The sequence below is a fragment of the Sorex araneus genome, chromosome 11, assembly GCF_027595985.1.
Source record: "Sorex araneus isolate mSorAra2 chromosome 11, mSorAra2.pri, whole genome shotgun sequence".
Taxonomy (NCBI): Eukaryota; Metazoa; Chordata; class Mammalia; order Eulipotyphla; family Soricidae; genus Sorex; species Sorex araneus.
Genome location: NC_073312.1, coordinates 30,340,011 through 30,466,867, shown reverse-complemented (window position 1 = coordinate 30,466,867; position 126,857 = coordinate 30,340,011). Strand labels below are relative to the sequence as shown.

Sequence of the window (126,857 nt, the reverse complement as noted above, 5' to 3'; positions counted from 1 at the left end):
ACATTGTCTTTGTCTACAAACTGCTAACAAAATTAAAACTATTCCCCAAGGTCTGATTCATGGATGTTACTATGAGGTTAGTAATCCTGCATGGTCTTGTCTTGTTCAGGTACCTTACTTTGAAATATTTCTCTTCCTGGGAGACACCATAGCACTGATGGTTAACAAAAAGTGAACATCTTTTCTTTATCTTTTCCACTTTTTTTAGGTTTATATTCATTTTTGGTCCTTATTTTTTTTACCAGAATCCTAGTATCGGGAAATTCAGGGAAACTCTTGCCCTTTCCTTCAACTTATCATGAGAATTGGAATGAATGTGCCATAAATCTTTAGCACCCTAACAAAAAATAATAAATACTATGCTATTAGAAAAATCTTTTATTCGATAGAACATAATTTGGTGTGGTGTTCTTTAAACTGGATTTTGTCTCATTCTCAATTTTCTTTATATTGCTCTATGAGTTCAAAACACACATATCCCACTATCAACCTGTAAACTTCCAAGCAAAAGTATATTGGTGTGAAATATCTTTAAACTAAAAATTAGTAAACAGAAATTTACAGTATCTTTACATTTTAATTTTTATTAAAGATATATGTCATAGGCATATCACTTTTACCATAATTTACCTGATAAAGTAATCTTATAAATTATGACTATGACATGCTGGGTCACTGTGCTGACTTCATAGTAGAAGAAATTAAAACTATTTATTTTATATAATTTCTCTCTGAATAAAGGGGTGTCAATGCCTTTTCTTAGGAGAGATTTTTGGTCCATGGAATAGAATGTCAAAAAGTGAAATTACTGGTTTATATGGAAGTTCAATTTTTTTTTTTCGTTTTTTGGCTCACACCCAGCGAAGCTCAGGTAAACTCCTGGCTCTGTACTCAGGAATTACTCCTGGCATTGTTCGGGGGACCATATGGGATGCCAAGGATCAAATCAGGGTCAACCATGTGCAAGGCAAACGCCCTACCCACTGTACTATCACTCAGCCCCCAGAAGCTCAGTTCTTTATTTTGTGAGAAGTGTCTATATTGTTTTTAAAAAGGCTGGAGCAGTCAACATTCCCACTATCAGTGAATAAGGATCCCTTTTCCCTCACATCTATGCCAACATACTGGTTCTTGTTCACTGTGATGTGAGCAGGACTTACTGGTGTGAGATGGTATCTTATTGCTGTTTTGACTTGTATTTCCTTAATGGTAAGTAATGCAGTGCATTTTTTTTCCATATACCTTTTGACCATCTGTATGCCTTTTTAAGCAAGTTTCTGTTCATCTCTTCCATACATTTTTTGATGGACTTATTTTTGTTTGTTTGTTTTATTTTTATTTTGTATAGTGCTACCACTATATATATATATATATATATCTTGGATATTTATATATCTTGGATATTAACCCTTTGTTAGATGAGTGGTGGGCAAATATTTTCTCCCAGTCTGTGGAGTTTCATTTTATTCTACCCACTTTTTCTTTCGCAATGCAGAAGGTTCTTAGCTAAGTTCGTCTATCTTTACTTTTGCTTGCTTGACCAATGGCACTGAGTTATTGCAGATATATCTAGATTCAATATCAGAAAGTGATACTGAAGAATTGTCATGAAGATTTGTGATATTAATGAAGAAAATCTGTGTTTTCCTTAGTATAGTTTATGGATTCAAGTCTTATATAGGTGCTTTAATCCAGCTTTATTTGACTTTCGTGCATGTCATTAGAAAGGGATTGAGTTGGTTTTTTGGTGTTTTTTTTGGCACGTGACCAACCAGTTTTTTCAGCACCATTTGCTGAAGGGGGTTTTTTCACTTCACTCCTTTTTTCTCCTTTGTCAAAACTAGCTGTCCATGTACCTGAGAATCTGTCTTTGGACTCTATTCTATTCCACTGGTCTGAGAGCCTATCCTAATACCAGCACCATGCTACTTTGATTACTACAACTTTATAATATAGTTTGAAGTTGGGGAGAAAAGGCTTTCAATCTTTTTTCCTAGGGTTGCTTTGGGTATTTGGTGGGGGTGGTTGGGTGGAGATTACTTCATATACATTTCATTGTTTGATCTATGTCTTTAAAAATATGTTATGGGTATTTTGCTAGGGACTGCATTGAATCTGTATAATGCTTTGGGAAAGATTAACATTTTAATAATATTGATCCTTCCAATTCATGAACTAGGGATGCATGGTCATTTCTTCATGTCTTATTTTGTTTCTTTTGGTAGTATTTTATAGTTTTCTTTGTATTTCACCTACTTAGTTGAATTGATTCCCAAGTATTTGATTTATTGAACCAAAATTGTGACAGGGCTTTTTTTCAGTTTCTCTGTCTGTACAAATCTACTTTTTCTTGAAACATTTTTGTAGAATTTTTACGATTTTCTTGGTATAGTATCATGTCATTTGTGAATAACGAGAGTTCTTTTTCAATCTGGATGCCCTTACTATCTCTTTTTTTTTTTTTTTTGCCTGATTGCTATGGCAAGAAGTTCTGATACTATATTGAATAGTATTGGTGACAATGAGCAACTTCTCTTGTACCTGATCTTAGAAAAAAGGCTTTCAGTTTTTCATCGTTGAGAATATTTGCTATGGGCTTGTGATAAATGGCTTTAACTATGTTGATAAAAGTTCACCCAACCTCATTCTTTTGAGAATTTTTATCATAAAAGCCACTTTTTTCTGTCTATTGATATGATCATATGATTTTCCATGTGTTGATGTGGTATATGTTACATTGATTGACTTGCATATATTAAACTACCCTTGAATCCCTGGGATGAACCCTTCTTGTTCATGGTGTATGATCTTCTTGAAGTATTAATGGATTCAATTTGCTAATATTTTCTTGAGGATCTTTGCTTCTGTGCTTACCAGGAATGTAATATCTGTGGTCTTCTTTTTCTGTGTGGTGTCTCTGCTTTTGGTGTCAGGGTAATGTCTGCCTCGCAGAAGCTGTTTGGGAGGATTTCTGTTTCTTTTGCTTTCTGGAAGACCCTAAAAAGGATTGTGAAAATCACTATGATTCCATAAGCCCAAGCCCACCTGATCTGGGTTTATGGAATCATAAAACACCCAAAATAGCCAAAGTCATTCTGAGAAGAAAAGAAGTTGAGAGGTGTCTCATTTTCAATGTTAAGCTATTCTAAAATGCTACAGTAATAAAATCTGCATTTGTTGGAATAAAGGTAGACTAAGCAATGGGTTAGAATTGAGATCCCATTGACAGACCTAGAATCTCTATGATTTGTGGACAAATCTATGACAGAGGAGCTAGCTGCATAAAGTGGAGCGAGAAAAACCTCCAACAAGTTGTGCTGGGAAAACTGCATAACCACATTCTAAAAATGTGAATCTTGCATAAATCAATTCAAAGTGGATCAACACTTGAAAATAGATGAGGGAAATATAGGCAAAATGCTCCAGAATCTGTACCTCAAAGGTGTTTTCAATGATGTATTATTGGCAAAAGTATCAAAACCAAAACTAAAACAAATGGAACTGTATCAATTAAAGGAAAGAAAGAAAGAAAGAAAGAAAGAAAGAAAGAAAGAAAGAAAGAAAGAAAGAAAGAAAGAAAGAAAGAAAGAAAGAAAGAAAGAAGAAGGAAAGAGAGAGAGAGAAAGAAGAAGGAAAGAGAGAGAGAAAGAGAAAAAGAGAGAGAAAGAAAGAAAGAAAGAGAGAGAAAGAAAGAAAGAAAGAAAGAAAGAAAGAAAGAAAGAAAGAAAGAAAGAAAGAAAGAAAGAAAGAAAGAAAGAAAGAAAGAAAGAAAGAAAGAAAGAAAGAAAGAAAGATCTCTCAGGCTAAAAAAAGACATTACTGAATGGGAGATGATTTTTGCGCACAATACATCAGACCCCAGGATGTAAAGCTCTCACAAATCTTAACAACAACAACAACAACAAAACAATAAAAATTGGGAAGAGATGAACAGAACATAAGGATGGCCAATAAGTATATGAAAAACATCTTCATCATCACGTTTCTTTAGGGAAATCCAAGTGAAAATGTCGATGAGGTGCCATCTCACACCAGTGACACTGGCATATATCAAAAAGACCAGAAACAGCCAGTGCTGGTGGGGATGTGGTTTAAAAGAAACCTGCTGGAGGGAATGTTTTCTAATCAGTCCTTAGGGAAAACAAGATAGAGATTAAAAAAAAAAAAGTGAAGATAAGAGTTCCCTTATTACCTAGCTATTCCAATTCTTGAAATTTATTCCTAAAACACCAATTCAAACAGATTTACGCACCTTTGTTCATTGCATTAGTACAACAGTCGGGATGTGGGGAAACCCCCAAAGAACTTGTGGTATATACATCCATTTGTGATAGGTATCCACAACTTGTGGTATATAAGGGGATTGGGGAGGGGGGAATCATCACTGCAAAGTTCACTGCAACATTGATGGAACTGGTGGGTTTAATGATAGAGAGGGGACAAATACTGTATAGATACAGATAGCACGTTCCCTGCCAACCACCGCACCCACCCTGGCTGCAAGGCTGGTGACTGGCGCCAGAAACTCTAGGCGGAGATAGGGCGAGTTAGGGCGGGAGCCACACACCCAGAGCCCCCGAGGCCGAGCGCGCAGCGGTTGAACGCACAGCTACAAAGTCGTCGGAAGACGCGGGCTCACGGCGGCAGGTGGGCTGCTTTGCACGTGCGCCTGCGCGGTCTCGGTGGAGGCCGGACAAACGGACGGTGCGCACCCGCTCCTGGTCGGGAGCGTTGCTGGGCGGTTGGTGACCTCACCGGACGGCCTGTGGAGTGCTGTGCCTTTGCTGCCCATCAAGGTGAATATCGCACTCTCCGAAATGCCCCCTGCCCTGTAAGAAGCTCCTGTTGTGTTGTCTGCTTGGAGTCCTGCCCTACGAAAGCTAAACCCGCAGCGGCCCTGCCCCTCGGCAGCCGGGGCCTGGCCCGTCGTGCTGCGGGACGAGGAGTCATCCCTTTCGGAAACCTACAGGGGGGGGAGCCTCTCCGTTTACGCCGTTGGAACCCGTGATCTGCGCGTTAAGCGGGACGAGGAGTCATCCCTTTCGGAAACCTACAGGGGGGGAGCCTCTCCGTCTTACGCCGTTGGAACCCGTGATCTGCGCGTTAAACGCAGGTTCATCGTCGCTGCTGAGTTCCTACAACGGCTGAGCATCTCGCTAGGTTGAGGGGAAGGCAACCGAGTTCATACCCTTTTGCAAGGAAAGTTAGAGGGAGTGTTACTGGGGATTATTAAGAGCTGGATTTTCAGGAAGATGCGAGGCTTGAGTCAAGACTTTGAAGCGTTGGATGCGCTCGGCCGAGGAAGCTGCGACAACTGAATGCTGGAGGTGGCAGGGCAGAATGTCACATTGGAGAGTAGTGAGCAGGGGGTTTAAGTGAGCTGGGGTTTAGACCTGACTGTCACAAAGGTCTTTTGATCTGACTTTCAGAGTTTCGAGTTTCTTTCCAGTGGTGAAATTTGCTCTGGTATTCATCATAAGTTATATAATGACTTGTGAGTAACAAATTACACCAAAGAGTCTGTGTGTGTGTGTGTGTGTGTGTGTGTGTGAGAGAGAGAGAGAGAGAGAGAGAGAGAGAGAGAGAGAAGAGAGAGAGAGAGAAAGAGAAAGAGAGAGAGAGAGAGAGAGAGAGAGAGAGAGAGAGAGAGAGAGAGAGAGAGAGAGAGAGTGAGAGAGACCTTTTCAAAATATACTGCATTTTTGGTAACCTCTGATGACTTTTACTTACAGAAATCGGAAGGGAAGTGGATCCAAATCTTTCTTGACCTGCAGGGGCGAGTTATACTTTGGAAATTGGTCCTGAGAGCAGTGGGTGATTTAGTTTTGATGCCTTTCATGGAGTTATATATAAATCCATAGGTCAGAAAGTGACCTATCCCATCCCTTGTTTTTAATTTCAGAAAATCAAAATTAACTACAAGATACTAATATTCCAATTTGTCAGGTAAGAGAATACCTGAAAAGATGCTTTTTCTAAACCACCGAAGTAATGCTATTATCTCACATTGATATTAGTTGAAGCCTTTTAGCTTAAAATTTCACCTTTGCCATATCTTGATATCATTAAAGAGTAGCTAATACAATATATATAATTTTTATATTCGTCAGGAGGGCCTCTAGCTTTTCTCGGGGGTCCCAGAGGCCTCTCTTAGGGCTCACTGTTCAGGATTCAGTGCTCAGTTTGGCAAAGCTGTTGCTCAGGTCTGGCAGTGCTCGGACCATAAGGGTTATGACAGTTGGTGCCCCGGGGGACCAGGATGGAACTCAGCGCTTCTCTGGCAGGCCATGACCTCCAGCCATTTGTGCGACTTTCCTGTTCACAATTCATTTTGATTTTGACAAATTGTTATCTAGACATAATTTTATCATAACTGAGTGAAATTTTTCATTTTGGAGCCACAGAATACCAATTCAAATCAAGGAAGTCTCTGGAATAACAAGATTTAGAAACTACTCTGCTACTATGAGACTCCAGAAAGACTTCATCATACATATACATTTTGTGAACATTTCATACACCAGATTTGTCAGTGTTTTTATTGTAACATTCCCCAAAACCAAATAATATGTGACAATCAAGATGATTGAATGTTATTCAAAGTAATTGTAAGTAATCAAGATGATTGAATGTTAAATTTACACACAGCAGAAAATGGGATTTAGAAAATTTTATTTGGCGAATGACCATAATGAAAAAAGGCATTGAATGAATGGGTTTCTATCAGCTAAGCAAGAGGCAAATGTTTACACTCATAGCATTGCTTATTCTTTACTATGAATCAGAAAAGGCTGAACGTTTCTTTGTGTACTATCTCTCTGGTCCCTTGACTTTACTTCTCCGGCTTTCACTATGTATTCCTAGGCCATCATATACAAAAATAGCTCAATTTCTTTACTCTTTAAAAAAGTGTCAATATCGGGAAGTGTGAATTAGCAATATCCTGGAAGAGAAGACTGGAATTAACCACTGGAACCAATTTTCTTTTATTTTGGAGCAACACCTGCCATTGCTCAGGGCTTACTCCCAGATCTTCCCTCAGGGATCACACATGGCAGGGCTCAGGGAAATATTTGATCTAGACCCAACCAGAATCTGCTGCATTATTCAAGGCAAGTACCCTACCTGCTGTACTATTGCTCCTGCGCTATGAAACAATTTTCTTTTTTTTTTTTTTTTTTTGGTTTTTGCGTCACACCCAGCGATGCTCAGGGTTTACTCCTGGCTCTGCACTCAGGAATCACTCCTGGCAGTGCTCGGGGGACCATATGGGATGCCGGGAATTGAGCCCAAGTTGGCCGTGTGCAAGGCAAACACCCTACCCGCTGTGTTATCACTCCAGCCCCTGTGGAACAATTTTCTAATGCAGATAATTGAATTGCTTTAAGAAGGTAAAAGTCTGAGACATAATTTTCTCCTTTCTTCACTAAATTTTCAATGTCCCCAATATAATTTTTAATACAAAGATTCAATTTTATCCAATTAATATTTACCTTGTATCATTTATGGAATGATGAATTAAGCAGGACAAAAATACCTAGAGGTCTTCAAAATCTGAACAAGGATTCTTCTACAATCAAGTTTTTATTTGATAACTTATTATAACTTATAGCATATGACAATGCTAGTGTTTTCCCTAGTTTAGCTGGCAAAATTCGCAGGTGTGGAAATTCAAAATCAGTGTCTTGATTAGAAGTTATTTTTAGAAGTTTGTGCAGAATGGAAAGTAAAATTAAAAAAATCTTTTCTCAGTATTCTACTCCTGTTGTGACTAACTGGTATTTCAGTTAGAAAAAAATTCTTAAAGGTATTGATTCTTTCAGAGTCAACAAGTCAGTCTCTAAAATTCCTAAAGGAATTTTATCAAGGGATTTTAAACAAAGAATTTAACTTATTTGTTTTGGGGCCACACCCAGTGGTATTGGGAGCTACTCCTAGCTTGGTGCTGGGGGTTATTCCTGGTACTTGGACCAGGCGGTACCTGAGAACCATTTGGTACCTGGAACCACATCTGGAGCTCCTGCATGAAAAGTATGTGCACCAGCTTTGAAGCCATTATTGGAGCAGTTGGAGAATGAAACATATGGATGAATGAAATTATTTTTTAATGTGGAAACAAAAAATACAAGATAACCCACCCATGCCTTCCTTTTTTGCAGATGTTGAAATTGAAGACAGATAACATTGCAGTAGGAGAAAATGTAAACAGGCACCTCCAAAAAGGTTCTCAATTAGTATAAAACTCTGCAGTGACACTTTATTTTCAAGAGATGCAAATGACTTATTTTATCCTAGGATTTCAGTTGGGAACAATGGTGGTTTTGTTTGGTTGGTTGGTAGCTTTGCTTGTGTGAGATCCTGGGCAGCGTATGTCTTCCTGGTCGGTCACCTTGCGGGGTACCCCTCTGGGTAGCCTTCTGCTACAATTTTTTATTTTTAAGGTTTTCTTTGTTTTGTTTTTTGAGTTTGCTGGTCCTGTGACCTCTCTGAAGCACATATAAGAATGTATGTGGTTTGGTGGGATCTGAAGGGAATCTGGAAGCCGAGGTTCCAATTTATTAGACTCACAGTTTCAGTGTGAGAAATCAAAACATTCAGGGCAGTGGGGAGATGGTACCAGGAGTAAAGTGCTATTCACGAGGCTCACTTGGGTTCAGACCCCAGCACCAGATGTGGTCCCCCAACACCACTAGGGGTAGATCTCTGAGCACAGAGACAGGAGTGATCCCTGACCACCTTTGGGTAGAGGCCTCTGCATGCAGGACTTAACCCCTATTCACCAGTCCATTTGTATTATTTTAAATATTTTTCTTAGTTATTTCATTTTCTGTATTTTCCATATTTTTTCTAATTTTGCTTTTAAAATTATGTTCCTATTTTTTTTAAACTTTATTATCTAATAATGATGTATATTGGGTATACCAGAGACTTGGAGGCCAGGAGACAGGGTGTCATGGCTCTGAAGGAGAGGTGACGGGTCCTGGGAGTGAGGCTTACAGCCAGGGGCACTGAGGGTAGCAGGGGCTAGGGGCTTAGCAGAGGGTGAGAGCACAGCTAACTAGGAACACAGGACAGCAAGGAGCTTGTTGAGCCCCCAAGTGCAAGAGAGGAACCTAAGGATTGTCATGATCTTTGTAAAGGATACAGTTTAGCTAATAAGTATTTTACTCTGTTGCTGTTTAATTATATTACTTTTTTAAAATGTTATGAACTCTATTCTGTTGGCTTCTTCTTAGATTTAAGTGCAAGAGAAAGCATAAAAGAAACACTAAGAAGCAAAGTAAGGGAAAAGCTGAAAAATGCTAAGGTAATGCTTTTTTTTTCTCTTCTCTCAAATTTGCTTTTTAAAGGCACAATATATGGTAATATGTTTTTCTTTGTCAAAACGAAAAGGGACCAAATTTAGCCTTAGTAAGAAACTTGAGGTTCCAACCTTCATTATCTTATAACATCCCTACAGTATTACTGTTAAGGCCAAAAAAGTTGGTCATGGTAACTGTATATGGCTTCTTGGGGGGGGGGGAGACATGTTTTTTTGAAGCAAAAACATTAAGTGTTTTTTTCATCTATTTTGTATAAAATACTTATGCGCACAACTATGTCTATCTGTAAAGATTATTTTCCATATCATTTGTTTATGTTGCATTTCAGAGTAATCTCGGTGAAAAGTCTTCAACTGAACTGCCTACTGATAAGAAAAAATATCAGTGGCCTAAGGTAACTATTATTTTTATATTTTTAGACAGCTTTTTAAATTACAAAAGTTTACCCACTTTTAGTAATATACTTAGTGATTTTCAGTAAGCTTATTCCCTTTAGACCATTTTTATCAACCCAGAGGAGCCTGTGTGCCAATTTGTAGTCATTCTCTATTCATTCTTGACATTTGTCATTTTAAAATGTGACCCTAGTTTACAGATTTTGTTCTGAAATTCAATGTATAATCACAGGTTTGAAACTTGAAATAACAAAACATATTTTGAGGGAACTGTATTATTAAAGACTAAGCATGCTTTAACAGAAAATTTAAAAGTAGTAGTGTCATAAGACAGAAGATTTCTTAGATTTCTTTCTTTCTATCGTGACATAGTTCAGGCTCCTTGGCAAGTTTTGTCCTCTCGCTCCTGTTTCCATCTCAGAGTCCAAAGGCAAAGCTCCATTTTCTTTGTTTGATGACCAAAGGGAAGAGAAAAATGAAAGAACTAGAGGGTTATATCCAAGGATTAAAAAAATAAAGCAGTAAATGATAATCTCTTATGCCACAAGCAATAAGAATACTTAACTCTCAGAATTTTATATATATTATTTTATTTTCATTTTGGTCTCCACTGTGCTCCTCTCAGGTGATTAATAAAGACTCCTTTTGTTTAATTTAAAAGTAAATTGTATTCAAAGAAATTGGCAAGTATCTTTAGTGGAAGCAACTTGCAAATCAAGTCTATTTAATGTGCTAAATATTGGGGGGAAAATTCCATCATTGTTTTATCAAATACTTTATAAGTGAACCTGTATTTTGAATTGTTTTTGCTCTCTTGGGTGTAAGTAGTTTTACTTGTAGACATTAATAAAATAGACTTAGATGGTTAAAGGGGTAATGGGGAGCAGATTGGGCCAAGCAGGGAGCTCGGTGGTAGAGCATGTTCAGTCTCTGGGACCAAAACAAAAGCCTAAAAATCAAAAAGTCTGTGTACCTGTTGCTCATTCAACACATGATTAATACTGCCAAAACTGGATTTAACAATGAGTGGTGAAAAGTTGGAAGTATGCCAAGATTAGTTTATTGTTTGTCAAGGAAAGACACGAAGAGGAAAAGAAATTGACTTCTAAGAGTCTCCATACAAACCACTAGGTAGAAATCTTAACTGCTCAGAAAGTTAAGATTTTCAGCTGAACATTGTTGCAAAGTGAGTAAATTTGAAAGTTAATGTGGCAGTTAGATTGTAGAGACATAAACAGGAGAGAAGGTAAACTTTTTGTCTTTATATTTTCCAAGTCTTTGACTACTAGGAGCAGAATTTATTTCCTTTCCTAAACCTACCTGAATACAAGTCATTATAATGCACATTTTGGAAAGAAGCTCTAATTTGCATTAAATGATTTATACTTTTCTGTATTTCTTAAAATGAAAGATTATTTTTCAGTAGGCTTATAACTACAACAAGCTTATATACTGGGTTTTTTTTTTTTTCACTTTTTGGATCACACCCAGCAATGCACAGGGGATACTCCTGGCTCTGCACTCAAAAATTACTCCTGGAGGTGCTCGGGGGACCATATGGGATGCTGGGAATTAAACCCGGGTCGGCCGCATGCAAGGCAAACGCCCTACCCAGGGTGCTATTGCTCCAGCCCTGTAATATTTTTAATTACCTCTCTCTCCACTAAAGCTTGTAGGTGGTTGGTTGGAGGAGTTGTCTGTGAGTTCACGCTTTCTGGGAAGTACCCAGAAACAGGGAAAAAATTAAAATTATTTTCCTTGGGCCCACATTTTGATCAAATTATCTGACTTGAATGACATTACAGTTTGGAACTCTGTTGTTTTTTTATTACAGCTGTCAGAAACCTTAAAGTGAAAGGACTGGGGAGATAGCTCAAAGGGCTCGAGCACATATCTGGTATGCAGAGGCCCTACGTCCAATTCCTGGTACCACTTGGTTTCCTGAGTACCACGAGGTGCCTTTGGTGGCCCTCAGCACTGCTGTACATTCATGGCACTGGGCCTAGAGTCACCAGGAGTTCTCTTGGGGCTCCTGGCCACAGCTTAGAAAGCCCCAAAATAAGATTCCATAAACAAAAACCTCACAGAAAAACTAAAATCATGAACTGGACTCAATATTAAATGTAATTTGACAATCCTATCTCCTCTTATTCTTATTCATGAATAAGAGAGCAGTTGCTAAAACCACATTAAAAAAGTCTTTTTTTCAACTCATAAGCAGATGAAAGTGTTCGTTTTAACTCTCACACTGGCTTACCATTCAGTTACAGACTGAAGTCTCACAGGACGCAGGCCTTTCCTTTTTCATTCTGACTGGTGAAGAAGGCTCAGCTTTGGACCAGTCTTCAGAACAGGTTGGGTTTGTTCCCCTTCCTTCCACATATTGATTTCCAGAGAAAAATTCTTTATTAAAGGCGTAGGAGGTGAAATTTTTGTTATGACCTATTTAATTTTAGGAATTGTCATTTACAGTATTGATAATGGCCGGGTTATGTGCATAAAATATTCCAGCACCACACATTGCACCAGTGTCTGCTTCCCTCTGCCATTGTCCAGTGTCACCGCCCCCTTCCATCCCAACCCCCCTACAGTAATATGCTTCCTGCTAAAGACCAGTTCTCCATTTCTGTTGCATTTGTTTCCTTACTATGTTTGTTTCGCATGCCAGAGCCTGGCAAGCTACCAGTGGTGTATTCAATATGCCAAAAACAGTAACAAGTCTCACAATGGAGACGTTACTGGTGCCCACTCGAGCAAATCGATGAACAACGGGACAACAGTGCTACAGTGCTACTATGTTTGTTTGTATCTCCAATATAAGGGACATCATTCTTTTTCTGCCCCTTCAAATCATTTCCTTGAACTCTATTCACCAGTTCCCAAAGTTCTGCCTTCTGACACTTTGCAGTTACTTAAATACTGATTCAGGTACTTAATTCTCCCTTGAACCTCCATTTGCCTTCTTGCTTGTTTTCTAGTCCTTTCCGTTCCCCACCTCTTGCATCGTGTTTCTGTCCTTTCATTTCTTTCTTGTTAATTTTTTTTTTCCATAGCAGAGCATTAGCAACTTGCTCTTCAAGCTTGTATTCTCCCTGGAACATATATATCGCTTACTTGCCTCTATATTTCTTTGCTTGACTATTTTCACTCTGAAGACGCCTGTCTTTTAAACACATGCTTCTCTTTTTCTCTCCCCTCACATCTTTCCAAATGTTTCAATAAAAAATGATCTTGCTTCACCAAAAACAAATGGTTACAAAAGAGCTTTAGCTTTATTTTTTTCTGGATGATGGGGACATTATAAAATGTAATGCCAAAATTTTTTTTTCCACAAAGAAGGAAAAAAATGTGAAGTCCCACTTCTCAAAGATAAAGCACTATTATCATTTTCCATTCCTTTCTCTATGCTTATGCCCTTACATGCACACACAGAGACTTTTATATAAACAATTGTGACTAATAAATGACACTTTAATTTTTCCAGTTGTTCAGCCAAAATTGTTGTCTTCTTTGGATCCAGTTTTACTCACATACGTCATGACCAATTCATCACAAATGCTGTTATTGCCGTCTTTGAAGTATTCCGGAATCTAGCCCACTTTCACTAATTTTGCTTGTGCAACCCTGTTCTGAGCCACCATATCTTCTTATCTGGATCAATGCCTTACCACTACTGCTCCACACTCTTTTCCATACTACACAGAGTAATCTTGTTTGGCCTCCTTCCTTATTCCCCAGTGCATGATTTTGCCTCAGAATCTTTGCACCTTTTGGTCTGGAAAGCTCTTCTCTCATCCTCATTTCTCACTCCCTCTCTACTTTTGGGTCTCTCTAATCAAATGACACATAATTTAAAGTTCTGTGCCTGACAACCTTATCTAAAATAGTATTCTCCAATCTACTCATCCTATCCAATCTACTCAATCCCCTTACCATACTTTTTAAACATAACACTCATTACCACTTATATACTCTCACACTCATACATTTCTCTGTCTTTCTTACTGAAACAAATTACTCATTGAACATTTGAATGAATGTTGAATAACTGAGCACCAATCATGACTCACTTTAGCAACTAACTTACTCGTTTCCCAGAGTCCTTTAAGTGTGGGTTGAAGAATGAGCTTTTCTGAGAAAATGGGGGGAAAAAAATCTGCTGAGCAGAGTACACCAGAACAAGGTGTTTTGATTGCTTTTCCTTCTCATAATATTCTTCAGGCCTGAAAGGTATGTCATTGGGGTGAACAGGCGACTTTGAGCATGAGAAAGTCTTAGGTCTAGACACAGGCACATTAGAAGAGTTATTTGGGCAAACCATCTGCCCTATACCTAGTGACTTTGGTGCCCATAGGAAATTTCTGTCCTCATCCCAGGGAGGAGAAAGCTGCAATTTTGGGGGAGCCTAAGTATGAATGCGGCTTCTTCCTGCTGGGAGAAATGGGCATCCTCATACCAATGTTTGGGCAACCTAGAGTGAGGGTCAATGTTTCTTTCAAAGAGTTCTGCATTTGCACCATAATTAACAAGGCTAATATCTCCCTGTGAGATAAGAATCACACCTATAAGCATCTAAGCTTAAATGCATGCAGAGTTAGGTGAAATCTTTTGGACCTTATATTCCCTGCCACACAGTTACTGTTTTGCTCTGAACTACTTAAGGAAAACCAGAGGATGATTGGATAGCAATTATTTGTGAGGAATCACATGGGCTTATATAGACTGAGAATCATACCTTGAGTGAACTTGAGTGAAGCTCATCCCATCTTAGGTGAGGCTATCCAAGCATGTGGAGAGTGGCCTTGGACATGGCGGCATTTGGGTTCTGGAGGTTTTTGGCTGCCAGGGTTCTGCTTGGGGTGGGGAGAGAAACTTGACCCGTTCCCCTCTGAGATGCCCCAGTGAAGACAGCCTGGCGCAGGGTCAGGATATTCTACAGTGCTGTATTTTGGGAGCTCTAGTTTATTGTCTCTGGGTCTTGGCCATTGATGAGATTACGTGGCACCAGGGGCAGTTTGTGGGTGCGACTGCCAAGTTCTCCCTGTACATTTCATTTATCTATATTACTCAATCACTGGGAACACACATGTATACTTATTCATCCATATGGTATTCAAGTGAGATCAATAAGTAAGAGTTACTTCAAACATTATTTACTTAGTAAAAATTTAACAAAACTTTTGTCAGGTCCGAGATGAAAATCTTATGGAAGAAGTCAATTTTCCAGAGTTATGTGAGGTAAAAGCTGCTGAATATAAACACATAACAAAGCAAGAGGCAGTTATTTTTGAGCCAAGTAGTTCTCCAGGTAAAGTTCTTTTTGTTTCCCCCTGACTTCAGCAGAGAAGATTTTGAGAGAAAGGAAAAGGGCAGGAAGGTTCCTGCAGAGAGAGGCTGAGGTGGGGGTAGGGGTGTGGGGTTGTATCCTAAACAGGATTCCCTGGGAAAATTATTTTATAATTTATTCAAGTCCCTTTAGTAAATCATACTATAATGCTTTCTTTGTATGCTGAATAGATTTTTTAAAGTTCTAAAAATATATAGATTTCTATATTTTTCTCCATTCTTTTTATTATTTTAAGGAAATTGGTTAAAAGAACAAATTTATTTTCCATATATAAGTAATATATTGTTATAGCATATAAATAAATATATATTACATAGACTTTCTGCTAGACTTTAATGTTAGAAAAGTGATAGATTCTTTTTGCTGCTTAATAGATCAGTGCCAGTTATTTAAATTAATATTTGTTTTTTTAAGTGGTTAGTCAGCTTAAACTGCCAAAAAATATGGCACCCCGTATTTTAGAAGATGAAGGATTCTATATTCGGAGGAAGCCAAAAGTACATAAGAAGACAAGCAACAAAATGGAAAATCGCCTGCTTCAGTCACAAGAGGCACGTGCACCAACTAGTATGCTAAACCCTAATTGATAGTATATGGCATTTGTTTTTAGTGAAATATGTAATTTCTGTATTTCTTAAATATTTTTGATAGGGAAAGTATTGGTTTGAAGAAAGTGGAGAAATAATGTCACTGCCTTCACCTATTAGGCAGTCATGGAAATTCAAACTAAACAAAAACAAGGACAAGGAATCTTTAAATCCAGCCCTAAAAACCAAATATAGAAAGGTAATCAGTAACAATTGGTAATTATAAATAGAAGGCTTATAGTATCAAGTAGCACTTATAATAATCTCTATTTTTAATCTATTAAATTTATCCAATGAATCTTTTCCCTTTATTTCTTTTTTTAATGACTTCCTTTTCTTTTTTTTAATTAATTTATTTTTAATGAATCATCGTGGGGTACAGTTTACAGACTTACAAATTTTCATGCTCACGTTTCATGACCTCCTCCTCACCAAAGGAAAAAAGCTTTTAGTAATATGTGTACTTGACTTCTAGTTTAGACTTAATTTCAAAAATACTTTTTTTGTTGTTCTTTGCTACTTTCTGTCACTTCATTTCTGAGTTCTACTGATTATGATTCATGTTCTTTCATGTCATGAAATTTTGTACCTGAGCCCCCCATTTCAACCCCTCCCAAGATCTATAGTGGCTGTATTTTGAACATTCCTGACTGTATCCTTCTTCATAGTTTGTGGGGTTGTTGTTTTTTTTTTTTTTTTTTTGGTATATCTTCTTTCTCCTAGTCTTCATGGTTTCTGTCCTTCTCAAAGTTTATTTCAGTTCTAGTAGTTTGTCTTTAGTGTAAAGTTTTCTCCTAACACTTGTGTGGTAGAGTAAGTACCTAAAATATACACATTAATACTATCGTGAAACATTTTGCCTCAGTATATACATAAAATCACTGTATCACTGTCATCCTGTTGTTCATCGATTTGCTTGAGCGGGCGCCAGTTATGTCTCTATTCATCCCTGTCACCATCGGCTATACTAGCACACAGCAGGGACTAGCAACTATATATATATAGCATTATCCAAATGAATATTGGCTTATTAGTGATTATTGCCAGTTTGGGTGAATGCACTGTGTTCATACCTAGTTTTAGTGTGGTGATCTGTCTGTAGAAAGGCAATTTCTTAAAAGTGATGTATATTTCCCATTATTTGGCTCACTGTTAGATATTTGAACAGGCAAAATTCTAATTTTTGTTTTTTGAGGGGGAGGAGAGCCACACATAGCAATGCTCAGGATTGACTCCTGGTTCTAAGCTCAGGGATCATTTCTGATGGGGCTCAGTGTACCATATGGAGTGTCAAGTTGATGTCGGTGGGCCCCACGGGTGACTTACGTGAAGCGGGGAGGAGAAAGACGGTCACTTTCTCTCCAACCGCCTCAAACACCCGGGACCCAGGGTTACTGGGTTCTTGTCTCGATCGCGGAAAAGAATTTCAGGAGTATGGGGCTGGAATGATAGCATAGCGGGTAGGGCGTTTGCCTTGCACTCGGCCGACCCGGGTTCAAATCCCAGCATCCTATATGGTCCCCTGAGCACCGCCAGGAGTGGTTCCTGAGTGCAGAGCCAGGAATAACCCCTGTGCATCGCCAGGTGTGACCCAAAAACCAAAAAAAAAAGAATTTCAGGAGTAGACAAGCAGTGAAGTAACAGATTTTATTTAGAGGTTTCTGAGGGAAGGAGGAAGGATAAGTGGGAGAGAGAATAGTAAGAATAACGCGCTCAAGAGAGAACGCGGGCTTCTCAAGGGTGGAGAAAGCTCTACACACATCCTAGCACTGGACATGAAAGCATGAAAGTACACATCTCAAGGGGGGGAGATGCGGGTGACACATGTGCTCGGCCACATGGCACAAGCAGCACATGGGCTCAGGCAGCATATGCGCGCCCTTCCTTTGTTCAAGGTGGCCTTTATAGGGTTTCTCCGACCTGCCCCCACGTGGGGGCTTCTTCCCAGGTAAAAGTCCGTTGCTAAGGAGGTTACCAGGGAGGCTGGGTCTTCTTTAGGCTGGACCTCCTCAGGGTCTGCTGAAGGTCTTATCAGGTTCGTTTCCTGTATCCACAGGGTGGGTCAGTCTCAGGATTCTCCTCCCCGGAGACTTTGATAATCTAAATTTCATTGCCAGGGGCCTTTCCCTATCTACCTGCCTACATCAAAGTGAAGTGTCATTATATATGTATTTATATGTGTGTGTATGGACTGGAGCGATAGCACAGTGGGTAGGGCATTTGCCTTGCACGCAACTGACCCGAATTCGTTTCCCTTGTCCCTCTTGGAGAGCCCGGCAAGCTACCGAGAGTATCCCACCTGCACAGCAGAGCCTGGCAAGCTACCCGTGGCGTATTCGATAGGCCAAAAACAGTAATAACAAGTCTCACAATGGAGACGTTACTGATGCCCACTCGAGCAAATCGATGAGCAACGGGATGACAGTGATGGACAGTGAAATACATAAAATTATTAGGGCAAGTTAAGCAGAAATAATAGCTGAGCATCAAATTTTCCTCTCATTGCTGTCACCCCTGCTTAGGTACTTTAAAGCCTGATGCACCTCACTACTATTCTAATTGCCTGATTTTGCTGTCTGTCTTAACTGACCATTTGATTATGTCCATTACTCCCTCTACTGGCACTTCCCGTATGTTTACTTTGAATATTTACAATCAACTTGGATAGTTTTGTGCTTTTACATAGTCTTTGTAAATCCTTATCAATTGCTCTTTATAACCAGTGTGTTAAAAGGGACCTTACTTCCAAGAGAATTCTTTTGAAGTCTTAGGTTAAATCTGCTCCATACATCTCTATTACTCTGTTGATTTTATTTCCCGTTAAATTCCCGTTAAATGCCGTGAATCGACGATTTCTCGGGCGGGCTCAGTAACATCTCATTTCGTCCTTTCCCTGATATCTTAGAAGTCTATCTCGACAAGGCCCTCCTAATGATGTTGCACTGGGGGCTCTTCAGGGTCAGGGGAATGAGATCCAGCTTGTTACTGGATTTTGCATATGAATACACCATGGGAAGCTTGCAAGCCTGTCCCATGTGGGCAGGAAACTCAGAAGATTGCCAGTTTCTCCCAGAGGGAAAAGTAGGCTAAATCAATCTTTGGTTTCATTTAACTACTCAAATGTGTGAAAACACTTAATGTAAAAGCTGTAGTTTTTAATTTCCATACTAAATGCACTGTAGCACTGTCGTACTGTTGTTCATCGATTTGCTCAAGTAGGCACCAGTAATGTCTCCATCGTGAGACTTGTTGTTACTGTTTTTCACATATCGAATATGCTATGGTAGCTTGTCAGGCCCTGCCGTGTGAGCAGGATACTCTCGATAGCTTTGCTGGGCTCTCTGAGAGGCACTTTATCAAATTTTCTTCAATGGTTCAGTGTAGAAAACTAAAGCTCACCGAGGGGCGAGTGCACTCGCGGGCTCTCCGGGCGGCTCTGTCTCACCGCCCGAGTTCGATGCCCTGGAACCGCAGTGTGTGGACTGGATCGGGACGGCCAGTGGTCAAGGACAGGCGAAGGAAGAACGAGGACCAAGCTGGTTGCTGATTAGTTACCGTTTATTCAATCTTCCATCTTTCTCATCTCCCGCACTCCCAGCTCCGGCCTCCCTCTGGATCAACTGCCGCCTCTTTTTGCTTCTCTCCTCTCTCCTCCTACTTGTCTCTCCCACCTTGCCCTCTAGGCTACACCCAGCCAGCTAGCAAAATCAACATAAGAAAGCCCTTCCCGAGGGCAGGGCATTCCAAAGCCCTTCCTCACTCTTAAGGTTTTTTTCTTTTCCTTAGTCCAGGAACTTATTAACATCTTAATACTAGTTATTTTTGTATGGACATAGCAAGGGATACATTGAGGCTTGCAAGGCAGCTCTCCTGGCAACATCTTGCCACAGGCTCAGACCACAGCACTCAGGCCAGATTAATCATTCCTCACCCTAGCAGGGTCCGAATCTAGTTATCACTGTTTGGATCATGACAACATTTGTCCATGATCAAGCTCTTAACTTATAGTTAAGCATTAGGCACTTTGGCCAGGCCCATCTCGATGCCTGTGATCATGTGATCGTAACAAACAGTCCTTGAGGAGCAGGGTAGCACACAACTCACCGCTTGCCCTGGGTCCTTCTCCTCCCACGTCGTCATCGGGACCCTGCTTTGGGGATGCTAGGAAGTAAGGGCAGCTGAGGCTTAGGTCAAGAGAACAGATGCCCTGGAGGAAAATATCATGTAGAGTCAAATGACTCCCAGGTTACAAAAGCATAACATTTGTTAAGTCTTCCTGTGTCCATACAAAAAGGACTTGCTATGAATAAACTATGCAAAGGACTCAAGGAGAAGAGAAAAACATTATTTACAAGTCAACAGAACACTAAGAAAGAAGCTACAAATAAACACAGAGAAATGGGAGCACTGTGACGGGAGTAACCCAATAAACCTAAACTACCTGAAGCTATGTTATCCTACAGTTCAGTAATTCAATTACTCTCTTATAGTTTCTGAGCACTACAGTATTGAAACATACAATACCAAGTGCAGAGACTATTACTCTAATAGAAAATTTTTTTAAAGTGAGCAATATTTATTAATCCAGTACTGAGTTAGCTTAACAAGAGTGGTCTTTTCAAAACTTTCTATAACTTAGTTGTTTAAAAAGGAAGCTGTTTATTACCTTGGAGTTTTTGCTTACTTATTGACTAGTTTGCTACCAATTAAATAAATTTTATAGGTTGAATCAAGAGCAGGTTTCTCCTTCTAACTAATCTTTTAATAAAAAATAGAGATTGTGAGATATGGATAAAATAAGCTTCCCTCTATTTGCTGTCGCCTTTGTCTGCTATTAAGCTTTTAGGCTGTTCTCTTGCTTCTGAACTTTAGCCCTTTGGGGCTAAAGTGGTAAGATTCCTAGCTAATGAAAGAAGAGGGAAAGAGAGATCATGTGATCGTAACAAACAGTCCTTGAGGAGCAGTGAATCTACTGCATCAGGTCAGAGGTGGGAAGACAAATTTTTCAGTGAAACAGTAATAACAATGACACATGCTCTCACAGCAGACTGATACAGAGAACATGCTCTCCTTTTTAGGTGGATATAATCATGACTTATTGAGAGTTGATAAACATTCATAAATTAAGCTGGACATGCTAAGTAACCCACTAGTCCTCTCAAATTACATAAATGAAAACAAATCATGCATATTGAAACATATATACTTAATGCAAAATGTACTAGAATGTTTTGCATATACTCTAAAGCTTATGGACTTTACAATCAATACAATATCCAAATAGATACAGTTTCATGTGTAAAGATTTTCTTCTTTATAAATGGGATGGCATTTGCTTATAGTACTCAAATTTCTCAAGGAATTTTCCAGATAATTACTAGCATAATCATATAGTACCAATGTGTATCAAGTCTTTATAAATTAACTCCAGTCTTCAGATTAGATTGTTATATAACTGAATATTAAATCAAGAGTTCTAAACACATTTGTCAGGTGTTCATATAGAATATTATTTGTTATCTTTTTATTTGAAAATCTTATACCCTCATATATCAATAAGGTTTATGACAATAATTTTACAGTAGAATAATTAAAGTGCTAAAGTATAACTTTTTATTAATGACTATCATTTCAGGGGAATATTAAATTATCGATATTTTACTTTTCTATGTCTTTTAATTTCCATAGAGTTAACCAATTGTTATAAGGAAAATTTACTTATAATTACAAAATAAATAGAATTAAATTAATATTATTTTCATATATGTCTTTAAAAGGCAGTGAAGTCAGATCTAGAAAGCTCTGTTAGGAACAAAATGGAAGGTCAAAGGGAAAGGTACCAATTAAATCTCAACATTGTGGGTTTGCAATTCAGTCATCATTCTCTCTTCAATCAAGAACAAGTATTATGTGCTAGACTGCTTCAACTTTATGAATGTTTTCAGGACAGGCAAAAACAGAATTTACCTCAGCTGCTTTATGAGAAGGTGAGAATGTTTTAAATAGAGCTGAACACTTCACAGATTTTTTTAATTTAAAAAAAAATAGAGTTGAACATTTGATACTGAAAGCAAAAATTATTAGATGAGAGAAATTATGGAACATTTCCTTTAGCACTTTAAACATCTAACCCTTAGAACAATGTTTGATTTCAGTATTTCTTACAAGAAGCCATGAAAGTTGACTAACCAAAGACATAGTATTTAACATATCCCGTAGCATATTTAGCACTTACAGGCAGCTTACTAATGTATTGTTGGTTACATGACTCAAAAAGAGTACTTGGGGCTGGAGCGATAGTACAGCAGGTAGGGCATTTGCCTTGCACTCGGCTGAACTGGGTTTGATCCCCAGCATCACATATGGTCCTCCCAGCACCGCCAGGAGTAACTCCTTTGTATTGCTGAGTGTGACCCAAAAACAAAAAAAGAGTATTTGAAGTGATAACTATTTAGCAAGGTACATGGATGTTTTACATCTTGTCATGAATAAATTTTAATTTTAATTAAATTTAGAGGTCTTGAGTATCATACCAACTGTAAACAGTTTAGGTTTGAGAATGATTTAGTTATTTAATAACACATTTGGGTAATGGGTACTGATCCAGAGAAACAGTACCAGCAAGTGGTCGACCCCAATTTGATCCCCAGCACCACAAAGGTCCACTGAATAGCACCAATGATCTCTCCTGAACAAAAGGGCCAGGAATAGTCCCAGAGCACTATTGGGTGCCTCCCCAATCCCCTCGAAATACACACCATATAGGTACTGGTTATCTAAAGTTTGAAGATAAATAATATAGCACCCACTGATTATTTTTACACATCTATGCCTCTCACTTAAGCTCTCTTCTGAGCATCTGTTCTAATAGATGAACATTTTATTAAATAGCATTCTCTCCCAAGAGATAGTTTGAAAGATCTCATCCAGCTAATGAAAAATATTTGAAAAATAAATATTTGGTCGAGTAAAACCCCTCTTGCTGGGTCCTAGGAAGTTGGGCTCCAGCTCCATTTATTTCTCCTGAAAGGTAATCATGATACCCAAACACCATCTTTTCTTTTAGTCATCAAAATATTATCTTTATCCTAAACTAACAACATATTTTTCACAGATTTGTTTAATGGCTATTTCACTGACACATTAGTCTGGTTCCAGCCTGTTTAAATTACCACATTTGTTTATTACATTATGATGTAATAGAACAAGTTATCACTACCTTCCAGAATGTTTGTTTTTGAGTTCACTTACACATTTGATTTTTCACATCAACATTAGACTCCAAAATTTCTTTTTAACACATCCTGTTACTTTTTTGTTTTGTTTTGGGAGCACACTGGGAAGTGCTCAAGGTTTATTCCTGACCCTGCACTCAGGCATCACTCCTGGTGGTGCTCAGGGGACCACATGAGGTGTTGGAAATCAAACCGGGATCGACTAAGAGTAAGGCAAGCACCAAACCTGTTCAGCTGTTGCTCCAGCCCTCCATCCTGTTATGTTTTGATTGTGATTGAATTATAATATTCTAAAAGAAGATTTATCATTATAAAAATTGGATTTTCTTCATTCTGGATGATTGTAAGTCTTCGCACATGTTAAGTTCTCTTTTCATGTCTCCCAGTAAAAGTTTGTCAGTTGACTCTAGTCTTGCAGTTCCTGTAATTGCCTCCAACTGTAAGAGTCCTCCTCATATAACAGGGTATAGTATTCATTTTATATCTCTGTGGTTATTTCTCTTTTGTATCTTCTCAATATACCTTATTTTATTTATTTTTTACCTTGTTATTTTAAATGTATTTCTTGTTCAGCCTATACTTTTCAGAGAATTATAGATGTAAATATAATTATAAATATCTACATATAGACATTGATTACAGTTGGTATATGTAGAAGATTTTCTCATTTGTTTGTTTTTGAATGGTGGAGAACTACTGAAGTTCTCATAAATGAAAATCTGTGTGTTCACTTAGTTATAACCCAGCCCACATACCTTTTCTTTAACATGATATTATTTTAGATGAAATCTGAGGTAATTTCTGTGTTCAATCATTCATTTGGCATTTCTTTATATTAACTGATAGACATTACCTAGAAAGTTCAGGGTATAGTATTTATTGCTTATACAGATTTTTAGGTTTTTCTCAGTTATGACCCAAGGTGCTTGATACAGTATATTTTAGAATACTATACAGTAATATAAAAAAGCTATATATTTGTGCATCTGTTAAAACACACAAACTTATAGGTAAATTGATGTGAGGATATTAGTGAATGAAATGTATCAGAAGCACTCTTTTATTTGCTGTAGCTTAAAGCACTGGAGGATACTACAAAATTAGCAAATGCAAATTTGGAAATAAATCATCTGAAATTATTACAAGATTACAATTGGCAGATAAGGTAGGTTGGGGTCATTCATGTATTCATCAAGATTTGTTGGTTTTGTTTGTTTTGGGGCTCAATGCTTACTCCTGAATCTTCAGGGGTCATTCCTGTTGGGGAGCAGAGTGTCGAACTGATATGGGATACCAGGAATTGGACTTGGACCACATGCAAAGTAAATGCCCTACATGCTGTACTATTTCTCCAGCCCCATTAAAATTTTTGTTTTGCTTCATTTTTTAGGCCACATCTGGCAATGCTCAGGGGTCATTCCTGGCTCTGCAATTAGAAATCATTCTCTTTTTTTTTAATTATTTATTTTTAATTAGTGAATCAACGTGAGGGTACAGTTACAGTTTTATACATTTTTGTGCTCGTGTTTTCCCCATACAAAGTTCAAGAACCCATCCCTTCACCAGTGCCCATTCCCTACCACCAGTAAACCCAGCATCTCTCCCGCCCTCCCCAGTCCCGTCTCCCCGCACCCCACACTGCCACTATGGCAGGGTATTCCCTTTTGATCTCTCTCTCTGATTAGGTGTTGTAGTTTGCAATAAAGGTGTTCAGTGGCCATTGTGTTCAGTCTCTAGTCTATATTCGGCACGCATCACCCTTCCCCCGCATGACCTCCGACCACATTTTACTTGGTGTTCCCTTCTCTGAGTTGCCCAGAATGAGAGACCAGCCTCCAAGGCATGGGGAGAACCTCCTGGTACTTATTTCTACTAATCTTGGGTGTTAGTCTTATAGTCTATTATTCTATGCTCCACAGATGAGTGCAATCTTTCTGTGTCTGTCTCTCTCTTTCTGACTCATTTCACTTAGCATGATACTTTCCATGCCGATCCACTTATACGCAAAATTCATCACCTCCTTTTTTTCTAACAGCTGCATAGTATTCCATTGTATAGATGTACCAAAGTTTCTTCAACCAGTCATCTGTTCTAGGGCACTCGGGTTTTTTCCAAATTCTGGCTATTGTAAACAGTGCTGCGATGAACATATAAGTGCAGATGTCATTTCGACTATACTTTTTGGCTTTTCTGGGATATATTCCCAGCAGTGGTATTGCTGGGTCAAATGGGAGCTCAATTTCTAATTTTTTGAGAATCATCCATATTGTTTTCCAAAAGGGCTGAACTAGTCGGCATTCCCACCAGCAGTGTAGAAGGGTCCCTTTCTCCCCACATCCTCTCCAACAGCGGTTGCTTTTTTTTTTTTTTTTTTTTTTTGCTTTTTGGGTCACACCTGGCGATGCACAGGGGTTACTCCTGGCTCTGCACTCAGGAATTACCCCTGGCAGTGCTCAGGGGACCATATGGGATGCTGGGATTCGAACCCGGGTTGGCCGCGTGCAAGGCAAACGCCCTACCCGCTGTGCTATCACTCCAGCCCCAACAGCGGTTGCTTTTGTTCTTTTGGATGTGTGCTAGCCTCTGTGGTGTGAGGTGGTATCTCATGGTTGTTTTGATCTGCATCTCTCTGATGATTAGTGATGTAGAGCACTTTTTCATGTGCCTTTTGGCCATTCGTATCTCTTCCTTGGTAAAGTTTCTGTTCAATTCTTCACCCCATTTTTTTATGGGGTTGGATGTTTTCTTCTTGTAGAGTTCAACCAGTGATTTATATACCATTGATATCAACCCCCTATCTGATGGGTATTGTGTAAATATCCTTTCCCATTCTGTGGATAGTCTTTGTATTCTGGTCACTGTATCTTTTGTGGTGCAGAAGCTTTTCAGTTTGATGTAGTCCCATTTGTTGATCTCTGTTTTTGCTAGATTGCTTAGTTCCGTGTCATCTTTGAAGATACCTTTATCTTCAATATCGTGGAGGGTTTTGCCAACCTTGTCTTCAATGAACCTTATGGTTTGTGGCCTGATGTTGAGATCTTTAATCCATTTTGATCTGACTTTTGTGCATGGTGTCAGGTCAAGGTCTAAGCCCATTTTTTTGCATGTGGTTGTCCAGTTGTGCCAGCACCATTTGTTAAAGAGGCTTTCCTTGCTCCACTTCACATCTCTTGCTCCCTTATCAAAGATTAGATGTTTATACATTTGAGGTTGTGTGTGGGGATATTCCACCCTGTTCCATTGGTCTGCGGCTCTGCCTTTGTTCCAGTACCATGCTGTTTGAATTGTTACCGCTTTGTAGTAGAGTTTAAGGTTGGGGAGGGTGATGCCTCCCATCATCTTTTTCCCAAGAATTGTTTTAGCTATCCGTGGGCGTTTATTGTTCCATACAAATTTCAGGATTGATCCGTTAGAAATCATTCTTAATGGTGCTTGGGGGGAGGACCTTATGATATGCCACAAATCATCCCCAATGTACTATTGCTGTGGCCCATTAATCTCTTTTGAAAATACAGAATTTGCTTTTCTCCACAAAAATATTTTTATACTTCATTGTTATAGTAACACAAAGCAGCTCTATGACTTAGAAAAGGAAAAGGATCTCTCCTTATTACATAATATATTACGGACTTGGAAACAAATAAAATCCCTTAGACAACAACAAGGGTTTACAAGTACCCCAGTAAAGGTACAGTTCCAGAGGTGAGTAGATCCTCTATTCTCTTTGAACTCCAGAAGAGGTGTCTGCAGACTGTTGGTGTTTAACAGTAACTAGGAGAAAATCAAGAAACTTAACAATTGTTTTATGTAGTCAGTGAAGGATTTATATCTTGGATGTATCAGTAATTCTTATAATTTGATGAGGCAGTTCAATTTAAAAATGGGCCAACAATTTTAACAGAAACTTCCCTAATAGTATATGAACATAGGGGTCTGGAGCAATAGCACAGCGGGTAGGGCGTTTGCCTTGCATGCGGCCAACCCCGGTTCGATTCCCAGCATCCCATATGGTCCCCTGAGCACTGCCAGGAGTAATTCCTGGTAAAGAGCCAGGAGTAACCCCTGAGCATTGCTGGGTGTGACCCAAAAAGCAAAAAAAAAAAAAAGTATATGAACATGTGAAAAGATGCTCAACATTTCATGTTAATAGTAAAATGCAGTTTTAAGTCAGTGATATAAACCACATGCCATTAGATTGTCTAAAATATAAAACAAAACAAAATTGAAAAAAGAGAACAGCAAATGCTTGCAAGGATGTTGAGCAACAGGAACTCTAATTGGTGTCTGGTAGTAATGCAAAAAGGAACAGCCACTTTGGAAATAATCTGGAAGTTTGGTTTTTTTTTTTTTTGAGTTTCACATTGTGCCAAAAGTTGTGCTCCTAGATTAAGCATGTAACTCATAAAAACACATTTAGTGCAGGAAAATAGTCATAATTAAAACATATACTGTTTAGTAATCAGGCTGTTTGTGAAATAGTTGCTATGTTCTTTCAGTTACTGTAAAATAATTGTCTCCCTACAACCTATTGTTCAAGATCTTTAGTCAAAACTGTAAAAGGTTGGCATAATTTTTTATAATTAAGAAAAAGATTTGTGAGGCCTGGAGCGACAACACAGCGGGTAGGGCATTTTTCTTGCATGCAGCTGACCCAGGTTTGATTCCCAGCATCCCACCTGGTCCCCTGAGCACCGCTAGAAGTAATTCCTGAGTGCATGAGTGCATGAGCCAGGAGTAACCCCTGTGCATAGCTGGGTGTGACCCAAAAAGCAAAAAAAAAAAAAAAAAAGAAAAATAATTGTTTTGATTATTATTTTCCTACAGTATTTTCCTTGGCTTGGAGGTGGGGAATTTTGCTAGCAGTTACCATGCAGTGCCAAAGATGGAACCCAGGGCTCCCACATGCAAGCCTGTGCTCAAGCCCTTTGAGCATCTCCCCATTTCTCACTTTTATAATTTTTAAAGGTACTTCTGACAGTTTCTAAACATGGAACTTTGTTTATCTTAGACCTCTAAATTCATTAAAACTTACTATCTTGACCCTTGCCTTTAATCCAGTCTTCTTCAAACTTTACTACTCACAACCCCTTTCATCTTAGAAATGCACAACACAGGTGAGTGCTACCAGAAAGAACCCTCCAAACCTCAAACTCTTTATGCATTTGAGTTTGAATTCATTTTTGGTTACGTGTTCAGAAACCTTTACTCTCGCCAAATTTTTCTTGACTCCACACTGAGTTACATGAACGCATATAGGGTTTTCAAACCACAGTTTAAGAAGCCAGGGTTTAAAGCACTCTACTAGAGCCGTGCATAATGAACTGCTGAGCACAAAAGGAGGGCCACAGATGCCATAAATTGTTCAGAACAATAGCTCCAAATCAGTGTTGCATGCTCACACCTATATCCTCCCGGCCACTATTCTAAACACCCAGCCTGCCTTTACATTTGTTCTTGACATTTAACTTTTGACTTTCTTTTTCTTTTTAATTTATTGAATCACCATGTGGAAAGTTACAAAGTTCTCAGGCTTATGTCTCAGTTATACAATACTCAAACACCCATCCCTTCACCCGTGCCCATATTCCACCATCAAAGACCCCAGTCTACCTCCCAACCCCCGCCCCCCAACCCCCATCCCCGCCTGCGTAATTGATAAATTTCACTTCATTTTCTCTTTACCTTGATTACATTCCATAATTCAACACAAAACTCACTATTGTTGGAGTTTTCCCCCAAGAAAGACAGCCCTACTGCCAATGAAGCATTTGATAATTAGTTTTCCATTGCTAAGACTGGAGAGAGATGAAGTCCCACTGTTTCAGGTACATAGAATTTTTTCCCCCTCCTTCTCGCGCCATCAAGTTCATGCCTGCTTAATAAATAGTCCTCATATTATGGCTGACATCACGCCGCCTGACGAGAAAAAAGGATATTTCCCATCCTCGGCTGGCGTGGGGCTATGGCTTAGTTCACAGTCTAGAGACATGGCTGCAAGCATTTTCTAGAACCAAAAGTAGTTCCTCCGGATTCTGGTTGATCTGCAGCAACGTGGCCGCACAAGAATGTGGTCATCCAGGTCGAATCTCGGTGGAGCATGCGCTGGTATTGGCCCAAGACTGCCCAAGTGTCCCGCTGTTCCAAGTACATAATTTTTTTCCCTCCCATTCCCGAGCCTCTAAGTTCGTGCCTGCTTAATAGACCTCATGATATGGTGGACGCCACACCGCATTTCTCCCAGAAAAGGGAAAAGAACCGAGAAAGGATATTTCCTTTCCTTGGCCGGCGTGGGGCTATGGCTTAGTTCACAGTCTAGAGAAGTGGCTGCTACTTTGATTACCTTCAATATTTAAACAAAAAACTCAGTATTATTGTTTGGCGGTTCCCCCCAGAGTCAGACCTGCTAAAAAGGAACCATTTCATATTGCTGACAATTAATAGATATTAGGTCGCACAGCCGCGCGGTTTTAATTTTTTTGTATGAAGTCCAGGGAAAATTCTGCCAGTAATTGCATCCCTGCTAGCTTTTACTTCCCTTTTGTGGTGCTCATATGATGGAGAAGCCTGGAGAGAAAAACCCTGCCCCACTGGCGGAGTATGAGCCAGGGGCTCGCATCATTCTGTGTTCTAAAAAACGACTGTCGCCTTGCTGCGCCCAATAAGGAAGAGTTGAGAGAGAAAAACCCTGCCCCGCTGGCGGAGCATGGGCCAGGGGCTCCCATCACAGCCTGGAGACCTCTCTCAGAGCTGCTCGTGTCCAAGTTAGTTCAATTGCCTCCGGGGTCGAGCTTGTGCAGCCGCAGAAAGGCAACCTTTGACTTTCTAAGCAGACTTTTCTTTGGAGTTTACTTCTCTAGATTCTTTTTCGATAGAATCGTGACAAACACCTAAGCTATCAGGAAATACCAGCCTCCTCCTAACAATTTTCAGGAGGGGTTCCAGATAACTAGAAATTTATGAAATTGCTAATAAAAGAATGCCTGCTTTCTAAGGTTTTTGTGAGATCAAATGTGTTAATATATGTAAACTAACTATGACATTTGTTTGACACCAACTTAGTTATCTAGTGGTGGTGGTGATAGTAATACTAGGAACTGTTTATTCGTAAACTAGAAGGAAAACTGTGATTTGCCTTTTAATATCAATATACTTTCCCTAAAACATAATCATATTCTTGTAGTTTTAAAAATATAAGAGGAAGGGAAATGAGAAGAAATCTAGTGTATTTGTTTGGTTGGTTGGTTAGCTTTTTTGGGTCACACTCGGCAATGCTCAGGCATTACTCCTGGGTCTGCCTCAGGAATTCCTCCTGGTGGTGCTCAAGGGACTATATGGGATGCTTGGAATTGAACACGGGTCAGCCGAGTGTAAGGCAAACGCCCTACCCACTGTGCTATTGCTCCAACCCAATCTATTGTATTTTGTTTGTTTAATTATTTGTTTTGGGGTCACACTCAGCAGTGTTCATTGGTGACTCCTGGCTCTACACTCAGGATCACTCCTGGTGGGCCCAGAGAACTATAAGTGGTGTCAGGGACCAAAGCCAGGTCAGCCACATGCAAGGTAAGCACCCTACCCACTGGACTATCACTTTGGCCCCATAGTGTATGTTCTTAAATTTATTTCTCTCATACCTTTAGGTTACCAGTAATAGATTATTACTGAAGTACAGATTGTCATCAGAGAAGAAGCTTCTTGGTGCCCTTTAAATAGAATCTAAACACTTAAATATAAATAGGGAGAAATAAAAGAAAATTGAAAAAAAGCTTGTTCCATTAAATATATGCACACTATCATTTTCTCAGATTGATAATTTCCTTGCTATCTAAAATTAATAGTAAGAGATTGGTTGGTTGTATCTTTTGGTAAACTAGCAGTTCTATATTATATAACTAACTTCTATTTATGCTTTGAATAATTACATTTATTATTAATTAGGATGGAAATGAATACATATGATGAACAAAAACAAGGAGAAATGTCACAGATGTCTAAGAATGAAAACAAAACTGAAAAAAAAACACTTACAAATATCAAAAACCAGGAGGTACTGATACTGAAAAATGGCTTTCAACTCATAATAACTAGTTATAATATTTATTTTTGATAGAATTGGAAATATTTGTATTGTAATAGTAAAGTAAAGTGATAAACACAAGCTTAAGAACACTTATACTAAGCAATGAACTAGCATAAATTATGTGGTTATGTGATTGCTTTTAACCTTTTGGTTTCTAGAACCCCTCATCTGTAACTTCAGACCTTGAAGAAACAAATGTTGAAAGAATAAAATCAATGACCTTGATTCCACAACTTTCTTTTACTGCTGAGTTAACAAACTTATCCAAGTGTTCAATGTAAGCATTTTTTAAAGAATTATTTCTTCTGTATATATTATCCATTGACTGTCTTATACTTGATAATGGTATTATGTTCCTGAGTAAGTACCGCAATATGTGTCACTTTTTAAAGACTATTTCGGTATATCATCACCAATGTCTACCTAGACCTATGTAACTGGTACCTTCCTCTCAGAATGGGAGAATTTATACTTGCAAAAAACTAATTACTCAAGGTCATAATTCTGATTCATGAGTAAGATGGAACATAATCAGTCTGACTTGATTTTTGTTTTGCTTCGTAATCTAAAATTTTCATGCTAAATTAAATGCATTCTTTTGTGTGTATGTGGCGGGGGGGGTGGGGGTGCGAGGTGTTGGTCACACCCGACGATGCTCAGGGGTTACTCCTGGCTCTGCACTCAGGAATTACTTCTGGCAGTTCTCAGTGGACCATATGGGATGCCATGGATTAGCACTCCCTCCCCTATTACATTTTGAAAAGAACAATATTTTACATCCATTAACTTTCAAGAAGTCCTAAAGGTATATTTGATTTTTAGGTATGAACAAAAGAGAAGAGCCAGTATTCAGAAGCTTAAATATTTTATTAAAATACTATATAATGATAAGCAAGTTTCTTGTACTTCAGTATCGCCCCTACAGTTTGATTTTAAAGTCATGTTTCAGCAAATTTTCAATATTCAGTTACTATATTGGCCTGAAACAATTTGCTTGGAGGTATGCCATTGTCATTTGTTTTTGTACCTTATTTTATGCCAAACAATTATGAAGTTCCTGGTAGCTACTATCACATGCGATATGTAATTTCATTGGTATTAAGGGGTGACTGTTCTATATGGGTGGCAGAATATGTACGGTTTGTATATTTATAATTCACATTTTTAATTGTGATTTGTCTGTAATGCTCCTACTTTCTCCTGCTAAAATTCCTTCTAACCCTGGATATTCGGCGTTGCTATTTATTTGTTAGTGAAGTGAAGAGGATTGTTTAAACCAGCAATTTTCAACCAGGTCCAATCCACAAGTGTAAAAAGGTTGGAAAGCACTGGTTTAGCAATTCTGTGTAGTGTATCTACTGTAAATGTTGGCCTATTTCTCCAAATTGCCTAAGCCCTGACTCGTGATTTCAGACTTCTGTTGTATTTGGTTTTTAGTGGTGATTCTTATCCTATCCCTCTCCTCCCTATATCCCCCTCTCTCCATCCCTCCCCCCTTCCATTCCCTTCCAAGAACATATAAATGAAAGACTTTATCTTTAATCTTATTCTTTGAATAAGATTTAATCTTATTTAACCTTTATGGTCTTTGGAACCTTACATTAAAGAGAAAATAGAATGATAGAAAAAAATGGAGACAGACTTCTTCTAGACAGGTTTCTGGACCAAAAAATATGTTGGCTCTGTAGAATTTAAACTTGAATCAAGACCTGAAAGAGAAGCTAGGAAGGAATAAAGATTACATTATGACTATGTGGGTGTGTGGGGTTTGAGGGTGGGGATAAGGATTATAATTGCAAATCTAAAATCTATTTTGCAAACCTGTTTATTGTATGACACCTAAAATTATTTCACTCTATTCCTGATCAAAATCCATGAACTATAAATTTCTCCTTTTCCTCGACAATTGAACCATTTTTTAGGTTTATGAAGTAAGCAAAAGGAAAAGCTTATTGGCAAAACTATATATACCCTTACCTAGCAGCACAGAGCTTAAAAGCAAAACTATTTTGGAACATATTGAGTTTAGTTCTGATAAACTGGTCACACCTGCATATGGAGGAGTAGGAAGCAGTAAGTGTCTTAAATGATTTCTCTCCCAAATTTATGATTTCTATATCCTAAATGACCCTGTCATTTACATTAAAAATAATCCCATATTTACATTGATTAGTCAAAAATAAATCAAAAATTTTTAGACATTAAACTGAATTTTCCAAAACTCTGTCTTTAAGCAGATCTTTGGGAAATCTAAATTTGGGAGGGGGGAGTGTTGTTTTGGGTTTTTTGTTTGTTTGGGGAGCTGCATTCTGCAGTGTTACAGTGCTTACACCTATCTATACCCAGGGATTACTCTTCTTGCGATTCAGGGGATCTTTTATAGTGCAGGGGTAGAACCCAGATGGGCTGTGTGCAAGGCAAGCGCCCTGCTCCAGCCCCAGGAAATGAAAGTTTGGATTAGCACTTGTGGTTTTGCTGAGTCATGTGATACAAGAGCTCTATAATATTTCCTGGAGCTCTTCTTGAATAAATAGACTGATTGCCTCTAACTCTTATTTAATGAAGTCCAAGATGTTCTGAAACATATTGAACTGGGAAGAGGGAGGAAGAACAGAAGGAAACGGAAAAGAAGAGATAAAAGAGTAATTTTCTTTTGAATCATTTTCCAATTTATTTTATTAGTCATGCGATTAAGTTGGCATGTTTCTGAGAACGCTGCCATTCCTCTCCTCCTCTTCCAGAAGCTTATATTCATCTTTGTATGGGATTTGTAATTGCTTACACATATCTAATGAAAAGAAAAAGAATTATGGTGCAGTATGTGAAGAGAAATAAGAAAATAAGTATGTCAGAACCTAGAAAAGGAGGGATGAGATATAAGTGAAGATGAAGTAGAAAAATAGGATTCTGGGGGCTGGAGCGATAGCACAGCGGGTAGGGCGTTTGCCTTACACGCAGCCAACGCGGGTTCAATTCCCAGCATCCATATGGTCCCCTGAGCACTGCCAAGGGTAATTCCTGAGTGCAGAGCCAGGAGTAACCCCTGTGCATTGCTGAGTGTGACCCAAAAAACAAAACAAAAAAAATTTTTTAAATAGGATTCTAGAGACCCAGGTGGAAAGTCAGGACTTGAAAAAATTTGGGAGCTCTAGGAACTTGATCCAAGTTCAAGAAAACTGTTAAGTTTTCTGGAATTGAGAGAGAAAATGGACAGGGAGAAGATTCAGGAATGTTGGGAAAAGGAACACTGAATAGCTTGTCTATATTTCTCCTTGTCAGCAGTTGTTTTTGACTATGAGCCACTCCCAGATAGAATGGCTTAAAAACGTCAAGTTATAAGAAGAGAATATAGAGTTATTCATCTCTATATATGTATTCAAATCAGAATTTTCCTCTCAATTTTTCAAAGTAGTCTTAGATAAAGATGAGGGAAAGATGAATAATAGAAACTAAGTCAGGGCTCTCTTTATGTCCTAGGTTCTACAAGTAGGTGTGTGGGGGGGTGGGGGGGATCTATATCTATTAATCAGAATGCACATTTTTTTAAAAAGTCATTTGTTTTTAATACTTTATATAAACAGATGTGCCCTTTATTATTGAGGGAAATAAAATGGAAGAACTTTGTCTTTTAACATCGGGAAAACTAAGCTATTCTCTTTCATGGAACTTAGATGAAAATGGAATCCCACTGACACCTGTATCACAGTCATTGAGATCTGCATACTGCAGGTAATAAATATTTATGCTTGAAAAGTAACTTCATATCTTAGCAAAGCATTAGGAGCAATGTAATTTTAATTGGATGTATAATTTTGTACTTATATTTCATAAGCATATGAAACCTATATTGTAGTTATAATCACTCTAATAATGGAAATTGGTATATTTATATTTAAAAGAATATATCTCCCCAATGCTGAGGATTACTGCCATGTGGATGATAAGGGAGACAGTTACATTACTCTTAACTTGTAGGCAAGGATGAAATCTCCAAAGGATTTGATTTCCAGCTCTGTTTTATGTGTGGTATAGTGAAGGATTCTTGGGGAGGTCAGGACTGGTAAACTCTTCATGAGCTGTATTCTGCCTGCTGCTTATGCTGGCTTTCTGCCATCCTGACTACAAAAGAGACACAAATTACTATAAAGACAAAAATGTAACTCAGGAATCACTCCTTTTGTGGATCAGGCTGCACCCTGAGTTACACTTGATCTACTTGGCTTGTTAATTAACCCTTTCGCTGGTGTTCAGTGTTTTAGAGCTCTGTTGTTCAGAAATGCTATGACACGAGTGAAGAACCATGAAAGACAACACCTCTGTTTTATCCTTAAACTCAGGGGACAGGTAAAATTTGTCTTTAAATACCTGTAATAGGAAGGTTTTACCATGTATAAGATGTAGAACCCATATGAAAATTTACTAAATTCTCTGTGCTTAGTGTCTTGAAGAATGTAGATGCCAGAGGTGTTCCTGGAATTCCATGGCTCATCAATACACAGAAACTTTTTGAATGGGCAAATGAAGTCAGAATTGACCCCAATAATCCAGAATATTCGGATCTAATGGAAATTATTTTGGTAAGTTGTAACCTAAGCATCAATATTGTCATTTTTTTCTTTTATTTTTTTTTTTTTGAGCCACACCCAGCTGTGTTCAGGAGCTGCCTCTGGCTCTGTGCCGGGAGAGCTTCCAGCAGTGCTCGGGGGCAGTGTGGTGCCAGGAATTAAACCCAGGCCTCCCACATGCAAAGCACACACTCAACCTGTTGGACTATCTTGCCAACCACTTTATTTTCTGTGATTCAAACTGTGCTACCCTTATGCTCCTCATAGTTTGGTGTATTTTTAGGCACTCAGAGACATATAAAGACAAATCTGATGACAGACACAGTTTTCAACCAACACACTCATTTGCAGTTCAATGCACAGTTTAGCAGCTGGAATAATTACTAAGGGAGGCCTGAGTATGTGACTATGTGAGGTCTGATAATTGTTCCTGTAGGCTGATCTTCAGGTTAGTTGCCTTATTATTAGACACTGGGGACATAAAAATGACTTATAGATACGTATCTTCCCTCATAGACTCTTCCTACTTGTACTTATCAACAATTTTACAACCACTAATATGCTATTCTCATAGCTTTATTCATATCATTCCCTTTGCCCAGAAGAGCACCCAAAGTGGCTATTTTACCCATCCTAGAAATCATATAAATGCTTCCCCGATAACTTTAGTTAGATAAGGGATCTTCCTTCCTTATCTTTCTGTTGTTTTTATAGTCTTTTTTTTAAATGTAAGAGAACTGTTATTTATTCAGCCATTGATTAAGCTGATTGAATTGGGCATGAATTTCACATTACTTTTTTTTTATCTTTTAAAATGGATATTTGTGAGATAGATCATCAGAAAGCTGTTTATAATTGGGTTTCAGTCATACAATGATCCAGCATCCATCATCCACCAGTGTACATTTCCCATAACCAATGTCTCTTATTTCCCCACCACAATCCTCCACCCCCCTGCCCCCCATCCCCAGCCTCCCTCTATGGGAGGCACTTTACTTCTTCCTCTCTCCTCTTCCTTTTGTGCAATATGATTTGCAATACAGGTGCTAAGAGATCATGGTATTTGTTCAGGGCATTCAGTATTTTTATCAGGATGGTAAGGCTTTTCAATCAGATGGCCACTTTGGAGTGTGGATGTCACTGCCAAGGCTTCCAGAAGAACAGGGAGGTGGGAGGAAGTAGTCCATCCCTGCCCTGAGAAAGCCTGGAGATTTCAGTCACAAAACCTGCATACCAAAATTTTCAAATTATCTTGGTGAGGTCTGTACTGAGACAGTGGAGTCAGGCCAGGGATATGGTGGTGATTTTGGATTGTGGAAGCAAGCGGTTTCTGGGGGCTCTGCTTGGGCGGCCACAGTCAAACCTCCCCCCGTCCCCTAATTTATCCTGGTCTGTTCAGCCATGTATGAGTCCAAGATTAACTGCGGCTTTTGATCTCTTTCAAGATTTATCTCTAAGTCTCTGATATAAGGTCAATAAATGAGCTTGTATACCTGAGCTGGAGGTGATTTGTGGGTATGGCTCCCTCATACTTAACTTTTGGCCATTTAATTTTTTTAGTAAACTTGGTCCTAAGTTATTGGATTCCAGCCAAAGGCACAGCGACAATTTGGGGGAAGCCTGAAGGCACCATCAGGCTGCTGATGTACTCGCCCCACAGGTACAGGTTGACCTGCTGGGGGCACCAAAACCTCCATAAAGTCTATTCTGACTTTTAGTACGATTTTTCATTCTTGTGTTTTACCTTAACTTATGAAACTATATCTAAGAAATCTTTGTTTCTCTTAAGGCATCTAGTTCTCCTGCATATATCATATTTTGACAATAGCATTTATTGAATAAAGCAATATCTAAATAGAGTATTGCAATTAAACTTCCCTATAATCATAGCATCCCAATGATATGCTGAATTGGTAACCAGTGTACAAAAATGCTGACTCTTTCACAACTCTTAGTGTAACCAGACATGAATACTTTCATCTTTTTGTCTGGTGTGCAATACAAATTTTTTTTTTCACTTGGGGTATGGCCTGGAAAAGGTTGGAAGCCATGTAAATTGGATACAGTTTAGTGTGCTTTGTTTTTTGGGTTTTATTCTTTTTTCAGCTCCTATCTTTGTATAGACCTAATTACTCTTTGTATACTCCTAATTACTAATTTCCTCCTTAATAAAAACTCTATCTCATAGTTGACAGAGAAAGCAATGCTTTTTTTAATTCTTGGATTTAAAGAGTTCAATATTTAAGTATACTTTTAACATTCCATATGTTTTACAGTACATGAAACATAAGGGGCAGGATACTCCAAAGTATTTTCGGCTTGAACAGTTGCAAGATGAATTTGACTTTGTTTCTGGAGAGCAAATGAAAAAAAGTAAACGTTTCCAGTTATTGCAACTTAGAAGTTCTGGTCAGTTAGACATTTTTCTTCAACAGATTCCCCTCTATGATAGCGAGATTCCAGATTTAGTTTTCCAGGTACTTGGTTTCTATTTGAATATGGTTTTATTATATAATAATATTTAAATATATTAAATATTTTAAATATTAAATATGAGAACTAATGCTTTAAATAAGTCTTAATTTCTTTTTAAGTTTTTTTTTTGAACTGGTAGTCTGTGAGCAGATTTTCCCCTCTCTAAGCATTAAAAATGTACAGAGTTTGGTCTGGAGCAGTAGCACAGTGGGTAGGGCGTTTGTCTTGCACGCAGCCAACCCAGGTTCGGTTCCCAGCATCCCATATGGTCCCCTGAGTACTGCCAGGGGTAATTCCTGAGTTCAGAGCAAGGAGTGACCCCTGTGCATCACCAGATGTAACCAAAAAACAAAAAACAAAAAAGTACAGAGTTCCCAAGATTTTTAGAAACAAATCCCTTAGTTTACCTTCACAAGTTACTTGTCGAAACCTACTTTATAATGAATTAAAGATTTTTTTAAGTATCTTAGTTTTCTATAAATTGCATTGTTACTGTCAAAAAGTGCACTACTAGTTTAAGATGTTTTTGTGTAAAAGAAAGAAATACTACCACATCAAACCTGTACGTAGATTATAAAGCACATCTCTATCACCAAACCTTCACAATGTAAAAGTAAATGAGTCTCGTGCTTATGTGGGGGTGGTGTTCTAGAGCATGCTAGCATACACATTCAGACCAAATCAATTGGTATTTGGCTTTCAAAAGCATTTCTCAACTATTAACTTTGTTTAATCTCCTGTTTTGAAACCTTAGGAACTTCAGTTAGTATGCTATGTAAAGAATGGTCTTGGTTTAAAATTAAAAAAAATTAAAAGCTGGAGAGTATTAATCCTGCTGCTTCTCTGAAATATTGAGTTTATGTGCATAGTTTTCCTATCACTTTATTTTAAAGTAGGATTTATTGATATCATCGACATGTTTTAGAGATACAGTTTCAGCACACCATGCCTACAACCAAACAGCCAGTATCCCTGAACCACAGATCTAATATTTTTTTAAATTTTTTTTTATTGAATCACTGTGAGATACACAGTTACAATACTGTTCATGGTCGAGTTTCAATCATACAGTGTTCTAACACCCATCCCTCCACCAGTGCATGTTTCCCACCTGCAATATCCCCAGTTTCCCTTCCATCACCCCCAACTCCCCACTCTCCAGCCTGCCTCTATGGCAAGCACTTTTCCATCCGCCTTCCCCCATTTCCCTTCCCTTCCCTCCCCTCCTCCCTCATTTGCCTCACCCTTCCTTTTGGGTATTGTGGTTTGCAGTACAGATACTGAAAGATTATCATGTATATCCATTTACCTACTTTCAACACTCAGTTCTTATCCAGCATGATCGTTTCCAACTATTATTGTCATACTGGTCCCTTCTCTGTCTTACCTACCCTCCACCCCCTACATACTTGTGGTAGATTCCAATCATTGACCAGTCGTCCTGGCCCCTGTTTTCCTTAGCCTTGGATATTAGCGTCATGCAATTTTTTTATATAACACAAATGAACACAGTCATTCCATATCTGTCCCTCTCCTGACTCATTTCACTCAGCATGAAACTCTGTATCCATCCATTTGTAGGCAAATTTCATAACTTCATTTTTCCCAATAGCTGCTTAATATTCCATTGTGTAGATGCACCATATTTTCTTTATCCAGTTGTTTGTTCTCAGGCACTCAGATTGTTTCCAGATTCTGGCTATTATGTATAGTGCTGCAATGAACATAGAAGTACAGCTGGTATTTCTCCTGTGTGTTTTTGGTCCTTCAGGGTATATTCCCAGAAGTGGCATTGTTGGGTCAAATGGGAAGTATTTTTTCGAAGAATGTTCATATTGTTTTCCCAAAAAGCTAGACAAGTTGGCATTTCCATAAGCAATGAATGGGAGTCCCTTTCTCCCTACATCCGTGCCAGCAGTGGTTGTTGTTCTTTTGGATGTGTGCCAGTCTCTATATTGTGGAATGATATCTCATTGTTGTTTTGATTTGCATCTCCCTGATGATTAGTAATAAAGAACATTTTTTCATGTGCCTCTTGGCCAATTGAATTTCTTATATAAGAAAGTTTCTGTTCATTTCTCATTTTTTAATGGGGTTGGATTTTTTTTCTTGTAAAGTTCTATCAGTGCCTTGAATATCTTTAATATTAACCCCTTATTAGGTGGATAGTAGTTGAATAATTTTTTCCAATCCATGGGCTGTTTTTGTATCTTTGACCACTATTTTTTTTTTTTGATGTGCAGAAGCCTCTTAGTTTAATGTAGTCCCATTTATTTATCTTTGTTGCCACTTGCTTGGTCAGTGGTATTTCATCTTGAAGATGCCTTTTAGCTTCAGTGATGGAGGGTTTTGCTTATATTTTCTTCTGTATACTTATGGATTCAGGTCTGATGTTGGTATCTTTAATCCATTTTTGTTTTGGTTTTTGGTTTTGGTTTTTTGGTCACACCCAGCTATGCTCAGAGGGTTACTCCTGGCTCTGCACTCAGGAATTACTCCTGGCGGTGCTCAGGGGACCATATGCGGTGCTGAGAATCGAACCCGGGTTGGCTGCATGCAAGGCAAACTCCCACTGTACTATTGCTCCAGCCCCCTTGTTACTGTTTTTGGCATATCAAATACGCCACGGGTAGCTTGCCAGGTTCTGCCCTGTGAGTGAGATACTTTGGTAGCTTGCTGGGCTCTCTGAGAGGGCGGAGGAATCGAACCCGGGTTGGCTGTGTTCAAGGCAAACACGCTACCCGCTGGGCTATTGCTCTAGCCCAACTAATATTAAGAAGTAGAATTAAGTTGTTAATTAAGATGTTAATTAAGTTATTGGATTAAGGAGAGGAGAAACACCCCTAGGTGGCATTTTTTTCCCTTGAGCCTGATGGACAATCAGGAAGGGCTTTTGATATGTTGATTGTGCTGCCTGACTGACAGGTGTGGTGTCTAACCCCAGTGCAGGGAGTTGGTGATAGATGGAAAGAGACCAGGTAGCAAGATGGAGCATGGAGAGACTAGGAAGGGGGACAGAGAGAGAAGAATGTAGGGGAAGAATGCAGGAGCAGGCGCGTGGAGAGATGAGAAGAGCCGAGGCTGCGAGATGGACATGGAGAGATGAGTAGGAGAGACAGGAGGAGATGGGAATGAGGGTCAATGTGAGACTAGAATGAGGGGCTCAGTGAGACTGGAACTGGCACTTGGGGAGAATGGAATAAACGGCAACTGATCACCAACCAGCTTGGCCCTTGCTTCCTTCTTTCATCCACCCATGGCATCGGCCATCCCGGGTGGGCAAGTGGTCCGGGTTCACCAAACATGGAGCAGCAAGAGAGAGCCGCCGGGATCTCTCTAGCCACCTTGTGATTACACACGATTGCATTGGTCTGTGGGTCTGTCTTCATTCCGATACCATGCTGTTTTAATTCCTACTGCTTTGTAGTACAGTTTGAAGTTGGGAAGGTGATGTCTCCCGTCTTTTCTCCCCAGGGTTGTTTTAGCTAATTTTGGGGTTATATTGTTCCGTATGAATTTCAAGAGTGTTTGACACAGATCTAATTTTGTTTTTTGCCTGACTGCTCTTTCACCAAGATTGTGCCTCCAGAGCCTGCTCTCTACCATTCTATGGTATTCTCTCCCATTTGTTTTATTTTTTTAATGACCACGATGTAGATGCTACATGAAGAACATGTCCCAGGCATATTCATGTCATCATTTTCTTAATAAATGTTTGGGAATCTTTCAAGCAGTGCTCATGAGGCCCAGCAAGAACGTCTAGTGACATTGAGGCTAGATGGTTCTATGCTGGGGCCTAACTGTGGTACTGCTCAGTGGGTCACCAGGGCTTCAATGGTGTGATCTGGGGGCAACAGATGGTGTCAGTGATTGTATATGGAGCCTTGCACATGCAAGGCATTCACTCTTAACCTCCTGAGTCATTTCACCAACCCTCGCCATTTTTTTACTTAACTTAAAAAGATGAACCTTTTGGGTAGTACAGAAGAAATATATACAGTATATCAAACTATGGTCACAAACTTTTCTTCACTAATTCTCAAAAAAAGAAAGAGTGGTAAGAAATGGCTTCCCTAATTGTTAACATGCTTGCCAATGTCTACTAGATATAAACTGAAATGAACTGTCCAATTGCAGGTTGTCTTATCAGAACACCATTATGTTCCAGAGGTTAAAAACAACTTTCTTCTTTGCTTAGGAATGTGAGAGTTGGACAGAGAAGGAAATATCCATCTCAGATGTAAATATTATTACCGCACAAAGAATTGATTCTGCCAATTTTCTAAAAGAGGTAACAAAATAGCCGTATCAATATTTTTGCATATATTTTTCTGAAAAGTTATTGACTAGATACCAATATTACACTCTTCCCCAAGTGACATGGACAAATTCACTCATCAACTGTTTCTGATCACTGAGTTTTTGCTCTCTTAAGGCCTTCTTTTCAGATTTAGTTATTTATCCCTATAAATGTTAAATTCTCTGATGGACACAGGTTAAGTTGGCAGTAAACACATTGTTAAAGCACATTGTGTTTGGTGAAAACTTCCCATTTCCAGTTAGCCCTAAAAGTTCACTTTCAGAGATGCCCCAGATTTTGCCAGAATCCCTGCACATTGCCCTAGACCACTGATATTTAGGGAATTTGGGGGTGGGGGTAGGGAATTTTAACAGTATAAAAAAGCTACAAGAAGGAGACACAGAATATTAGACTTATGACTCAATACAGAGTCAGGTTTACAGAACATAGAAGGTCAGGTAAATCACTCATTGAATTTCACTCCTATTTCCTTTCTACTGACTGCTCATCACTCCACCCAAGACCTAGAGAGCTGGGACGAGAGCTGGTGGTCCACAGTATTAGCATAGTGTCCACCTGTCTTCCTAGGACAGTGTCCTTCACTCAGAAAACATTGATAAATGTTTAAAAGATCAATTAAGTTCAGGATAAAAAAAAAACACAAGAGCGCAGGTTGTTTCTAATATTTCTGCAAAGGTAGAAAATATCACCCCAATACACAGCCTTTGCTGTGGAGTGTTAGGGTCCATGATCTCAGGGATGAGTGCAACTCAAATGCGAAAGCTCAGCAGAACTTTATTTTGCACCAAGCACAGTCCAGATACTGATCAATCAATTGATCAGAGTTGTCTCCCAGAGAGTAAGTTAGCCCCTACATCTCCAAGCCCCTTTTATACCCCGAGCCCCAACTGTCAACCGACCTATTCCCTGATTGGTGGGCCAGCTCGGGATTGGCTGCCTTTTCCTGGGTCTGCTATTTCAGTTATTTCCTTCTCTTCCCCTACTGGTCTCCCAACGGCTGAAGTTGGCAGTTATTCCAGCTAAGTGACATTGAACACTTGAGTAGCCTTCTAGGGTAATGTGCAAAGAAGCAAGGAGCCAGAAAAAGACCTAAGAGAGACTTTTCAGATTTCTCCTGGAGACCCATGAGAAGCATCCTGGTATAACAGGGACTCTTCTAGCCCCACGCGGGTACAAATGAAAACCTATCCTGACTACCCTATCACCTTTGGAGCATGTAACCCACTCACCAAGCCCCCACTTTATTTCTGTGTGAAACTGAGAGTAATTATGCCTGTTTACCTTTATTTCCAATGTCAGGAGCAAAGAAGAAAAGACCTCGAGCACCCCACTAATTGGACTATTTTTTGTGAAAGGGGTGGGGAATAAAAGGAGTTAACTGTAGTTGCCCTGAACCTAGAGGTAGGCCTCGTAACAAGCCAGTGTTCTCCCCACATTTGTCATCGTGGCCTGTAAGGCCATATTGTGTTTAAATTCTGCTGTGGGGCTGGAGGTGGTGGGGGGTTAAGCACAGAAAACATCCTGCTTTCGACGGAGTCCAGTGGTGGTTGATGCTGGGATGGCAACAGGAAAGAATAATGTCCCAGCTGTCTCAAGAATTATTAGATACAGAAATGTTTGCATCACCTCAGTTTGTCCCTTTCATTAATTTGCTAAATAGCTGTCTGTTGAGATAACTTGATTAGGATCAGTCATTAAATTAAATTTTGGGATTAGAGTAGTAAGAAACATACGAGAAAATCCCCGCCCCCTGGGAGGAAGTCTTACCAGTAGAAAGTCAGATGCTGAGCAAAGCACTGTTGTGTTAGAGACACACATGTACGATGAAGACTAAAGTCTAATTAAAAGACAGGAGTTCTGTGTGTGGGAGTGGGGGTGGGGGTGGGGAGGATATACACTTAAAAATAGTTGTTAGAAAAAACCTTGAATTTAGATGTTTTTGCATACCTAATTATCCTGTGCCAAAATATATACACGTATGGAGGAGATTAAGTGATCAGGAAAGATGATGAGAAGATACACTAAAACAAAAAACAAAAAACTAAGTAGGTGAGGGTCTGTGAGAACATTCTAGACTGAGGAAACCATATCTGAGGAAGGAGTATTACTGCCTCTGTGGTGCCAAAAAGGAGAGAGAAGTGGAGGAGTGGGTTGAAGTGGGTTGAGGTTGAACATGATAAGTAATAAGTAATGTTTGGGTCAGAGGTGTGTAGTTCATCTTCAAGGAAAATGGTTACCTTATGATAGAGTAGTTTTTAGAAATATTTTTCCTATTATTTTCCTACCACCCCACATTCCCAGCCCTTTCAAGCTGATCACTACTAGACTGTAGTTTACATTATCTCTGAAATGATTTGTAGCAGAACAGAAGGCTGAAAATGTCCTCTTCCTGGTTTGATGTCTGAAAGTCTAAGCCTGTTGAGAGTCTAAACTGTTGAGAAAAGCTAGGAGACAGAGAGGGCTTTCCTCAGATTGTAGAAGAATTTCAGAGCCGTTGGAAATCTCAAGTCTGTGGGTTATACAGGTAGGAAGATCTTAGTGGGAATGACCCGGTTGAAGTTACACATTTCTTGCCAAACTGACAAAATGAAAATACTAAGTCAGAATAAGATCGACTCAACAGAAATAAAGAAATGTGATCATGCTTCTTTTCAGTTGGTGCATCAAGATTCATGTTGACTACAAATAACTACTGTAAAAACACATTCACAAGGTAGATAACCTTAGTAAACTGCTTCTACCCATGCATACTGTGAGACAAAGGAAAAGAGCAGTTTAAGATGGTATGAGATGTGTGGAGGGACAAGAAGAAAAAAGAAAAGATGTTTAGATGTGACCTGTTTAGGAATGATTGCAAAAAGTTTAGTAAATATAACCATATTTTCACGTATCTAATCCACCTTTCCATATATTTTTCCTAGAATTTTTTTATTTTTTTTATTTTTTTAATTAGTGAATCACCGTGAGGGTATAGTTACAAATTTACACATTTTTATGCTTGTGTTTCCTTCATACAATGTTCGAGAGCCCATCCCTCCACCAGTGTCCATTCTCCACCACCAATGAACCTAGTGTCCCTCCCACCGTCCAATCCTGTCCCCCGCCACCCCAACCCACCTCTGTGGCAGGGTATTCCATTTAGTTCTCTCCTTTTCGGTGTTGTGGTTTGCAATAGGGGTATTGACTGGCCATTGTGTTCAGTCTCTAGTCTACTTTCAGCACGCATCTCCCTTCCCATGCGGGATCTCTAACCACATTTTACTTGGTGTTCCCTCCTCTATCTGAGCTGCCTTTTCCCACAGCATGTGAGGCCAGCTTCCAAGCCATGGAGCCAATCACCTGGTACTTTTTTCTACTACTCTTGGGTGTTACTCTCCTACTCTGTTATTTTATATTCCACAGATGAGTGCAATCTTTCTACGTCTGTCTCTCTCTTTTTGACTCATTTCACTTAGCATGATACTTTCCATGTTGATCCACTTACCATATATTGTTTTAAAAAACAGTGACACCAATCATATTGTAAATACTTAATTTTAAATACAAACTGTGCATTTCCTTAAATCCTAACCTTTTTTTTATAGATGAGAAGGTTGGTAATGAAGAAAATAATCAAAGTTAAGAAATTTAAGTTATCAGATATTGTGACTGATTATGAAGAAATTATATCTGCAAGGTACATAATAATAACTGCTATTTAAATATCAAATATAAACCTTTGTGCTAATAGGGTTTTTTTGGTAATGTATTTCCATGAGGTGCAGTTACAGACTTACAAACTTTTGTGGTTATGTTTCAGTCATACAATGATCAGCACCCATCCCTCCACCAGTGCCCATTCTCCACCACCAATGATCCCAGTGCGCCACCTCCACCTCATCCCTCCACCCCGCCCTACTTCTTGGCAGAGCACTCCCTTTTGTTCTCTCTCTCATTTTGGGTGTTGTGGTTTGCAATAGAGGTTTTGAGTGGTCATCGTGTTCAGTCTATAGTCTATTTTCAGAACTGTGCTAATAGTTTTAATGCCCTGTATCAAGCTCTATTTTTATATTAAGTTGTATCAAAAGTTGCCATTATAAAGCTGTAAGTGAAAACATAGTAAGTTAAAAATTTGGTCATTTTATAAAATTGCATGCTTTGCCACAGTTATAATACATGTTTCCAACTTTGTACTGTTTTACTTTCTAATACTTTCTTGATTGATAAAAAGGACATTTCAGATAGCACTGTAGCACTGTCCTCTGTTGTTCATCGATATGTTCGAGTGGACACCAGTAATGTCTCCATTGTGAGACTTGTTGTTACTGTTTTTGGCATATCGAATTCGCCACGGGTAGCTTGCCACGCTGTGCCATGATACTCTCTGGCGGGATACTCTTGGTAACTTGCCAGGCCACCTTTATTCCAAATTGTTTTTGCCTTAAACCAGTCCTACCCGAGACTGCTACTGAATATCACGGTAGCCCCACACCCTAATCATGTAAGCACGCCATTCACAACTGACTCCCCAGGCAGGCACAGGCATTGTGACCACAGGCATGAGTTAGAGAAGCTGACTGAAGGAATTCAATCCTCCTGCTGTCCCATCTGTGAAATCTGGAGTAGGAACAAGAGTGGGGATGCCAGGTTTCTGAGAATATTTGGAGATTCCTACTCTGACCATTTTCATTGGTTCTGAATGCTGAAACTACTTTTGTTCTGTTTTAGCCTTGGGAATAAGTGAATGAGCCCATAAAGCTATAACACATGGATCTGTTTTCCGTGGAGGGGGGGAGGGGGAAGGTGGGGGGAGGGGGAGCATTTTAATCCAGTAACTCCTGTTTCAGAGCCATGTTGGAAATTTGAGAAATCGAAACAGTTTTGTGGGAGTGATTCCTGAAGAATGGATAATATTCAAGAGAGCATCAGATTTCACGGTGTCGCTTTCCCATCTCCTCATCTCTTCTTGTACCACATTTGTAAAAATCTTGGAACAATCACATTATCTCTTTACAGGACATTGGACCTAGCCGCATTGCTGTATTTAGAAAAGGATTCCTTCCTCGAGACAACTCTGCCTCACCTCCACGAGGAGAATGTACAGAATAATGGCCTTCTTAATTTGGGGAAGGTGCCTCCCAATTGGTGCTCAGGAGGCCTAGAGGTCTGTTCTCTGGAGATTCTCAGACAGCTAAGAGTGCAGTTCAAAGCAAGGGCCATGCATTGCTGGGGGTTACCCAAGCTACACTGGTGCTGCTCTAGGGCCTACAAAGGCACATCCTACAAGTGCTCAGGAGCCTCCAACACTGCATCTGGTGATTCTCAGGGAGACCATGTGGTGCCAAGGTCCAGTCAGGTCAAATATATGCTAGTCATGCACCTGTAACCCCTGAACTATCTCTCCGGTCTGATAGTAGTGATATTTTTAATGATTATCTTTTAAAACTAAGTTATCTGTGTATGTGCAGCTAATCACTGTTTACTCTTTAGCCAGTTGACACATGCTGTTTATAAGCTTGTTGAACAAAGAAGAAAGTTAAAGCCTCAAAGAAAGGAAAGGAAGAAAGTGGGAGCGCAGGCTCTCTGTGATGGAGATGTTAAGATTCTTGTCAGAATACTGAGGGCTTATAATATTCCTGCCAGGAAAGTAACCATAAATAGGTAAGCCAAGATGCACCAGTTTTTAAAGTTGTCAAAAATCTATCTTTACTGCAACTTTCCAGTCTTATTTGTAAAACTTTGCCTTTATTAATGCCCAGTGTTCCAAAAAAATAAAAGTTGAAATTGGGTAGTCGAACTTAATTTTGTTGTCAAGTATTGAGAATATTCAGGGGTTTGAGATGCCCAAAGTAATTTAAACATGTATGTTTTGGGGTATATATTTTGGGGTGCTATATTAAATAAATGCCTTTTCCCCGTATTCTCTATTGTAAAAAATTGTAAGGCTGCTTTTGCCAGCTGCAGTGTTTTTCACTACTGCCCCTCTCAGTATTGAAAAATACATTACTGGAGAGAACAGAACATTAGCTCTGTTTTGGACTTGTCATTTTTGTGAATATTTGCAAAAGCATGAGCTTATGTGATCTGCAAAATCACTTCTACAAGCATCAGGTTTGATTTGCATTTCTTCAGCAGAGAGTATATGGGCCCCTGGTGGCAGACTCTAGAGGGTGACCAGTTTAAGGCATCATGAATAGCAAGTGTTCCTGTATATTGATTGCATCCTGAAGGTTTGGTATCTCTTACATACTTAGTTTCGTGTATATTTTATATATTATGAATATTTAGTACCCAAGTGCCTCAGGAATGTTAAATATCCCTGTACATACTTAACATATATGTGCCATACTTGCCTATCAAGTGTTTACCAGATCTTGTACATTCTCCATTTGTGTAACAATATTTTGCTTACTAGCTACTATAGTTAAGCCCTCTTAATTTCCAGGAATGTAGCTCAGTGGTAGATTTCTTGCCTTACATGTATGAAGCCCTGGATTTATCATCCCAGAGACTGTATGTAAATATATATATATGCATGTACATATATGTATATACATCCTATGTTTTAATAAGGTACTATCTTGTATAATAAAATTTATATTTTCAAAATACACACACATTTCAAAGGATAACTCTTGCGAAATGAAAGAAGAATCATTTAATTTTTCTATAATAGATTTATAAAAGAAAATGTTGTAATTCCCTCCCTGGAACCACATGGTCTTCTAGTACAGCTGGGATGATCACTGAGAACTGATAGGTGTGAACACCAAAACCAAATTTAAAGAATGGTTTAAAATAAATTATTTTATAAGCACCAAAAATAGAAAGACTCTAATTTTAGTGTTACTTGCCTTCTTTTGCTGACAATCAATGAAAACTGTCACTGACTAGATTCAATCCATAGTTTAATATTTAAGATCCACTATGCTAGACTGTGTCAAATATCAAATGTTTATGTTTAGCAACCGAAAGAAATAATATTTGAAGCAAATATGAAGATCTGAGGTAGTTGAATTATACCACTCCATAAGTAGGTAAGAAAAAAACATTCCCATCAAAACTGAAAGTTTGTTTCTATTTTGCTTTTCCTGAAGAGCCTTGGATATGCCCACTTACTCTGGATCACCCATGCCTTGCCTCAGACATAAACAAGCAATCAAGTCAGTAGCCTCAGATGACAACTTGAATGATGTAAGTACTTAACACTCCATAAAATGCAGTTTTGATCATATTTACCCTGAATTATAATTGACTTCTAATTTGTCTCTTCATTCCAGCTCCCTTGAGCTCCTAGGTTATCTGCCATAATAGTGAAAGAGCTCTTTATAAAATGGAATTCTAAGCATTTCATTTTTTGCTCACCAGATTTCAAAGAATATAAAGTATAAGCTGTTTATAATGGAAATAAAATCTTTAATTACCTGGCCAATCATCTACAGATCTCATATCACCCCAAAGCAGTGTCATATCAGAATAACACACACACACACACACACACACACACACACTGTCATCCCGTTGCTCATCGATTTGTTCGAGCGGGCACCTGTAACATCTCTCATTGAGAGACTTGTTACTGTTTTTGGCATATCCAATATGCCACGGGCAGCTTGCCAGGCTCTGCCCATGGAGGCAGGATACTCTTGGTAGCTTGCCGGGCTCTCTGAGAGGTGTGTGTGTGTGTATATATATGTATATATTGGTTTGGGGGTCATAGGAGTATGAGTTAGAGTTGCCCAGAAAAAGTCTTGTGTTAAGCTTCAGCAGACCTGTCAAGTGACATGGGCTTCAAGATTGCCCTCCTCACTCTTATCCAAGGTCCTGAATGACAGCTAGGGGTTCAAGATGCCAGTACCTGATAGCCCCCAAACCATTCTGCCTATGGTCACACAGGCCTGCCAGTGGCTGAGTAATCTGTTTGGAGGGTGGGGAGAGAGTGTCAGTTTTATGAAGAAACTAGGGGGCTGGAGTGATAGCACAGCAATTAGGGTGTTTACCTTGCATGTGGCCAACCTGGGTTCGATTCCCAGCATCCCATATGGTCCTGTAAACACCACTAGAATTAATTCCTGAGTGCAGAGCCAGGAGTAACCCCTGTGTATCTCCAGGTGTGACCCGAAAGAGAGAAAAAAAAAGGAAAGAAACTAGGGGGGTTAGTCACAGACCATGCCTTCTAGGGCTTAATGGAGGCGCAGCAAACACCTCTGTGAACACTGTGCTTTGTGAGGTCTGCAGCGTACTTGTTGATTCTAGCTGTGCCTCCTGGCTGCTTGCTAGCCGTCAGATATGGACTTACAGGAGCTGTTCCTCAGCTACATATTGCTCTACCCTTAGCTTGAATTGAATAGAGCTCATTTAAGGAAATTTCCTTCAAAATGTTTCTGCTTCCAAGAGAGATCTAAAAGTTTCCAAGAGGCCATGGAGGGGACACTTGTTGCTAGTGCAGACCCTTGTATTTTATAGTTTTTTGACAGCTGTTCCAGCATAAAGTATAGAAGTGTCACTCTGAGGAGCTAAATTGATGCTTAACCTTTCCTGATTTTTTCAGGACAGAATTCTGTATGTCTTAAAGCCTCGACAGTCTCTCCCTGGCTATTAATTCTCACTCCCCCTCCACCTCTACCAATCCCACAGTTCCATGATCGGGTTGTACACCTGAGACTTCTCTGCCTGCCTGCCACGTGGGGTTACTCTATTAGGGAGAGTGTCTCTTCTCACCAGTGTCTTGTTCAACACAACTACAATATCTGGAAATATGTTGATGTTGCGTTGATTCTTCCTATTCAACCATCTTGGCCCCATGATCTTGTTTACTAAGTGAATTAATGACTAATGATTTTCTGGAAAAACGAGAAAAAGTCCACCATTCAGTTGTTAGCCAGTAACCAAGTAATTTACTATGTTCTACCTTTTGATCAACTATATAAAATGTATCAATCTCTAGTCAGTGTTTATTGTATTTCTTAGGACACCGTACGTCCTTTTGTAGAAGTTTCCTTTCAACACACTGTATATGAAACCAGTATTGCAAGTGGATCTTATCCATGCTGGAATGAAGAAATTAAAGCAAATTTTATGTAAGTTCATGTTAGTTTTCCTTTAGTACCTAAAAAGAAGAGCAATAACATTTTCCCTTGACTCATTTATTGAAAATAGGTTTCTTTTGAAAATATATTTTATTTTTAAGCTTTTAAATTACGAAATATTCCTCTATAGATGTCAATGAATGATGTATATAGAAATATGTTATAAAGAAAAATAATAAAATACCTATCTACCATTCAGTATGAAACATAAAATATTACCAATATGTTTAAAGGCCCTTCTGTGTGAGTACTAGTTGTGTCTTTTTTTCCTCCCAGAAGTCATAATTTTCTATGTATACATAAATTACTGTCTATGCAACCATAAATTTCTATCTATGTAACCATAAATTTCTATGTATCCCTATTGGCTTTTTTCTGTTGTCATTGTAGAGATAGGTCTGATTTATTCATAGATATTTTCCTATTCTTTTTTGTTTGTTTGTTTGTTTTGTATTGGGGGCATACCGAGAAATACTCAAAGCTTTAGACTCAGGAATTACTTCTGTGTCAAAAACTAAGGCTCCCAGAAGGGCGTGTGCACTCGCGGGCTCTCCGGGTGGCTCTGTCTCACCACCCGTGTTTGGTGCTCTGGAACCGTTGTGTGTGGCTATTGGTCAAGGACAGGTGACGGAAGGAAGAAGGCTCAACTGGTTGCTCGATCAGTTTATTCCATTCTCTCTCTCTCTGCTTCTCTCCCAGTTCTGGATCTCTCTCTCTCTCTCTGGATCTCTGGATCTGGCCCCCCAACCCACTCTTACAGCCTAGTTAATCCCCCCAGCATGAGGGGATTGGGGCTTACACATAGCTGTGGTCACCATCAATAGGGGTAAGGTTCTTTTTCCTCAGGGGATGCTTCTCCTAGGACTGATTCTCTTTCAGCAGGAGGATCCACCCAAGGGCGGAGTCCCATGAGTGTGTTTCTCCTCTCTTCATTCAGCAAACATATAAGCATTCATAATATTAATCATTTTGTATCGACACAATAAGAAATGCATTAAGGCTTATAGAATTGCTCTCCTGGGGCCATCTCGATCTCAGACTACAGTGCTCAGGCCAGATTAGTCTTTCCTATCCCTAGCAGGGTCCTAGTCTCGTCATTACTTTTGGAGCATGACAGCATTTGTCCATGATAAAGCTCTTAACTTATAGTTAAAAATTAGGCACTTTGGCCAGGCCCATCCCGATACCAGGGTAGCACATAATTCACATAACTCACCGCTTGCCCTGGATCTGTCCCGTCCCTCGTCACCCTGCTATTGGGGTGCTAGGAACTGAGGGCAACTGAGGCTTAAGTGGAGAAAGCAGATGCCCGGGAATGAATAATATTCGAAGCCAATTAAGTCCCAAGTTACAAAAGCACAATATTGTCTTCTTGTGTCTATACAAAAAGGACATTGCTTTAAAGTAAATTATTCAAAAGGAATAAGGAGAGGAGAAAGGCAATATTATAATATTCAGTGTTATAAGATTCAATATTAACTTATAATATAAAGTTCAGTGTCCTAGGAAAGTCTGACCTTACAAATTAACAGTCAGATTAGGGGGAAAGCTGATTAACTGTTTTGGGGAAGAGAGCATAGAGAAGTGGTTACAGCTAAACAAAGGAATGGGAGTGACTCAGGAGCACCTTAATGGGTGTGATGGGGATGAACCTAAGCTCCTTGTGGCAAGGGAGGAAAGGACAAAGCAATGTCATCCTACACTTCTGGCAGTGCTCAGGGGACCATATGTCCAGGTCAACTGCGTCCAAGGCAGGTAGCCTACCCACTGTAATATCTCTCCAACCTCAGGTGTTTTTCAGTTCTATATGAAATGGACCATCCTTTGCAGTTTTGTGTCTTGCTTTTTAATTATTTTGAGTGATTGATCTTTTTTCATATTTATGTTATACCTCCCTTCCCTTATTCTACTGCTGCACATTTGACTTGTTTTAGTGTTTTATTAATGCAAATTTTGTTACTCTGAATATTCCACTTTTCTTTATTTTATCCCAAGCAGTACTCAGGGACACTCCTAATAGCTAGCCCTCATACATGAGTTGGAAACTAATAGGAGGAATGAAACTCACCTGAGGAAGAAGGAATTCATCACACCAGAGTAAGACTGTTTCCTGAGGCAGCCTCCTTGTAGCCTATGTCGCTTTTTTGAGAATTGCCTGCCCTATGCTCACATGAAAAGATTACAGAGAGGTATTTGATTTTCCCAAAATCTACTGGAATCTTTTAGCATGTAAACAACACTTAACATGAGCTTTACCTTAAGTGTACCAATTATTGTTGACATCATTGATATTGGTTTTTCAGCAGCAGATTCCCAGAGCTTATTCATATTGCTTGTGTAAGACTTGATGTTTGTTGATTAACTCCTTTCTCCCTCCCCTGTGGACAGAAACCTCCATTCTACTGTAATCATACGATTTTAAGGGTTTTTTCTTTGCCTCACATATAAGTAGAATCATGTAATATTTGTCTTTCATGACTTTTGCTTGGTATAGTGTCCCATATCACATATTACAATAAATACATCATACTGCAAAATGTTTTTCTTTTTTTCTTTTAGTATTATCTTGTACACATGCATACAACATTATATATTTCACACTCATCTGTCATCAGATATTTGGGGTGTTTCCATACATTGGCTACTGCTAATAGTGCTACAGTAAACAGTAGAATGTTACTAGAGTGCTAAGATTTTGGCTCAACTCGTTGAAATAAATATCCAGAAATGGCATTGCTGGATAATATGTGACTTCTGTTTTTAGTTTTTTGAGGACTCTGTTTTCCATGGGAACTATACCATTTTGTATTCCCATAAAGTGTGCAAGGCTTCTCATTTTCTGCATTTTCATCAACATTTACTTCTTCTTTTCATAACCTCTTGAATATTTGTACACCTCCCCCGCTCCCCCTTCACCTATCTTACCTACCATCTGTGTCTTACTCTTTGTGAGTGAATCCTGATTCCCAAAATGAAACAATCTGCCTGCGCAGCCACTTTTTCCAATGGGACTGTATAAACAAGATCTTGGCTGGAGGCTTTTATCAGGAAGTTACATAGTTGTTTAGTAATTTCTAAATAACTTTAGGACTCAGGCAAGTAGTGAGGGCACAAACCATGCCCCAGTGCTTTCTCCAATCCTTCCAAGCTAGAGAACTTTGACAGAGTTGTCTATACTGCGTGAACAGTCACACTGCAGCTACAAATGCTCAGATTGAAAGTCCTTCAGACCATGATCAAGATTTGCAAGAAAGACCCTATTTATGCTATTAGTTCATGGTGAGAGGAAAACTCCAACTAGATCAGTATAGCTGGAATTATTTTTAACTTCGATGCTATAAATACTTCTCCAGTTGCAGAAATTGAGCATATTCACCCAGATTTAATAAGGGCTTGATTATATTTCTTGAGTCTGGGTAGGATACTTAAATAAATAAGCTCATCTTTGTGCCTTTGTACCTCTTGCTTTTCCTTACACCCTGATATTTGCTTCTGTGTCCTTTTAAATCACTCATGTGTGAAGGGGTGCATGTAGAGACTGAAAGGAAAATTTATTATTTTATATTATGTAATGTTAAGAGGGTACAGATTTGAGATTGAGCAAGTAGATAATGAAACATGGAGACAAGAAGGTGATAAAATGAAAATTTACTACTTCTACACAAATGCAAAAGGTCCCAAGAGATCCTAGGAGATTCTTGCTGTCCAAGGGAAGAAAAATTGGGTTTGGGTTGTTTTTTGGGGCTTGGGGTTTATTGTTGTTTTGTGTTCGGTTTGGTTTTGTTTGGGGCCATGTCTTGCAGTGCTAGGGTGCATGGGGTTGGTTATTCTGGGAGTGTGGAGGAGAAGAGTGTTTTGCAGGCAGGGTTTTTATATGCAGAGCTTTAATGTGCAGAGATTAGCTATGCAGAACAAATAAAAGACATTGATGCAATTTTTAAAAAAGTTTTATTTTTAAAACTCAGTTTCTTCCGGCAAGACTCTTCCCTGGGTGGCATGGCTAACTGGAGGGCAAGAATAAGTTTGTAAGTTTTGCTGAATCTACAAGGTCATTTGAAGCTGTAAGCCTGTAGCCCTTAGCTCCATATCTGTAAACTTGAGTATCACAGGGTGCTTTGTTTTCAGTGCCCTTGTAAGGGACTTTACTCACAAAGCCTCTATTTGAATGAACTTAACCCTTAGGACTCTAGCCTGGATGGACATCCCAACATTAAATAAATAATATGTATTTGGTTAAAATAGTTATAGAAGTATAAATTAGAGATATGCATAATTAGAATCATTTGGTCTAGTAATTTAGACATTTGAGTTAGAATAAAACAGATTTGGGAGAACAAAATTATCAATAAGACAAGTTAGCTTCTATGGTAGCTAAAGAGTAGGTTGTAAAGTATTTGCGTTCTTGGAGTCACAGCAGTGATAGAAACCAAAAACATATTTAGAATACAACCAACTGATTCAGCGGGTTCAAGCTAAGGTAAAGTTATCCAGCTACTGTTTTTCATTCCCTTAGATACAAAACTTGTTTCCCTTCTTCATGTGATACTAAATAAAAATGACATGCAAATGGGATAGACAATAATCATAAGTAGATAATAATTTTCATTGTAAGTTCTATTTTGTAGGAGAAATTTTAATGAAATTTGAGGCAAGTTAGAATTGAATACAAAAGTGCAAGAAAGAACAATGCAGGCCTTGAGTGAAGGGATGTACTAAGTTGACACATTCAGAAGTGTCTTGAGATTGACAATTATCATTCCTTCTTCTAGTATAATGTTGTAAATAAACATGCAGTTTCTTTAGTCAATTATAGCATGCAAGGGAATTTTTGAAGGAGCTTGTAGGTTAGTCATAAGGAACTGTCAACTCACAGTTTTCAATTTCATATTCATAGTCTCAAAAGTTATTGTGAAACTTTTTGGTGCCAGGCAGATAGTACAGAGGGTTCGGATCTTGCTTTGCATGTGGGTGACCTGGGTTTGTTTGATCCCTGGCATCTCATATCGTTGTCCGCCCCCCTCAGTCCTCCAGGAGAGATTCCTGAGAACAGAACCAGGCATAAGCCCTGCGCATTGCCTGGTGTGGCACAAAAACAAGACCAAAAAAAAAGCTATAGAAGTTTCTGTAGATCCTTTGAAGAAAGTATTGCTTCTTTAAGGAAAAATCTTCAACAAATAATGGCAGTGGCAGGTGATGTAATTAAAAGAACCTATCCTGTTGAGACCATCAGAATTAGTTCAGATTAGGACTCTGTCCCTTGCTAATGCCTTGAATAAATTAACTGCTCTGAGCTTTTAGAAGTTTGATCAATATTTTTGTTTACCCATTCATTAATTTTATTTCTCTATATTACATGAATGACATAATCCAGTATTTGTTTTTCTCCTCATTTATGCAGCTTCACATGCCTTGCCTTTCTTCCATTTTGCTGAGAATGACACAATTGTTATCTTATTCACAGCTGAATACTATTTTATTGTGGATATATATCTTGTTAGACAATGGATATTTCTGTATCTTAACTATTATAAATAATTCTATTGGAAACATTGGGACAGATACAACTTTTAAACTTGTCATTTCTGTTAGCTAGAAACCAGATGTGAGATTGCTGAATCATAAAATGCTTGAGTATTCTCCAAAATGGTTGCACAACTTCCTATAATGCTCTAATTACTTTCTTCTTATAGTATAGTGAAGCCAAGTAACAGGATACATCCATTTATCTTCGTTTTCTCAGAAGATATTCAGGGTCTTGGATGAGTTCATATAAGCACCAGTATTTCTGTTCTATTTCCTTAAAATATCAGTATAATTTTTATAGGTATTGAATTAAATCTACACATTGCTGGAGCAAATATTTGAAGTTGTGTGGGTCAAGGTTGCTCCCCATAATCCAAAATGAGTTGTTTGGAAAGGATTCCTTTCACCCCTCTTAAGTTTCTTAGGCTCTACAGTGTCCAGGGCAGCATCAGCTCTGTAGCATCTTTGGAAAGAATTAAGAGAAGCAGCATATGCAAAGCATGTCTCACAAGGCCAGAACATCAGGAGGTGTACTGTCCCTTTCTCCTTTACACTATTAGGAGTCTGAGATTCTGCACCTGTGCGGGATATCAAGAAACATAGTAAAGAAATGCTCAAAAGCATCAGAAGGGTAACTAGTCTTCAGAAGGCAGCTTACCACTGCAGGGGAGTGGGGGTTAGAGGCTGTAGAATGGGCTGGGGAATGAGGTAACTGGGACAAGTGGAAGGAAGCAGAAACTGGTGGAGACTGCGGTGCTAGAGGATATTAAGCATGAAACCTTACCATTAATGGTATTCTAAACCACAGTGCCTCGTTTTAAATAAATAAATAAACAAATACATAAATAAATAAATAAAAGATTCAATGCACAAGCCAGACTGAGAGGGGTAGTTCTTACAATATATATTGTATGTAACCTTACAGCTGCCTCCCAAAATGTATCCAGTGTAGGAAGTCAACAACATACACTCCACTCTCCCAAATTCTGGTTGGAAAAAATAAATACAGACGTGTGAACAGAAGCTCTGTGGTTAAACAGTCATATCTTTTAACTGAGCTAAAGAGCAGTTTAACTCTGTGTGTGAACAAACAGAAACTAGCAGAATTTAAGAAGGTTGGAAAATCTTAACACACCAGATGCCATATAATTTGTTTTCAGTAGAGGGCTATAGTGAAAGTCTCCTATTTGCCATCTTTATAAATGTTTTTATTGTTCATACAAATTGCCTTAAGATTGATACATGATAAATGAAAAAGCGCATGCTGGCTTTGATAAAAACATCAGCCACACTCCATGGTATATAGCTTTTCTTAGTTTACACTGTGTCTCTGTCATCCCATTGCTCATCAATTTGCTCAAGCGGACACCAGTAACATCTCCATGGTGAGACTTCTTGTTACTGTTTTTGGCATATCCAATACTCGATGGGTAGCTTGCCAGGCTCTGCCGTGCAGGCGGGATATTCTCAGTAGCTTGCCGGGCTCTCTGAGAGGGAAGAAGGAATTGAAACCGGGTCGGCCACGTGCAAGGCAAGCGCCCTACCCGGTGTGCTATTAATCTTTTTTATTATTATTTTGTTGTTGTGTCAGGGATTGAATCTAGGCCTCACCCACTCGAGACTGAAAGATGTATCATAGAGCCACATTCCCATCCCTAGGTAGGTAGCCTTTAACCTGCAGTGGAATGAGTGACCCTGCAGATACAACTTCACACCAACCAGTGATGTGAGGAACAGGTGACAGACAGCAGCGCTCTGCTGCACCCTGGTGATGACCGAGACACAGGGTCAATAGACTACAAATGCCCAGCCCTGCCAGGTCCTAAGAGGTCCAAGAAAGCACTTTCTTATACAATTAAGGGTCGTCTTAATTTTTTTCTTTGTTTTTTTTGCTTTTTGGGCCACACCCAGCGATGCTTAGGGGTTATTCCTGGCTTTGCACTCAGAAATCACTCCTGACAGTGCTCAGGGGACCATATGGGATGCTGGGAATCGAACCCAGTTCAGCCACGTGCAAGACAAATGCCCTACCCACTATGCTATCACTCCAGCCCCTAAGGGTCGTCTTAAAATATAGCCAGGGCAACGCTTTTAAATGTCTAAAACCAAGCATCAGTTGCTTATATGGGGGGTAGGCAGTGGGGGAGGAATTAAATACTCACTGAGGTAAAGTGATTTCCCTAAGCGGCTACGAAAGGACTCCCTTCACTTTTTTGGCTTTATGGGATCAAGCGGCGCCTCTTCCAAAAGATCAAATATGTAATTGTTATATATTTCAATATACGAGACAAATACACCATACACCCTCTCTTCATCAACTGCTTTGCAAAATTCTTGTACATTTATCATATCTGCAAACTCTGGATTTACTTGTCGTTCACTGGAGCTCAGGTTATTTCATAGTAAATTCATTCAAATAAGCACCTATAAAAGGGCCATTTAAATGTTTTTTCTTTAATTTAAACACCAAGGTTTACAGAGTCATGCATGATGCATTTGTTACAGGCATTCAATATTCCAACATTAGTCCCACCACCGTTGTCCCCATTTTCCCAGTCACCCCTCAAGCTTGCCCCCTGTAATATGCCCAAGATAATTTATTTTATATTTGCTTGTTACCACTAAATAGCTAGTAGAATTATCAAAAACTACTTCAGTGAAGAAAAAAAAAAGGTGAAAGTTGTTATAGTGCACCATGGGGATATTAATTTCTTATCTGAGGGTTACTCATTGTTGAAGTTGAGCCTTCCATATTAATGTTTCTGTTACTTGAGTTTTTTGGCATCTACATTACATTCCCATCCAATCTGTTATGCTCCTCCTGGGATGTTAGCATTGTCGAGTTTAGAAATGTTGAGCGGCAGCAAATGCAACTGTGCACTGTACACTGTGCACTCGAGAAAATCTAGAATATTTAACTGGGCCGTGAGTTTACAGAGCCAACATGGTGGGATGTGGGTGTGGCTGCTGACACTTCTGGAAGTACAGGGGATTGGGGGAGGTTGCCCAACCCCACTCCAATAAGGCCCGGGTTCTCAGCCCCCCAAAAATGATTTTCCTGAAATTTTTGGCAGTTTGGCATCTCTGCAGAGTCAGTTGTGAGGCAGTGGAGTATGGCCCTAAGCATCAGCGTCAGCTGTTGAGATGTGAGCTTACTGGGCTTGGGGAGGCCAGGAACCTGGCCCGCCCCCTTCCGAATGCACCCTGGAGTTCTCAGCCAGGGACTGGTGTATCCTAGAAATTTTTGCAGCTAGTTGACCTCTCCTGAGACTGGTATATGAGTGTACATGACAGTGGCGGTGAGATATCTAAATGTGACTGTTTTTTTCTTCTTTACAGTTCACCGGGACATAATTATAGTTTCTCAAGCCTATCTAAAATAAAAGATAATATATATATCAACATTTTTGATGAGATGATTATTGAAAAGCATGAGGTAAAGTAGAACAATTATAATAGTGTTGAAATGATTATAAGAAGTTCATACTGTATATATCTAAATTTCTAACAATTATTTGCAAACTTGCTTTTAGATACAGCATCTGTTTACAACACTTTAGAGAATGCATTTGGGATAGCTTGAAATTAAATAAGATATGATAGGTCAATCATAGGGAGGGACACTGCAGGATATCACAGGGATTAAAGTGCTTACCTTGTATGTTGCTGATGTTCTACACCCCACACTGCCTGATCCCTGAGTACCTCCAGGAGTAAGCCCTGGAAATGCCAAGTGTGGCAAAAAAAATAATAATAACATCATAAACCACCTATAGGAAGAATAATAAATACAACAAGACTTTTTGAGAAAAAAATGTATATTTTTCCACAGTTGAAAAATATACATTTCCTAGTAACCAAGATTAAAAATATATAAATAAAAATGGATTAGATTTCTCACTGATGAAAAAATATACCCCTTGTACAAATGAGATCAAATTTTTCCTCAGACTAAAACTCAGTTCTATTCAATTTTTTTAATTACCCTCTTCCTTCTAGGTATATGCAAGTGACTAACATAATGCCCTAGTGCCATTCAAATGTAGAGTAAATAATACATTTCTCCCTACTAATGTTCACATCAAAAGTATAGGTCCTCTCAAAAGTATAAATTCTATAGTCTCAAGATTCTTTAATATAAATTTAGATGTTTTAATATAAATTTTCTCAAATTATAGAATAATGCTATTGAAATAGTTATTTTTACCTGGAGGGATTAGGGATCAGTGTCAGAGAAATTGAACTATACCTTAAGTCTTATGGTTCAGGAATGAGTCTTCAATCCAGTTTCCCAAATGATACAGTCACACATTCTAATTAAACCATTTTCTCACAACTCTTTTTTTTTTTTCTTTTGCAACAACTTACCCACTGTGCTATCACTCTGGCCCTCCAAATTTGTTTTTTCATTTTGTTTTGTGTGTGTATGTGTTGTGCCACACCCAGCAGTGCTCAGAGATTACTCCTGGATCTGCACTCAGGGGTCACTTCTGGTGGGCAAGAGCATCTGAGGCACCAGGGATCAAACCCAGGTCAGACAGGCCAAGGAAGGCAAACACCCTACCTGCTGTCTATCACTCCAACTCCTCTACCTATTTTTTCTCTTTTTTTCTTTTTGCTTTTTGGGTCATACCTGGTGATGCACAGGGGTCACTCCTGGCTCTGCACTCAGGAATTACTCCTGGCGGTGCTCAGGGGACCATATGGGATGCTGGGAATCGAGCCCAGGTCAACCACATGTAAGGCAAATGTCCTACCTGCTGTGCTATCGCTGCAGCCCCTCTACCTATTTTTTTTTAATTCTTTTATTGATTCACCATGTGGAAAGTTACAAAGCTTTCAGGTTAAAGTCTCAGTTATACAATGCTCAAACACCCGTCCCTTCACCGGTGCACATATTCCAAACTCTTAATAAAATTAAAGGTAAAATACTAAACTTACAATTTGAAAGCAATTATCTAAGGAGTTAATCTTATTTAAATAATAAGGAGGGAGAACTTAGAAAATGCAAAAGAATGCTAAGACTTTTTCCAAAGAGAATTATCTCAGCAATCAGTTTGATCAGTTAGTGTTAATAGCAGTTGATTACCAGTTGAATTTTCCAAGTGTTTTATGTTATCATTGAACTCAAACAACATTCTTTAGATATCTCTTCTGTATGGACATTGTTGACATGTGTTTTTGTGTGGCATATCCTTGCCCTCCTCTCATGAACTGGATTGTAAGAATAACTATACATATAAACCATTCACGTTTCATAAAATGCCAATTCTGTACTGAGTCCATGTTACTACTTGTATTTTGGCTTTTTCTCCTGATTTCCTCAAAACTAATTTTTGTACTTATTTTGGCCAAATATCTAGCTTGTTAATGCACTCACTCACTATCACTCTAGACTGAATTTCTTCTTAAAAACATCTGCCTAATCTGTTACATTAGGTTACTTACTTTATTTTTCACTTATTTCCCTTGTGTTTCCAGTACATTTAAATCCTCTTGGAACTAATAGTTATTAAATATTATCTTTTTTCAAATGTTGAGTGATAGTAGCATAAACTTTTTACTATAAATTCTAGTTTTGTTACATTGTATCAAAGTGAGTTTGTAAATTTTTTATGACTATTGTAATGTTTGTGTTAGTGTTCTAGCTCTAGTCTTCATTACCATTTCAGCAGTATGTGAACTTTCAGATTTGCTGCTGTGATTCAGCCCCCACTCCAGCTCTCAAAGCCACTTAGTGAAAGACTGACCACTACCACTGTTAACATTCCCTCCAGTCCCTTTCAAGTCTAATCCTTTCCTTCCCCACTACACATGCTTTCTCTCATTATAAAAATAACAATACTGATAAGTATTTTTGCAAACTAACAATTGAATATATTTAAAACATTTAATTTGAAACGTTTTGGCATACCTATATGAAACCATTGCAATCAAGTAATGAACATATTCATAATGTTCAAAAGGTTTTCTTTCCATTAAAATATTTCCATCCTACCTCTTATCATCCAAGGCAGTCATTGATCGGCCTCTTGTCACTGTAGTTTGTTTTTTAGAAAAAAATTATAAAAGTTATCTACTCTTTGATGGAATAGATATGAGGTTGTCATGAATTATAGATTAGAGTTATCTAATGGGTAAATATTAAAGAAGAGCATAAGATCTGGAGCAGTAGTACAGCTGGTAGGGCACTTGCCTTGCATGTCGCCATCCCTGTTTGATCCTTAGCACAACAAATGGACCCTCAAGCCTCCAAGAGTGATCCCTGAGCATAGGGCCAGAAGTAAGCTTTAAGCACAGCTGGGTGTGAAGAAGGGGGAGAAGGAGAGGAAGAATTATAAAGCTTACTTCACATTGTTGTGACGCGTACAAGAGATCATAGATTCTCTGGACCCTAGAGAAAAGAGAAGCAAATTTATATACCCAGAATGCTTTACAGATTAGCTCATACAGAACAAAGAAAAACATTAATAAATAATTTTAAAATACAATTTCTTCTGGATAGACTCTTTCTAGGTGGCTGGTGAGAGCAGGGATTTGATATCTTCAAGGTCACTGGAAAGGGGTTATCACAGGATGAATGTGTCCTTGCCAGAGATTGTAGAATTGTAACTTATAAAGGCTGTCTGGATGAATTTAACCCTTAATATCCCAACCTGGACAGATACCTTTTTATTTTTTTGTAAATGAATTATCTGAATAGGATCATAGGTCTAGCTACTATATCAAGATCTGTATCAAGAGCATCAAGGTATGTAAAGTGCCACATTCAAGGTAAAATCTTAAATGCCATCTGCTGTCGGGAAGCATAATGTATCTTTTTTGATTACCTGCTGGATGAAAGGAACAGATGACTGAGCATTTGCCACAGAAGGACGGGGTATTAGTGTCACCAGCCATATGAATCAAGACCACATGTTTATTTTCCATTCAGAACTCCAACTTGGTGTGATTTAATTAAGTGGCATGTCATATTTTAAAATTTTCCCAAGGAATAATAACTGTCTCTGATGCATTAGCATATAAAGACAGCATGTACAAGGTACAAGTTCCTCCTTGATCGACTGTGAAGAGAGCTAAAGCGTTTCATGTTCTGCAAGACTTTGGCTACTAATGAATTGAGCTGTTGGTGAACAGCTTCCATGGACATTGTTAATTTTTTTATTGCTTCTTCTGAAGTTGAGGTTAGATCTTAGGTCTCCTTGGATATGCCATGCTCCTGTCCCCAGTAGAATACCAATTAAAAGAAGGATGGGACCTGTTTCACTTGTTTCTGTTTGACCATGAACAGGTACAGAAATGACTTTCTGTAATTTCAGATTCTGAAATTGGGACTGGAGATTTTGGAAGAACCAATTCTGAAACTAAGGAACTGAGAGCATAGGTTTTGAGACAACTAGGGAAAAGCAAAGGAAACTGCCCAGATGATAAAGTCAAGTACAAGCAGACATAATAGAATTGGGCTTTTAGGCTGTTCAGTCAGAGACTAAAGGGGTGAAAAGACAGAACAGACTTTTTTTTCTTTTTGGGTCACACCTGGCGATGCACAGGGGTTATTCCTGGCTCTGCACTCAGGATTACTCCTGGTGGTGCTCAGAAACTGTATGGGATGCTGGGAATCGAACCCCAGTCGGCTGTGTGCAAGTCAAACGCCCTACACGCTGTGCTATTCCTCCAGTCCTCAGAACAGACTCATTTTAAAAGACAACCAGATAGAAAAATTTCTTAACTTTTAGTATTCATTGAGAATAAAGGATTTGGCAAGGAATGAAGGAAAATGTATGTGTATGAAGGGAAAAAAAAGTGTGAGGAAAATAGGAGGATGTTATGTCTTTGTGATCAAGTTGTTCTAGTGAATCTGTATCAAGCATTGAAGTACCCCCCAGAAGAGGTGACAAAGTATCGAGGCTAGGGTCTCAGGTGGCATTATATGTCTCCTGGCTTCTTCACCATGTGGTAGGACAGATGTGAGATTGCTGTGAATGATCTGTTATTAGACTTAGTGGATAAATATTAAAGAAGAACATAGAGATAGTTATAAAGTTTTCTTCATATTGTCATGAAGGGCAGGAATTTCTAGGTCTACAAGGTCACTTAAAATTGTGAGTTGTGAGGTTTCCCAGGGAGCTTGCCCCACTTTTATTTTTTTTTGGTCTATTTCAGTGAAAAAAAATTATTTTAAGATTTATTCTATATGTATCAAATGGTTTGTTGTGTTTTATTATGTAGTTGTATCCCACTAGTAAATATATATCCTGTTGTATGTTAATAAATTAACCTACTGATTGACCTTCTTTGACAGTAATCACGAAAAGAAAACTACTATAATATATATACTATATACTATATATAGTATATGTAATATATACTATATATAATATATAGTATATGTAAATATATACTATATATATGTAATATATACTATATATGTTATATAGTATATAATACTATATATATACTATATATAGTATATAGTATACAGATTTTTTCTGTCTTTTTGGTTTGGGGGGCCATACTGGCTGTTCTCAGGGCTTACTCCTGGCCCTGCACTCAAGGATCATTCCTGGCAGGGCTCTGGGGACCACTTGGGGTTTCCAAGATTAAACCCAGGCCCACCTTGTACAAGGCACTGTACTATTGTTCTGGCCCCTGTGTACAAGTTTTTGTGGGTTTTCCTGTTTTCTTGGGTACATGTATAGGCGCAGAATGGCTGAACTGTGTGGAACTGAATATTTAAGAAATGACAAATATCTTTTTAAAGTGATGGCATCATATTTTTTACTTCCACTAGTAATATATGACACTACCATGCCAGTTCTTTCACATACTTGAGTATTTGTTCATGAACCAGAGAGAGAGTTCAGGGATTAAATCACTTGTCTTGCATGGAGTTGATCCATGCAGTGTCAGGAGTAGAGTGTGGTTCAAAAGCAAACAAAAACCAAAATTTCTTAAGTCCACTTGCTCAGACTTCAACATTTTAGCTATTCTAATAAATATATTACTATGTATAGTATCTCACTGTGACTTTAATTTGCATTTATTAATAACTAATGGTGTTTAATACCTTCTCAGGTATTTGTCGTCCATCTAGCTTTTATCTGGTATCTTATTCCGTTTTCTGCTTATGTTTCTAGTTGGACAGTTTTTTTTTTTACTGAGTTTTGAAATTTTTTGTAAACTGTATAAAAATACGTCACTGTCACTGTCATCCCGTTGCTCATTGATTTGTTTGAGCAGGCACCAGTAACGTCTCTCATTGAGACTTATTGTTACTGGTTTTGGCATATCCAATACGCATGGGTAGCTTGCCAGGCTCTGCCTCGCAGGCTCCATACTCTCGGTAGCTTGTCAGGCTCTCCGAGAGGGGCGGAGGAATCGAACTCAGGTCAGCCACGTGAAAGGCGAACGCCCAACCGCTGTGCTATCGCTCCAGCCCATAAAAATACATAGATGATTAAATGATTTACAAATATTTTTCTCGGTGTGTAGTATGTTCCTTTTTTCTCTTATTTAACTGTCTTTTAAAGAACAAAGCTTTAAATTCTGCCGATAGGGGCCAGAGAGATTAGTACAGAGGTTAAGGCACTTTGCTTACGCATAGTCAACCCCAGTTCAATCCCTGGCACCACACATAGTCCCTTAAACACTGTCGAGAGTGATCCCTCAATGATCCCTGAACAGAACCAGGAGAAAGGCCTGAGCACCTATGGGTGCGGTCCTAAAACACCGAATTAATAAATTCTGATGATGACAAATTCATCAATTGCTTTTCGTATGTTATGTTTCTGAGCTCTGTTTTTACTGTCTGTATTTTGTAACTCTGCTCTTAAATTGTACTTCAGGGCTAGGAATGTGACCCAAGAGGTAGAAAACATCTTGCACCTGTAAAAGACCCTTAGTTAGTTCTTTGGCACGCCACATGGCCACCCCACACTGCTAGACATAGCCCTTTGTTTTTATTTGGTTTTTGTTATTATTGAATAAATTTATCGCTTTGAAATAAACCTCTTTGTTGCTAATTATATCACCTGGTCTTAAATCTGCTTTGTCTGCTCTAAATATTGTAATTCCATCTCTCCTTTAATTTTGTTTGCATATGACATTTTTTAATGTTCATGTTTTATTTTTATGAACTTTTAAAATTTCTGAAAAATGAGTAAATTTTAGTGTTTTTTTAATTATTTTTTATTAGTGAATCACTGTGAGGGTACAGTTACAGATTTACATATTTTCGTGCTTGTGTTTCAGTCATACAATGCTCGAGTACCCATCTCTCCATCAGTGCCCATTCTCCACCACCGATGATCCCAGTATCCCTCCCACCCCCCTACCCCATCCCCCCACCCCACCCCGCCTCTGTGGCAGGGCATTCCCTTTTGTTCTCTCTCTCCTTTTGGGTGTTGTGGTTTGCAATAGAGGTATTGAGTGGCCATTGTGTTCAATTTATAATCTACTTTCAGCACGCATCTTCCATCCCAAGCGGGTCCTCCAACCACACTTTACTTGGTGTTCCCTTCTCTATCTGAGCTGCCTTTTCCCCCAGCGTGTGAAGCCGGCTTCCAAGCCGTGAAGCAAACCTCCTGGTACTTATTTATACTATTCTTGAGTGTTAGTCTCCCATTCTGTCATTTTATATATTTCACAGATGAGTGCAATCTTTCTATGTCTGCCTCTCTCTTTCTGATTCATTTCACTTAGCATGATACTTTCCATGTTAATCCACTTATACACAAAGCTCATGACTTCATCTTTTCTAACAGCTGCATAGTATTCCATTGTGTAGATGTACAAAGATTCTTTAACCAGTCATCTGTTCTCAGGCACTCATGTTTTTTCCAGATTCTGGCTACTGCAAACAGTGCTGCGATGAACATACAAGTGCAGATGTCATTTCTACTATACTGTTTTGCCTCTCCGGGATATATTCCCAGCAGTGGTATTGCTGGGTCAAATGGGAGCTCAATTTCTAATTTCTTGAGGAGCGTCCATACTGTTTTCCAAAAGGGCTGAACCAGTCAGCATTCCCACCAGCAGTGTCGGAGGGTCCCTTTCTCCCCACATCCACACCAACACCGTTTGCTTTTTGTTCTTTTGGATGTGTGCCAGTCTCTGTGGTATGAGGTGGTATCTCAGTTGTTTTGATCTGTATCTCCCTGATGATTAGTGATAAAGAGCATTTTTTCATGTGCCTTTTGGCCATTCATATTTCTTCCTTGAGAAAGTTTCTGTTCATTTCTTTGCCCCATTTTTTGATGAGGTTGGATGTTTTCTTCTTGTAGAGTTAAACCAGTGCCTTATGCATATGACATATTTTCTCCTTTTTTTTCTTTTTTAACCTCTATCTGTGTTTTAAATTAATTTACTATAGACAGCATATAGTTCAATCATGTTTTTATTCAGATTTACAAATTCTGCCTTTAATACATAGTTATTTAATATTTTGTGTAATTATTGACCAGTTGGGTTTTTATTTGTTTTCAGATTATTCCAGAAGTTATTAGTTCTTTGTTTCCTGCAGGTTTTTTTAAATTGCTAGATTATTTTTAGGATTCTGTCTTATCTCTGCAGTTGGATTATTAGCTGCCCTTTGCTTATGAATTTTTGTTTTAGATTTGACAATATTAAATTGTCAAACTGATTTAGTACAGTTTACCTTTAATAATAGGTATGCTTTATAAATATTCAATTACTTTATGTACTATACATTTTAATGGCATAGAAGGAATGATTCCTGTAGTAGGGATGCTCCTTCACAGTACACTCTTTTATTTTTTTCTTTTTGGGTCACACCTGGCGATGCACAGGTGTTACTCCTGGCTCTGCACTCAGGAACCACTCCTGGCGGTGCTCAGGGGGCCATATGGGATGCTGGGAATCGAACCCGGTCGACCGCATGCAAGGCAAATGCCCTACCTGCTGTGCTATCTCTTCAGCCCCTTTCACAGTACACTCTTGAGGCTGGGCAGTGACAGAGATTCCCCCAGGTAGCCTCCCACGTAGGTTCGCATAGTTTTGACTTAGGATGACTTTATCTGAGCTTGGTAGCATCGTAAGTCAAGGAAAATACATAAAATTTCTATATTTTAATAGGATCGCTGTCTCAAGAGCTGCAATCGTCACTCATATGTAAGAAAGAATTGGCTCGGATCTATTGTCTTCCCTTTCTCCGCTCTTCTGCAACAATCTGAGGTGACAGAAAACAATCTTTGGCTAATTATTTTAAATTTTGATCTCTGGGTAATGGAAACATAGTTGTCAGTTGAATCAGGTTCTATGATTTGCAGGTTTGTTGACTAGTTAAAATGATCTTGTATTTGAGCGTTAGAATACGCTTGACACTAAGTGGTTGGAGATTTCAGCGGTCTACAAAAGGCAATACTCTCAAGACAATTTTCATGTATTTAGAGTGTTCATTGACAAAGCACATAGGGTTTTTTTTATTTTATTAAATCACCGTGAGATTCAGTTACAAGTTTTCATGTTTGAGTTACAATGATACAATGATCAAACACCCATCCCTCCACCATGCACATTCCCCACCACCAGTCTCCCCAGTCTACCTCCTTTTTCCCACCCTGCCCCTGCCTCTGTGGCAGACAATTTCCCCCATACTTTCTCTCTACTTTTGGGCATTATGGTTTACAATACAGAAACTGAGAGGTTATCATTTCTGGTCCCTTATCTACTTTCAGCAAACATCTCCCATCCCAAACAATCCCTCCAACCATCATTTTCTTAGTGATCCCTTCTCTATCCCAGCTGCCTTCGCCCCACTGCTCATGAGGCAGGCTTACAACTATGGAGCAATCTTCCTGGCCCTGTGTATACTGTCCTTGGGTGTCAGTCTCATGTTATTTTATACTCCAAAAATGAGTGTAGTCCTTCTATGTCTGTCCTTCTCTTTCTGATTCATTTCACTTAGCATGATACTCTCCATGTCTATCCATTTATAAGCAAATTTCATGACTTCATCTCTCCTAACAGCTGCATAGTATTCCATTGCAAAGCACATAGTTTTATGGGACAAATTGACAAATTTCCAGGTTAACAATGTTGCATTGTAACCATTAGTTAAAGAAGTTTCAGCTTCTCAACATTGTTTACTGGTTAAATAAATAAATGATGATGGTTGTCATCTCTCTGATATACACCGCCTCCTCCCAAAAAAAAAAAGTCTTTGCTCTTGGCTTTTGCAGCAAGAATATGCCTAAATAACAGTAAAACATTTTTTTAAAAAACCCACAATCCAGATTATTTAGGGTTTTGTCACTTTCTTGAGTAATCTGACCTTAGGTAAGCTACTATAGGGCTGAGGCTGTACCAGACCCAGAAGATTCATTCATAAATTTTCTACTTTAAGAAGTTAATTATCAGAAGAAAACAGACATTTCAGTACAACATGATAATGCAATAATGCTTTGGTAGAGAAATAAAATAGGTACCATGAAAACACACATTAGGGATTTTAGTTTCTTAAAGATGTGATTGCAAAACATATGAAAGTATTTGAATTAGAATTATGTCTCTATCATTTAGTATTGTTTTAAGTTGGACTCTGGGATAGATAACTAATTTAAAATGTGGATTAGGGGGGGCCGGAGTGATAGCACAGCGGGTAGGGCGTTTGCCTTGCACGCGGCCGACCCGGGTTCGATCCCCGGCATCCCATATGGTCCCCCAAGCACCACCAGGAGTAATTCCTGAGTGCAAAGCCAGGAGTAACCCCTGAGCATCGCTGGTGTGACCCAAAAAGCAAATAAATAAATAAATAAATAAATAAAATGTGGATTAGGAGCCAGGAGCTGGGGTAATGATACAGTGGGCAGGGTGCTTGCCTTGTACATGGCCAACCCAAGTTCAATCCCCAGTACCCCAAAAACTTTCTCTAGACCACCAGGAGTAAACCAAGAGCACTGCTGGACATGCCCTCCCCCAAAGTGGAATAGTGCACTAGAGCATAAATTAAAAAAAGATAGATGTTAAAGATATTTTATATGTCAAAGTTATGATGCCAGTTTTTTATTATATAGTTATAATAACAAGATTCTTAATTTTACCATCTTCATAGATAAATGTGATTTATAAATAAGAAAAATTGTGATTATCAAAGGTATCCAAGCCTGGGTTGTAATCCTGGCTTCACTACTCATTAGTTTTGTAATCTTACACAAATAAACTCACAAAGCCTCAGTTTTCTTGTCTATGAAGTAGAGATCTAAACAAATAAATAAATGATGATTATTGTGGTTAAATGATAAGATCTATATTGAGCATTTGAACAGGGTTTTGCACATAGTAAATGCTCATTAACTATTAGGTTGTATTAGTTATGATTATTGTAAAATCTCCTCCCCTTGTGTACAGATATGTGTGCATATATACATGTGCACACACATCACAAAGATCATTTCTCATATGAACCCAATATTTGTCCTTCCTGCTGTTTCTTCCCATTCTAGACCCAGTGTAAAAACTAAAATGGCCTTATCTTGCCTGAATTTTAATAAGATTTTCCAAGAGCTTTTATTGTTAGTGTGGTAACTTGATTTCTTGTTTCATCGTTTTCTTACTCCTGCCTCCACATAGTACATTTTAAAACAAGGTCCCAGTGGTCACTGCGAAGAACCCAATTGTATCTGTGTAAGTACCAGTTGTTAGCATCAGCCCATACCATGTAATCCTTTTCCTTCTGCAGGAAAGACTTAAGTGTGGCTCTAGTATAGACACTCATATGGAATTTTGTATTGATGTCTTCTTTCAGATTAATGGAACATTTAAAGTAAATATCCCTCCAGTTTTATTTGGGTACGCTTGGAGTAAGACTTCTGTGTCTCCTAAAGATTTTAATGGGCAGAATTTAAAAGAATCTACATTTTTAAATATTTTTGCTACTATTGAACCTCAAATATCCTATGTCACTTGTAATCCAGAACTAGACAAGGTAGGTTTTATGTTGAATTCTTTTTATGTACACTATCAAGCAAGCGTAAACTATTTGAGAAACTAGTAAAAAGGCCGGAGAGATAGCTTAAAGGGCTAGTGTGTAGATTTTGAGTTTTGATCCCTACGCCACATGGTCCCCTGCATGAACTTTCAGGAACAGTCTCCAAGCAACATGCAGGGTATAGCCCCTGAGCACCACCAGATGGGCCCACCCAGAAAAGATAAAAATTAATAAATAAAATTAAGATAAAAACTATTAATGATTTCAAAGCTGGCAAAAACAAACATAATTTAAAAGCTGACAAAAATGAATATTGGGTTCTTGATATAGTCCTGTAGACATAATATGCTATAATGTTGAATTATTTAAACTTGATTCTAGTTTTCAGATCAAATAGATGTTTTGCAGAGAGCATGGACCTTTAAAAAAAGCTGCAAAGCACTATTTCCTAACCGAAGAATCATAACTACTGTTTTTAATGAGGAAGGGATACAGATATTAGTAACAAGATATATCAAGGCATTAAATCCACCTCAGCAATTTCTGGATATATTTCTTCGTGATTCTAATTCACCATTTGTAAGTTACCTTTATTGATTTTGATTGAGATTTACATGAGGTATGTACAATAGCATATGCACACCTGTGTAGCTATTATAATGCTAAGTTTTAGAACTTTTGTCACTTCAAGTTTTTATTTTAATTTATTTACTTCTCTTTTGTGTGACATTTTACCTCGCTTTTATTAATTGAATAAGTGATTCATCTTACCAAGCCATGTTGGAGTCAACACCCATACGCATTGATTTTTGGATGATAAACAATGCTGCAATGAGTATCTGTGTCCTGTTGTTATACTGCTGGTAAATCTCCAGGTCAAATTTCTAATTATTTGTAGCCTGCGGTATCACTGACACAAAATATTTTAAATTTATTTTAACCAATGTAGGAGGGTGGATGTACTTTAATTACTTAGAAGTAGCAAAGATCTTTTTCCTTTTAAAATTTAGTCCCTCCCCTACAGTCTCTTTCCCCAATCCATTTAAAACCATCCTTCAAGTTCTTCTATCCTCAAAAAACCCTCTACAATCTGCTTTGCATCTCAGCCACTTACCTTTCACAGCCATCACAACTTCATCTGATATGTGTTTGCTATCTCCACTTTTTATTTTGTTCATCAACACTTAATTCATTCCGTTGGAGTCAGTTGACTCTTCTCAGAATGTATTTTTGTTTTTGTTTGTTTGTTTGTTTGTTGAGCACCCTGACAGTGCTCAAGTGACTCATGACGTGCCAGAGATTGAGCCCAGATCAGCCACATGCAAGGCAAGTGCCCTGCCTGCTATACTACCTCTCCACCTTCTCTCTTCAGAATATTTGTATTTTTCTTTCCACCATAAAATTCCCTTAGCTGAACTTGAGATAAAATCATAAATCCTAGTACAGCAGATAGCCTTGCACATGGCCAACCCAGGTTCAATCCCCAGCATCCCATATGGTCCCCCAAGCACCGCCAAGAGTAATTCCTGAGTGCAGAGTCAGGAGTAACCCCTAAGCATCACTCCTGAGCATCACAGGGTGTGACCCAAAAAGAAAAAAGTAATCATAAGTCCATAAATCATAAGATTTTCTTTTGCTTTATAATCTTCTTTTCCATCATAAGCTGCTTCTTCCTATCTGTTTCCTGATACCCAACCAACGTCCAAGGAGATACTGCACTAAGATTTATTTCAAAGACAATTTCGCCTTTTAACTTTTATTAGTATTTGGTTTGGAGATCACATCCAGCAATGCTCGGAAATTACTCCTGGCAGGTCTCAGGGGGACCATACAGGATTCTGGGTATTGAACCCATATTGTGTGCAAGAGTGGCACTGAAGAGTTTCGATGAGATGGTATCACCTTGCCGCACCCCTCTCTTTACATCAGTGATCACTTCCTTGTAGAATGGTGAGATCCTGGTGGTGAATCCACAATACAGCTCACAGAGGATTTTGATATACTGAGTTTGAACGCCCTGTTTGGCCAGGGCTTCGATGACCGCCTCAGTCTCAACAGAATCGAAGGCCTTCTTTAAGTCGATGAACGTTAGACAGAGCAGCATCTTGAACTCTCGAGACACTTCAATGAGTTTGGTCACTGTGTGGATATGGTCTATCGTGTTGCATCCTTTTCGGAACCCGGCTTGCTCTCATGGTTGTCCTTCGTCTAGTGTTCTGCCTATTCTATTCAGGATGACACGAGTGAACAACTTGTAGATGACAAACAGGCAGATTGGGCGATAGTTGCCGATGTCGTGAATGTCTCCCTTCTTGTACAACAGAATGGTCCTACTGGTTTTCCACTGGGACGGAACCTTGCATTCAGACAGGTAACGTGTGAAGAGTTGGGCCAGTGTATTGATGATACTGGCGGCAGATTCTTCAGGTGCTCAGGTCTGACCTTGTCCGGACCAGGTGCTATTCCAGTCTTTAACAGCGAAATGGCATGTCGGATTTCAGAAGAGAGAACGTTGGGAACGACATATCCATCCTGCGGAATTTGGTATGTGGACAGGTGGACACATACCTTGAGAACATCATGCGACAACTGGAATGGGAAGGAATGGGAGTGACGATAGATGGTCGGCTTCGGGCACATCTTTTCAACTCCACCATTCTTCCTGCACTAACATATGCCTCAGAGACCTGGGCCCTACGCAAGCAGGATGAGAATGCTATTAGGGTATCCCAAAGAGGAATCGAAAGAGCTATGCTGGGAATATCATGTCTCACTCAAGTGAGAGAAGGAATCCGGAGTTCTGACCTCCATCGACGGTCAAAAATCAGGGACGCTGTCTCCTTTGCCAAGGCATCAAAAATCAGATGGGCCGGTCATGTAATGCGATTCAGAGACGACCGTTGGACTAGAGCTGTTACAGACTGGATTCCACGGGATGTCAGAAGACCTTGTGACTGCCCCCCCAACTAGACGGTCAGATTTCTTTGTCAAATCTTTGAATGAATGATTTGAGGCTCTTTCTGTTCCTGGAGCGAGCAGGTATCATTGGGCTACACTAGCTCTCAACAGGGACAAATGAAGATGTTACTGGCGCCCACTCAAGCAAATCGAAGATCAACGGGACTACAAGTGATACAAGTGATTGTGTGCAAGGCAAGCACCCTATACCCGCCGTACTTTCTCTCTGGCCTCGATTTTCGTCTTTTTAAAGACTAAATTCTAGTTTATTGACTTATGAAGAATTATGAATTATGTTTAATCGCATGAATAAAATCAGAAAATATGGCTTGTGGAACCAGAGCAATAGGACTTTTCCTTGCACATAGTGACTTGGGTTCAACCCCAGCACCCTATATGGCCCCCCAAACTTGCCAAGAGTGATCCCTCAGCAGCATCATGTGGTCCAAACCCTTCCCCACTGCTCCAAAAAGAAAATATGACTTATATCTGATAGTAATGTATCAAAATAATTTTGCAAAATAATTTCAGCTACCTTAAATTAGTGAAAATGTTTGTGCACCTTTTGTCTTATGTTATTTATCTATTCATATCCCTTTCTCTTTTTCTACTTTGATCTGATTCCTTGTTTCCAACCCCATAAGGGGAATAATCTATGATATAATTTCTATTGCTTGAAAAAGCAGATGGTACCAGGATCTTTCTGTCTACCAGCTCAATAATCTTGTATTGACAAAAACAATTCTACTCCCCTCAACCCAGCATGATGACCAGTTGTGGCCCTGGTGACCTCTGAGCACTGCTAGACCCAAGAATCACTATGTAATCCCTCACATCAATAAAAATTAAAATGAAATGGTAACAGTAACTCTGATAGATTTTTAATATAAAAAGCAAGTCAGGGGTGGAGAGATAGTAAAACATTTAGGGTACTTGTCCTGAACGTGGCTGACCTGGGTTTAATCTCCGACACCCCATAGGACTGAGCCCAGCCAGGAGTGATCCCTGAGCACACATCCAGGAGTGATCCCTGAGCACACAGCCAGGAGTAAGCTCTGAGCACTTCTGACTGTGGCCCAATAACAAACAAAATAAGTTTGGGTTTTTTAATCCTTTTTTTTTCAAGTTAGTACAGTTGGAGCCACACTCAGCAGTGCTCAGGGCTCATTCCTGACTCTACTCAGGGAATCCTCTGGAAGCACCTTACCTAGCTCGCTGGCCTGAAACCCCATAGTATGCGCTGTGTACCCAGTTGTTTTTTTCTTTTGTAAGCAAAAAGTAATTGTGAGCTTCATAGGCTCTCCAAATCCTTGAAATGTAATAATAATGATTCTAAAGCATTAATGCTTGGTGATGGGCATCAAGTATATACTCAATACATGTTAGTTACTATTGTTCTAGGACCCCCTTGCTCGATTTGTATCTTTGATTCCTCTCACACCTGACACACTGGATGAAAATAATGGTTTTGATATATGGCTGACATCTGAGGTAACAAATTACATTTTATCATTAGAATGTATAGTATTTCTTCATTGTTTTTCCTTTGAAAAGAGACTTGAAAAGTAGGATGAACTTACATAGTACTTTACTTTGCGAAATTGAAAAGGCTTTTTAAAAATTGTTTAATTCATCATTTCAAGCATCACAGTAATTTATGGACATAATCTCAAAGGCCAAAAATCTTGGGACTTTGATGGCTGAAGTGATAGTGCAGGGGATAGGGTGCTTGCCGTGTACATGCTGATGCGGATTCAACCCCCTGGCACTACATATCGTCCCTTGAGCTGCACCAGGAGTGACCCCTGAGTGCAGAGTAAGGTGTAAGCCCTGAGCACTGCCTGGTGTGCACCCCCCAACCCTCAAAAATGAAAAGGTAAACAAATATAACCGTTCCAACAGTACTAGTACTCTGGAGTTGCCCATCCCCAATACAAACATTACCCATAACAGGCTTATGATTTCTCTCTGCTAATGCCTTCCCATTAACATGAGCTCTCTGATCTTGTAAGTGTATCACTAATTGTGTTTTCACAAGATAAGAGTTTCTATCTCCTGCCTACTCTACAGTCTTTGGAGTAAATCAAATCTTGCTTCAAATCCTACTTCAATCACTTCGCTAGTTGTGTAACTTGAAATAAATTATTTCATTTCTTTGGGTCTTGAATTCCCCATCTGTGTCGTGCAGAGATTTGGAAAGGATAAGATAGGCAAGGCATGTTGGAACATGGGATATTATTTGTTCTCATCTGTTCCCTCATCCTCTTAGGAAATCCTGCCAGGGGAACTCCTTTGTCCTGACATTCTGTCCTTAACTCTCTGATCTCTCTTTCAGATGAGCCCTCACCTTGCCAGCCTCTCCCTCACCTCTGTTTCTCACCATCATGTTCACTAGGGTGCACATATCAGCCATTGAATGCTAAAATATGCTTCCATAGTGATTGGGAAATAGTCACTGCCAAGCATTACTGAAACCCCTGCTCCCCAATCTCCATGACCGCCACCCCTTTTTCTCTGCAACCATAATGAACTGGAAAGCGCATGTCCCATCTAAATGGTGCTACTCAACAACTGCAAATTGTTGCCTTCAACATTCATTGTTCCTTTAGTTCCCACACCACTTCCAAGAGACACCAGAAAACTAGAGTTTCATATGAGATCTTCTGATTTAAAAAATAAACAATCTAGGTAATAAGAAAATATACAAACGAGCTGAAACATGATTACATCATCAGTCTTAAATCACTGCTATACTTTTTCTTAAGACAATTGCTGTAATAGTTTATATTTGATAGTAACAAGTTCAGCTGTTCAGTTGTTTCTGTTGAAGTTTCAATCACTGTTTTTTTTAGTATAATTAAGACAAGTTTTATTTTTTTTAAGATGTCCATATTTTCAAAGATTTTTTTTTTATTTTTTAGTGAGTCAAAGTGAGGGTACAGTTACAGATTTACACCTTTTCATGCTCGTTTTTCCCTCATGCAACGTTCGAGAGCCCATCCCTCCACCAGTGTCCATTCTCCACCACCAATGAACCCAGTATCCCTCCCACCTCCCCATCCCTCCCCCCCCACCCCACCCCGCCTCTGTGGCAGGGCATTCCAATGTGTTCTCTCTCTCCTTTTGGGTGTTGTGGTTTGCAACAGGGGCATTGAGTGACCATCGTGTTCAGTCTCTAGTCTACTTTCAGCACGCATCTCCCTCCCCATGCAGGATCTCCAATCACATTTTACTTGGTGTTCCCTTCTCTATCTGGGATGTTCAGTCACTGTTTTTGATGAAATTCTCAGATTTTCTTCTTTCTTTTTAAAACTATACAGGACAGGGAAATAATATAACAACAATTACTATAATAAAAATAATATGATTAAAACAGAAATACCTAGTATGTAATAACAATAATATGTTCTATCCAAAGGATATCTTGCACTGAAAAAGTGTACAATTCCCTAGCAGACACTCTTTCTTGAGCTACAAATCCGTGTGTCTCTACTTGCCTGGGGAAATTTAATATTTTCCCCTAAACAAAATATCCCATTTTGGATGATAAATTACTTACTAAGTTATCCACACTAATTGCCCTCTAATTAAGGTGGTGATCCCTACCTTCCAGTTAATTCTCTAGTGCTCTATCAGGTCAAAGAAGGCAGAGAGTTCAGCTTTGCTGTAATCATAGCAAAGTGTGTTGGAAAGTTGCATTCCTTGACTTTCTCTCTCCCTCACTTTGTTGTTGTTGTTCTTGCCCTAGCGCTGCATCAGTTTGACTATTGGAAATAAGGAAGAACATGCCATACTTCTCTGTAATTTTTTTCTGTATTTTGGGAAAAAAGCTTTGGTTCTTCTGGGAACTTCAGTATTGGAAGTAAGTACTGGAGTTAACACTGAAATTATGCAATTCTACACATGCATGATACTTTATACCTTTGTTCAAAAATAGTGATGATGGTGCCATAATAGCTATAGGAGTAGTTATGGTGGCTGTTAATCATGATCAACATCATCTTTATAAGCTTCTTGTATTATGTTTAAAGATCATTGGAAATAATTTTTCCAGGGCCTTGGGCTTAGCTCGTGCGTTTCATGCTAGATATCACTGTTTGAGCCCTGAACTACGTGGTCCCTCTGAGCAGTGCCTGGAGAAACCCCCACATGGAGCCTAGAATAGCACTCAATAGCTGGGTGTGGCCCAAAAGCAAGGGGGAGAGACGAGACACAGAGACAGGGGACCGGGAAGGGGGGAGGAGGAAGGCAGAGGGGGAGAGAGAAGAAAAATGGGAAGAGATTGGAGGATTGGAGGGGGGTAGAATGAAAGGGGAGGAGAAGGGAGAAGGAAATGGAAAGAAGAAGAGAAAGAGATTAGATTGTTTCTGTGTCACTAGATTAAAAAAACCTTAATTTCTCCCATATGAGCCTCTGTTACAGTTTTTTAATGCCACTAGATGGCAGTAAAAATTCAACAATATTTCAGCAAACATTCACAAATGGAGCTGCCCCGTGCTGTTTGCACCTAAATTAAGTGATTGAGGTAATCCCTTCCCTCTGCTTAAAAGAAGAGCACAGTGGAATTAGAAAGAGCAGGTTATACTGCACACTGTTTTAAGGGGCAACTATCTCATCCCTACCTCCACTTCCAGGAATCTCTGACTCAATATGGGATGTAATCTGTGGCCCATAGGAATTAGAAGGTTCTAGAAAGCTGAACCGCAGTCCTCTCTGTATCTACTACGGAGAGAACTTCCAAGTTTACATTTGATGTGGCCAACTTTCAACTTGAGTATGGGGGAAATGAACACCAACGTCCTCCATACAGGTGCAGCAAGTGAATTTAGGCAAAAGTAGCCATGATTTGATTACTTTATACTTGCTTACATTTGGCTTTGACCCATGAGAGGAGTTTTGTTTTTTAATCACTGTCACTGTCATCCCGTTGCTCGTCAATTTGCCTGAGAGAACACCAGTAACATCTCCATTATGAGACTTGTTGTTACTGTTTTTGGCATATCCAATATGCTACGGGTAGCTTTCCAGGCTTTTCCCTGCGGGCGGGATACTCTAGGTAGCTTGCCGGGCTATCTGAGAGGGACAGAGGACTTAAACCCGGGTGGGCTGTGTGCAAGGCAAACGCCTACCCACTGTGCTATCACTCCAGTCCTTGTTTTTTAACAATCATTATTTTATTTCTTATATTTGAAGGAGTCAACTGGCTCTTGGGTTTTGAGTTTTGGTTTTGCTTTTTTTTTAAATCTTGTTTTGACCCTTGAGTGTGAAGCCTGAAGCCTCAGAATTTTCCCTTGAAAATTCATACTTGTGGCAGTTCATACTATTAGTATGGTTGAAAAGGAAGCGGTGTGATTTCCAAGACTGTGTTGTGAAAGGTCACTGTTTTTGCATTGACTATTGGGACATGCTTCTTATAGTCTAGAGCCTTGTTTACGAATCTGTCTTGAGTCTGCTGGGTTAGAAGGGACTGGAGTAAGTATTCCACCTTGACAGTAACAGCTGAGTCCAGTTCAGGCTTATCCTTTCCATCTGGCTAGACAGAAACATGAGTGAAGCTGCCTTGGATTTTCCAGACCAGACCATTGCCCATCAAGCAAACAAAAATCCCTAAAGTTTTGTACTTACTGATCAACAGCATCGTCATTTTTCATAGACAACGTCATTCAATAACGCTGAACTCTACTTGGCTCTGGCTTTTACTCAGAACTCTGTGTCCTTTCTTCATATCTTTTCATGTGGATCATAAAGTTTTCAAAGTGTCTTGAAAATAATCAAGTCCATTGGCAAAAAAAAAAAAAGAATGTGGGTGGGGAGGGGGTAGTCAGAGAGGAAATTAAATTTAAAACTCTGTAATGCCATTTAGCGCTGTTTGATGTCAGCCTAGTTTGCTCCTCTGAACCTCAGCTTTTTCATTATTATCCTACACAAGTTCCTTAACCTCTGATTATTCAGAGGTTAAGGACAAAGACAAACTGAATTATCACTACCTCCCACAATCTGGAGTGAATTAAAGTTAGAAAATTAATGTGAATGCACAGTACCTGGAACATCTAAATATTATCAATAAATATTAATCATATTATCATTATGGCCTGAATTTCTAATTCTTTGCTAAAAATAATTTACATCTCAAAAAGGTATATCCAGAGTATATCTATATAAAGGTATATCTCAGATGATTTCCTCTATACTTTTCCTCTAGCCTCTTAATTCCAGGAATTCCAGGTATTTTTCTCAAAATTATTTTGATGACTTTATATTGCCTCTTGGTTTTTTCAGAATAGGTTTCTCTTCCCTAACATTATCTGCTGTTCACCCTCAGTTTCAAGGTATATTATGCTCAAAATTAGGGCTGTCCATAAAGCACTTCTGTGTGAACTAGACCAAACAATAACTGTAAATAAATAATAACTGTAAATAATAAGTGATAGTGATATTAAGTATCACTTAATACTAGCTGTCCGGATATTGTTGTAAATTGTCATGTACTGACATTATTAAATAATTATTTTGATATAAGTCAAGGTCACCCTACAAGATTGAATGGCAGAACTGATTCAGTTTCTCTCATGTGAATCCATATACTAGCCGGAGCCTGAGGGTCTCTGGAGCAGTGGCATTTTTCATTTTCAAATAAATTTTATTTATTTACTTTTGTTTGGTTTTAGTGAATCAAGTTTTATTGAACGAAACTTAGATAGATGTGAGGGCAAAGAATGAGAGGAAGTGCATGTTCAAAAAAGAACACTTCGATTACCAGCATCCCATATGGTCCCCCGAGCACCGCCAGGAGTAATTCCTGAGTGCAGAGTCAGGAGTAACCACTGAACAACATTGGGTGTGACCCAAAAAAGAAGAAAGAAAGGAAGGAAGGAAGGAAGGAAGGAAGGAAGGAAGGAAGGAAGGAAGGAAGAAAGAAAGAAAGAAAGAAAGAAAGAAAGAAAGAAAGAAAGAAAGAAAGAAAGAAAGAAAGAAAGAAAGAAAGAAAGGAAGGAAGGAAGGAAGGAAGGAAGGAAGGAAGGAAGGAAGGAAGGGAGGAAGGAAGGGAGGAAGGAAGGAAGGAAGGAGAAAGAAAGAAAGAAAGAAAGAAAGAAAGAAAGAAAGAAAGAAAGAAAGAAAGAAAGAAAGAAAGAAAGAAAGAAAGAAAGAAAGAAAGAAAGAAAGAAAGAAAGAAAGAAGGAAGGAAGGAAAGAAGGAAAGAAGGAAAGAAGGAAAGAAGGAAAGAAAACAGACTTCTCCAGAGTGGAAAAAGCCCCAGACACAGAGACTAGCAAGTGAAATACGTATTCAAGGGATAACATGGTCTTGAAAAGCAAGCCCAAATAAATTTTAAACACCCTAAGACCCTGAATCAAAGCTATCACATGCTTGCTTTATAGTTTTTACACACCAAAATTACTTCAATCAACCTCCTATCAAAAAATGACTAATTCTGTTTCTCATACAGGGACATGTAGCATATGTATTAACTCAAGAAACAGATGAATTCTTGCTTTGGAATCCTTTAACTGGGCAATGCCATAAGCAGTGTGACCCATTTTGCCCTTTACAACGTGTAGACTGTTTGTTTGATGATGGGAATGTAAGTATATGGGGATAAATCTTACTTTGAGTTATTTACTCAAAAGTCAATCCAATGTTCTTCTGCACTAATGTACATTACCATGGGGATCAGATTGGGATGGGGTGGGGTGGGGGCAATCTTTTATCTCTACAGCTCCCCCAATGATTAATTAGGGCCTCCAGGGTTTTGAGTCAATGAGTCATTTAATGTTCACTACCTCTGGAGTCTCTTTTACCATAAACATTCTAAGTATGTTTACCTTAGAACCTCCTTCATCTTCAGCCTCTAAATTGGATACTATAAAATTGACTCCATTCTAACCAGCTATGATCTCTGTATAGGCCTACACTGATTTTGTATTCATGTTTTAATAGGTCTGGTTTAATGTCCAACAGAATAACACACCAATGGCTGTACATTTTGACTATTCAAAGGAAAGATTCTGGAAACAATTGTTCCCAAAAAATATTCAAGGAATAAAAGCCCAAAGTATACAGGTAAATCATTTTCCCAGCTACAACTGTGTAGGAGTTACCATTAATCCTAATCTTCATGGGTTGAGACAACTTTTTTTATTTTTATACCAGATTATTTGTTGAACTGTTCAACAGTGTTAATAAATCCAGTTTCCTTTCCATTCAGCCAAAGTTTGGGCTATTCTGAACTCTTATCTCTCCTTATAGAAAAGAGAAATAGAAAATGTATCATCTCAAATGTGAATCTAGATTTTAAGATATTTAAAACAATTTCATCATAAAATACATCGAAATTTTGAAGCAAGTTCTTTTTTAAAATTTTTAAATTTTATTTAATCACCATGAGAGAGTTACAAGCTTTCATGTTTGGGTTACAATCTCACAATGATCAAACACCCATCCCTCCACCAGTGCACATTCCCCACCACCAATATCCCAGGTATAGCCCCCCCTTTCCCACCCTCCCCCTGCCTCTATGGCAGACAATATTCCCCATACTCTCTCTCTACTTTTGGGCGTTATAGCTTGCAACACAGACACTGAGAGGTCATCATGTTTGGTCCATTATCTGCTTAGTAAGTTCTTTCAATTTGCCCTTTTACTTAACATCATGGGAATGTTAAAGAATTAGAATTGGAAAATAATTTGCAAAAGTATGTACCATTTCAACAACTGTTTCTGGAGTTTGTGTACAATTGAGAAGGGATGCTGGAAAGAGGGGGAAAAAACAGAAAAATAGACATAAGATAGCTCATAGAAACAAATTTAAATTTCAACCTCACTTATAATCAGGAAAATACAATGTAAAGGGATAAAATAGTATTTTATATACATAATCTCGAAGAGCCTGGCAAGCTACTGAGAGTATGGAGCCCGCACGGCAGAGCCTGGCAAGCTACCCGTGTGTATTGGATATGCCAAAAACAGTAACAATAAGTCTCTCAATGAGAGACGTTACTGGTGCCAGCTTGAACAAATCAATGTGCAGCAGGATGACAGTGACAGTGAATATTGGATAGATAATGGGGAAAAGGAATGATCATACCAAGTTTGGGCAAAGGGATAGAGAAGTGGTAGGTGTATAAATTAGTATAACAGCAATATGATATTATCTGGTAAAGCTGAAGATACTTTTGATACACCAATTCAGTCTCTAACTATATCCCCCAGAGAAACATACACAAAGAGAAGTAACAACTATGTACAGTGTATAATTACTCGTAACAAAAACAATTGCAAATAACTTATCAACCAGAAAATGAACTTGTAACTTATGAAATAGTTATATTATGAAATTTTTTATATAGCAGCTGTTTTAAAAAGTGAGTATGTGAACTAATTTACAGTAATTCTCAACTGTACATCCATTACATCAGAATATCTGAAGATAGACTTACTGTAGGTTTTACATAGAACCTCTACATAATTCATATGTGCAGTGAAGTTTGAGAAATATTGACCTAAAGTCATGCTTATTGTGAATAAGGAATAAAAATGTAATGTTAAGAAAATAGATATTAAAGAATACAAAGCAAAACCATTTAATGTGTAGTTTGAAAACTACTATTTACATGCAGAGAGTCTCTTGCCCGCGTGCCTGGCTGTCTTCCCCAGGGCCCCTTGGAGCAGGTGGGCTCCAGCTTCCATCCCGGCCCCAAGCAGCATTCCCACGGCCAAAGACCTCCGGAGCCTAGTCACAGCCATGCTCAAGGTCCCTCTCCACACGTTCAGACAAGCCTCACGCATGAAGGTACTGGCAGAGGAACCCAGGTGTGTGGGACCTAGGGCTGAGACCTCTAAGCCAGCTAGAATCAAACTGGGCCTCTTCCACCCAGATTTCCCATTTTCCAGTAGCTAGGCGGTCACACCCAGGGACTGCCCCCGGCGCAGTGTAATCCCACCAATAATGGCCCATACCCAGAGACTTAAAACCAACCTACTGGAAGCATGCAGCCACTTTGCGGCCACAAGACATCTTATAGCCTAGTTCTCCCTCTGGGAGAACCTGGCTAGGTACCGAAAGTTTCCTGCCCACATGGGAGAGGCTCGCAAATTCCCCATGGTGCATTCATATGCCAAAACCAGTAACAATGCTGGGTCTCATTCCCTGACCCTGAAAGAGCCTCCAATGTGACATCGTTGGGAAGGACGAGTAAAGAGAGGCTTCTAAAATCTCAGGGCTAGGATGAATGGAGACATTACTGAGACTACTTGAGAAATTCAACAACCACCGGGATGATGATTTACGTGCATATAGATTTGCAGCAATAGTATAAAAGCATGCATAGGAATGATAAATATTGACATAGATTGCCATTAGGGAGAGAAGGAAAAGAATGAAATCACACAGAAGCAGGCTCGGGGGTGGGAAGGAAACTGGGGAGATTGGTGGAGGGATTGGTACTGAAACAACATTCACCTGAAACTCAGTCATAAATATCTCTTAACTTTGTAATTCACAGTGATTCAATTAAATTTTTTTAATTTTAAAATTAATGAAATCAGAGAACAGTATATAGAGTATTTCAAGTTTTTCTATAATGGTTTACTTTTTAAAAAAATTAAACGTAAAAGAATGCAAGTATTAAATATAACTAAGGGATAGATAGGTAGATAAATAATGGGTGGACATTCATTGCATTAGGCTCAATCCTTGGCTTCATACTTGCAGCAGTTTACAATATTAAAAAGAATATATGAAGGCATGGGGAGTGAAAGTTAAGTTATATCAAAGTATATCAAGTGATAAATTTCTCTCGCCTTCAACTTATTTTTGTCATTAAGATATAATCAATCACTGGCAGTAGTTTCCTGTGCATCCTTCTAAAAATTCTCCTTAAAGATGCAGACATGCATACAACACATATAGATAGATTTCCTGTATTTCCTGTTTGTAAAGTCATTTTAAAGGGGAAATGTGCTTATCTCTCTTGAACAAACCACACTTACAGCACCCAAAAGTCATTCCTTATTGTACTATCACAAAGTTAGGACTTAAAGATTGCTGTTTTCTTAGGGACAATGTGATCTAGTTAGAGATGAGGGTTTTTTTTTTTTAATTTGTTTACATGCAGCCAACTCGGGTTCCCTCTCGGAGAGCCCGGCAAGCTACCGAGAGTATCCTGCCCACACGGCAGAGCCTGGCAAGCTACCCGTGTTGTATTTGATATGCCAAAAACACCAACAAGTCTCACAATGGAGACATTACTAGTGTCCGCTCAAGCAAATCAATGAACAACTGGATGACAGTGCTACGGTGCTACAGATACTTTATACTCATTCAGGTAATATTTATTGAATGCCTGCTATGAACCAGTGCTATTGTAGGGATATGTACTCTAAGAAAAGATGTGTCTCAGGAGCTGGAGAGATAGTACACCAGATCGGGCAACTGCCTTACACAAGGCACACCAGGGTTTGATCCCCAGATTCCATAAGGTCCTCTGAGCACTACCAGAAATGATTCCTGAGTACAGAGCCAGGAGTAACCCCTGAACAGTGTCAAGTGTGGCCCCCTCCAAAAAAGAAAAGATGTGTCTCAGTCTTCATGAAATTTGTGTGCTAGAAAAGGAAGCAATTGTAGAATTGTAGTACAGACTGATTATATATATATGGTCTGTACTATTATATTATATAGAAGAAATGAAATGTGCTCTGGAAAGGACCTGATTCCCTAAGGGAAAAAAATTGTGTTGGCTGAGTGAGGAAATATAATCAGGAGCTGTCCTAGATGAAAATTGGTCCAGAAAATGAGCCTTGTATATTGCAGGAGGAACAGACGTGAAAACTTGGAATAGCAAGAGATGTATACCATGTATCTGAGCCCAGCTTGGGCTCGAGGGGTGGGGGGGAGCAGTGAGAGGGTAGGGTATTTGCCTTAGCACAAGACCAACCTAGGATTGATTACCAGCACTTCAGATTGTTCTCTGAGCCCCACCAGTATTGATCCCTGAGCACAGATTCCAGGAGTATGTCCTGAGCACTTCTTGGTATACCCAAACACAAACAAAAAAACTAAAGTTTTTCTTGGCTATTGCTAAAAATAAAGCAGAAATGAGATAAAGGGGAAGCAGAGCTCTAGATTTGGCCTTTTATACATAGACTGTAGCAATAGCACAGCGGGTAAGGCGTTTGCCTTGCACACGGCCGACCTGGGTTTGATTCCTCCAACACTCTTGGGGAGCTCAGCAAGCTACTGAGAGTATCCCGCCCACACGGCAGAGCCTGGCGAGCTACCCATGGCATATTCGATATGCCAAAAACAGTAACAACAAGTCTCACAATGGAGATGTTACTGATGCCTGTTCAAGCAAATCTATGAACAACTGGATGACAGTGCTACAGTGCAGTGCTATACTCGGAAAACTCAAAGGCCAACATGATTAAGACAAAGATTATTATGATGGAAATTGTGTTTTTAAAATCTATTTATCTCAGGGTAAAAAACTAAACTTTTTCCCATGTACCAAAAAAGTCAAGAATTTCAATTGACATGTATGTCCACTACCATCTTAAAGGCCCTTTACTAACCCTTGCTTCACACATACCAGAATAGACCTCTCTTTAAAGGGAACACTCTTTGTCATCACAGTTGACAACATAACTTTTAGTGTGTATGGTAAGAATGTGGTAGATGTTTAGATATAGAATAAAACAGGAAAATTATCTTGAAGCTTATGAATTCCTTCAAATAAATGGGCTTTTGCTTAAATAAATGAAAAAGGAGGTGGACTCATATCCCATAAACATACGGATTTAACAAAGCACAGGAGCCTTTCTCAGACCTGAGGGTGGCCTAACTAATTCAAGAGAGTAGCTGGGATCGGGGTGGGGCGGGGGAAGAAGAGGCCAAGAAGTTGGGAGGGGGGTGTGCTTTGGAGAGGGGGTAGATAGTGACAGCAGAGAATTCTTTATAGCTGTCCTGTCTGGGATAGCTGGCAGCCCCTAAAAAAAATGCTGCTTCTGTTCACTCTTCCCTTTCTCCGGTATCTCCCATTTTCTGTCATGTTCGTAGGGAATCTCCCTGTGCCTGAGATCACTGGTCACCTACTTACGCCAGACATCACAGCCACCCCCTGGCAGGATTGCTACATCACACAGATCATTGGGCCTTGCCCCAAGGTTTATAATTCACTGAGACTGAGGCTGGGGTCCAAGAATTTGTGTCTGTTTTCAGATCTAAAACCACTGGCCTAGTTCATCACCAACAGATAGAGCCTTTTTAAATCACTCCTGAAATTCCCTCAGGACTGGAGGCCTGACAAGTGGTGTCCACCTGTGGCACAACCCTCAGTGAAGGGTGACCACTAGCTAAACCCTGCATAGAGGGGAAGGCTAAGGCGTTAGACCTCCCCTCCTCCCAGGAAATCCTTCTCAGAAAAGATTACAGGGAAAGAAATGACAGGGCATTACTCTCTGCTGTTGGAGGGAAGGGAGGGTTTGCCTCTGAAAGGGTGCCTAGAGCAAAGGCTGAGAGACAGGAAGCGGAAATGGACACACACACACAAGCAGACAAAAAGACCTGGCTTCCATCAGCGGGAAGAAAGTACTCACAAGAAAAGAAGCGGTAAACCATGTTAGAAGAGTAATAAAAGCTAATCTTTTTGAAGTGATACATGTAAAGCTTTAGAAGTGTTATTAAAATCTTCACAAGGTGTCAGAAATCAAGGTACTTTATCTCTTAAAAAATATGGTAACTAAGCTTACAGAAATTAAGTCACTTCAGACTTATGTATTATAAGTGGAAGAGACCACCACAGCTGCCAACAATCATCTGGTGGAATTACATAGTATGTGAAATGCTTATTTGAGTAAGTGAATAGGGGCAAGCATATCTTTCTTACCCAAGAAAGATAACTCATAAACCCATTCTCTCTCCCACACTCAGGGAAGCAGTTTTAAAATCAAAAGAAGCACTGTGATCTATATTTCACCTTTGTGCCTGTGCCTCTTTCTTGCCACAAGTTTGAATTCTGGTTTGAATACCCCTGATTATAAATGCAGCCAAGGGGACTGTGATGTCAAAGATCACAGAACAATAAATATGAAAATCATTTCTAATTTTCACTTGTCTGTTTTCAGCCTGAAGAAATCGTTTATTTTGATACTGATGAAAGTATGGTGGAAGATCTAAAGAACAGGTGAAATCCTTATATATTATAATTACGGTATTTTCTCCTTGCTCTCTTGTTCAGCTGCCTTTCAGTCTTCTAACTCAGTATCAAAATGCCCTTTATAGTGAGCAGTAGAATCACTAAATGCCTAATATAACACTTCCACTCAGTCATCTGTCTCTTGGTACGTGAAGAAAGAAGCTGTCTCTTTGCCTTGAAAAATACTCTTTGAAAACAGTCTAAGTTAAAAATTTATTAATCTAAAAACATTGTGCTATTGTTGGAAAGTTCTCAATTACAGACATATAGCGATCAGAATTCACTATTTAATATTTCTTCAAGGTACAGGAAGGGTAAAGCCCCTCAACTTGAGGTATGGTAAAAATGTGACATAGGTAATAGAAACATCCAGCGTATCTCTCTGAAGCACTCTCTCTTTCCCCAAAAAATGCACAGACGTGCACATTCAAAGGAATTGTTTATTTAAGCCTACATTGACACAGCTTTTGTGGAGGTCTTCAATCCTCCAACAATGCCAGAAGCATCTACATCTGACAGCCTCTGACTCATGCTTACAGCAGGCTACTGTGTATTCACCAGCATCTGTCCTGATAAGTACAGCACAACAGAAGTCATTTGCCACTTTGTGTATTATCACTACTACCACAGTTATGTCAATAATATATGACCTTCACTCTTAAGACTTTTTAAGGGGTAGGCGAATGGTTTCCATCTTTTGGTTTTCATATCATTTCTAGAATTATTTAAATGTGCAGCTGCAGGTCTCAGGCTAATGAATTGGAGGTGAAAAATGTTGACGCAATCCAACAGGTGTTTCTGTTGCACAATCGCTATTGAGTGTGTTCCACAAACTGAACTATTTATACTAAACTACTTCCACAAACTCTGGACTATTTACACTACAGGCTCTTCTAAGAGAATCCCATCAACCCATTCTGTAACATACATCTATTCTCCCCAGAAAAGAGGCTTCATTGGAAGGCTTTATCAACAATCCTACACTATTTCCTTTCCTAGAAAAGTTACTTACCAGTTTACTAAGGATTGGGTAGACAGGCAAAAATATCCCTGCTCTTATGAAACATACAGTCCAGTCAGGGGACTACTCATTAAATTTTCTTTCCACTTTGTTGCTGAATTAACTCATTCGTGTTAACATTCCCAGATCAGAGATCTTAGTTTTTGTAAAGGAAGTTTCTGGGAAATACAATGTCTTATGTCAAAGAAGGGTCTTGAAAATTAGGAATGGCACCCCAGTAATTTGATGGTAGATTCTGTCCAGTCACTCCCAGTAGTCAGGTAGCTGCCGAAATACAGTTGAAGGAGATGTGCATTTTCTGTCTAGTTGCTGGCTACGTACAAAAGTTTGCTGCTTTCACAAACCAAGAGGTCACCTGTTTATCTTAATGAATATGAAAGAAAGCAAATACCTCTAGCCAGAGGCTTGGATTTCTCCTAAATCCAAAAGTATCGTTCTCATATTTATACATTTATTAAATGGGTTGTACTTTGCCATAAAATAATTGTTGCATTCTTCCTGTAGAATTGAAAGGACCCTAAAGTGTAAAATGATGGAATGGCGATCTAAACAGCCAACACGTTGGAATAGACAGTGCACTTTTGTTTTGCGACAAATCCTTCCTAAACTAGAACATGTCACCGGAAGTTTGGCTTCATCTCAAGAAGAAAGTGAATTGGAAAAGCTTCTATCATTTTATTGGGTTTGTTTTAGATTTAATGCATTAATGACATTTGTTTTATCTATGTTTTAATTGCTAGATTATTGTAATCTTAAATATCCCTGAAATTCATCTTGCTCCTACATGATAGTTACAAAGGCATTAAAATTCATTTATTTATAGAATAAGAAATTTCAAATGAAGTGAACATTTATTACCATGACCATATTGCATGACATTTTCTTGAAAGCAAAGATGTAGAAATTTCACTTTGGAGTGATATTCCCAGAAAGAAACCACATGCAGTGAAGAAACTAAAAAATGACTAGTCTATATGGTAGTGATAGAATGGAGTTTCTGTTCTTTGTTATGGGCAATAAAACTCCAGTAAGACATAATATCTTCTACGTGAAAATTACTCCTGGGCTGAATCTTACAGCTTGGATTTGATTCGTGACTCACTTGCTTTGACCTAACTTCTCTACACATTCTACTCCATTGGTAAGAAAAACAAGGATGAAAAATAGTTACTAGGTATTTTGTTCTCAAGATTGAGAGATATAATACTTATAGCGCCCGTATAAGTATTTTGTAAATGTTTATTATTTATATTCTATGAGCTAAACACTGCAATTAGAACTAGAATGATAACAGTAAATAAGATGGGTACAATCTTGTGGCTTCAGAGACACTGTTGGCTAGTTAAAAAAAAGAGAGGAAAACATAATTGCACTACATCTAAATACTAAGCATTAAGTCAGCCAGAGAAGGACAGTGTAGTATACAACATATGAGACCAATTCAATTTTAAGGATCAGGAATATAAGACTTGAAAGAAGTTTATTATTGTTATTTGTGGATTACTAAATAGATCATTTTATAAAAGGTAATGTTTTATAAGACTTTCTTCCTACAACATAGCTGTTATTTTTTTTTTACTTTTATTAATGAATCACCCCATCACTTCTCAGCCTTTTGGCTAAGATCAAGTGTAATATTAATGAATCACCGTGAGGGTACAGATATAGATTTAATATTTTCGTGTTTGTGTTTCAGTCATGCACTGCTTGCATACCCATCTCTCCACCAGTGCCCGTTCTCCACTGGTGACCCCAGCATCCCTCCCACCCTCCACCCCATTCCCCCACCCCACCCTGCCTCTGTGGCAGGGCATTCCCTTTTGTTCTCTCTCTCTCTCCTTTTGGGTGTTGTGGTTTGCAATGGAGGTATTGGGTAACCATTGTGTTCAATCTATAGTCTGTTTTCAGCCCACCTCTCCCATCCCGAGAGGTCCTCCCACCACACTTTACTTGGTGTTCCCTTCTCTATCTGAGCTGCCCCTTCCTCCAGCATGTGAGGCCGGTTTCCAAGCCATGGAGCAAACCTGGTACTTATTTCTACTATTCTTGGGTGTTAGTCTCCCATTCTATTGTTTTATATTCCACAGATGAGTGCAATTCTTCTGTGTCTGTCTCTTTTTCTATCTCATTTCACTTAGCATGATACTTTCCATGTTGACCCACTTATATGCAAAGTTCATGACTTCATCTTTTCTGACAGCTGCATAGTATTCCATTGTGTAGATGTACCAAAGTGTCTTTAACCAGTCATCTGTTCTTGGGCACTTGGGTTTTTTCCAGATTCTGGCTATTATAAACAGTAACATAGCTGTCATTTAATGAATGAAAATTTAAATCAGTTCTAACTTCTTTCAGACTGCTCACATATATTTCTTATTTGCAGACAAATTTATTTTATTGGTATTATTCTAAAAAGTGAAAGTATGTGGAATGTTGAATGTGCAGGCTCTTGCTTTAGACCTTGTACTCGTCACTCTCTGTAAAGTGGAAATTATAATAGAGTCTGTGTCACAAGGCTGTTTAAGGAGTAAATATGTATGCAAATAATTTAGCACTATTCCAAGAACAAAATAGGTAACCATGAAATAGTTATAACTGTCATTGTTTTGAAACTTTGTAATATATTCTGCATGCAGTAATTGCTAATTATGTATATAATTGTAATGTTTTTGCATGATACTCTTTCATCCAGGTTTCAGGATTTCCTATCCAGATGCCATACACTGATATCCAGTCAGTTGTTGATGCTGTGTATCAAACAGGAATTCACTCTTCTGAATTTCCCCAGGTGGAATTTGCTCTTGCAGTGTATATTCACCCATACCCAAGCAACATATTATCTGTGTGGGCCTATTTGGCTTCCTTAATTCGCTATCAGTAAAAAGAAGATGGAAAAAAGAGAAGAAACAACCAGAATCTGTCTGGTAATTTGATATTTTGCTAATACTCCTCAAGTCCAGTCAAGTATGAGCCTAACTTTTAGTTCACCTTTTGAGTTATGCACCTTGGAGCCTCACTTTCTGAGCCTTAGTCTGAGTCTTTAAAGACGAACCTTTACTCTTCAAGTTTGGCAGTAGGTTTTTATTTTGGCAAAGAAGTAACCCCAGCCTATCCTGCTCGAGCCAGTGTTATTTAGAGAGTGGGCTTTATACCACCGCCAACAAAATCACCTCAAGTCTTGTTGAAAACAGAGATTTCCAATACCTACAACACCTCTGGGAATGGAGCACCAGAACCTACATTATTTTAAACAAACCCCAGGTAACTCTGGTGACCAGCTATGAGAGAGAACTCTGCATTACAGAATGTTGTTCTTACATATGTAATTACATAAAATAAGGTTGTATATTTGATGCTGGTTCTTTTTCAATTGCAGATAGAAGCTGCTCAAATAGAAATCTAATGTCATTGCCTCTTATAAGAAAATAAATTGTTCAGTGACTAAAAATAAAAAAATCTTTCATTGGGGTTGACGGCTGTGATCCACTTTTTGAGACTTCTCAGCAGTTTTTACTTGACATGCTACTGACCTAAGTTCAAGTATTTGGAAGGGACTCCCAAAATTCTAATATGCTCCCCTGATTTTGTAAGAAAGGGATTAAAGGGGTTTGCCAAATCTCAGGGATTTCTTTATCTTTTGTGAGAACCTCCTCTTCAACTCTGTGTATAGCACCTTTCTGCATCTTTTCTTTCTCAGTAGTGATCCACGGAGGCCCATCCAGATCCTGCAAACTCAATCAATAAATAAATAAAACAGAGCTCTAAGCTGGAAGCTTGTATGTTCTGGAGTTTTATTTTTCCTGTGCTTCACTAAGAAAAGCATATTGTTTCCCTAAAAGTTGCAAAAATAATTATTCTTCTTCCCTTCTGTTGTCACCATTGTTTTCCTCCCACTTGTTACCATCCTGGACATCATACATCTGTAATAGTGTGCTGGAATCACATACTTTGTTATGGTTTGCCAGCCACGGCACTTGTGGCACCAGAGACTAACCCTAAAACTTTGCGGGGTTGCACTCAGGAATGTGGGGGCGTGCTGGGAGCTAAAACTCTCAGCCTCACACACACAAAGCAGATAGGTGCTCACCCACATCATATTACTTAGTAAAACAAAAACCAAAAACCACCAGATTTCCGAAGGTTGATGAGATCCAACTATGAGGATAAGAGGAAAAAGTAACAATGAAATTCACATATTTGACTGCAAGTGTTATAGGTCTTGAGTCTGAGCGATAAGTGGGTAGGGCGCTTGCCTTGCATACAGCCAACCTGGGTTCAATTCCCAGCACCCAAAACCCCCTAGGGAGAGACCCCTGACTGCAGAACCAGGAGTACGCCCCGAGCACAACTAGGTGTGACCCAAAAGCACAAAACAAAACAAAACAAAACAAAAAAGTTACAGAACTTCTTAGGTCACGCCTACAAAGTAGAGATCAATGACCTCCCAGATTTATACACAGGTATCTCCCAACATATATCTTTTCTTCCAATATGCCTGCATAGGCTAGTACCAGAGAAGACCTTATCTGTAGCACTGTCGTCCTGTTGTTCATCAATTTGCTCGAGTGGGCAACAGTAACGTCTCGATTGTGAGACTTGTTGTTACTGTTTTTGGCATATCAAATACATCACGGGTAGCTTGCCAGGCTCTGCTGTGCGGGCAGATACTCTCAGTAGCTTGCCAGGCTCTCCAAGAGGGACGGAGGAATCGAACTTGGGTTGTCCATGTGCAAGGCAAAAGCCTTACCCGCTCTAGTCCAACCAAACTTAATATTACTAGAAAGTAATAAGTAAATCCAAAGGGATGTGGATAAAATAATAAGGTGTTTTTCCTCTCCAAAGAAAGAATCTGTATCTCCTGGCATGTATTAGAAAATGAATTTCAGTTTTTTATATTAATATGTTTAAATTCTGTATGAAGATTTATTATTAACCAGTCTTCCACATTGTTTATAGAAACAAAAAAATGAGATGAGTGTAGGATAACATAGGTTGTCAAAGACATGCCAAATTCATGGCCAAGATATTTTGTTTATACTTGTAACTATTTTAACTATGATTTTAGAATCAATAGGTTGCTGAAGAAGAAGGTAGAACTGTTCAGAGGCAACCAGAGAGAGCTTTATTACATGCATTTTCACAAATGTGTGTATTCCTCAACTACAATTTTTACCTAAACACTGTTCAGCCAAATGAACCATTTCTTTTCATGTCACTGTTTCGGACATACCTGCTCTCCAGTATATCAGTAAAGTTCTTTAAAGCATTCCACAAATAACTCTGGCGCAACCACTGTGTACAAGACACTTAAGTGGGTGTGTCTGAAGTGTGCTTGTCAGATCAGTGAAAAGAAAAAGGTCTTACATCTGTGAGACTTACAGCCCTACAGGGGAAGCAGATTGCCGACTGAGATGTTTTCAGAGTGTGATCAGGGCAGGAGCAATAGATAGTGCAGCAGGTAGGGCTCTTGTCTTGGACGTGGCTGATTCAGGTTCAATCTCCAGCATCTTAAATGATCTCCTGAGCTCTGCCAGGAGTGATTCCTGAGTGCAGAGCAAGGACCACCAGGTGTGCCCCCAAAACAAAACACAACAACAACAAAAAGCTAGGTATATTGAGTGCTGTAAAGGAAGCAAATTGGATGGTGAAGATGTTGGTATAAGGGCAGAAGTAGAATGATCAAATACTGAAAAAAATACTTCAGCAGAGGGGGCTGGAGGGATAGTGGATCGGGTAGGGTACTTTTCTTGCAAGTAGCTAACCCAGGTTTGTTCCCAGGCACCCCCTGTGGTCCCTGAGCTTGCCAGGAGTGATCCCTGAGCACAGAGCCAGTAGTACCCACTGAGTATTGTTGGATGTGGAAAGAAAAAGACTTGAGCTAAAAGATGGATTACTGATTAGATGAATTCAATTGAATAAAACAAACTTAACCACAGTTGTTTAGGAAAAATAGGGATAAGGAGGTTGTCTATATTCTCAATTGCATACCACACAACTCTAAAGATAAAATGAAATCATGCCGTTTGCTGCAATTTGATGAAACTGTAGGATACCATGTGATGTAGGAGAACAGATACCAGGTTAATATCACTCATGTGAGAAATATAAAGGGAAAACAACAAGGGAATAGACTGTCAAACAATAACAAGCCCATGGGCCTGGATTACAGAACTGAGGGAGAAGTGGGAATGGGAGAAAGAAGTAACTGGGAAACTCAGGTGGTGATGAGATAAGAAAGCAGTGTATATCGGAACCATAAATATTAAATGATTGTAAACAGGTTAATAAATAATATTCCTTAAATAGTAAAGGAATAAAATTTGACACAATAGAGTTTTTAATGATTTGTAAATCTGGTGCAGTATTGAAAATCTGTGAGGTCTTAGGTCTTCATTTTTTTCTCACCCATCTCCAAGCAGGTTTCTGTATAGCTCCTAACTTCTTAAACTTATGGGGTCACAACTGAATGTGGGGGATTGTGAAACAGTAAAAGGTTTCAGAATGCACAATGACAATTAATTTAAAAATCACCTCTTAATGAATCTGAGGCGTTTCTGGAAGCACTTAACCCGAGTTACATTTCTTAGGTGAAAAGGGGGTCGCAGGTGGAAAACGTTCAAGCATCTCTGCTCTAGCTTACTGTCTCTAAAGCTTTAACATGCGGAAGAATCACCTAAAGTTTATTGAATTATAGATTGCAGTGCCCCTATTCTCAAAGTTTCTGACTCACAGAATCTTGGATAGGGCCCAACAATTTAAATCTATACAAGTTCCCAGGTGATCTGGAAGTACACTTGGAGGTACTCAGCTCTAGCCCCACAACAATTTTAATGGCAAGAAAATGCAAAAATAAGTACTGGAGTTCCCTTTTGGAAAAGCTCACTTCTCAGAGACAAAAGTCTCTGTTGCTGTCTCTGCCTCTCTGTCTCTATCTTTCTGTCTCCCTCTTCCCCCTTCCTCAAAAATTGCAAATAAAATCTGTTCTACTTTTAAAAAGGTGTGTGTGGGGGGGTGGGTAACGCAGAAAGGGAAGAAGGAGGGAGGTAGAGGATAAAGTTGATGTCGCTAAAAGCTTCATATGGGGTCCAGGTGTGATTCAATATTATAACATTGAGTTTTTCCCTAATTGCCCCCCTACTATTTGTGATTCCCTATGTCACAGTCACAGCTGGCTGCAGCCAGGTGTGTGTGTGTGTGTGTGTGTGTGTGTGTGTGTGTGTGTGTCTTCAACTAATGTGTGCAAACACCATAGCTTTAAAGGCATATGACCCCAGAGAGTATTAAGTGTGTAATTCTCATCCTTAGAACAAAGGAGGGAAGGGAGGAGAGAAAAGTAACCTGTGCCCAGCGATTTTTTATTTACATTCTATTGGCCAAGGTTGTATCTTCCTAGCTATAAAGGAGTGTTGGAGACCTAGTTGTTGAAATGGATGTTTTGTACTCAAATAAAATAACTTTTCTGTGGGTGAAGAAGGAAGCAAAATATACTTGTAAAGGCTTCATGTCTTGAAAGATATAAGAAGGGGAGAGTAATAACAGGCTGGAGACCAGATCAAGTCATGGTAAAGGGTTCTGACTTGAAGTAATTAGCAGGGACCAAAGAGATAGTATAGTGAGTAGGGCGTCTGCTCTGCAGGTGTCCTACCCAGGTTCAATCTCCAGCACTGCATATGGCCCCCTGAGTCACACCAGGAGTGATCCTTGAGCAAAAAGTCACGAGTAAGCCCTGAGCACTGCTGGAAGTGGCCCAAAAGCAATAAAGTACAACATCATTACATCATTAGATGTAAGTAACTGAATAAAAATACTTTTCTGGGGCTGGGGAAATAGTACAGAGATTAAGGCTCTTGTCTTGAATGCTGCCTGCTGACCCAAGCAGCCTCCCTGATTCAATCAAGCACCAAGATGGTTACTTTGGAGCACCACCACATATGGCCTAAAACCCCAAGCACATAATAAAGAATTTTCCTCTTTCATGTCTGAGAATATGTTAAAATATGCTTATTTTTAAGTGCATAAATGTGATTCTTTTTTTAAAAAAAATGTTTGAGCACCCCGGTGGTGCTCAGGAATTACTCTTGTCTCTGCAATCAGGAGTCATTCCTGGCAGTACTTGGTGGAACATATGGAATGCCGGTAATTGAACCCAGGTTGGCCGCATGCAAGACAAGTGTCCTACTCACTGTACTATCTCTCCAGCCACTAAAAATGTGTTTTTTTTTTATTTAAAGCATATTTATTGAAACACCATGAGAGCAGTTGCAAAGTTTTCAGTTTAAGTCTTGGTCATACAATGATGAAACACCCACCACTTCACCAGTGCACATTTTCCACCACCAAAAACCCCAGCAACCCCCATCCCACACCCTCCCCAGACAATTTCCACGTTACCCTCTCTCTACTTTGATCACATTCAATATTTTGACACCACATCCACCATTATTTGAGATTTTACCCCAACACTCAGGCCTGCTGAAAAGGCAATATTAGGCAACTTGTTTTCTATTGCTGATTATGAATTGCATATGATGATGCGTGGCTGCTATTGCAGCCGCACAATTTTGGAATTCTGAATTTTTAATAATTAACTGGAGGGATTTCTACCAAAAGCTGCTGTGTTCCAAGCTTTGTTTCTGGGTCTCTGGGATCATTGCCAATAAGCGATCAGCAGCCAGAAGACTCTTGTGGGCGGTAACTCCTCAGTATCGTGGGGGAGGGGGGCAGATAGGGCCAGCTCCACCCCCATCCCATGAGGCCCCACTTCCCACATCACTGCAGACCCCTCCCTGGCTACCTCTGGGCCTCTGTAAGATGGCGGTAGCCAGGGGAAACAGGCCAAGGCACCAAATCCATTCCCACCTTTGGGGGTGGTCCGGTGCCGGAAACTAAAAATGTGAGGGGTTTTTTGTTTGTTTTTTGGGTCACACAGGGCGGTGCACAGGGGTTACTCCTGGCTTTTCACTCAGGAATTACTCCCGGTGGTGCTCAGGGGATCATATGGGATGCTGGGAATCAAACCCAGGTCGGCCGTGTGCAAGGCAAATGCCCTACATACCGTGCTATCACTCCAGCCTCCAAAAATGTGAGTTTTAAGTTCACATTTTTTCCTTTTTCTGGTTGCCTTGTCTCACCCACTTTATTTATCCCACTTATGTTAGCCCCACCCACCAGTTACCAGCATTGGAGCAATAGCACAGCGGGTAAGGCATTTGCCTTGCACGCAGCTGACCCAGGTTCAATTTCTTCATCCCTCTCAGAGAGCCTGGCAAGCTACCGAGAGTATCCCGCCCACACGGCAGAGCCTGGCAAGCTACCTGTGGTGTATTCGATATGCCAAAAAACAGTAACAAGTCCACAATGGAGATGTTACTGGCACCCACTCGAGCAAATCGATGAATAACGAATGACAGTGCTATAGTACTACCACTAATCAATCAACTGTCTCCTTCCATGACATTTTCTAGTATATGTATACATATACATATATATGTGTATACACATTTACATACATAATTATATAATCTGGTTTGCTTTATAAAATGGTACCATATTGCTTTTCTTTTTTTTTTTTTTTACTGATGAACCTCACTTTATTTTCTCTTCACCTTGATTAAGTTCCATATTTCAACACAAAACTCACTACTGTTGTGGAAGTTATATCCCCAAAAAAGATAACCCTAATAAGGAGGCATTTGATAATTAGTTTTCCATTCAAAGATTGTATGTTCTCAGGTGTTAGAAAAGGTCGCGCGGCCGCGTTAGCGGCCGCGCGGCTCGGATCTGTCCCAGTCCCGAATCCTGGAGCCGTGTTAGTTGCTGCTCAGTGGCGCCAGGGTTCCATCTGGAGAAGGTGTGCTGGCGGCACCTCCTCCTTCCGGCCCCCCGGTGTTGCTGGCCCCGACTCGGGTCCGGAGCATTTTCCAGGCCGCGTTGCTCACCAGAATGCCTGCCGCTTCTCTGTGGATTGTGGCATGAAGATGGCGCCGAGGGTGGGTCGAGGGCGTGACTTCCAGCGGCCGGGACCACTTGGAGTTTTGGGCTGCTTTTCTATATGTTGCTTTTCTCCGTCAAAAACATCAAAAACAGTGGGACTACTTCCAGTGAATGAATGCCTTTAGCACCACCAGGGGTGATTCCTATTCACAGAACTAGAATAAACTCAGATATAAACTCAGAAATAAACATGCCACTAGCTATGTCAAAAACCTAAGAAGTGTTTAAATGGCACACATATAGGATTTATGTCATCTTAGTGGATTAACACTTTCATCACAGTATAGCATCCCTCTTTATTCTAGGTTTTCTTTGAAATTTATTTTGATGTAGCCACTTCAACTTTCTCTGTAGTACTTTTATTGATAAATATTTTTCATATTTTAAATGTAATATTTTAGAATAATATTCACCTCTTGTTGTATAGACTTCTATATTTATTTATATTTCAATTGATCATTGGCTTGCACTATTACAAAATTACTACTCCCTCAACAAAGTTCCACTGTCGTCCCACCACCTAAAGAACCTGTCTCTCATTTCTCCAAGCACCTGGCAGCCACTGTAGTTTTCTATGAATTTAGAAGTTAGTCTGGGTTTGGGAGGCCAGTTTGTGTGTTTGCTTTAGCTATTTGTATTCCACATATGAATGAAATTGGTCACTGAAATAAGTTATCCTCACTCCTTGAGAAGTATCCAGAGGAGTTCAAAGTGGTTACTTCTTGGGAATGGGACTTGAGAACATGGAGGGAGTATAATAATGAACCGTTGCTTATCATTATAAACCTTTTAGAAATATTTGACCTCAACAGTGATGCATGAATAAGTTCGATATACTTTCAAAATTTTTAAAGCAATAATGATGAGATTTTTTGAGTGTATCTTTCCCTAAAGAAGACTGTAATTCTGTAGCAAGAGCAAAGAACATAAAACTATAAAATCAAATCTAAATGAAATATAAATCTATATATTTCTAAATTTCAAACTTCAAATTTCTAAATTTCAAATTTATATGAAATATAATCTCAGTCATTACTCAATTCATTTTAGAGATTACGAACATTTTAGATATTATGAACCTGAATCTCAGAGGAGGCAGCAGTATAAGGCTGATCTCTTAGGCAGCAAGCAGCTAATCAAAACTAGAACCCAGGGCTTCCAACTTGCAGTTCTATGCATTAGTAGAATATGAGGTAGCCTTTGAAAGAAATCCTGGATATTTTGTTATGAAACAATCAGACAAACTAAGTCAACAAAGGACTTAGCTGTTAACTAACGGAGAATGTAAAGTGATTCCATTTGTGCAAAAACAAAAATTGGGGCATAGAGATTATGTGTTGTACATGGTTATAAAAAATCTGAATATCTTTAGAAGAGAGCATAAAAGAAAATAATGTTGCTTCTGGGAAAGCTCGGGATTAGAGGACGGTGGAAGACTTGCTAGTGAGTATATGTAGTCTTCTACTCTAAGTGTTATGCTTTTTGTATATATATTTGCTTTAAAAAATTGGCTTTTCACAAAGATGGTTCCAAATGCAACGATGGAAGCCCCTTCTGTCCCATGGATAAAGCCAAGGTCAGAGCTCTGAATGCAAAAGAAAAAAAGCAATGTCTAAAAACCACAACTCCAAGATTTGCACTTCACCTTCCTTTGACAGCTGAAGGCTGCATAACAAATGGCGGCCCAGATATTCTTTGAAGATCGCACCAAGAAACACAAGCCTGCCACTGTCCAACTATCAACTTCCCTCCAACTACTAAGCTATGAAGAAGATAATTGACAATACTTCTATGTTCATTGTGATTGTCAGAGTCAAAAAGAACTAGATGAAACAGGCTGTGAAGAAGTCCTGTGACATTGATGTGACCAAGGCCACACCTTTATCAGATTTGATGGTGAGAAAGCCTACGTTCAGTTGCTTGCTGGTTGGGATGCCGTGGATGCTGCCAACAAAATTAGATCATCAGAACTGAATCAGGCTGACTGATTCTACATACACTTTTTTAAAAAAACTTTTTAAAAAGTAAAGAAATAGGGGCCAGAAATATCACACACTAGGTGAAGCATTTGCCTTGCATGTGGCCAACCCAGATTGGATCCTTAGTACCATATGTGACTCCCCAGTCCCACCAGGAGTGATCGTGAGCTCAGAGTCAGGAATAAGCCCTGAGCATTGCTGGGTGTGCCGGGAGCACTGCCCCACTCCCACACCCCCACTCAAAAAAAAATTTAAGTAAATAGAATTTAGAAATAAAATGAAAAATAAGCAGCAATTTTTTTTTGCCTTAACCCCAGTGAGTTCCAAAAGTTCTCCAGATAGCCTCTTCTCATGTCAAACCCATAAAATATCTCCTGCTGCAGCAGATACACTGGACTCTCTAGATCTCTTTACTCTGCTCATTATGTGGAAGCTCTATCTTTTTTGTTTCCATTCATTCATACTTTTGCTAGGTCTAAGACTAGGAGTATCTTCCCTAATTCTTCTTCGCTCCCAGCATGCACACCTTCATGTTTATTCCAAATCATGCCTTCTCCTCTGCCCTAGCTGTTCTACCTGCCTGAAACATTCCATCAACAGGTTCACTTCCTTCACTTCCTTTCTCTCAGCTTATCAAAAAAAAAAAATGGCCATCCACACTGGTGTAGTGATGGGTACTCAAACGTAAGCACAAACATTGGTAAATCTGTTACTGTAGCTCATGGTGATTCATTAAAAAAAAAAGGTCATCCAGTATCATTTTCTACACTTTTCTATTTTTCTTTCAGCACTTGTTGCCATTTGGAACTTTTGTTGTTCATTTATTATATTTACTTTATCAATTTAAATATAAACCATAAGATAACAAATTTAATTTCTTTAAGAAATTAAGTAAGGGGGCTGGAGTGATAGCACAGTGGGTAGGGCATTTGCCTTGCATGCGGCCGACCCGGGTTCGATTCCCAGCATTCCATATGGTCCCCTGGAGCACCACCAGGGGTGCAGAGCCAGGAGTGACCCCTGTGCATCGCTGGGTGTGACCCAAAAAGAAAAAAAAATTAAGTAACTAATTATATCCAGCTTACCCTAAGTGAACGAGGGGGAAATTATTATAAACTCCTATTTTATAGAGTAGATATTTATTCTTTAAAAATATTATTTACTGAGGGGCCAGAGCGATAGCACAGCGGGTAGGGAGTTTGCCTTGCACGCGGCCGACCCGAGTTCGATCCCAGACATCTCATATGGTCCCCCAAGCACCGCCAAGAGTAATTCCTGAGTGCAAAGCCAGGAGTAACCCCTGAGCATTGCTGGGTGTGACCCAAAAAGCAAAAAAAAAAAAAAATTATTTACTGAATCACAAATTGATTCTAAAGCATGTAAATCAATAGCCAGATGAAAAGAAATAGGGTGAGGTCCTAAACAAAGTAAATTCTGTCCTTGTGTAACTTGGCATACAGCACATGACCCACGGAAGTGCTATTATCAGCCAACCTAGAGTGGTTTTATATATATATAAACCACTCCAGATAGCCTCTTCTCATGTCAAACCCATAAAATATCTCCTGCTGCAGCAGATACACTGGACTCTCTAGATCTCTTTACTCTGCTCATTATGTGGAAGCTCTTTTTTGTTTCCATTCATTCATATATATAAAATATATATATATGGGCTGGAGCGATAGCACAGTGGGTAGGGCATTTTCCTTGCACTTTCTGACCCAGGTTCGATTCCTCTGTCCCTCTCGGAGAGCCCGGCAAGCTACCGAGAGTATCCTGCCCGCTACCAAGAGCATCCTGCCTGCATGGCAGAGCCTGGCAAGCTACCCATGGCATATTTGATACACCAAAAACAGTAACAAGAAGTCTCACAATGGAGATGTTACTGGTGCCCACTAGAGTGTAGGATAACATGGGGTTTGTCCTTTTAGCCTTGCCTTACGGGAACTTAGTTTACCTTAGAGCAATGGCCTTTCTGTATGGACACAGGAAGACATGGTCCCGACGAGGGACGGAATGGACCCAGGGCAAGCTGTGAGCTACCCTGGCATCAAAATGGGCCAGGCCAAAGTGCCACAATACTCAACTATAAGTTGAGAGCATTGTCATAGACAAACGCTGTCATGATCCAAGAGTAACGACGAGACTAGGACCCTGCTGGGGTTAGGAAGACTAACCTGGCCTGAGGACTGTGGTCTGGAATATATAGTGAGATGTCCTCAGGAAGAACCGAACTTTAAGTCTGATATATCTCTTACTGTGCTCATACAGAATGACATTGCTAGAAATAGTAGAAATTTACTATTTAAGCAGATTACTAGCTCACACCCTGACACACCCTTGTTTGGACCCCACCCTTGAGTGGATCTCCTTAGATGAGATTTTGTTAATCTCCTCAAGAAATGGTCTTACCCTTCTTTGTTGATTTGTTAATGTTAAACCCACCTTTGTGCTACTGCCCTATGTAATTTGTTATATAAACTAAGACAGTGGGGGCACTAAGGGAAGACAGAAGAAGAAGACAGGGAGACAGAAGAAGAAGACAGAGAAGACAGAGGAAGACAGGAAAGACAGAAGAAGAAGACAGAAGAGACAGAGAAGGAGACACACGAGGAGGACACAGGAGAAGAACAGAGAAGAGCCAGATCCACAGATCCAGAGAAAGATCCAGAACTGGGTGAGAAGAAGAGAGAGAGAATGGAATAAACTGATCAAGCAACCAGTTTGGACTTCTTCCTTCCATCGCCTACCCTTGACCAACAGCCACACACAAAGGTTCCAGAGCACCGAACATGGGTGGTGAGACAGAGCCTCCCGGAGAGCCCGAGGGTGCACACGCCCGTCAACGTGCCTTAGTTTTTTACACTAGAGCAAATCGATGAGCAATGGGATAAAAGTGATACAGTGATACATACGTATATATACATTTCTTCCACCCCTCTCGGAGAGCCCAGCAAGCTACTGAGAGTATGGAGCCCGCTCGGCAGAGCCTAGCAAGCTACCCGTGGTATTGGATATGCCAAAAACAGTAACAATAAGTCTCTCAATGAAAGACGCTACTGGTGCCCACTTGAACAAATCGATGAGCAATGGGATGACAGTGACAGTGATATATATACAGACATATACATATATATATAATTTTGAGTCAAACCCAGGATCTCTCCTTGCAGGGGTTGGGAGACAAACTGTGGTTCCGGAGATCAAAACCCATTGGCTGCATTCAAAGCAAGTACCCTACCTGCTGTACTGTATCTCCAGCCACTCTTTTTTTTTTTTTTTAACTTATTGGGTTTGGAGCTTCACCTGCTGATGCTGATTCTCCTGACTCTGCACTCAGGAATCACTCCTGGAAGTGCTCAAGGGACCTTAATGGGATGTCAGAGATGGAACCCTGGTCAACCACAGGCAAGGCAAGCGCCTGACCCCTAATTTTTTATTTTAAGTTTTTCTTTTTTTAATATTTGTTTACCATAATGTTAATGTCATTCAACTTATCCTTCACCACCTACCAGATGTTGTCAGTATCAAAGGGTTTGTTTTCATAAATCATTGTTCATTCCCTTAGTTTCTTTATATGTCACATGAGATCATCTCTATTTGTCCTTCTCCCTCTGACTTATTTTGCTTAACATGACACCCTCTAGTTCCATCCACAATGCAGTAAAAGGTAGGGCTTCATTTTTTTCTTATAACTAATATTTCCATTCCATATAGCAATTTAGTTATCCACTCGTCTGTCTGGCATTTGGGTTGTTTCCAGATCCGTGTACAATGTAGAAATTTATAATTTAAGTCACAGGTAAGCTATTTATGTGTGTGTGTTTATTTATAAAATGAATGGACATAAAGCTCTTTTGTCGTAGGAGACAAATCCAGAAAATATTAAGAATGGTTTCTAAATAAACATCTCCCAGTGAATAACATCTTCAAAGTTGAAACCTGGAGAGACAAGCTACTTATTATACTGATGATAATAGTCTGTGACCCAATTTGCTGAAAGAGTTTTTAAACAGGCCCTGTATATTTAAGTTACTGCAAAGCCAAATTATTGTCATAAATTTGCTTAGTGCAAGAATTGCAATCTGAGGAGCTGGGTAGTATTTAGCATTTTCTACGGATGAACTGTTGCTCACATAGACAGAGATCTTATTCAAATATATGAAGACATGTGACAAATAGAACAGATTCATGCAACATACATTCACAGAGGTCTTTCGGGACGCAGGACGCTAAGTCAAAGGAATAGGCGTTTCGTGATTTATTTTTTAATATAAGGTTAATCTACGGTCTCAGAAAAAGAAGTGAGGATCATTCTCCTGGCTGACCATCCACTTCCACCAAATAGGTTAAAATAAGATTAGATTCCTGTAATCACATTTCAGCACGACCTTAATTGATGATGGAGCGTTTCCAGTTTTGCCATTTTCCTGATTTACAATCACAGATGGTTAATTACATCCAATATGGATTTGACAAGCTAGGTTAGGAAAGGTACTCTTAACTCGCTTCAATCAGATCTCTTGGGATGGTGAAGCGAAGGTGATAAGAAAGGGCAGGAGCTTAATTGGATTTTTAGAAGTCGATTTTGAGGTGGAACTTGATAACAAGATTTCAGAGAAAGCGGAAATGGCTCAAGCACACCAGGGTGGTTTATAATCCCATGGAGAAGCCCCACTATTTATCGAGCTGTTTGCAACGTGAGCCGAAGTTCGGGCTGATTCCGTGTTTCAACGCCAAACTCAGCATCTTAAGTCCTCTTGCCGGCATCGGGGGCCGTCGAAGGTTCTCCTAGCAGGTGAGTGGCATGACCCGATTGGCCACAGGGATGGTGATCAAGCGTATTTCTTCGGCGCTCTCCTCCGACTTCTGCCCCGGCTCTGCGGGGCTTCCCGGTGGGTGCTGGCCGGGTTCTCCGGGCCACGCCGAGCGCGGGGGTCAGCCCGGGCCGGCGCGAGGATGCTGCCCGGGTCGCCCAGCGGCCGCCCAGCCTCCGCCGGGCGCTGCACCTGGGCCCGGCCCCGGGCGCGGATTGGACGGTTCGGGCTGACCCCGCTGTATCGCGAGACGAGATTGGCAGCGGCGGGGCCGCATGTGCCCCGGCGCTGGCTTTGTACGCGGAACCGCCTGCCGGTCCTTTAACAATGGGCGGCGCGAGCGCCCCGGCGCTGGGCCCGAGCTGAGGCCGGCGCTTCGCTGCCGTGTCTCCGCGGCATGCGCGGGGTCGGCCTTCCCCGCACGCCGGCGGGACGGGGGCTGTGAGGGCTGCGGTGACGGGTGAGAGGAGGCCGCCGCGGCCGCTGCCAGGCCCGGGCGGGGTACGGGGGCATCGGACGCGCCCGGCCTTTTGTTCGCCCGACTGGGGCCGCGCGATCCCGGGCGCTGCTCGGGACGCGGCGGGCACGGCCTGGGCGCGCGCGGGCCCGCCACTGCGCGTCTGTCTCGCGGCTTCTCACTGCAGGGTGGCGGGGTCGTGGTGGGGGGTGGCGTACTGAGGCGGTGTCAGGGGGTCTCGGACCCTCCGAGTCGGCGGGAGAATTCGAACCCGGGACCGGGGGGAGCGGAACCCACCCCCACCCTCAGGAAGCCTCTGCAGAGCCTGCACCTGAGTCCTCTCCTTGCACGAGTTCGGGGTTGCGGGGGGGAGAGGGGGCTCCGTTCTTTGCCCCGCACCCAGCCGGGCGGTCCCCGAAACAGGCTCCCCCTCCTCCCCCGCCGCCCCCGGACGGCAGCTCGAGCCTCGCCTGGGTCGGGGTCTGGGGGGTGGGGGGGGCGCCCCGGGAGCCCGAGGTCCGAGCCCTGACGGAGCGGGCGCGGGGGGTCGCGCGGGGCGTCCCCGGCCGGTGACCGCGCCCGCGCTGTGTCTTGCAGACGAGTGGCCGCGTCTGGCCCGGCGCGCCGCCCGCGCCCATGGAGCTGGAGGGACAGTGGTGGCGGGGACAGCTGGCTGCGGACATCCACCAGGCGCTGCGGTACAAGGTAAAGCCCCCGCGCCGCCTCCCCCAGCGCCCCCGGGCCGCGGGGTCCCGGCAGGTGCGCCGACGCCGCGAGCACCCAGCCCCGGAGGCTCCAGGGTCAGCACCTTCTTGTTCCCGGGAAGGAGCCCCAGAACCTGCGGTGTAGGGTGGGGCGTGGTAGTGGGTGCGATGCTGAGGGTCTAACGAGGTGGAACTGAGTTTAAAGCAGTCTTTGGAAAGACACACGCGCCGAGACTTTGTTTGTTTGTTTGTTTGGGTTAGTTGGTTTGGGGGGGGGGGTGGCTTTCATTTATTTTTGATCCAAACAGCTCTCCTTGGGCTGTAATTGCTTTTGCATGCAGCTGTCTTTTTTGTCACATCGGTCCGGAAATTTCCCAGCCTTTCTACTCACTTGGCGTGAGACTTTAGACTGAAGTTCCTTCATTTCCTGTTTCCGGATTTCCTTATGAATAGCGATAATATTCCTGTGGCGAATAATGATAGAATGTGCTGTATGGGACGATTGTGGGATTAAAATAGTTAATACTTATCCGTGTAACTTAGTTAGAAAAGTGCTTGCATATCTGAGTTGGGAAAACTCATCTGACTGTTCTCTTCCCGGGAGACCCCCAGATTTGAGACTCCTCAGAAAGCTGTAAGGTAGAAAGAATTAAGGACAGCTTCTAGGTATTGGAGGGGGTAAAAATGCACTTTGCTGGCAAATTCAAAATTGTTGAATTTATTCTGTTATCTCAGTTTATCTGCCACATCTCTGCTTAAAGGGTTAACTCTACTTGCCTTTTTTTTTTTAATATAACCTTAAGAAAAGTTATCATTTTCCCCTTGGATATAGGCAGAGAGAGAAAGAGAAGCAATAATAAATAAAAATTGACTGATGGAGTTGAGATATCTGGGATGATAATGAACTTGTATTTCATTGGGGGAGCGGCATTATTTTGTTTGTTAGCTAGGATAAATAGATTATAAAACCCAATTCTGACTTAAATTGTTACAACTGTACCCTTGGTAGGGTGCTTGCTTTGCCTGCAGCTGACCTGGTTTCTATCCTTGACATCATCACATATGGTCTTCCAAGCTCTCAAGGAGTGATCTCTGAACACTGCGGGGTGTGGCCCTCCTAAAAAGAGAAAAAATAAATTGTAAATGCTACTTGTCAATTCTTTCAGTGTCTTTTTGGTACTTTTTTTTTTTAATGAACCTCATCCACTTAAAATACTATATGTACCACAGAAAATTATCTCAACTTTGAAATGCTTCTCTGAAGTTAACAATGAGTTGCATGTTTTCTATTTTAAAATTATCCACAGGGGCCAGAGCAATAGTATAGCGGGTAGGGCATTTGCCTCCACAGCAGCCAGCCGGGGTTTCATCCTCTGCATCTAGATGGTCCCAGAGCAAGGCCAGAAGTAATTCCTGAGCTCAGAGCCAGGAGTAAACCCTGAACATCCGTAGGTTTTACCAAAAACCAAAAAATAATTATGGTAATTAAAAAATAAAAAAATTATCCAGATACTTTGGGTTTTTGTTTGTTTAGATATCAGTTATCTCATGATCATGTTATTCTCTTGAGGGGGAGAGTGTCCGCATCCAGCTGTGCTCAAGGATTATTCCTACACTGTGTTCAAGGATCACTCCTGGCCGCGCTGCTCCGGGGACTGTAAGCAGTGCTGGGGTAGAACATGGGTGGACTGCCTTCAAGGCAAGCTCCCTGTCTGCTCTACTAGCTCTAGCTCTGGCGCCAAAACAGTCTTTTCCAAATGTCAACCTTTGTCTTTCAGTTTGTGGTAAAAGTAATTTTTTATATTAATGACACTTTTTTTTTTCTTATTGGGTCACACCCAGAGATGCATAGAGATTACTCCTGGCTCTGCACTCAGGAGTTACTCCTGAAGGTGCTTAGGGGACCATATAGGATGCTGGGAATCGAACCCGGAGTGACCGCGTGCAAGGCAAATACCCTACCCACTGTGCTATAGCTCCAGCACCAATGATACATTTTTAATATATCTGATTAAATTGAAACATGTGGCTTAGAGTATTTTTCTTGGTAATTTCTGTAGCTCTTTTATTCTTATATCTTATGTATAATTTTAATCCTAAGTGATTACCTGAATTTTGTGGTTTAGTTTAGAAATATATGTTTTGGGGGTTTCGGAGGTTGTTTTTTTTTTTTTCCCCTTAGCAGATTTGTTGTATGTTTTTGTGTATTAGACTCTTGGGAGTATCTATCCTAGGAGTAAGGTACACTGTCAGGAAAAGCTTCAGGATTTCACAGAATGAGATAACACTTCAGAACACAGGTTCTGAAGGAATGCCATTGAAATTTATCTTGGGCTACCTGTGGCATGCTGTCCTAAGTTGTCTTTAAGCTTTATGTAAGCTTACATTCATTATGATTTGAAAATATGGCCAAAATCTATAAAGAATTTGTTCATCAGTAAAATTTAAATATGTAGCACTTGGAAAAACCACAGAAGTTTAAGTTGAAATCAACTTTTCTCATAGTAAACATGTTAATTCCAAACTATTAGGTGATTTCGTTAGTATAGTCAAATGATTGTTTAGTTAACAATTTTGAGGGCCCACATTATACAAGGCAAAGCCAGGTGTTGAAGTGGTAGCAATGAATGAGATAAGCGTTACCCTTGCTTTTATGGAATTTAATATAAAAGGCATTTACCTTGCTCGTGGCTCCTAAGGTTCTATTCCTGGCATCCCCTGTGGTCCTCTGAGCATCACCAAGTGTGGCCCCAACCCTCCAGACTCGCCCAAATTTTTTTAAATAAACGGAAGGTATTTATTTAATTCAGGGTTTGTGGAAGAGTAATTGAGGTGGGCAACACACAAGGCCAGCACGCACAGACACACACACGCCCCTTTCAAAATAAAAACAGCTGTCTTTAATTCATGGGTCTTTGTTTTACTATGTATATTGGTGTCTTAAATGTTGAGGTGGCGTGCACACACACACTCACACACACACCCTTTTTAAATAAAAGCAGCTGTCTTCAATCCATGGGTCTTTGTTTTACTATGTATATTGGTGTCTTAAATGTTGAGGTGACACACAAGCACACACACACACACATTTTTCAAAAATAAAAACAGCTGTTTTTAATCCATGGGTCTTTCTTTCACTATGTATATTAGTGTCTTAAATGTTTGGGTCTTTTCAGGAGACTTAGGATAGATAGAAGCAATACTAGCTTTATGAGAATAGTAAGAAACTATCCCATAGAATTGTACTTAAAATAGAGATCAGCAAGGCAGTTAAGATGCCTGCCTTGCATGTGGCCCACCATTTGTAATCCCTAGCACCCCGTATGTTCCCCCAAGAAAGTAGAGTGAAGAGTAAGCCCTGAGCACACTAGGTATGACCCCGCAAAATAGTAATAATTAAAAAATTAAAATCCAGTGGTAGCTATTGGGTTCTTTGCCTTCAAAAACAATATTTTTACTTTCTTTTTTTTTTTTTTTTTTTTTTTTTTTTTTGCTTTTTTGGGTCACACCCAGCGATGCTCAGGGGCTACTCCAGGCTTTGCACTCAGGAATCACTCCTGGCCTGGCGGTGCTTGGGGGACCATATGGGATGCTGGGAATCGAACCTGGGTTGGCCGCGTGCAAGGCAAACGCCCTACCTGCTGTGCTATCCACTCCAGGCCCCTAGCTGTGTTTCTTTAAGTGAGTCTTTAAGACTTGTGTGGGACTCGTGACTTTCTTCCCCTCGCCCACCTCATGAGCTGAGTTTGATTATAGATACTCCTATAATACCTTGTGGTTATATAATATTCTAATACTCTATATATTAGTTAGCTGTGTCTGTGTTCCTGGTATTGTTAGCATAGTATCTGCTATGTGGTATGTGATCTGAACAAAGATAAAATTTGAAATTGTAACTCATAAACTTCATTGTAAAGATCTAAAGAAATAGTAAAGGAGAAAAAGTTCTAGGAACTACATAAGAAATTGGCACATTTCCTTTATTTGGATAAATTATTTTTACCTTCCAGAATCAAGCAGCTGTTTATGCTTTCCTCACTTGTGCAAGAATTGAAAATATAAATGATTCATTAGTGCTAGGGAGACAACTCAAGTGGTAGGGCACATGCTGAGTTCTGTTCCCCGCGTTGTACTGGCCCACACTGCCAGACTGATGCATAAGGGGTAGCTCCTACTTTAAAAGATCCAATAACCCTGATTCCACTAATTTTTTCTTCATATTGTGTTATAATCATTTGCTTTTTGGTGGGAGGGGGTCACATCTGGCAATGCTCAGGGGTTGCTCCTGGATTTAGCACTCAGGAATTACTCCTGACAGTCCTCAGAGGACCATATGGGATGCTGAGGGTTGAACCCAGGTTGGCTGCTTGCAAGGCAAATGCCCTCCCCACTGTCTTATTGCTCTGCCCCCCCTTCTTTTTTAAAAAAGGGTTTTTGGACAGTAAAGTTTAAAATCAGCTTTCCCAAACTACCTGTTTTCTGATTCCCTGCATTTACCATTTTCATCACATCATTGTTTTTTATTGTTGATTAAAAAAGATAAAAATATTTGCAGTTCTATACTTCCATTATACTCTTACTCAATTTCTGCTGCCCTTTATTTGATGACTCCCTATTGGTTGACATCAAACTTTATTTACTTTATTTTGAGATCATTGTAGATTCACATGAAGGCTAAAAAATGATGGAGAGCCTCATGTTGCCCAGTTTGTTATGGTGGTAGCAAAACTCTGGTACTGTTGTCACGGTGGGAATATTGGGAACTAATGTAGGCAAATTCAAGACTTTTGCTATCACTATAAAATTTTTTATACAGTCTATATCCATTTTATCATTTTAAGAATGTCATGTAATTTAATCCATACCAATTGTGACCTTTTGGAATTGACTGCTCACTAAGGATAATTCTCTAGATAGGTTGCTGGACATCAAACTTTTTACTCTACTGTTGCAGGACTAGAAAGATAATACACTGGGCAGGGTATTTGCCTTCCATGTGACCGACACGGGTTCCATCCCTAGCACCGTATCCATATGGTCCTCTGAGCCCTGCCAGGAGTAATTCCTGAGTGCAGAACTAGGAGTGACCTCTGAACACTTGCCAAGTGCGGCCCAAAAACAAACAAAAAATTTTAAAAAGTACTGCACCTTGACCTCCTTAATTAGTAAACTTCTTTGATTAAAGGGAATCTTTTAAATGTTTCTTTCTTGGACTAGAGTGATAGTACAGCAGGTAGGACACTTGTCCTTACATGCAGCTAACCCAAGTTTGATCCCTAGTATCCCATATGGTCCCCTAAACACCATCAGGAATGATTCCAGACTGCAGAGCCAGGAGTAGTAACTCCTGAGCATTGCCCAGCATGGCCCCAAAACAAACAAAAAAGATCATAAATAAATGCCATTTCTTTTTTTTTTTTTTTTTTTTTTTTTTTTTGGTTTTTGGGTCACACCTGGCGATGCACAGGGGTTACTCCTGGCTCTGCACTCAGGAATCACTCCTGGCGGTGCTCAGGGGACCATATGGGATGCTGGGATTCAAACCCGGGTCGGTTGCGTGCAAGGCAAACGCCCTACCCACTGTGCTATCACTCCAGCCCCTAAATGCCATTTCTTAATAGCCTTCCAGAAGGCTGTATCAGTTGTCAACCTGATAGTTTGTGGGTTTTCTATACATGTATCTCTTGATAACAGAAGCAAAAATGAATAAAGTCTAATGTGACCAGGGAAAGTATAATTTGTTGATTTTTAAATGAAATGATAAGTTTTTATACTTTGGGGCCCTCTTTTACTTAACCAATGAACTTAATGGCCTCTTTTTTTTTTTTTTAATTCTGAGTCTTTTACTGACTTGAAGCTACATAATAAATTATCCTTTCCTATGTGTTTGAAAAATGTCAAATTTATCTATAGGATCTCTAATCCAAAAGAAAGGAGTATCTTTTATATTGGCAGGTCTTTCATAGACTTTGGGGTGGGAGTGAGGGCACACCCACCAGTTCTCCTGTTCTCCATCAAGGGTTACTTCTGGCTTGGTGGTCAGAGTTAACTCCTTGTCATTTCTTAGAGAACATGTGATGCAGAGATGAAACGAGACCTTATGCATGCAAAGGCATACAAAGCATATCCTCCAGCTTTTGAGCCAATGCCTCATCCCTTTGGAGTTTTTAGTATTTTCATATTTATTTTCAGTTTTAGAGTTAGTATATATGGTACTTTCTGTTAGTATACAAACCTGTTAAGCACTATTTAAGTTATGCTGATACCATGAAATGAATTTAGAACATTTCCATCTCTTTCCCTTAGTCACTGTGATTTACAGTTATTCAATATTGTTGATAGGGTTTCATGCATACAACATTCCAACACCATACCACCGCCACCACCCCTACCAGTGTCTGTTTCCCACCACCACTGGGATGAGGAGCTCTCAACCACATCTACCCTTAGATTAATTTTCCCTCCTCAACCCCCCCCCACACACACACATATACACATCTCAACTGTGATGGTAAGCTCACTTCTATAGACCAATTTTTAATTTCTGTTGCTTTTGACCTTTTGCTATTCCCTTACTATGCTGCTTTATATTCCACATATGAGAGCTATCACTCTGTGTCTCTTTCTTGACTGATTTCACTCAGCATGATACCCTCCATCCAGTAGAACCTCTCCATCTTATACTATATTTTGGAAGTGTCTTAATATTACAGGCTTTTTCAACTCTATAAAACAAGTTCATAAAATGTGAATGGTGATGGATAGAAAAAAATTTAGATAATATAAAAGTATGATGGCAAAGGGGATACAAACTGCTTAAAAGGGAAACGAGGTTGGATTTAAAAATAATGGGTTTACACCATTCTCTACCTTTCATGTTTCTGCAGATACCACAATAGCTATAATAAGCAACATAGAAGTGTAACATCCCTGTATGGCTGTGGGTGTGTCCACACACTTGTGCATGTGCATGCCTAGTATCTGATAGGTTTTTGGTAAGGGTATTTTTCAGAAACATCTGATAAAGTAGGATTCCCCTCTTTTAAGTCTTGCTATAGGGGCCAGAGTGATAATACAGCAGGTAGGGTGTTTGCCTTGCATGCAGCCAACCCAGGTTCAATCCCCAGCATCCCATATGGCCCCCTGAGCACCACCAGAGTAAATTTAAATTCCTGAGTGCAGAGCCAGGAGTAACATCTGAGCATTTCTGGTTATGATACAAAAAGTCAATAAGAATAAAATAAAATGTTGCTATAACAAGGTCAGGTAGTATAGTGGTTATGGCACTGCCTTGCTCACAACCTACCCAGGTTCAATCCCCAGTATTGCATATGGTCCCCAGAGCCCTGCCAGGAGTGATTCCTGAACAATACTGGATGTGACCCCAAAAGAAACCAAAAAACATATGTGTATCTTGACCATAATGTAAGAAACCTATATGATTATAACTTGCCGTATTAAGAATAGAAGAAAGTTTTAAAAGCCATTTATTTTTCCTCTCAACTTTTTTTATTTTTGTGCTTCACTGAAGAAGGTGTGCTTTTTAGCTACCTGTATTACTAATCTTTTGGGGAGAGGAGATAGTAGCTTTACATTATGGGGATAATTCTATATTACATATTAGACTGAAAATTATTCCTCTTGATTTAGGAGCTGAAGTTGCCCTCTTACAAAGGCCAGTCCCCTCAACTAAGTCTCAGAAGGTATTTTGCTGACTTGATTGCGATTGTGAGCAATCGTTTCACTCTCTGCCCTTCTGCCCGACATCTTGCTGTGTATTTGCTGGACCTGTTTATGGATCGGTATGACATCTCCATCCAGCAGCTGCATTTAGTTGCACTTTCCTGTCTGCTTCTAGCAAGTAAGTATGACCAGAAATTTCTTTTGTCTATAAGAATTTCATATAGAGGTTAGTGAAGTATCTCCAGATTTCTTAGTTGTTTTAGAGTTTTGTTGAAAGTGTTTCAAGCATAATAATTCCTTACCAGACTTTTAAAATTGACTCAGGGGTCTTTAAAAACACATGTGCCTATAGCTGGGTGCATGCCCAGATTTGATCCCTTATAATCACGTGGCCTTCCAGGGACCACCAGGTTTAACACAGTAGCTGTTTTCCCCCAACACACACACACCCCAAAATTAGGAAAGATGTACCTAAGCTCCCCTTCCAGATTCTCTATAGATACATGTACCACTCCAGATTTGTTGAAAGAATCTACATTAGCCAATCTGGGTATTTTAACTTTCTTTAAAACGTCCTAAGGTAATTCTAGTGTACAGTTGAGAATCATTGTCGTTAAAGCAATGGTTTTCAACCAGGTTCATTTGCTCTTCGCAAAGACACAGGTGGTGTATGAGAACAGATTTTGGTTGTCACCATATTCTGGGAGAAATACTACCAGCTTGTAGTGAGGGAAACCAGGTCCTACACAGAGTATCCTCCCACAACAGAATAATTAAATGGTTTGAAGTATTCCTAGAGGACTGGGAATGTGACACAGTCAGTGGTAGAGCATTTGCTTTAAATCTGCAAGGCCCTGGATTCAATTTCTGGCACTGCGAGCAAAAGAGTTGAGGTTGAAAAACTGAAAAGATAACCAAACTGTATTTCACTGTATAATCATTGTAGATTCTGTGGCAAATTTGGGAGGCACAGGAGAAAAGGGATGCAAATGTGAAGCTTTTTACATTTGCATGTGTGCTAGTATTAAAAATAGTATAATATATGGTGGTGTCGATTTTGCAGTGAAATAATTGTTTTCTTGTAAGAATGCTTTCTAATGACTACATAATGAGTTGGCTTAATGAATTCTAGTTTCATATGCAGCTGCTACTAATGTGAAAAACTTATTCATCAGGCAGAACCACAGAATAGGTTGCAAGTCCAAGTCTAACATACTTATTATCAAGTGAAGAGTAATGTACTCTTGGGCTTTTTGGTTAACTTTTTCTTAGTATCTTTCTATTAAGAATTTCACTGTTATGCTAACTGAAGGAAAGGCTTAAGGAATTAAAACAGTTTTTCTTCTTTTAGTAGTGTGAAAACATTTTACTTTATACTAAAGTCCACTCTATAGTTGTGTTATAATAGAAATTTAAGCCCCTCTTCAAAGGACTATATTCCTCTAATCCCACTGGAGGCTTTGGGATCCAATTCTGCTAACTGTGTAGGAAACATGCTGCCACCTGAGTTCCTACCAAACACCTTTGTGCTTTTGCAGTAAACCTAAAACTAAAGGTAGGACTGTGTGGTACTAACCGCTCATCAGGTTTTCTTTTCCTATTCTTAGACTTCATTTGATCTGTTGACTTCAGTTAATTTGGTCTCCTTGATGGTAGTTTTGTAAGTTACTTAGAATTCTTTGTGGACCATGCTTCGTACAAATAAAACACCACTGAAACTCTTTACTGCTTGTAATTAAGTTGGAATATCCTTAATATCATGTTTGGATCCTTTTATCTGGACCTAGCCACCTTTCCGATCTCATTTTCCAACCTACCCTGTGTTCCTTGAGCCAGATTCTTAGCAGGATACTATCCATTTCCTGAATATCTACATTTCTTCTTTAGCCTATTGTCCTCTAAGATCCAGATACATCACCTGCTCCTCTCCCTTCTACCCAGAAAGCCAGACAGGTAATGCTTATACATTTATAAACATCCTTTAACCTTTCAATTAAGGTTTCATCTCATAAGTAATCACTGGTACAATTCTGTTTCATCGCTGCCTGAGAACGTTTTATAACTTATATAGGAGAGAAAAATAATCCACACATGACATATCTGATGTGTGAGGATTCACAATTGGAATGGTTTCTTTTTACACTATGGAATTTTAGTTTATTATAGAATCAGTTTATAGAGAGAACGTATAAACCGGACACATAAGTTTGGTTATATATAAAACAAGGTCATTATGAAAAATAACTTTCTGACTGCTGTGGTTACATTTTACCACTACCAAGACCCACTTGCTCTTGAATACCTGTGAATTCTTTAATTCCTTTGTGGATTGAAATTATGAATGGCATATAGTCTTTTATTTTATTTTATTTTATTTTATTTTATTTTGCTTTTCGGGTCACACCCAGCGATGCACAGGGCTTACTCCTGGCTCTACACTCAGGAATTACTCCTGGCGGTGCTGGGGGACCATATGAGATGCTGGGAATCCAGCCCCCAAATGGCATATAGTCTTTTAATAGACTGGCTTATATACATGATAAAGTTAACCACTATAACTTATTAAATTAATTCAAGGTTACAAAACTAGGTTTTCATAAAGTACATGTATACTACTAAAGCTCATGAGAACAAGAGTTGAATAAGAATTCTGTCCACCATATAGTGCTTGGTATTGCTGTCCAAAACCTGTAGCTCTTAAAATGGTCGAAAAGAATACATTTTGCACCATCTTAGGTAGGCTGGATGGTGTTTACAAAAAAATTTGCTTTTTTTTTAAAAAAAAAAATTTTGTTCTACTGGTTAAGGTTATGATTTTAATGAAGATTATTTACTGTGTGCTAGTAGGTGTATGAGGAATCCTCTATGGTGCCGTGGAATGGACCTGGCTTGGTCATGTCCAAGGCAAGCATTCTTGCCACTGTACTATTGCACCAGCCCCCATGCTTGGATTTCTAATTCAGACATGAATATTAAAAGATCTCAAAATATAACAATGAGTACTTTCCTTTGCACTTATGATTTGTACTGCAAAATACTATGTACATTGTTATTTTAAGTCTATAAGTCACAATTCCACATACAGACCATAAAGATTTCTTCAGTTAAAAGGAAGTACTAAAGCCATATGGTTATATTGATAATGGACCCAAACAGCAAATAAGGACACCGAAAATTGATACCTGCTTCCCAGGAAAGAGATCACAGGAGAGAAAAAAAAAAATCAGGTTCTCTTCCCTTTATTTTTAAACAATAATAAAAACAATTTTCATGTGTTTGTAAGATTATCAGTCTAATAAATTGATAAAGGATAGCAAAATTCATGGAAAAGTTTGAGACATCAAAAATTGAGATACAAGGGCCGGAGCGATAGCACAGCGGGTAGGTTGTTTGCCTTGCATGTGGCTGACCCGGGTTCGGTCTCGGGCATCCCATATGGTCCCCCAAGCACTGCCAGGAGTAATTCCTGAGTGCAAACAGGAGTAACCCCTGAGCATCGCTGGGTGTGATCCAAAAAGCAGAAAAAAAAATTGAGATACAAATAAAATGAGCAGTGATAATCCAATTTTTCATCTATCAGATTGTAAAGTGAAAAGCTTTGTCTAACATTGTTAACTATGGTTAACAATTCTTCTTTATGAAGAAGAAACTTTTGTTAAATTGTTAAAGAAAGCCTGTCTATATTCTCATTTCCAGTCTCATCTCAACTTCAAGATAATTTCTTAGTTACACAATACCTTGAGCAAATGATCAAAACTTCATCTCCAAGACTGCTCCCTATGCTGTCTGTAATCTCAATGCTGAGCACAGAAATCAAGGAAGTCCAGGATTTATATTCAAGGAGTTGGAATCTGAGAATTTCTTGGGATAAATTGGATTTATTTTTTAATGAGTTAGAAACGTTAGGGTTAGAGTGAAAGGTTATAGAGAATATATGAAGGAATTAATAATTAGAATGTTGAATCTTGTATTTCAAAGTTCTGTGTGCTTTTAGACCCATTTGATCATTACAGCGTTGTAAAATAAATAGATACCCATTTTATAAAGAAGTAATCTAAAATGCAAAAGTGACTGAAATTCCTGTTGCTAAAAGATTCCATCCTGGGAAATCTGTTACTATCCTAAATGTTCCAAACTAGTGGTTTTCAACTTCTGATCTGCAGAAATTTTCTAGTCTGTGAAGCTGTTGCCGCTTAATTGACAGTGATTTTCAACCACTGGTCTACTAGTACAAAAAGATTGAAAATAACTGTTTTAAACCTCTATTCACCAATCAAAGATTGTCTATATGTACCATTTCTTTCTTCCTTTCTTTAATAATAAAGACTCTCGATATACATTAGTACCTTTAACTTACAAGCTGTGTTTACTCGTTAGCCAACATATCTATAGCCTCCTTGCATTCTACTTTTATAACTGGACTCCAACTGTTAACCAGTCCTGTCAGCTAGACACTCTTCACTTTTTACTTTATACATGCTTTATACTTCCATCACTAGGGAGGGAGACAAAAAAATGCATTCTATGAGAGAAACATGATTTGAAAAACTGCCACTTACATTCATATGTCTAAATTAAAAATCCAAACACAGGCAATGGAGCAGTACCATAAGTGGTTAGGATACTTGCCATGGACAAGACCAACCCAGGTTCACTCCCTGGTACCACATATGGTTCCCCAAACCCTACCATGACTAAGCCCTGAGCATAGCAGAAAGTGACCCAAAATCCTTTCTCCACCCACCTCCACCCCATCCCCAAAGAAAATAACAAATGCATGGTTATTTACACAATAGGCAGATTCTTTTTAATTTTTTTTTATTGCTTTTTGGGTCACACCCGCCCCCGACGATGCACAGGGGTCACTCCTGGCTCTGCACTCAGGAATTATCCCTGTCGGTGCTCAGGGGAACATATGGGATGCTGGGTCGGCCGCATGCAAGGCAAATGCTCTACCCGCTGTGCTATCGCTCCAAATTATTTTTAACTTTGAAAATGAGAAAGCAAAGTCCTTTTTATTTGTAATAGCAAAGTGCTTTATAAACATAGAAATACCATAGATGCTTAATAATACAGAAATCTGTCTATTCTGGAAATTGTCCCCATATAACCTCATGTAATTCTTCAGTCTGTAACTACTGATTTGGAAACTCAGACATAATAAGCTTTTAGTTTGACTCAATTTGTCCCTAAATGAAAAGACAGACCTCTCTACCTAGTTTCTTGGCCAGTAAAATTGGTCTTATGCCATTTCTGTTTTCATTATTGAGAATTTCAAGGAGATAATAAGAAACATTCATGATCCTTGAATTAAACAGTGAATTATGATATGTTAATTTCTTTAAAAGCCATCAAACAGGCTAAAAATAAACTCATTAATTTTTATAATATTTCTTTGAAGTTTACTGCCAGTATTACCGCTGCTGTGCAGATGCAGGGCACTTAGAATACTTTAATGATTCATCAAAAGGGACTGAATTTAATTCCTAGGTCATTTTCCTTCTGAAGAATTCCATTCTCTTATGCTGAGAACAGTAGTTTCCTTTCCTATATGTGCAATGATGGTGCTAGGTGACCATCATAGAATATTTTAGCGCCTCGGCTGCTGCTGGCCAAACTTTTGAAATTCATCTCTGTGATTCACACTGGAAATAACTATCTATATTATTAAAGTCTGATTTATGTAAAAAAAATTTTAATCAGCTCCTAATTGCAACAATGTTTAATTAAGAAAGGTGTGTGTCTGTGTGTCTGAAGGTCAAAACTTACAGACTAAGAGAAATAATGAGCTTCTTTGGATTTATTGTAAAATTTGTAAAGTCATGAGTATAATATGTCCCAGCATAAATTTTTGCCGTAGTTTTTCCTCTCTAGCAAAGACCAAAGCACTTAGTAACTCTTATTCCCCAATCTTAAGGTAGATTGGTGGACTTGAATAGCCCTCACTGCCTCCAGTACGTTGAGCATCATATGTGGAAGCATAAATTGAGTACTTTGGCTCTCACTATAATAAATAACAAAACTACCATTTAATACATATTATAATCCCATCCCTTCTGGAAAAGGAACTTCACTGGGAAAATCATTTACCCTGTTTTAGCAATCTTTTTGGCTCCTCTTTATAAAAAGCTTTTTTATTTTATTGGTGTAGCTTTTGTTTATAACATTATAGAATTTTCAGATTATTAGCTTCATTCATCAACACCTGTGTATACTAGAGTGTAAACATCACCAAAAGTCTGATCTCTCTTATCTTCATCTAGTTGTTCCCACTTCCCGTACCCCTATTTTACCTACCTCTGTCTCCCTTTTCCCATGACCACTATTCTGATATTAGAATCTTAGTTGTTTTTTTTCTACATTTAAGTGGATAAAATAAAATATAAAATTTCCAAGAATGTTTTTTCAATGGATTTTGAAATCTGTTTCAAACTTATGAACATAATGAAACAACATTTTTATACAGGAATATGTAATAATATATTCTAACATCGGTAATTTTGAAAAAATGTAAGGGTTAAAGCTAAAATTACATAATATTGCTATTTTAGAATATTCCCAGGCAGTGCTTCAGTAGTCCTGGGGTCATTCTTAATAATACTTAGCTGGACAGTGCATCCTGAAGGTTTAATGCTTGGACCTGTCTCAGGCCTGGTGATGCTAGGGGCCCCGCTGTCTCCCCAGTATATTAATATAGCTATTCTTAACCTTTTCCCTTTTTTAATACACAGAATTTTTAATAAAATAAATTAATATACATCAGTGTTATTACAATATGGCTACCATCAAAATGCCAGTATTCCTCCTTCACTTTGAAGTTCCTTCTCACCAGCCTCCTCCCTCCCTGTTCCCTCTCACACCACCTTCTCCCACGTGGCAAACTCAGTTCTATGGACAAAGTCTCAGGGTTTGTTTTTATTGGTCATTGCATATTCCATAGATTTTTTTTTCCTTATATTCCACAAATGGACTGAGTGATAGCACAGTAGGTAGGACGTTTGCCTTGCACATAGCCGATCCGGGTTCGATTCCTCCATCCCTCTCAGAGCCTGGCAAGCTACTCATGGCATATTCAATATGCCAAAAACAGTAACAAGTCTCACAATGGAGACGTTATTGGTGTTGACTCAAGCACATCAATGAACAATGGGACGACAGTGCTTCAGTGCTATATTCCACATGTGAGTGATTTTTTTTTTTTTTGAGAAGTCTCCACACTAGGTTTTTTTGGTGGTTTTTGTTGTTGTTGTTTTGTATGTTTTGTTTTTTGGGGTTTTTTTGTTTGTTTTGGCTTTTTGGGGTCACACTCAGCAATACTCAGGGATTATTCCTGGCTCTCCGCTCAGAAATTACTACTGGCAGTTGCTCAGGGGATCATATGGGATGCCAGCAACCGAAACCAGATCTGCCCTGTGCAAGGCAAATGCCCTCTCCGCTGTACCATTACTCCGGCCCCATACTGTTTTCTTTAGAGACTGAAATGATGTTCATTCACTCTAGTGATGATTGAGAGTTCCTTTTACTTCATCCCCACCAGCACTGATTATTTCTGAACTTTGTAATTCAGACATTAGCACAGAATTTTTAAAGCAATATCAACTATCACATCCATACAGTTCATATAAAGATCTCTACTTATAATGCTTTGCAGTACTATAAGTTGACATACACTGATAGAAGGATAAATACGACTGTGGTTCCTGAAACATCACCAGGAGTAATTCCTGAGTGCAGAGCCAGGAGTGAGCTCTGAGCATCACTGGGATACTCAAGGAAAAAAAAATGTGATTGTACAACGTAATAAAAAGCAAAAAATATATATAATGTTAAATTTTATAAGCATAAAATAAAATAAAGTATAAATTAAAAATAAAAATAAAATAATGTATTCGATTTTCTTAAGTAAAAGAAAACATGTTTTTTTGGGTGTTCAATGAATGTAAACTTGCTCATTATTTCTTCTTTCATAGGGTAAAGAAGGACACCAAAGTTGTTTATCAGTGATTAGACTTACAGTCTATGGAACTATTTTAAATCTTAATTTAAAATACAAAATAGGGGTCTGGAGCAATAGTACAGCGGGTAGGGCATTTGCCTTGCACGAGGCCCGACCCGGGTTCCATTCCCAGCATCCCATATGGTCCCCCGAGCACCGCCAGGAGTAATTCCTGAGTGCATGAGCCAGGAGTAACCCCTGTGCATCGCCGGGTATGACCCAAAAACAAAACCAAAAAAAAAAAAAATAGAAAATAGTAGGAGGTAGCAGGCTTTAGTTATAATTTTTCCTTTTTCTGTGTACTGTCATGAGTCAAATACCAATGTGACCAGACAGCAGCTCTTTGGTTCTATTGCTAAATCTGGAAACTCCTAATAGTATTTGGTAGGTAGCTCATTTTCACCACCCATAAATCCTCAAAATACCTTAAGAGATTTTTGGTGGTATGATTTGTTATGATGGTGGAAAGTAAAGTAATTTGTACATAATCTGTAGTAAGTCATACTGGTGCTAGAGAATTTTTTTAGAGTATTTCCTAAAATGATTCATAATGAAGCTCATTTATTATGTTTTTACTGCTCCTTTTCTTTGCCAGAGGGATATGAAAGTGGATTTAAACTATACTTTTTTCCTTTTTTGGTAACAGGCTTAGCTAGGTTTTTGTTTTGAATAATGAGAGTGCTTGAGTTAGAGATATTTACCCAGTTCTCCTCCCCTGCCTAGTTTACTCAGTCTGTTTCTCGCTCTGGAATTGAGATTGTACAGAAAATACATTAAGAAGACAGCCTGAAGTTTAGCTATTTTCTTTTTTTTTTTTTTTTTTTTCTTTTTTGGGTCACACCTGGCGATGCACAGGGGTTACTCCTGGCTCTGCACTCAGGAATCACCCCTGGCGGTGCTCAGGGGACCATATGGGATGCTGGGATTTGAACCCGGGTCGACCGCGTGCAAGGCAAACGCCCTACCCGCTGTGCTATCTCTCCAGCCCCCTAGCTATTTTCTAATTCAATAAATGACATAAAATTCTTTGTATCTTCTATTCTAATGAAACTTTCTTCCACCATTCACAACCTGTCTGCTGGAAGAAATTTCTTCTACAAAGACTTAGTGATGAGAATTGAGTTATATTTTTCATTGGCACTTAATGATAGTACTGAGAAAATAGGCAAATATGAGCATCACAATTCTAACACAATTTTATCTGCTAGAGGTGGGAAAAATAATTTTGGCTCTATACCTTTACGGTTAGCACTTCTCACTTAGTTTACTAGACCTATCGTTTTACTTGTCTAACATTTTCTCTGTCTCCTTTTCATCTTACAAGGTAAATTTGAAGAAAAAGAAGATAGTGTGCCTAAGCTGGAGCAGCTCAATAGCCTGGGTTGTATGACTAATATGAATCTAGTATTAACAAAACAGAATTTGCTACATATGGAACTATTACTATTAGAAACCTTTCAGTGGAACCTCTGCCTTCCAACTGCTGCCCATTTCATTGAGTATTATCTCTCTGAAGCTGTACACGAAACAGATCTTCACGATGGCTGGCCAATGATTTGCTTGGAAAAAACTAAACTCTACATGGCCAAATATGCAGATTACTTCCTGGAAGTATCTTTGCAAGGTGAGTGGTTGTGGATGCCATCAAAGTGGCTTATAAGCTTATGACTTAAATATTCTGTTGCTTAAGTTTATTTTTGATGTCTCCACAGATTATGCCTTTCTAAATTATGCACCTTCTTTAGTAGCTGCTGCATGTGTGGCTTCTTCAAGAATTATTCTTCGTCTTTCTCCAACGTGGCCTACAAGACTGCATCGTCTCACTGCTTATTCCTGGGATTTTTTAGTACAATGCATTGAACGGCTATTGATGTAAGTGTTTCCTTATGTTTGGAATTATTTCTTTTTAGCTTTCTTCATGTAAAGACATCCTAAAACAACTTTTCAAGGCCACAAAACTTAAAAGAGATTATCTCTGACAGCTGCTTGCTACCGTACACAAGCTGCTTTATGATCAGTATTCTGAGACCCTCCTGCTGTTACCCAAGTGAAGTCTGTCATTGATTGTGCGATGCTAAGTTCATAATAGGGAAAAGAACTGCTCTCGGGTGTTTGTAAGCATGACGCTAACTTAAAATTTCAGTTCAGGGTGGCCTCATTCCCATTTTCACGTCTTTCAGTTGTGAAAATACCAGGATGTCATCAAAGTGGCAGCAATGTATGTTTGTTATGGGTATACAGCCCTCAAGATTACTAGCAATCAGTTCCAAGATTTGTACCAAGGGAGGGAGCTCTTAGCAGGATAAATAAGTTTTATTGAAAGACTAGTCTCTATGACTGCTACTTAGGTGGTAGTAGTCTATTAAATCAGCTGTAGAGGAATTGGGGAGTGGCATAGGACTTTTCAAATTTTTCTCAAGTAACATAATTAACATTTTCCCTTTTTTATACTTCAGTGCTCATGATAATGACGTGAAAGAAGCAAACAAACAGAGAGGACAGACAGGACCTCAGCCAGCACAACTCAGTGTGTTCCAGACAGCCTCCCAACCTGCAAGGCCAGTTCACTTTCAGCAACCTCAGTATCTCCATCAAACGCATCAGACCTCATTGCAGTATCGCCATCCTGTGTCAGATCAACCAAGCTGTCAGCAGATCGTATCGACCACACACACCTCATCTTATACACTACAGACATGTCCTGCTGGCTTCCAAACTAGTGTTCAGGGCCTTGGGCATGTGCAGACTGGTGTTGGGATGTCACTGGCAATACCAGTAGAAGTTAAACCTTGTTTGAGTGTTTCTTATAACCGGAGTTATCAGATAAATGAACATTACCCTTGCATTACTCCGTGCTTTGAAAGGTGATTCCATGCGAAGGGATTACCTAACCCAGACAGTTTTGTGACAGAGATCTGGGGTAAGTTTTTTGTAAACTTCTCTTCAAAAAGAAAGGGATCCAAAGGGCATCTTTGGAATTCTTCAGATACCAACACCAAGAAGACTGAATATCTCTTTCAAAGCACCGTGAATTACCTGGAGAATTAACTATACACTGCAGTCACTTCTAATAGTGTGTATATCAAAACCTGATACAACTATTCCACATGTCAAAAATTTCCAAGCCCTAGCTGATGGTCCAATATTTCAAAAATACATAGTACATCAGAAAATTTGGACAGATTCCAATT

The 126,857-nt window shown here is 39.4% G+C and overlaps 2 protein-coding genes and 1 pseudogene across 4 annotated transcripts in view; all 3 read left to right on the top strand.

Annotated features, from left to right (window-relative positions):
• The first annotated feature begins 7,276 nt into the window (after positions 1-7,276).
• On the top strand, positions 7,277-93,657 carry CC2D2B (coiled-coil and C2 domain containing 2B). Its single transcript, XM_055119375.1, is given in 35 exon segments — positions 7,277-7,391; positions 8,160-8,223; positions 9,237-9,307; positions 9,652-9,717; positions 11,989-12,077; positions 14,841-14,889; positions 14,891-15,026; positions 15,480-15,616; positions 15,717-15,851; positions 21,430-21,639; positions 23,961-24,052; positions 26,449-26,589; positions 30,826-30,934; positions 31,126-31,244; positions 31,790-31,967; positions 32,890-33,040; positions 34,549-34,696; positions 35,406-35,544; positions 37,809-38,009; positions 42,206-42,298; positions 45,913-46,004; positions 47,798-47,968; positions 49,405-49,501; positions 51,278-51,387; positions 60,259-60,355; positions 69,013-69,111; positions 71,684-71,863; positions 72,248-72,445; positions 76,226-76,315; positions 78,573-78,686; positions 82,272-82,406; positions 82,763-82,885; positions 88,946-89,004; positions 90,542-90,719; positions 92,730-93,657. Coding segments are annotated over 34 exon segments (4,260 nt in total). The 5' UTR covers positions 7,277-7,391; the 3' UTR covers positions 92,919-93,657.
• On the top strand, positions 91,637-91,793 carry LOC129399532 (U2 spliceosomal RNA; annotated as a pseudogene).
• Positions 93,658-107,114: 13,457 nt separating the features above from the next.
• Positions 107,115-126,857, top strand: part of CCNJ (cyclin J) — a 22,095-nt gene continuing 2,352 nt past the window's right edge. Inside the window, exons 1-7 of one of the 3 annotated variants that reach the window (XM_055119604.1) lie at positions 107,115-107,286; positions 107,881-107,988; positions 115,638-115,848; positions 117,558-117,623; positions 124,991-125,290; positions 125,379-125,538; positions 126,123-126,857. The exon at positions 126,123-126,857 is cut by the window's right edge and continues 2,352 nt beyond it. In XM_055119604.1, coding sequence (XP_054975579.1) covers positions 107,920-107,988; positions 115,638-115,848; positions 117,558-117,623; positions 124,991-125,290; positions 125,379-125,538; positions 126,123-126,534 — 1,218 coding nt within the window. In that variant the 5' untranslated portion in view covers positions 107,115-107,286; positions 107,881-107,919 and the 3' untranslated portion in view covers positions 126,535-126,857. The remainder of the gene's footprint in view (positions 107,287-107,880; positions 107,989-115,637; positions 115,849-117,557; positions 117,624-124,990; positions 125,291-125,378; positions 125,539-126,122) is intronic. The other 2 variants (XM_055119606.1, XM_055119605.1) reach the window with 2 other exon arrangements.